The sequence below is a fragment of the Meles meles genome, chromosome 5 (assembly GCF_922984935.1).
Source record: "Meles meles chromosome 5, mMelMel3.1 paternal haplotype, whole genome shotgun sequence".
NCBI classification, from domain to species: Eukaryota; Metazoa; Chordata; class Mammalia; order Carnivora; family Mustelidae; genus Meles; species Meles meles.
The window spans coordinates 68,791,109-68,935,287 of NC_060070.1; the positions used below are offsets into that span (position 1 = coordinate 68,791,109).

At 40.5% G+C, this 144,179-nt stretch overlaps 3 protein-coding genes across 8 annotated transcripts in view; 1 reads left to right on the forward strand and 2 right to left on the reverse strand.

Moving 5' to 3' along the window:
- Window positions 1-4,532: 4,532 nt before the first annotated feature.
- Window positions 4,533-60,255, forward strand: SLC2A12 (solute carrier family 2 member 12). Of its 5 annotated transcripts, none has more exons than XM_046005153.1 (6): window positions 4,533-4,572; window positions 4,856-5,061; window positions 24,388-25,719; window positions 43,496-43,618; window positions 47,404-47,536; window positions 56,445-60,255. In XM_046005153.1, the coding sequence occupies exons 2-6, from the start codon at window positions 4,947-4,949 to the stop codon at window positions 56,596-56,598; spliced, it is 1,857 nt and encodes a 618-aa protein (XP_045861109.1). In that variant the 5' UTR covers window positions 4,533-4,572; window positions 4,856-4,946; the 3' UTR covers window positions 56,599-60,255. The 5 variants fall into 5 exon arrangements, with proteins under 5 accessions (XP_045861109.1, XP_045861111.1, XP_045861112.1 ...); XM_046005155.1 differs by lacking the exon at window positions 4,533-4,572 and having other exon boundaries at window positions 4,804-5,061; window positions 56,445-56,618; window positions 57,621-57,704; XM_046005156.1 differs by lacking the exon at window positions 4,533-4,572 and having other exon boundaries at window positions 4,804-5,061; window positions 57,621-60,255.
- Window positions 60,256-60,398: 143 nt separating this feature from the next.
- On the reverse strand, window positions 60,399-96,313 carry TBPL1 (TATA-box binding protein like 1). Of its 2 annotated transcripts, XM_046005160.1 has the most exons (8): window positions 96,034-96,313; window positions 90,379-90,461; window positions 69,781-69,959; window positions 67,255-67,337; window positions 67,032-67,095; window positions 63,129-63,232; window positions 62,941-63,035; window positions 60,399-60,932 (listed from the first exon to the last, which is right to left on the reverse strand). In XM_046005160.1, exons 3-8 carry the CDS (start codon window positions 69,913-69,915, stop codon window positions 60,853-60,855), a joined length of 561 nt encoding a protein of 186 aa, XP_045861116.1. In that variant the 5' UTR covers window positions 69,916-69,959; window positions 90,379-90,461; window positions 96,034-96,313; the 3' UTR covers window positions 60,399-60,852. The 2 variants fall into 2 exon arrangements, with proteins under 2 accessions (XP_045861116.1, XP_045861115.1); XM_046005159.1 differs by lacking the exon at window positions 90,379-90,461 and having other exon boundaries at window positions 96,034-96,310.
- A 45,062-nt stretch (window positions 96,314-141,375) lies between these two features.
- TCF21 (transcription factor 21) overlaps window positions 141,376-144,179 on the reverse strand; it is a 3,050-nt gene continuing 246 nt past the window's right edge. The window contains exons 1-2 of the mRNA XM_046005656.1: window positions 143,714-144,179; window positions 141,376-141,923 (exon numbers count right to left, since the gene is read on the reverse strand). The exon at window positions 143,714-144,179 is cut by the window's right edge and continues 246 nt beyond it. Coding sequence (XP_045861612.1) covers window positions 141,834-141,923; window positions 143,714-144,163 — 540 coding nt within the window. The 5' untranslated portion in view covers window positions 144,164-144,179 and the 3' untranslated portion in view covers window positions 141,376-141,833. The remainder of the gene's footprint in view (window positions 141,924-143,713) is intronic.

A 144,179-nucleotide genomic window follows, 5' to 3' on the forward strand; every position in this document is an offset into this window, starting at 1 on the left:
AACAACATTAAGGCAACATTTTTTTTCTGAAAATACTCTTTACACATGATTTACACATAATTAGGATTGGTCTAAATTTCTTAATGTGGCCTAAGATTACCTTTCCAACATTATTAATGATTTTCAATTTTTCCAAGTTCCCTTCTAGTGTCTACTAATATGCACATATGTTTTGGAAAATTATCGTAATGGTAGTCAGCATACAACTTTCTACTCTGATTTCCCATTTACAGTAATAGAATAACATTTTTGTTGCTATACTGTCTTTCTTTTAATAATCTATTCTATAGTTTTATATTAAACAGACATATCATAATAAATTCAACCATGCTTCTTTTGTTATTTGAGGAATCTTAACCCATTATGTTATGATTGGTTATATTCGACATATAGGAAACAAAGTTATACTGAAAACTTTCAGAGAAAGAAGTTATCTAGATAGTATAAACAGGTAAAATGATAACTACCCTTCAAAAAAAATCATACCAAGATGAATATTTTATTGGACTATGGCTAATGAAGAGCTGAATTTATTTTTCTTTTCTTTTCTTTTTTTTTAAGAGCTGGATTTCTATCCGGATTTTTTTTGTCTAAAGATCATATTTCCCCATTTGTGTTTACACTGTAATGAACCATTTTAGGATTAAAAACTCTGGAGGTACATTCCACATAAACAGAGTGCTGGAAGATACACCGCAGAGAAGCAACGGGGTGTAGTGGAAAACATGTGGGTTTTGGAATCAAATGGACTTGGACTGCTGTGCTTTGAAATTGTACATTCCACAAAAAAGACTTGCACAAGGCGGCTCATAACGGCTTTATTTATAACAACCCAAACTGGAAAGAGCCCAGGTGTACATCAATAGGAAAACGCATAAACCGTGGTATATTTACCCATGAAATAGGATTCAGCAATAACAGAATGAACTCCCAATCCACACAAAAATGTGAGTGACTCTCAAAACTCTGCTCAGAGAAAGAAGTCCTACACAACACTACATACTTTATGATTCCGTGACGTGACGAACTAGGACAGGTGAAGTTAACACACACACACAAAAATCAGAACATTGGTTGCTTCCAGAGCTTGAGGTGGGAATTTGCAAGGAGAGACAGAAAAGAACTTCCAGGGATGAAGGGCGTGTCCTGTAACTTAATGGGGGTTGTATGTGTTTTTCTGAAATCATGTCATGGGCCCTTTAGGATTTTTTCTCTTCATTGTATGTAACATGTCTCGAAGAAAATAAAAGAACTTAAACAGATACTAAACTCTAGTTAATGATACACATACCAAAGTATTTCAACTTACTCTGAAATTCATAAAAACCAAGAATGGGTTGATGGCTGGGTAGAGGGATTGAGGAATAGACAGGTAAATGAACGAGCATTGATTTCAGACTCTGTTTTCCTATGTTATTGAAAATGTTCATGATAAAACATTGGAAAGCCTTTTTGGATCTTGGGCATGCTCGTTAGAATTTGAGAGCTTCTCAAATTCAAGTTCTGCGAAATGGGGGTGGTCATATTTACCTCATGAAGTTGTGAAGGTAAAAATAAAAATTGCCTCAAAAATAGGCCTGTTGTATGGTAGACGTTCATGTGCCTGGCAATGCTGTTTGCCTTCTCTCTGGCCCCCTCTTAATTGTCTTGCCAGTTTATAGTATGTAAAAGATATGTCTTCTGGGATTCCATAGCACTGCCTGTGAGCAAGTGGTCTGAAGTGGTCTGTAGCACCATTACTGGGGTGATGGGGAATGAACTGTGTGCCGGCCGTCGATGATCTATTTCTTGAGCGGAGGGACAGCTTTTATGGATGGCAGTGGCTCAGACTCCATGAAGGAGGGACAGCCTGTGGTGATATTTGCTCTGAAGAGACTGATGGAAGAGAGAGAGGAAGGACAGAGTATTATAGGCAGTCATCAAATGGGTTTTGATATTTAAAAACTAAATAGTTCTTCAGGTTACTAAAAGCTCCATTTGTGAGCACACGCGTATTTCAGAAATACTTACCCAGGGGCATCTGGGTGGCTCAGTCAGTTAAGCGGCTGCCTTAGGCTCAGGTCATGATTCCAGCATCTTAAGATCAAGCCCCATGTCAGGATCCTTGCTCAGTGGAAAGCCAGTTTCTTCCTCTCACCCTGTTTCTCTCCCTGCTTGTGTGCTCCTGCTCTCAATCTCTGTCAAATAAATAAATAAAATATTTTTAAAAAGGGAAAGAAATACTTGTCCAAGGTCTACGGCATGCCCGACACTGTGCCAGGAACGAGGGCTGCAGAGGTGAATGAGGGTTCACACAGACATAGGTGCCTGTGCTCTTGGAGTTGACATTCTAGCAGTGCTCAAGTTGGTCAGACTTCCAGGAATCTGTCTGCTAGCCCGCAAATATTTACTGAGAATTAACTCTGTGCCAGACTTGATACCATGATACCATAATGAACCAAACATAAGCTCTCACAGAGCTTACTACCTAACAGAAAAGCCAAATTTTTGATCAATGCACACCAATAAGTCCGCTATACATGGGAAATGTGCAAAATACTATGAAGGAGAAATACAGGTGACTTCAAAGAAGTACAGGAAGAGATAGCTAGGTCACCTGAGTAAAAAGAATTTTCCTACTAAACTTTGCCTGGAGTTAGGAGAGTAAGCTGAGCAGAGAGCAGACCGGGAGAGCCATGCCACATGCCACAGTGGCAATGGAACCAAGAACAGAATTCGTTACACCAGGAGACAATGTAGTCAGTCACACTGTTTGCTCACTCCTTTAGATTTCTTGTTGGTTTATGCCTTAGAAATCCCAGTATAGTTCGGCTACAGAAAGCAAAATGAGAATGGCCTTTAGCTGTACCGAGGAATTCTAGAATTAAGTTTGTCTTCCGTCCGATCTGAGACTACAGCAAATACCCCAACACTTCCATGGTGCCAAAAAGCTGCTGGAGGAGACACAGGGTCTGGGATCCTTAAACGAAGCAATTACATGATTGACCTACTGCAAGGACATTTTCCCTGCACCCCAGCTGAGATCACTGGCTCTGAGCGGAAAAGGTAGCAGCAAAGAGAACATGGAGAACTGATGAAAGGTGTGTGTGTTACACAGGAAAATTGCTCCTCCTACAATCGTAACACATTCTGGGAGCAAATAAACACTAAAACATCGTCGCACTACACACTCTTCTGTGGGGACAGGCTGATCTGGGGGATTCTGAACCACTCACCTCTGAACCGGGAAGGGGCTGGGCTATGTTTGGAGAACTTCCCTTTTCCAGCACTATCCACAGACATGCAACAGGTGCGCAACCAATACTAGCTGAATTACTATAGGTTTCTTTGCATTTGCTCCCCGATTTCCTGGACGGAAAAGAAAAATATAGAAGTACCCAGGGATGAGCAAAGGAAATGTAAAATGATATGTTCATTTAGAGCTGTGTTCTGATCCAGCCAAGAAGTCAAAATAGGTCCTGAATGGTTCGGCTTCTGCCTACAGTGTAAATCTGCCTCTCTGTCCAGAGAAATGACTAGGACGGAAGGGCATATTTCATGGCATCCTCTTAAAATCAAGAAGGGCTGAAAGGGAACAAAGTCAAGAAAATCGAAGAAGAACAAGGCTGGGAAATTAGGCTGCAGGAGAGTTATGGCATTAGACTGCCTCATCTTCACACTCTCATCCCCTCCACTAACTGCCAAGCTATGACACTTAGGCAAGTTACTCAGCCTCCATAGTCTCTTCTGTATTATGGGGACCTGTTCACAAGTGTTTTGTTTTGTTTTTTTAAATCGGAAGAATCATCTTTAAAAAAAAAAATCATCTGAGTTAATGCCCTCAGCACAATTTATGGCACATAATAAGTACTCCATAAATTTTAGTTTTCACTCCTAATGATTTTCTAAAATGATCCCAATTTCCTAAGATTTTTCACTAAACATCATTTGTTAACTATATAACTAGAGGTAAAATGTCACAAATCTCAAAGACCTTTTGTATAAATATATTCACAAATCAGGGGAAAAAAATTCTACTTCTCACTCCCTGATTTGTGAATATCTGGGGCCCCTCATGCCCACACAATGGGGTCATTAGTCTGGTGTCTCTGAATTGGAATTAGCCTCCTCCCAAAGCAGGCTATCATACACCCCGACAGTAGATTGAGGGTTGGTTCCTCTCTCAGAGACAACGATGATGCATAGATAAACTGGATGGCTTTGCTGTAAAAAGCCAAAGAATCTCAGCAGTCTGGGTCTGTGCATGCTTGGTCTCTGGCCTGGATTTGTCCGCCAGGCCTTGCAGAGAGAGAGGGAGGAAGAGAGAGAGAGAGAGGACAGACCTCATCCACCTAAAACAAAATCAGGCCGACACAGGAAAGAAGGCTTATGCTTTGTTTAAAGACAAGTGTCACGACTTTTGGAATGACAGTCGTGCTGAAAAACTGACACACTTTTCCTCCTGGTATGTCTTTGCATAAATTGTTCCCCTCACTGCAGGAGTAACCGATACCATCTGTGAGCATTCTGGGCCCGTCACTCTCCTGATTCCCTTTCAAGCTGCATGTTTCTCTTCTCTGCCTCTTTTCAAAGGTGTAGTTACACAAGAGTGTCCCCCGTCACCCCAACCCCCCACCCCCAGCTTTCGGCCAGACACTGGGTCTGAGCCCCTTCCCCAAGCCTTTTAACCCCTTGCTTCCAGCCCGGCATCTGAAGGCGAAAACAATCCTCGGAGCCCGGCCCTCCCACTGCCTGTGATAGGCTGCCTGAAATAGCAACAGCCCGTGTCACCGAAAAGGGCAAAGCCTTCGGAAATAGAAACAAAGTTGGTTACAAATCACACTGTGTTTTTTTTTTTTTTTTCACCCTTCTTTAGCAGGCGACCATGGGGAAAGTGACCACTGCCGTCAGAGCGGGCAGCCCGGGTGGCTCGGGGCCGCGGGGACGCCTGTAACTTCTACGCGACCATGGTACCTGTTGAAAACAGCGAGGGCCCCGGGCTGCTGAGCCCCGGGAGGAGAGCCGCCGAGACCGAGGGCAGCGGCGCAGTCAGCGGCAGCCGGCATCCTCCCTGGGCCAGAGGTAAAGCGAGGCACGGGCCAGCGGTACTCGGCTCTCGCTCGTGTGTGTGTGTGTGTGTGTGTGTGTGTGTGTGTGTGTGTGTGTACACGTGAGCGGGAGAGGTGCGTGGAGAGAAGGGGACAGGATCCGGTGGGAGCAGAAATGACAAGGAGCTGTAGTGTGAAGATCCAGGTCCCACTCCTGGCAGGATGGGTCCATCGGTTGTGTTGGAGTGTAGAACTCTTACATTTTGGGAAGACTGACCGGAGAGAGTCCCGTGTGTAAACACACACACACACGCACACACTTTTTCATTTATTGGCCCAAATGGGCAATCTGTAACAAGTGGACATTTAGAAACCCATGTTTCTAAAATGTTTCTAAATGTTTCTAAATTCTAATCAGTGTTTTCAAGAGGCTTCAGATAAGTATTAGTTACGTAATTAATGAACACAACTTTCTTTTTTACGTTCCCAGCCTCAGTTTGTAAAGACTTTGTAATGAATTCAAGCCTGAAACCGCTGCTTGATTTGCTCCAGCTCTCTTTCCAACTGGCCTTTCAAACTGAGGTGCCTTTAATACTCTTTCCTTTCTGAGGTGAAATCTGAAAAAGTTTTAATTTATTTCAGTGATCTCGGCTCTGCGGAATGCTGTTCTTCACCTCCACATTGACAAGTTCCCACAAACATGCTGCAAGCTCTTGGCTATCCTTTCCTACTCTTCCAGTTGGTTCCCAAAGGAATAGAAACTAATCATGATAGGAAATAGAATCAAATACGAATAATTCTCTAAGGTTTTCCTCAGCTCTTCTCTCCTTCACCATTCCATAGGTTCTCAGGCCATAGATTGGAATTTCATGAATAATCCAGAAAACTAAACGATACAAAAGGCATGTACTTTTCACCTTGCAATGGATCTATAAAGTTATGTTTGCATCCTGGGTTTGTCTGATCTTGGATTTGAATCCACGACCCCTATGTTGGAGGCATGGATTGGGTCCTTGGCAATGAGAAGCTTTCAGCTTTCCCTCCCCTGCTCCCTGCTCAGCTTTTCTCCTGCTTTCCCACTTCTGGTCAAGAATGAAGGTCTGGGATTGTCCTTCAGGATGGCTGAGCCCCTCTCTGAAGCAGAGCTGCCCCTTCCTCCACGTGTGCTCTCTGGCTCACTAGTCTCAGAGCAGCCCAGGGAAGCTTGTATTTGAGGGTTCAGGGAAAGAGTCGCAACGTTCTCTCCGAGCTCCTGAAAGATTGAGCTGCAGTGTTTGCTGAGGTGGCCAAATCAACAAAAGGGTTCACTAAATAGTCCGTGATAATGTCACAAAGAAGAAAAGAAACTTTGTCCTGAGGGGTCCTCGGCAGCAACAATTTAAAAAAAATGCACTATTTAATTTTGATACAGCTTTGAAAGCACGGTGTGCTCTTAATAGTTTCAATTGTACAAGTGCACAAATATCCTGAAATTAGGTCACAAGTATGTGTGTTTGGAAAGATTCACAAAATGAATTTAAAGTACAACTGTTTGTGTTCTAAAGAAATGATAAGTGGGTAAGTACCATAAGTTATTTTTTAAATTTAATTCTAAATGAATCTTTGTTGTATAGAAAAGGAAGCCGAAATGTTTCCCCAAAATCTTAAATGAATAAAACTGATTTGTGCTATAGTTTACATTTAGATGAATACAAATATTTTAGTATCACTTGTAAATTTTCCTAAGTTGTCTGACATATCTCTTGGTCCCCAAAGGCAATTATACGTATACCGAATTCATAGTGTATGCTCGCTGTGTGGTTTGGGATGATACTTTAGTCTGTTTTATGAAGATGTTGAGGCGTCATACAATAATGCTTGCCAGATACCTCTTTTGACGTCTTTATATTTCAAACTTTCATAATTTCATCCAGGAAATTCAGAGTATTTAAATATGCTCAATAATGATCATTCTAATCCTACATTTGACGATTGAAGTTTTTCTATATTCCTAGATGGGAAAATTAAAGCACAAGGAGGAACTAGTCATACAACCCAGGGGAAGATAATTAAGTCATTCGAGAGACCGAAAAATAAATCAAAACAAAAATTCCCAAACTCCATGATTGCACATCCAAATGCTTTTCTGCCCAATGAAGAGGGTTAGCAGATCTTGTTTGGCCATCCCTCCTTCAGCTGGTGAGAATGTTTTGTTCCAATGACTAGAAGCTAATGAACTTAAATTCATTTTCAAGAAGTTATGACACAAAGTGCATGTATTTTCAGTAAATTTTTTAGTGTCTACAGACATGTTATAATTGACCTCATAGGAAGGGTTGAGCTCAATCCTGGCGCCAACCCCAACATACATGATATTAGAAAAGTGCAGTACCAGAACATCTCACACAAGAGAGTGAAGATGGGCAGTTGGCCTGAGTTCACTCAGTGCTGGTGCACAACTGAGAGTAGTGACTCTGGCTCGGGAGGCCCGATGCCTGCTCTCCCATCTCAGGAAATGGGTCTCCCAGGCTCTTCTAATTTCATATTTCAAATGACTGGCTAAGAGGAGGGTTTCCTTAAGGCCCCATCTACCCCAGCAGCAACTGACCCAATGTTCCAAAACCAAGAAAAATATTCATTGTATGAAGCAGGTTGTCAGCATGTTAGATCCAGCTGTCGAATGCATTGGAATTCAGGTTGCTAGAACTGGACTCCCTGACCCAGCTGAAAGGGCTGGGCTCCATCCTCCTAAGACCCTTCTCAATCCAAGATGCCACAGCCTGACACATAAGAAATGCATACTTGGGCTAATCAGATGAGTGTCTGAAGGCAGTTTTCTCAGACTTGTTTAAATCTGTGAAATTCCTTTTGATAAAGGAGAAGCTGACTAGGTGACCGGTATGTAAGAGAAGTCATTGTGGAGCTTCTATAGAGAAAAGAGGGAAGGTAGAGAAAGGAAAAACTTGAGGCCTGTGGCTCCCTGCTCCCTTCCCACCCCTTGTATCCCCCAGCAGACTCCTGGGTGGGGCCACGTTAGCAAACCACAAGGCCATCACTTCTCTGCTCATGCAGGCCATGCTTAAAGAGGTCAGGGCATTCTTACTATGCTCCTACTGAGTCTTGGAGTTCCATGGTTAATCTAAACCAGGCCTCCTTGAATTCAGTCAGGCCTAGCTTTCTCAGGCTTCTTTGGGTAGCCCCATAGGAAGTCTACTTGTTAGAGAGCTGAGGAGACTTTTAGAAGCAAGCTTATCCCCAGGGAAGAGTAAGTCAGACCAACCGGCTTGACCTCATAACAGAGCCTTGGTTGTGAGAGGAACAGTTCTAACAATGAACCCGTCATTTTGGGAAGACCCAGGGCCTTAGACATTACCATTCTTCTAGGCTTTCCATGCATCAAAGGGTGACAAAACCTCTGATAAAAATTATTGTGTTTTAAAAACACACGTATTTAATAAATTAATGGCTGATAACAACAAGAAGTTATTGTATGAAGCTTGATATTGCCAAGGGAGTGTTGGGATTTATAGACATGTGAATCTATGAGGGGCTGTAGACTCTTTTGTCTGAAAATAAGACCAGACTAAAAGATAACCACCTCTCTTTTCACTTCAGTCAACTTTTCTCTATGATTGTGCATAACACATCACTTGGAAATGACATCAAAAGTTTTAATTTGAGGCTTTTTGTGACTGTGAGCCTCCAGCAAGGGGCTTCTCCAAGATCTAGAAAGAGAGAAGGCTCTAAACAAACATGGCGGCACACTGTTTCACCACAAACTCTGGGTGGTGTGTCGCTCACACAGCAGGGCTTTTGTTTCCTCTGGAGATCACTGTAACCTAGAGAGGGCAGAGAGGTTGCCACCTGCCACAGACTAGCTCCCAGGGGCCACTGTGCAGCAGACACACATTGGTGGGAATCGGCGGGTGGCAAGGCCTGACAGACACCGACAGAGCCTTTATGCAATGTGGCTGACCTGGGGGACTGAAATTAATCAGTAGGCACCAGTGTGCCCGAGCTGGTTTTACAGCTTATGTCTGTTCCAATAGGTCAGTGCCCCTTTCCCAGCTGTTAAATATTTGTAATATCACCCTTTCTGGTAAGACTGCTGTCAGGAGCCAAGGCCTCTGAGATCCCAGGAACAGGTCTAGTGGTAGCCCTTCACTGACGATGTTTGTGAATTTTCAACGGAGTACTTTTTAGTGGGCTGGATCTTCTCTTAGCTGGTTAAACAAACAAACAAACAAACAAAAAAAAACAACCAATCCCAACAAAGAATGACTCCACCCTAGAGGTACCTAAGGAAACTTCAACTGACATGTGGAAATCAAAGGTGATTTGGCCAATTTTAAGATGTTATTTTTAATTGCTGTAGATATGTGGGATTCTGTTTTTCATTCAAAAATAGTTCTTGGGGCGCCTGGGTGGCTCAGTGGGTTAAGCCGCTGCCTTCGGCTCAGGTCATGATCTCAGGGTCCTGGGATCGAGTCCCACATCGGGCTCTTTGCTCAGCAGCGAGCCTGCTTCCCTCTCTCTCTCTCTGCCTGCCTGTCTGTCTACTTGTGATCTCTCTCTGTCAAATAAATAAATAAAATCTAAAAAAAAAAAAAATAGTTCTTGAATATGGTTTTGTAGGTAGCATTTTCTCAATAGTAGGAACCTAGGTAATACTTAGCCTAAGGGTGTGAAATGTTCTGAGAGCTCCCAATGGTACTCCATTAGGGAGCAGTTTGCTTGTGCCTCTAAGCATTGAAATGGCTCTTTACTCAGACTGGGTGGGAAAGCACTGGTTGTATGCGATTCTTAAAGATGCAGAGTTGGGGCTTTCTAGTTCAGTTTTCTTCTCATGCACAGTCTTCCCCAAGAAGATGAGTTATTGAATAAAATAGGGGAGGAAAGCCATGTAAAAAGACACCGAGTTTTGGTGGGGAGTAAGGGGGAAAGTCAACATAGATTTCTTCCCAAGGAGCTATTTGACCAAACACCAAATAAAGATAATTTCTCATCCATCTTCCTTCAGAAAGTACCCAGTCTCTGTTAAAGGCAAGACTTGAAATCACCCCAGATATTTCCCAGCTGAAACTTTGAGTCAAATACATAATCTTTGTAGTAAATCATGAATTCGTAGGGTTCTTTGCAATTTATGTTTCATTTGTTTTGGCTCTTTGGTATCATTTTACCTCCTACGTCACAAGCACAGTCATTTATGCATTTGCTAAACGGCTATGCCTTGCTGATACACTAATTTTTCTATACAATTTAGTAGAAGTAATAATAAGACTAAGATAAAAGATCACATTATTTTAATTTTAGTAGCTTTCATTCTTTTTTGAACAATTGCTCACTTTATAGTGTTCTGCCAAAATATGAGGGAGAAACATGCCATCCTTTGTTTGACTTTTAGGAGTATTTTTTTTCAAAGATTTTATTTATTTATTTAACAGATAGAGATCACAAGTAGGCAGAGAGGCAGGCAGAGAGAGAGAGAGAGGAAGAGAAGCAGGTTTTCCGCTGAGCAGAGAGCCTGATGCAGGGCTTGATCCCAGGACCCTGGGATTATGACCTGAGCCGAAGGCAGAGGCTTTAACCCACTGAGCCACGCAGGTGCCCCAGGAGTATTTTTTACCTGGAGTAAATCAAGTGTAACTCACCTTTAAGCTGTTACCTGGTGTTTCCCCTGGAAGTAATTGTTTCTCAGGAGCACTCATGACTCAGGTCTGCCTGGCATAGTGAGGGTCTGGGGGCTGTTGGTTACATCCATATTATTTGCTTCAAAATGTTATGCTCCTGCCTGCAACTGCTTCCACACTTTGTGGAAGTCGGAGTTGGTAGCAATGTGCAGTGCTAATTTAGAAACCTGCCCGAAATGATATTTCAGCCTCAGATGTGCAAGACTTTTACGAATGGAGAGGAAAGTTGTGATTAAGATCAATTTGTAAGGTGAGACAGCATTCCCAAGCTAATGAAATATTTCACTTCCACTGGGAAACAGAAGTGTTGAAACCCCAAGGCAAAATTACGGGAAGAAATTTCGTAAGGTAAGCCCAATTATGTAGGTACTGCCAAAAACGAAGGAATTCAAGAATTTATGAAAAGGCATAACTGTTATGCTGGAAACAAGGTATCATTTTGCTTCCTGCGCTATCAGTAAGGGAGACTGTTTCAAAGTTTTACTTTGTTACAAAGTGTTATGGCGATTTTACCCCACAGATTCAGACTAAACAAATCTTTATTGAATGATTATTGTGGGTCAAGAGCTTCTATTACTATTATCGCTTCTTATCTTTGCAACAACCTCAATGAGATAATATTATCCCCAGTTCACAGATAAGCAAACTGAGACTGAGAATAACAGCAAACATTACCATGCCCAACGCAGTTTTCACTCATGGATTCTCGTAACAACTTTATGAAGTAGGTAGTGTTATTATCTACATCTTGGGAATGAGGACACAGAGGAACAGAAAGGTTCAGGGACATGTCATAAGCTAGCTGGTAACTTGTCAGGCACTCAGACTCCTGACTATACCTTCACCATTCGGCCCAGGCACCTCCTAGGGGGAAGCAAAGGGATGCTCTCCAGGAGGCATGGGTAACGTGTGCCAGAGTCTCAGTATCCTAAGATCCAGTCCAGGGTTTTGCCCACCTGACCATTAATACCATCCAGCACTGATGTCTCTACTTCCTGCTCTGTTCTATGATCTGATCTGGGATTTGGGGTCTCTGTTACACTCATTTCAGAACTCTATTGGTTTTTATTCTAGCTACTTCCCTAATTTTCCGTGCAACATGTCTTTGGCTATAAGGTTATGAGTTTCTGGATAAAATATATTCTGGTACCTATCAGAGTTCTGATTGCAGGTACTGTGAGCTTGGGCAACTCATGAGAAGTAGGAACTATGTCTTTCCTCTGTATTTCCATCAGGGGTCACAAGCATGTAGGACAAGGAAGCACCGTCTTGAGCCATCAAATTCAGATGTAAGGTAGGAAATATCTCAGCGCAGTACTCGCGGTGACCACAGTGCCGATCGCACTGTTTATCCAGATGAACCTCTCACCATCTGTGCCCAACACAGTGCCGGCCCGTGGTCCATCCTTCACCGTTACATGGGTAAATGAATTAAGTGTTTGTTCAGCTAAACTGAAGAACATTTTGCTTCAGCAAGATTAATTGAGCTGGATACTTCAGAGTGAAAAAGGACAGAGAAAACCTTGTCCATGGTTACAGATTTTTCCAATTCATCAGAAAGATAAGAATCTAAGTAATTACAAGATGATTGCTTAGCCACTAAGACTCAGACATGATGCTAGACCCTGGGTCCAGCGGTGAATAAGAGACAGTCATATGATGTAGATGCTTATTACCAACTGGTGGAGAGAGAAAAGAGATCGGGGAGCCCACGACGGAGAAGGTAGCTGGATGAATGTTACTCTGCTAGGACCCTGGGGTGGGGTGGGGGGGCAGAGCGGGCAGCTCCACCAGCTTTTAATGGATTCTGGGAGATAGGAGAGCGAAGCTGAGTCAAGAAAGCATAACTGAGGTCAATGCATTTGCAGAGAGCATTAGAAACAGAGAAAATAGCTTGTGCGCCAGTTCTCAGAAGAGAGAATGGCATATTCAGGGACCTACAGATATTTCTGTATGACGAGAGCACAGAGTTCTTCCAGGGGCCAGGGGATGACAGAGGAATCTGAAGATGTAAGCAGGGACCATATCAGGAAACCTTCGTGCTAAGCACCATGAGAGGAAGGATTCTTCGGAAGAGGCTCTATCAGTTTAGAGAAACCAAGCCAGTCTCTGCATGTGATCATAGTGGGGACAGCATTAGGGAGCCCTAGAGAGCCTCACCTGCATGTTGAAATCCTCCGGTTTCCTGGGGTCACCATTCTTTTAATATTTCAACAGACAGAGCTCCAGCCCCTCTAAGGTTAGATCCACATGCCTCCTTGCTCTCCGCCCCTCTCTGCCCATCCTCAAACTCACACTGTGTCTCCCTTAGGAGCCTTGTAGTCCTTCTGATCACCTTTTGTGCCAGCTTCCCATCTCTACTGATTGTTAACTTTCACCTTGTGCAGGGAGTCCTTTTCTCATGTCATTGCTCTGATCCACGTGTGGATCATGGCCCCTTTTCCTTCCCATTCTCAAATCCCATTCATATGAGCTCTTTATGGATCGCTATAGGACAATTAAATATTTGATGGATCCATTAAAATTCTCCTGTCGAATCCACCGTAAGAAAATTCTTGTAAACCAACTTATGTAAAACACATATGCCTGTGATCCTGTTGTATCTTTATGTGACTTCACAGCCCCACCCCCCCAAAACCCGACAACGTGTCCGTTCGTTTTCTTTCATTTCTCCTCTTTCTGGATATTCTTCTCCGTTCTTTCTTGAACTCTCTTTCTCTTGCTCTCTCTGTTTCTCTCTGTCTGTCTGTCTGTCTGTCTCTCTCTCTCTCTCACACACACACACATCAGAATTTGTCCTTTGTATTATATGAAACCTCTTGGCTTTTTTTTCTTCTCTCCCTTTCCCATAGTCCACCTGTGTATCATCGACATGTTCCATGTGCCTCTCCCTTAACACCAAGGGAACCATCCAGGTGTTTACGTTTGGTAAATAAAGTGCCCTTCCTCAGAGTTTTGCATCCGTAGGGTTTACAATCTTATTTATTTCTTCCCATTGTATTTCCCTAATTTAAAAATTTTTAGTGCACTAAGGTTTATTCGCTGTCATTTTCAAGTACGTAGACTCCTTTAACAATTCCTTCAACAACTTTAAATACATCATAGTCTTCGAAGTTTTATATTTATTGAGTTGAAAATATGGGCTGACAGAAACTTACTGTGAAATCAGGGGACCTTTGAAATTTTAAAGTTCAGATCAAAGATTTAAATTTTAAATCTTAAAGTTCAGGTACGTGTGTTACTATTTTTTTCCCAACATCCACTAATCATTGATGGGATGAGGATCCTTTTTAAATATTTTATTAATCCTCCAAGGCCCCTAGCTCACCCCAGCTTGCACACATTGAGAGCCCCACCCAGGAAACCTCAGAGGTCTCTAGGTAAGATTGTCTGCCGGTTTGTTTTCCTCATTCATCCCGCCACCCCAACTATCTATTAAAAATATCCATAAAAACATGGAAAAGATGGAAGGAGATGCAAAATCACAAAAGCATGAAAGCCAGATGTATTCATCAGTGAGTTAGGATTTAACCCTAAATAAGATGCAGGCATGGGCTTAATTCATAAGAGGAAGTGAAATTTTAGCTTTGCACAAAATCCCGTGGGCATCCCTAATTGAAAGAATTTTCAGGAACCAGCTAAAGGGAAGTCATCTCCACAGACCCCAGGAGCCGTGCTGGCAGAGGGTCCAAGTTTTGCTCCACAGCCTAATCTTCCCAGCCATCTTGTTACCGTTACTTCTCTCTCTCTCTCTCTCTCTCTCAGGAACTACAGTTTCCAAGATGTCAGCAACTCCGGTCAGGTAGGAAGGACAGCGGCTTATTGGATTCAGGGACATGAAATCAGTGTTAAGAAGGGACAAAGCCCGGATGAGCCACTGGAATGGTGCCTTCCAGAAGTCGTAGTTTGGCAGGTACTTATTTTGACAAGTGGAGGACTACGGGCCCCTTTAAACCAAGCAGGAATGATGCCTCTTATTCCTAGTGAGGGGACTAAAAACTGGAAGCAAAAAAAATTCCTTCCTCAATCCAATGGAGTCACACCAGAAAAATAACTTCCAGACATCAGAAATTTGGCCAGCAGCTACAACGTAGTTTTGAATGTTGGTGATGTCCAGAGCTGACAGCCAAGAAAGAGTTCTTGAGACATCTTTGGTGCAAAAAGGTGGTTTTATTAGAGCACGGGGACAGGACCCGGGGGCAGAAAGAACTGCTGCAGGTGGGTCATGAGGGGTGACCGATTGTATACTTGGGAGTTGGGGGATGCAAGGAAAAGGGAGGTTTTCTAAAGAACTTTTGCATGCTGAAGATGGCCTACAAGACACTGGAGGCCTTGCCATTGTCAAGTTAAGCATTAACTTGAAGATAATTGGGAGTTTCCTTCTGGAAGTTAGGTTGTGGATAAGAATACAGTTTTCTTAGAAATCACTAAGACACTTTGTAAACTGATAGAGGCTCCTGTCTTTTTGGACTGTGATCTTTAGTAGTTAACCATTTGGTTTTTTGTGGTTGTTTTTTTTTTTTTTTTCTTTCCTTCCCTTAGTTTTAGGGCAGCCAGGAGTGTCTGAGGAATGTCACACAGATCCCATCTGGGGCCATGGGGTGTCAGCTCGTGCTTTGCCCTCAGCTGGCCTTCTGCTCCCTCATCAACATTGCGCCTCCTGGCCTAGCTAAGAGGAAGCTAGTGGCTAGAATGAGGTGTGTCAGACACTAAAAACCCAACAGCTGCTCTCACTCTCTTCTCATTTTCGGCCTTTCCTAGCTGCGGAACTAAAATATGCCAACGCTTGCGTCTCAGTCTCTCTTGCCAAGATGAACCACGGAACCCACTGGTTCTGGCCAATGAGACATTTGGGTGAGTCTTCAGCTGGGTCTGAAAATGAAGCTGCCAAAGACAGATTAGAGAGAAAAGCATCCAAATGTATTTAATGTAGATTCTGCACGTCATGGGAACTTCCACTAGGAAATCAAGACTGTAAGAAACGGCTAAGTGTGTGTATGCTCGGTCTGTTGATGAGTGGACAGTCATGGAGTAACATGGCAGGTCAAGCTGTATGAGGGTAGGCATAGGAAGCTAGGGGAGGCTTGGCAAGGCCTGTTTGTCCAGATCCTTCGTGGCCTCTCTGTGTCTTCAGAGATAGGATTGCTCCCTTCCTCTGGGTGTAGGGAGGGCATCTCTCATGTGAGGGTTTGCTACCGGCTTCCAGGGAGAAGGGCAGGGGGAAGGTCAGAGGGCCCCTCCTGCTTCTGCTATTTTCTCAAACGCCTTCAGATTAAAATACTCAATAAGCCAAGGTACCATGTTTAAGGGGTAGCATATCCTGAAATCCATCATCTTCCGCGCGGTGCTTCTAGACAGTTTCCTCCCTGATGAAAGCAAAAAGACCTTTTGCCCCAAGCCTTCTTCCATTGTCACCTGTCTTTGACTTTGGCTTTTTATGCGTGGAGCTGCGGCAGCCACCGTGCACATGTGGTGGCAAGTCGGGGACAAAAGCCAATCCTCTGAGGAGGCAGGAACAGAAGGATGGACAGAGTGTGAATCCTTGGAAACACCAAACTCAACTTGGTCTTTTCGCTAATTATACAGTAAATGCCATAATGTTTTTAATCCTTGTTTTTTAGGTTTTGGTTTCTCACAGTCAAAAATATCATAACTGATCTGGGGGCTGGGTAAAGAGAAGGCAGCAAATCTGGCCATTGGCAAGTCCATTTTAAAAGCATGTTGAGATTTCTTTTTTAAGGGAACATTCGTGTTGCGGCCGGCGCGACAAATCGACCAGGAAATGTGAGGGTAAGAGGATGGTGAAAAGAAGTTAAAGAGACAAAGTGATGGGGACAGGAGGGACACTGAGGAGGATGTCCAACAGTGCCGAGTTTATGCAGGCAGCGAGGCATTATATAGCCAACAGAAATAATTACAAAGAAGTGTCCATCATTAATTATACAAAGAAGTGTCCATCATTAGCTAATTACGAAAGAATTTGTTACATATGCATGAAACCCTCCAGACTTCCCCATTAGCTACTTCTCAAGGTCTAAACACAGATCTTCCAGGGCCAGTGGTCTTTGTCTTCCGATAATAATTACAAAGAAGTAACAACAAACCTGAGAGTGTTCTTGGAGCTGTGCTGGAACAGCAAGGACCCGTTAAGAATTTAGGACCCCACCCAAATTGCTCTCATCTCACTAGTAAACGTGTGGGAAGTCATGTAGGCGAGCGCACAACACATAGCACAGACCCTTTCTCAGTGCAACTCAACTTTTCCATCCTAATCAGCCTTTTGTTAGGCTATTTGGACTTTAAAGGAGACACAAGTCAGGGCCTGGTTTGGTCCTCGTCTCAAGCCTTATCGTGGCCTCCCACATTCGTAAGTTTTGGAAACCATCTGATTTTTGTTCTCTGTAATTTCCTAAAAGTGGGCTCTGAATAAAGAGATTAGGACAAGGTCTGACAATGAAAATAAATTGAGGTGATGACGGGGCTGAGGTTGGAGGTGCAGACAGACGCGTCTGAAACTAACGAGAGTGAGAACGCGAAAGCTGCAGGTGTAGAATTATCTGGAATCTGTGACATGGAGGATAAATGGGAGATACTCTTCTAGGTGCACATAGAGAGCACAAGAAGACGGAGATAGGAAATGAGACAAATGTATATAACGAACACCTACATAATTATCACTAAACAAATAAGGGGAAACCCCGAACACTAGAAGTCTTTTCTCAGGAAAAGTACTCAAGGGGTAGCAGCAGAATTTGGAAGAAGCAAGAGCCCAGACTTATCCTGGTGAAAGTCCCAGCGTGAAGGAGGGAAAGAGGGGAGGAAGCAGAGGCAAATGAGTGGAAGGAAAGAAAGAAAAGAAGGAAAGTCCTACATGTCATCAGCAGAGGAGGCCAGTTAACGGAGCAAGAGCCAGGGACAGGCGAATAAGCCCATGTAAGCAGTGTGCCCTCTGCGCACCTGCCCAGGCCACAGAAGTCGGAGAAGATTGGTTTCAGGAAAGTGTGTCCGTACAAGTCCCACTGAATCAAACCTGAGATTTGAAAAATGAAAAAGAAAGCAAAGTTCCTATCCTTTTGTTTCAGAAAGGTCAGACCCTAGCAGGTGTAGAGGGAGGCCAAATTTTCCACTGGGCTGAGTTTCATTGTATGCTAAAGAGGATTAGGGGGCCGAGGGAGGGGAGAGGGGTTAGAAGAAGGCTAGAGCCCAGTGTTTACCACCACAGGGGGGCCCACTCGTGGTCTGGGGCTGAGAGGCAGCATCTGGGACCTTTGGCCACCGGTGGAACCAGCTCAGCTCTCATGGGTTTGCGGGAGCTCTCTGGTCAAGCCAGTGCTCCTCCATGCGACATCTAGTAAGCCTAATGAGCTCTCGTGTCAGGCCCTGTGTGGGTCCCTTGAGGGTGACACTCCTACTCTCAAGGCGCTCCCGATCCAAGGTGACTGGCATAACTGAATAAAATGCAGGGTATTGGGGGGCCACGGGAGGAAAGGCAAGGGAGAGGAGAGAGAGCAATGCTAACCAAAGAGAAACCAAAGGAAAGGTTTTGTAGAGAAGGGGAGTTTCAGAAGGTATCTTCAGAGATGACTCAGATCTCCCTAAGCTCCTAAGTTAGGGGAGAGGCATACCATGAGGGGGAGCAGCTCCAAGAGAAGCACAAGCCCGGGAATGTGCATGGCATTTTCCAGAAACAGCAAGGGGATGGGGATGGGCTGAAGAGCTGGTGCATGGAGACCACTGTGGGGCCTGCAAAGCTGAGTCCCGGATGGGGCTGCTGCGCACAGTCTGAACATCTAGAGAACAAGGCCGTGCACAGGGCTGCCATTTCATAAAGCAGAAATGTACGAGCGATAATGAAACAATTTATGGTCTCTACCGCGGTGCTGTATTAGCAGGCTAATAATAGTGCTGAAAGCTTTATAGAAATGCTAATGCTGTGCTGCTCAGATGCTAAGTATTTGTGTAAATACAGAGTTGCACATGCTCGCTGTTCCAGAATATTACGCATTCATCTTTTAGTCTACTGACAGGAACTTGGGAGGAGAGGACCAAGGATCCATATTCTGGAGTGCTGTTATCATTCATTCTTTTATTCAATCACTCAAGGAATATTCATTGAGTATTTATTTACCTTGTGCCAAAGACCAGAGATGAGAATGCAGAGATAAAGAAAGCTGAGCTCTTAGCTTTAAGGACTTTCGGTTGAACAGAAGACAAATGAATAAATAAACGAGCACCTTGAATGACAGGCGCCTTAGAGACACATTCTTTGGGCAGGAGGAGCACCGAGGGCTTAAGGGTGAGGCTGCAGAAAAAGGCAGAGCTCGGTGGCTTTCCTGGGAGAGATGGCGCTTGAGATGACTCTTGAGTTGGGATGAAAGATACTCAGAAGGAGTGGAGAAAGGGGGAGACCACATCTGCAAGGTCATTTGGGGGCCACTGCAAGTTTTTCTTGAGCAACACATGAAGTAGGGGGTCTTCTCCATTTCTGAGACCTTGGCACAGGGCCAAATGGTCTAATCCCTTGGCTGCCTGCCAGAAGGACCTGCGCGCACACGCTCTGCCGGGTGTGGTAGCGCCTGGTGAGCCGCAAGTGTTCACAGGTGTCCATTATGCGCATAATCTGTAGTCGGCATACGGGGAAGAAAGGAAAGCAGAGAGCCGGCAGCAAGTCAAATATTAAGGAAAACTGAGTGTCTCGTGCGCGAGCCAGTTAGAACGTGGCTTCCTGTGAGTCACCGTGAACAGCAGACAATGCAGCCTTTGTGACCTCGCCAAGGCTGCGGAGGCTCCTGCCCTCTGTGTCTTCCGTGTGGGTCTCGGGCGTTCATGTGAAGAACCTTGCTTGTGAGTGCCTCTCCCGTGAGCAGTTTTACCTTCTTACCTTGTTATAGAATCATCATGACACCAAAAGGCACACTGCTGGTCTTCCAGCAAAGCAGCCAGACGCAGGGGGAGGCACGAGTCAAGGGACTGCGGGTGCCACTTGCATGTGGTTTCTGTGATGTCTGAAAAAGGCAGAGATGTCTCTGTGGCCCTTTTGGGGAAAATGAATGTGAAGGAAGGGCCCCTATGAAGCAAGACCGCAAACGAAACGGATGGAAATGCTCAATTTCACCAAGAACGTAAAGTGCAAAGTATTTGACTTCATGACTGGATGTTCTTTGAAAAGACAGTCATTGGAATTCCTTGTCCTGCCCTCTCCTTAAGCTCTGGCTGCTTTTTCTGGGTCCAGCGAGCTGCCTAAACTCTCCCATCAGTGTTCAGGCAAACATAAAGCCTGCCTCCCTGCCACATGCTCTTTCATTGTTCGTGGCCAGATCTCTTGGAAAAGCTGTTTCTTCTTTCTGATGCCTATAGGATAATGCCTTGCTTTTATCATCATCAACCAAAAGTAGGTAGGAAAAAAAGCCCACTTTTTATGTCTCTCTTCATTGTCTTTTTATGATCAAATAACTCCAGGAAATTGTCCTGTGGTGGAAGTCCCACAGTGGCACAGGGCCTCAGTCCCAGGAGCATTAGGCACGAACCCTCTACAGGCTGCTGGAATCCAAAATCCCAAATGGGCATCATGAAACTTATACAGGAACATCAGCAGTATTAAGTAGCAGTATTGAGATGAGTGGAAGTTGTTTTGGTTGGTATCCCTTAAAGCATATCACAAGGAAAACAAACCCCTCAAATAAGATGCAGACAGTGAAGACCTTAGTCTAATTCTGTGGCATATAATCCATGTTGGTAGGCCCCTTGTGTGGGAAGAAGGCCACAGAATGTCTTAGTGTACATTTTTAGGCTTTTAAAGGCCAACTCCCTAGATAGATATGTAGATTGATCTATCGATAAATTGATAATGTGTTATGTAAAATTATTTTAGAACTTGTAATTTTATAAAAATAATTTTTAGTAATTCATATAGAAATAATTTTATCATATTTTAAAAGAATTTTATTATCGTATTTTTAAAGAATTTTTATTATCATATTTTTAAAGATTCTCATCCTTGTGCATGATAATTTATTATCATATTTTTAAAACTCTTAGCTGCTGGTGGGGCACCTGGGTGGCTCAGTGGGTTAAGCTGCTGCCTTCAGCTCAGGTCATGATCTCAGGGTCCTGGGATCGAGCCCCGCATTGGGCTCTCTGCTCAGCAGGGAGCCTGCTTCCCTTCCTTTCTCTCTCTGCCTACTTGTGATCTCTGTCTGTCAAATAAATAAAATCTTAAAAAAAAAAAAAAAAAACAACTCTTAGCTGCTGGGTCTCCAGAGGGACATTGACAAACCGGGATGGGTTCCAGACCCTTTGCACATATCCCAATTCGTCAGTGTCCCGTGAACACTGACAGAAAGAACAAGGCATATGAACCTGAGTCCAGAAAATGGACAAAGAAACAGGGTCTCTCCCCTGTCAGGAGCATTTCCCCCACAATCCAAGAAGCAGGCCTTGTGACTTGCCCCACGCCTCACACCCACTCCTCCTCAATTCACTACCTCAGACTCTGTCTGAAGTAGGATGAGAGAGCATCAAAGGAAGGGACTCTTGTATCCCAAAGGGTCTTTCTTTTGGTAGGGGAACCCTATTTCCCACCCAGTAAAGGGGGAAAACTAGGAAGGGGAAGGAGAAGGGCAGAGTGGCAAGGACAGTCTTCTGCTACTCAAGCGGCTGTTCTGCCATGTCCTTGACTCAGTATCCCCATGCTGCCCTGTGTCACTCAAAATCCCCTTCTGGGTTGCCTCCCTCAATCTACCTTTTAAGTGTTTCATTCTCCACTGTTACTTATTTCTTTAATCTGAATATCAGTGACCAATTGCCTGAACACATAGAAGCTAATCAATATGCAAACAGAGATAAAATGAATGACAAGCAGAGATATGAAGTAATATGATATTCTTATCCAAATGTGAGAATTTGACCTGATTCTCCTTGTGGTAGAGAAATATGTTGTTCTAGCACAAATTTTGGTGTGTGTGTCTATGTGTGTTTGTGTATAGTGAAATATGAGGATATTAAGACCACAATGGGGAAAATATGTAGAAATTTAGGACATGAATGAACCTGTAAGAGAGTACTTTCAAGTCATTTTACAAGTAAAGATTAAAGCAGTGCATAATAAATGATAGATAATAGAGATAGCACCAGAATGTTAAGTTTCTTGGGGGGCAACTACTAACTACATCTGGTTTCTTTCGTTGCTACAGATATGCCTCCCAGTACCTAGGAAAATGTCTGCTGTGTACTGGTACCAAATATTTGTTTTCTGATTAGCTAGATAAACCTCTGATTTAATTTTCATTTAATGGTTTGTGTTCACTATGCTCATGAATTAATTTATATTATTGTGGATTCTTGCATTTTTATTTGTTCCTCCCTCTAAATGGTCAATCTTTTTTAGATTATTTTTTTTGAAGTCACCTATGTCCCAGGATCCTGGAAATGTAAAATGCCTTGGATATTTCTTATGGGAGGAAATTCAGACGAACTTTATTTGACCTGCTCCTTTTTCTAACCCCCTACAATGGCAGGGTTAAATGGCCCTTGCTCAGCCTATGATAAAAATGCGCCCACATACATTTCTAGTCCATTCTATACACATCTCAGTTCTTTTCTTCTCCATCTCCCTTGCTGTTTTCTCCTCTTGTAAATGTTGGCATTCTCTAGGTCCCAGTCCTAGTCCTGCTTCTCCTGCTCCTCTGTTTATTCTCCCTAAGTGATTTCATTCATTCCTATGATTTTAAATCCCAGATTCATGCTGCTGAATCCCAAATACATATCTCCAGCCTTGACTTTTAAGATCCAAATCTGTATATTAGTCTGAATTGACATTTTGAAAAAGATTTTATTTATTTATTTGACAGAGAGATAGAGAACACAAGCAGGGGGAGAGGGAGAAGCAGACTCTCCGCTGTGCAGAGAGCCCGATGTGGGACTCGATCCCAGGACTCTGGGATCATGACCTGAGCCGAAGGCAGCTGCTTAACTGACTAAACCACCCAGGCACCCTGAATTGACATTTTTAACTGAAGATCTTATAGATAAAACAACTAAAACATTTCAGTGAATCTAAAACAAATCTTCTGATTCCCACTCCTCCTTTTACTCCCTGTTACAACCAATTCTCGTCTCAGTCTTCCTTTGGTCGGTATATTTCCCTGAACAATACACAGGCCTGCATACAGGGTATTGAACATTGTAAAATTACCCGGCCAACTGCTCAAACCATGGAGGCATCTTAGGTTCTGACCCACCTCTTGATCCACCTCTTCACCTTCTAACTCCAATTCATGAACAAGTGTAGTCATTTTTACCTCCAAATTCCCTTGAATCTGTCTACTTGTCTCCAGGTCTACTCTGAACGTCCAAGTCTAAGCTACCATCATCTCTTGTTAACTCTAAGGCAACAAAATACTCTTTGTTATCAGTCTTGCTCCTGGAAGAACTAGTCTTCAACCAGCAGCAAGAAACTCTGAAGTCAATGCCCTCATACCGTTCAGTGTGCATCAACCCCTTTATACTTGGAAAACCATAAAAAGTTGTCACTGTGATTTGCAGGACCCTGTTGAAGCATCCCCTCTGTATCTCTCCAAATTTAGTGGATCCTATTTACCTCTCTAAGCTGCTGTGCCCCACATATGACATACTTGCTGTCCAACAGTTCCAGAAACATGCTTTTCTGTGTTACACCTTGCAAACTATTATTTCCTGTTGCTGCAGTGCTCTTCCGTTGGTTAGTTTTTGTTTCGTTTTGTTTCTTTCTTGACAAGTTACAAATATATAACAGATGTCCACTACCTATTTCTGAAAATTAATGACTGTTTACTTTTTGCTATTTTTCCTCAGTTTTTAACATTAAATTATAAAACAATATGAAGTCTGTTTTATTGTTCTTCCCCCCAAGTTCGAGTCCCCTGCCTCCTTATTCAGAACAAGTAATGGGTGCTATTAGTTCCCTCCCTTGCATCCATTTCTTTCTTCTTCTTTCTGGGGCAGCTTTAACTTTGTTAAGGCACACACGCACGCACACACTACCAATATCCTCATATGTTCTAGCAAGAGCCAACTGGGGCCGGATGTGGCCAAGGAGATATGAGGTCAGGTTTCCTGGAGCCTGTGCTTCATTTTCCCCCAGGTTACGCCAGGGGACACCTGTAACACTTCTTGAGGCTCCTACCCTCTCTACTCTGCCTCAGAGGTTTGCCTTTAGAGGACAGCCTGCAGCAGGACCTGAGGAATTGGGCTGTCTGAATTTCTGATCCAACGCCAAAGCAGGACATAAATGGTGTTCTTGTTTGCTCAGTCTTCACCATCTGTCATCTGCTTATCTTGCCTAGCTCTCTGCTACTAACTACAAACAACATCAGCAACACAAATAGAAGGAAGTGACTTCCTAAATGTATCCCCACTCCTCCCCAAAATGAAAGAAAAGGATATTTCTTTTTACATCTGATCATTTTTGTTAACATATTATTTTATCATAACATATTTTAAGACATTCATTGATGTTTATTATTTTATTATTATATATTTATTATTTTGATATATTTTAATATATTTATCTAATTTTTTATATATATTTATGTGTGTGCTTCTACTCAGTGCTCTGAGAAACTTCCTTATGTAAGGTTAAGTCTCCATTCAGACATAAAGTGTTTAAAATAACAGTGTAGAACTGACCCCCTGTCTCTCCTCTCTGCCTGTAGGTTGCGGCATGTTTACTCTCCTGTCATCTGCCACAGCTGCTGTCAGCGGCCTCCTGGTGGGTTATGAACTTGGGATCATCTCTGGGGCCCTTCTTCAGATAAGAACCTTATTAGCCCTAACCTGCCATGAGCAGGAAATGGTTGTGAGCTCCCTCCTCATCGGGGCCTTTCTGGCTTCTCTCACTGGAGGGGTCCTGATTGACAGGTATGGAAGAAAGGCTGCCATCATCTTGTCATCCTGCCTCCTCGGACTCGGAAGCCTAGTCTTGATCCTCAGTTTAACTTACACGGTCCTCATAGTAGGCCGCATTGCTATAGGAGTTTCCATTTCGCTCTCTTCAATTGCCACGTGTGTTTACATCGCAGAGATCGCTCCACAACACAGACGAGGTCTTCTCGTGTCCCTGAATGAGCTGATGATTGTCACCGGCATACTTTTCGCCTACATTTCAAATTATGCATTTGCCAGTGTTACCCATGGATGGAAATACATGTTTGGCCTTGTTATTCCCTTGGGAGTTTTGCAGGCAATTGCAATGTATTTTCTTCCTCCAAGTCCCCGGTTCCTGGTGATGAAAGGACACGAGGAAGCTGCTAGCAAGGTTCTTAGAAAGTTGAGAGGCATCTCGGATACAACGGAGGAACTCACTGTAATAAAATCTTCCCTGAAAGATGAGTATCAGTATAGGTTTAGGGATCTGTTTCGATCAAAGGACAACATGAGGACCCGGATAATGATAGGCCTGACACTGGTATTTTTTGTGCAAGTCACTGGTCAGCCAAACATATTATTCTATGCATCAACTGTTTTGAAGTCTGTTGGCTTCCAAAGCAATGAGGCAGCCAGTCTCGCCTCTACGGGGGTCGGAGTTGTCAAGGTCATCAGCACCATTCCTGCCACTCTCCTTGTAGACCACGTTGGGAGCAAAACCTTCCTCTGTATCGGCTCCTCTGTGATGGCAGCTTCATTGGTGACCATGGGCATCGTGAATCTCAACATCCCCATGAACTTCACCAGTATCTGTAGAAGCCATAGCCCTATCAACAAGTCCCTGGATGAGTCCGTGTTTTATGGGCCAGGAAATCTGTCAGCCCGTGACGACACTCTTAGAGAACTCTTTAAGGGGATCACTGCCCACAGCAGAAACTCCCTAATGCCCACGAAAAATGATGTGGATAAGAGAGGGGTGACAACCTTACCAAGTGCTGGACTGAGCCACGCTGAATACCAGACAGTCACAGACCCTGCGATCGTCCCAGCTTTCTTGAAATGGCTTTCCTTAGCCAGCTTGCTCGTTTACGTTGCTGCTTTTTCAATTGGTCTAGGACCAAGTAAGTATTTTATTTTTTTATTCCTTCCTTCTTTGCCCTTATGAATGCTAACAGATTGCTTTTGGCCATCAGAGCATCTTACGGCTATGGTACATTTTACATAAAACTACTAGAAGTAAGATGGGGATAATACTGGCCACCTCATGTTTCTACTAATGTGGAAAGTATGCTTGGCTCATACTTCCTTTGTGAAATGCGCAGGGCTGATATTCAACAGAAAGATTAGTTTTCCATTATCTGTCACATGAGGATAATTTAAGAGTGATTGATTGGAGTAAACCAGACCTCGAAAAATACATATTGCCCAAGAGAATATATTGTTTTATGAAAGCAGTTTACTGGGATAACATTTTCTTCTGTATCATTCCTGAGTTCTTTATAAATGGAAGAAAAAAATCAATCATTCAGATTTTCTTAAAGGTACACTCTGAGAGGCATTCAGTAAAGAACGAGGAACAGGAAACAATGAGTTGGGAAAGAGGGTGGATTACTCCTTTAAGTACCATGTGTTTTATCACCAGAGTAACCTCCCTGAGCACTTTACTCATTAAGCAGGAGAATGGGAGTCAAGGTACTCCCATTCAATATAATATAAACAATTTATAGGAAGATAGCTACATGGTTGTCTTATTTTATACAGCGGTCTACTCCAATGACGAAGTTTAAACACTTCTCTTGTGCAAACTCTCTAGAGTTTTCTAGAACAGGTTGTTGCAGTTCCTTGTCTTGCAGCCTCTTACCCAGTCTAGAACTCTCTTTAGCGAAGTAAAGTGCACCTCCTACATCTTTCTTTTATTCTCTCAGACTTCTCTCCCCTTCTCCCTTTCTTCCTTCCTCTCTCACACACAGTCTTCTTGTTGTTGTTTACAAGGATCAAGGACCAAACGTGCTCAAATAAAAGGAAGTAGTGGAGCTTGGGAACATGAGAAGACATAGGTTATGCTGAAGGAGAAGGAATCTCATGGACAAATTTTGGTTTCTGGTGCCAGGAACTGACAGTGTTTCTAGAAGGAAAGTCACTTTAGGGCTTGCTCTGGTGATCTACTGTAAGTCATTAACTTTTCATTCAGGTGATATGTATCAAGTGGCTATTTTTTTCCAATAGCAAAGAACTATGCTAGATGTTGGGGAAACAGTAATGAACAAGAGAGACACTGTCCCTGTCTTCAAGGAGATTACGCCTGACTTCACTGAGCTATATTCCCTGTGTCTGCTGCTTTCTCGTGGGCGATAGTGGGTTTGGCCTGCTTAATCTCAGTTAATGAATACCTGGATTTGCACAGGGTGGATCCGGCCTCTCCTGCAGCTCTGTTTCCTCACCGTGCAGTCTGCTGTAAGTGAGATCAGGCTCTGGATATTGACTCTTTCAAATTCCAGAACGAGAGAACGAATCTCATTGACTCTATTCTTTGCTATGCAGAGTCATAATTGGTTGTTCAGGGAAACCTCTAGGCCACATGGTCCAAACTATGGATGACCAGAGCTGGCCCCTCCTCTGGCACTAAGAGTAGACAGGTCTGCTTACGAGACCTGTACATGGACGGATAGAGTAAATACTACAATACCATCAGCTTCTGATCTCTCTGACTTTTTTCTGAGCCCTGGCCCACCTTGTTAGGACTTAACAAAGATAAATATTATTAATGAACAGTTTCCTAGAAACAGGTTTCTACTATATTTCAGGATTTAGTTATCTTGGGTGTATATCTGGGAGACATTTGTCTTAATCAGTTTGGGTTGCTATAACAAATCACCAAAGACCATGGCTTAGACAACAAAGATTTATTTCTCACAGTCTAGAGGCTGGCAAGTCCAAAATCAAGATGCTGGCAGATTTGGTTGTTGGTGAGGGCCCCCCTCCTGGTTCGTAGATGGCCATCACTTTCTCGGTGTGTCCTCACATGGCAGAGGGATGGAGAGAGAGAGACCTAGCTTTATTATGTCTCTTCTCATAGGGCATTAACCCCATCATAGGGCTCTACTTGATAACCTAATGACCTCCCACAGGCCCTACCTCCAAACATCACCTGGGGAATCAGGACTACAACATATGAGTTGTAGAGAGGACACAAACATGCAGTCCAGACAAATACTTATGTCATTACTCTGGTACATGAAGCTAATGAACTTTGAGGAAGCATCTTATACTTTTATTTTTAGAAACTCTTTAAAGCCTACCAAAAGGGCAAGAGAGAAGTGTTATTTTGTACCAAGGAACAACTTAACCTTCTTTGTGAACTTTCCTGTATTTATAAGTACAGTCAGTTTTGCTCATCTGATAAACATCAGGTGATACTGTCCTCATTGATCTCCTTTGCCAGCATCTTTTTTTCTATAGATTTATTATAAAACAAAATATTTTTACATCAATTTTCTTGATATGATTTTTTGAAATATCAAGAATCAACTAAGAATCTAAGGAAAGCTTAGAAAAAGAAAAGGATGCTTTCTTTGTTTTAAGTCAGAGACGTTGATCTTAAACTCCAGAACCCACCCATTCATGGTCAGAGTTTTCCCCAGCTCATACTACCCTTCTCCCTTTAGTTTTTGGGTGACTTTGAAAAATGCAGCAAATTCTCAGCACTAGTGTATCATTTGATGCATTATTTTATTAGAGCAAGAATTCCCCTTTTCAGGAAACTTAGTTTGATTTTGGAAAAAATTATTGGGGGCTGTTTGTTATGTGCCTTTTAGGATTCTTTAAATAGTACTCTATGCTAATTTTTTAAAAATGTGATTTGGGCTTTAGATTTGACTAATATTTATTGAGACCTATTACATCAGATACATAAGAGGAAGGCTTTCCATACTTTGAAACATTTCATTTTACCTTCACAACAAGCCTGGGAAGAAAGAGTATTCACCAAATTTTATAAATGGTGGCCCTCTATCTCAGAGAGGCTAAGTAACTTTCTCAAATAATTGAAAATATCTCGTCTTCTGAAATTCAGTGGTAATACCTCGTTGAGGACATGAATAGACAGTCCAGTGTTGGTCTTGTTAGTAAATATTAATTCCTTTTAATTCCCTCTGCCATGAAGATACATTAGAAGTAAGAATGAATGGAAATAGTGAATCACTGTCCACTGTGCTTTGGGCCACTCTGCATTTTATGCAAGAAAGCGATAGTCTCTCTTTTTCTGAAAATCTGTTCTATAAGCGAGCATGTCTGTTTATGAGGCTGAGCTTCAGGATAAGTGAGGGAGGATAATGATAACTTTTGATGTGTCCTCTCTTGAGTAACTGAACTTGATTCAGGTAATGTTTTATGTGTACTTGGTTAGAATTCAAGCTCAGTCGTAACAGAGACCAAAGTAACAGTGGGTGAACTAAGGTAGGAGTTGGTTTAATCTCTCACTTAGCACCTGGGTAGTTCTGGGTGCTGTGAAGGCTTCCAGGGTCAAGTGCCAGAAGCCTATAGATGGTGTTCCCAAATCTCCCTGTAGCCAGGGCTTTACTGTTGGTTCTCTAGCATGATGACTACTTAGAAATACTAAGATGCATTTTAAAATTTCATCACCCTTTTCTGATGGCTAATGGTCCCTTGGGAGTAAGCAAAAGGCAAGAAGTACAGTCAATGAAAGGGAGGCTGGGTATAGAAGGGCCTGGATAATAAGGTACTGTGAGCAATTCCATCAGGGAAGCAGAACCACTGTGAGGGTTGAAGGCAGGGAATTTCCTACTAGGGTTGCACCTCACACTGGGCAAGATGAGAGGGGAAGAGAAAGGGGACGGTGAGAGGAAAAGGAGAATGTTGTTTCTCAGGGCCACAAAGGGAAACTGGTGAAGAAGCCTGTGGAAGCCTGTTGCCTCTGCCTCTGGCTGCGGCCTGAGGTCTCTGCAGGTCAGCAGGGTGCGGGGAAGAAAAGCTGGACTCAAAGCCAGGACAAACTGGAATCTGTGAGAAACGACTGGAGCCCGTATCTGTCTCTCACCATATCAACTCTGAGGACACTGGTCACCTTTAGAAAAACAGGTGTCCTTCTCCACAGAATCCTGACTGTGTGCCTGGTCTAGTAGTAGGAAAGGCTGGAGGAGGGGACCCATTCACTGGCTGCTCCCCCAGACCAGCGAGGAGAGGCAGTATGTCACAGCAATGTGACAAGCTGCCATGATGTCTAGGACCCAGCATGGGGCTGATGTGTCACTTTGGCCTTCCAAGTTTCTTGCAAATATATCTTCCCACCAGCCTTCATCAAAAACTACACATGGGAGGGAACTCTGGGAAATGTAGTTCCAGCTCGGCTAAATGGACACAGTATAGAACCGCCCGAGTAAGAAACTCTGGACTCAGAAAGAATAGATGTCAATATGGGAAAAAAAAAATTCCAGAAAGTCAAGGGCCCTGAATTCTCTCTTCAAATGCTGTGATAGATATTTATTTCTTTTAATTAAAACATTAATTGTTAAAATGGATGACTAGCTTCCATTCCATCTCTTTCTGAAAAGAGATGAGGTCATTAAATTAATGTCTCTTGGCTTTTGTTTCTCTAGCTATAAAACCAAAAATCGCTCATTTGCTAATGCACTGTAAAAGCCTCCACATTTATTTTCTCAGGGGTGTTCATGATCTCCCTTGAGCTGATGACTCTCACTTATCTCTCTAGTTCTGTTGTGTCGTATGACTTCTAGTTCCTTTTCTCCTAATAAGTACTGGATTTTTCTACTTTCATGCTTTACTATCAGCCCAAGGTGAGAAGCCCAAATGTTGAATTTTTTTCTCCCTTACGCCAGGGGAATGTCCCTTGCTGTCATTTAGTCTGGTGTTCTGGGCCTTTTCTCAACCCAGTCAATGACCAAATGTTCTTGCATTTCCCCTCACAAATGGCTCCTGTGGGTATCTTTTTCTTTCCATTTCTGCCATTCTAGTCTGCCCCATAAGAACTTGGGCCTAGATTCCTGGAAGACCGTTCCTGTAGTTCTCTAAATACTGCAGGTCCTTCCCATGTCCACCCATCCTCCATGGGAGGGCACCTTTTTACCATGTTCCTCAGGTCAGCACGGCTCTCGAATCTTCCATGGCCTCCTACTTTCTACCAAATCAGAGAAGTCAAATACTTTTCAAGATGAAACTAAGATGAGAAATGGTCTAGCCCAACATATTCCTTTTGTAGAAAAGAAAGAAATCCAAGAGAAAGAGGTGACACAGATTTAGGACTAGAAATCTAGTCCAGGCATCTGGAGCCTCATTCCGTCCTCTTTCTACAACTGTCTGACCCATCTCTGAGGGAAATATGGTGTGATTTTCAAGGCCCACCATCATCTTACTCAGCTCTGTCTGCATGCCTTCACATCTCTGGGGGGCACCATTTACCTTGTAGTCATTGGCTTTGTGCTCTGGGGCTACCATTCGTACAGAAGTACATGTAGACGCCTCACACCAGGAACTGCAAAGTGAGGGACGCCCCCTGCCGATGTGCAGTGCTCTCTGTGCTCCTTTATCTCCACACCCCAGTCAAGGTCAAGGGACACAGGCCCTGGTGGCCCTTCTCCTTCCCTTCTACTCTACCCAAATCCTTCCTGTCCTTAAAATTTAGTAGAAATCTTAATCTCCTTTATGAATTCACCCCATTTCTTAGAGGTCTTTATTTGTACGCACTAGGAAGTATTTCTAGTGTAACGTAGTTCAGGTCTGGGAGACCAAGAGCCTGAATTTAAAATCAGAAAAGCTGGGTTCTTCCAATTCCAGCCTTCCTGCCTACCGGCTGTGTGATCTTTAAGTCAGCTATTTCGCATCGGAAGCTGTTTCGCATCTATGAATTGTGCATAATAATGCTTGTTCCATCTCATGGGGTGTAGTGAGAGTCCTGTGAGCTGATGCGCGGGTGTGTTGGGGTTGCTGTTGCAACTCCCACTTCCAGTGGGAGTGGAAGTCACAACCGGTGTGATAACACGACTTAGTCCTTCATGATGAAATGTATTTCTTCTGTATGTTTGTTTTGGCTTATTAAACAAATATAGTTATTAGAATAAGCTTTTTAATGGAAGAAATGACATCTCATCTGTTCTCCCTTCTCTGCCTCTAAGTGAGCATTGCGAAAAGTCTGTTTGGAAACCACGAAGGAGCACATTACTGTTTCTAAGAGGGAGGTTGGGGAAGAAGGGGTTTAAAAATGAGATACGAAAATAAGAAAGATCTCGAAGTGTCTTTTTTACATGGGTCAAGCTGTCCAGGGCAGGCCGAGTGCCACATCAGCTGGAAATGCGAGATTTCTTCACACACTACTGTCCCTGCCAGTCAGCGTCATGAGGTTTTTGGCAGAACAATCCATCACTTGGCCATAGTTCCAAAAATCTCTTTCTAGTTTTGCTCCTAAGAGAAAATGTAGGGAAGTCAGGAGTGCTCAGAAATAGGGCTTTTCTTTGTCAAGTTGTGAGGAGTTCTTTGGGAATTTCAGACTCAGAGTATCGAAATGCAACTCTGGGTTTGTCTTGGACACCTCTGCTTTTTCCTGCTGTATGGAGAACAGTTCTTTTCTGCAAATGAGATGGAGAATCTCATGGTTGAAGGAGGTTTGGGTATGGGAAAAAGAAATGACCCTTCATCTCATGGTTTCGCCAACTTATAACTGCAGTTCCAAGGACCGAGCTGGGTTACGTGTAAGTAACATAACAAGGTATGGGTTCAATTTTTTAGAAAAGGGAAATCATAGACTTTGAGGCAGAGCACCTCCCAAAGTCGAATCTCAGCAAAGCCACTTGCCAGCTGTGCAACCTTGGGGAAGTTAGTTAACTTCTCTGTGCCTTATCTGGTATCACTTATAAATGTGGTTACAATTCACGGTTATCTCATAGCATTGTGAGGAGTAAGTCAGCTCATAACAATGTCCTTAAAGATTCGCCCTAAGAAGTGCCATGTAAGTACTTGTTGAGTGAAATAAATAGGACTAAAGAGCTGGGTATTTACACGTGAGACAGGGAGGCATGAGTCGGAGACAGAATCCCAAATCTTCCCCTCTAAAGAGAACAAGCAGTTATTTCACACCATAGTTTGGGGCTGTTGATTCTCCTAGAGTTTTTAGAAGGGATCTGGTAATGGTCCTTGTTTTTCTTGCCAAGAGTCAGTCGTTTATGTCTGTATTTGTGCAGTTTTTCTATTGTAAAAGAAAACATATCCTGGGAATTCCAATCCAATCACCAAAATTGTATTCTAGAGGATTGGTATCAACTGCACAAACTAGTTGGAGTTTAAAGAAGGTTTTTATTAGAAGCAAGGTTTTCATACCAGATCTTGAATGCATTATAAAACTTACAAACCTGAAGTGATTATTGCCCAGGTATTTCATTTAGAGCGTTTATTGCTTGTAACAGATGCAAATCCTTTGCATAAACAGTAGTATAAAGGGAGAAGTACTTGCTTTTCTAAAGCAAAATTGAAAGCAAGACTAAGACCATTTTTATTAAACCTTCTCAAATACGGGTTGACTTAGAACAACATTCCTTCATCGTATTAGATCACAACATAGTTTCTCCACCAAAAATGTTTCTGCTTTTAGGTTAAAGCATACGTCCTACATCATTTTACTTTCTGGTCCTCTGTTTCCCTAACTATAAAATAATAGGGTTGCCCTAGATTCTAAATCCAAGAGGGGCCGTGAGTTTGGTTGGTACCAAGTAATCTCACGTTATTTTATTTTATACATTTAAAATGTTATTCAAAGGAATCCATAGTCTTCGCCAGCTTGCCGAAGGGTTCATGACCTGAAGAACTTAAGAGCCTCTGCCCTCCATTTTTCAGTCACTAATGCAAAAACTCCTCTATCAAGTGAAATCAAGATATAGACTCCATTGCTTTTATTAGAGACCTTCCTTTATTTGACTTTCCATACTTCCTTTTTCACTCTAAAATATGTTCAAAATCTTACCCTTACCCTCCACTGTGTTTCTGGGGGGCTCCTGATCATCACTTAGCTCCTTTTACTAGCTAAATATTGCTCCGTGATGGTTCAAATTCAGGGTAGAACCAAAGATTCCTGACATGGAGCCACATGAAGATTTCTCTTCTACTCATGCTTCAAAAGTAAGGCACAGAGGAGCCCAAACCCAAGGCAGGCAATTATTTTCTCATGAGTTCATCTGAGGTGATATTTGTAGAGAAACCCAGCCCTCCTTAAGTTAGGCACTGTGACATAGAAAAAGTGTGTGGTTATTCTTTTCACAATAATTGGTCTTTTCAAAATCCAAACATTCTTATGTTCATAAATTAATTAACCAACCTCCTCTTCCATCTCATGACTGGTATCTCTTTCATGAAAGCAGATGGAAGGAATTTGTCCAACGTCACATGTTAAGTTCAGTAATGAGACCATGACGGTTATCCTTTAACTACATTTGTATTCACTCATTCACGCAGAACCTCACCCTGGAGGCTGAGAGACAGGTACCACCAAATCACCTCCCTGAGCTCTTCTACCAAACAGACAGGCGTTCCAGCGAGGAAGCAGTGTGGGGGTGACCGAGAGGAGAGGGAGGAAGTGGTAGGGATTCATTCATTCCCTTGTGTATGCAGCAAGTGTGTACTGCTGGCCCCAGTGCTCAGTGTGGCGATTCAGGGATGGGTGGGCGATTTGGGAACGGGTGGGCGAGGTCCACAACTTGCCCTCATGGAGGAGGTGGTGGGAACAGGCAAGAAGCAAGAACATGAATACGTGTACAATACAGTGTCAGGAGGGGAGAAGTGTTCAAATCTGGGTAAGAGTGGTAAAGAAACAATGGGAGGATAAGAGAAGGAACACCTGTGGAGGAAGTCGAATGGTCACAGAAGGCCTTTCTAGGGTGGTGACGTTGGGCCGTGGCTTGTATGGAGAAAGCAAAGTGAAGATCTTGGGGCAGGGAGTTTTAAGCAAGGGTGATGGCAGGTCAGGTGGCCTTGAGGGGACAGGAGCTTGAAAGTTTAGAGGCACAGGAAGAAAGTCTGTTGACGCTGTGACACAGAATGCTTGAATTCTGACCAGGCTTTGGCATCTGGCTGCCTGGCCTTGAGTCCCAGCTCCAGTGTGTAGAACTTTGGGCAAGTGAATGCCTCTTTCGAGTTTTCAGTTTCCTTACTAGAAAATGGGGCAATCCTGTCTACCTCACAGAATAATTGTGGGGACTAGTGAGGCAATCTGTATAAAACATTCCTAGTTTATTGCCTCGTGTGTGGTATGGACTCTATTCAGTTAGTTATTAGTGCTAATAAATGTCAGACTTTAGTCTACACATGACATGAATAGTTCTGACCATGCCAACCCCGACCTCAGCAAGCATTTTGCTTAAGCCATGTCAGGACACGCGGTAAGTGCTCCATGGCCCTAAGTTGAATTATGATGCCGTGGTCTTCCTCACCTCCTTCCCATACACTATTCCAGTTGGGTCAAGACTAAAAAGAATAGATTTGTGCTTTGAAATATAGTCTAATTCGGGATTACCTACAGTCAAGAGATCTTCCTAGAAAGTCAGACAGATTTTACAGAAAGCCCTGAGGCACTGGGGAAGGATGAAAGGTGTCATATAGCCTGAGAAACAACCCAGTTGTCCACTCTTCTAAGTTGGCGCAACTAGTTTAGTTGTCCTATGTGTCCTATGTGCACACAAACGCTGCCTTTTTTTTTTTTTTTTTTTTTTGGACAAACGGAGGTCACAAGTAGGCAGAGAGGCAGGCAGACAGTGAGAGAAGGAAGCAGGCTCCCTGCTGAGCAGAGAGCCCGACTTGGGGCTCGATCCCAGGATCCTAGGATCATGACCTGAGCTGAAGGCAGAGGCTTTAACCCACTGAGCCACCCAGGCACCTCCAAACTCTGCCTTTTTTTTACTGCTGTTTCCTCCAGCCCAACCTAGAGCCTGGCCCACAACAGAGGCTCAAGGAATATGTGTTGGATGAGTCAAAAAATTGTTTCTTGGACTCTCTCAGCTTCTTGACTAGTGGTTGATATATCCTGATCCCTCGGTATATATCTGAGTTACCATATAGGGAATCAGAGATAAATGTATGGTGTGGAGAACTCCATGTACATTTGACCAAAAGTTGTATCTGAATAAAGCTACTCAATTAAGGACACAAGGCCATCTCTAGTATTTGATGACCTAAAGTTTGTGTTTTTTAAATTTCCTAAAATTAAAGCCATTTAAAAAAGTTTATAGTGTTAAACAAGATATCCATTTCCAGATTTCTATTTTATTTCTCCAAATACAAAACCCAGGCCTTCCCTTGAACACAAAGGTTGAGATTAGCAATATCATGGGTTAATTTTTCATACCTTGGTTTAGTAATTAGATGTATTTGAACCTGACTCTTTACAAAAGAAGACTTGAGACCATTCCTTCACAATTTTCCTAAGAGAAATATGTGAAAATCTGAACCTGACATTTGGGCTTTGTTTTTGCTTATTTAATTAATATTAGAGTTTTAGAAATATTTCAGTGGATTATCTCAGGCTTACCAAGCCCATCAAATCCCTCAGATATAAATGGGCACCCTGTAGTTAATAACAATAATAAAGGATCTTTGCAGGAAAATCATACCATAGCCACAATTAATCAAACTCTCAAGAACTGCAAACTGGCTATTATTTTAGCTCACTTGCAAACTAACAAGTTATCCTGTCATAGTTTTATGGATTTTGGAAAACAACAGAAGAGTTCTTGATCAGAGACAGAAGACAATTTATTACCCCCCAGAAGAGCAATGGTCAAAATATCAGCATTGCCCTGTCTTCTTAAGCCCCAGTACCCACAGGGAAACATGAAGAGAACCAGATGACATCTGCACATACACTGGGTCATTTTTGAGAAGAGGAGCCCCAAGTTAGGGAACCCAAATCTTTTATAATAGACACTAAGCCACCCTGATTTCCTCTGTGGAAGAAGACACTAATTTACTGGATAGTAAACAAGCCTTTGCTCCAGAGAAGACACTGTCTCTGTCCTCCAAAGCAGTTTGTTTTACAAACATCCTTAGAAAAAGGGCCCAGAACGAAACAGTCCCTGTTTTTATTCCTAAGACATGCAGAACTGCAGGAGAGCTATGGAGAATTGTCTCTCAAGTCAAGCATCCTAAAAAGGCCACTCTTTCTGTTTTAAATAAAAAAACTAGCATTTTTTCAAGGCTCAAAAACTGTAGAATCTAACTTTTTGTTTGGTTTAGTTTTATGGAGTTTAGCCAGCTTTTTGGAGGATGGGTATCAGTAGGAATCAGAAGACTCATCTGCCATAACATTTAAATTTAAATTTATACCCAATAACTCTAGCTCTTCAAAAAGAAATTGTTTGTGTGATGGTTGCACAGCTAAAGATTTTGACAATTCCCGGGGATGTGAAACAGCAGGTTCTAATTTAGAGGTTTACTTAGCTGCTTTACTCCAAGATATGCTGGGTTTACAACAGAGAAGCTTACAGACCAGAAGTACGTCCAATGTTTCAAAAAAGATTTTGATATTCTCCGTATTTTTTCCTAGAATCTAGGTCTTTAATTTTCAGAATCATCACAATTGAAGTCACTTTTTGTGATCTTTTTTTCCCTGCCATTCATATGGGATAATCACATTCCTTTAGAGAAAAGGCATACTACATTAATTATTATGCTTTAAATATGAGAGTTTCAGTATCAACTGTAGCCATTAAACAATCATATTCATACACTGGTTAAGTGTGTAAGCTTAAGATCTTTCACATTTTTTCTTTTAAATTTTAGGTTTTAGTTATCACCAATATTCCCATCCATACTGTTTCTTTTTTCCAAGTAATGAAGTTAAAGTCCATTTTGATTGATTAAAGAGACGAGTTATTTGGTCCTCTGATGTTAACCATTAAAATAATGTGAAGTAAGTAAAAATTAGTATCTGAACAGTTTTACACTAAGTTTGTATCCAGGCAAAGGAGGAAAAACTTAAAGACATATGTGCCCTTACCTAATTAAATCCTCTTTTCCTCTTTTGAGTTAGATGATGGAGCCGGCCAGTACCTAACAGAACCAGTTTAAAAATTGCATTTTTGTATCCTGAGCACAACTCAACACACAGTGGAATGACACCATCAATTCTGTTACTATGGGCAACTCTTCACATAAAACAACAGTGTTGAACTTTCCTCTCAGTCCTGTGCCCTTGAGAATTGTGAATATCAGACAGTAAAGACATTAAAGAAACAGACAAAGGTTTAAAACACTATGGTAATAAACACAAGCATTCCTTTTTTACTTTATTGTTTTCCAGAACACAGTGTTAAGAATTTTTCCAGGGAACATTTCTAACATTAAAAATTGTAATACCTTTCTGATTAAAGTGAAACATCAATCATCAAAAAAGCACAATATAACATACCTGAAGCATGACATTCCAGTTATAGTTTAAATAAGAGAAGGTTAATTTCTTGGAAGACATTTTTTTTTTCCATTTTGAATCCAAGTTCAGTGATCTGAAAATTCAGATATTCATGCTCCTAGGGGTTTATTTTGCAGAGTACTGCCTCAAGGATATGTCAAAGGAAATCAATTTTTTGATTTTTAGGAAAAATCTGTTTCCTACAATTTCTTCTTCCTCATCTCCCTAGTGATAATTGTCCTTCCACTTAAAGTGGAAGAAAGCACACCTATTATCCATTAGAAAACTTACAATGATACATGTCCCAAATTACAAAAACCTCAGGAACAATAATCAAAAAGATAATTGGAAATATTAGTGTAGGTGTGGTATTGAAGAATGATTCTAATGACTAGATAATAATCCTTTCAGAGGCCTACATATTGCCAACAATTTACTTTCAGCAAAATTAAAGGATGACCTAACCAAATGATCAGCTGGATAATGATATATCATTACAAATAACTTTTTTTGTTAATTCAAAGAACTGAGTGATTCTTGTATTATAAAATTTCTTCAACTGCCTGTCTTTTTTCATTATTCTTGAGAACAATAAATTTCATCTAAAGAGTAGAAATATATCATGTTATTCTAGAAGTGACATTCCACCCACACATACATTATAAAGAAAAAACTCCTGTCCGTTAAGAGAGGTTTCTTTCAATAATTTTCACTTTTCGTATCTCACAGTTAATTCTAAAGATTTATAATATATTTCTATAATTTTGACGCATTTTGTGTTAATTATTGTGTTAATAGTTGAGAAAAATTACCTAAAAGTTCTTACGGGACATTAAAAAAAACCCTAAAATTTCAGTTTATGGTAATTTTTTTCAGAGCACTTATGATGGAGTGATCAAAAGACTTTTGAGTTTAAAAATGCATTGGGAAAGGATAAAATACTGAGTTCAAGGTGAAAAACAATATAAAATCTACTTTAAATACTTTATTCTTGTATTTTTAAATGGATGATGACAAATATCAGATAGGTGTTGTATTTCAGTTCCACCAGAAATATTTAGAAGAGTGAGGAGTGGTCTCTTTTCTATGTTAGAGCTTATAATAAAATACAAATTGCATTATTTGCTGTCATTTAAATTTACAGTGAGAAGAGAGTTTGATGTTGACTTATAAATGAGAGAAAGTACTTAGTTTTTCAAATTCTTTTAAAGCTACACAGTAAGAAAATTTAAAGACCAGCACCAAAAGCTTTTACTTATTCCCAACAAGTACTTTTCACAAGGAGTTTCATGATCAATTTTGACATTTTTAAAAACTGAGAGTTATTCCATTGAGTTCAATTTTTCCCTAAAATGTTTTCAAAAAATCATTTCAGTTAGTGTTGACTAGGAGTCCTTAAGATAGAAAGACTGGGAAAGATTGAGACTTTATTTTGTTACTTTTCTTGGCTTATTTAAGTAACACAAGACAATATTCTTGAATGAAATATTTACTTTAGAAGGGGCCAGGCATGTGCCCAACTCAGAGAAACTGAGAGAAAGGGGAATATGAGAAATAAAAATAAAAACAAATGAAAGCTACTGCATCATGGCTGATATTGGAGGTGGTGACCCATGGTAGAGTGTCTCTTTTTAAAGAGCATCCCTTTGCCACTTAGAGAACCTAATGAAGCCAGGATTTAAACATCTGTTTGGAAGGAAATGGACATATGTCCCTTTCATAGTCACATTTAAAGGATCTCTTGGCAGACAGAGAGCTGGGTGTGCTGTGTATCGCTTGCCTAGGCAATAAAAGCCATTGGATTTGTCTTCACTTTGCCTAAGTATGGGAACACCGACTCCTCTTCAAATCAAGTTGTTGAAAATTCTGCCTCCAGAGTTGCTAGGAATTCCCTGGCAAGAGTTTAAGACCTCCATGAATCTTTCAAACTTGGAGCTAGTGTGCCAGGAGATTGAGGAAGAGCTCAAGCCAAGGTAAGACAAGGGCTTAAGTGACAGCCTCAGTGGCTTATACGGAGAGGCTGAGGAAGAACGTGGCGTGTTACCTACCTGTTGATGGGCGAGGTCTTCTGCATGGATTGCCCCTACTAAAGCAAAGCCATGCCCTCCACAGCACAGGGAGACACCTCAACATATTTGTCCTTCACACCTTTTCATGACGCTCTGTGTGTCCATAAGCGCTGTCTGCGGATTTCATCTGGATCAGGCAAGTTTTGACGGGCGGCCCTGGTGATTTAATACCGTGTGAAATGAAGTGCCAATACCTGTGGGCAACTTGTGTCCTGGCAAGTCCAAAATTTCCTCTAACCTTGCAGCACAGGGGAGGTCTTAAAGACATGCACAGATTCTGACATTTACAGAGGGGCATGCTGTTGAGCTCATCCTGGAGTGCCAAGGTCAAAGGTGGAAGGATGGAGGTCAAGAGGGATTGTTCCAGGGCCAGCTACACAGTTGTGGTGGCCCTCCCTGGAGAAGAGATCCCTGGGTCTCTAAATACTCCATGGATTCGTCACAAACAAATAACACAAGCATCCCCTGTGGGTCTGTCATCAGGGCAGCAGAGAACGAGGACACCCAGAGAGAGCCACCACTTCTTCACTGTGGCGGTGGCAACAGGTTGATTTTCTCTGGGGGAGAAATGAGGGCATCTCATTGGAAAAACCAGCAGTAATTTGGAGAAGTCTTCCACTTGTCCCTGTAAATGTCAACATGAAATCTCCATGTGATGGTTTCCATCTCTGTGCTCTTGACTTATGAGTTGAAAGAGAGCTGCTGCATTTTTTCTACTTTGGACCTTCCCAGCATCTTTCCAGGGACCATGGATGCCTGTCAGATTCGGGCATCATCTTGCTCCTAAGAGGGCCCTGGGAAGACTCTTACCCTTTCAGTCAGTTTTATCTTGTTGCAGGGGCCATTTCAGAACTTTATTTCACTTTCTGGATTTGACAATCTGTGATTTGGGGCTGCTGAAATCATCGTTAAAATAATATTCTCCTTATTTTTGATTTGACGGATTCCTTTTTGGGAACTTGGACCATCCCTGTCAAAACCCTTGTCAACTGCTACAACACCCAGTTTGTCAATATTAGATAAACCAAAACATCAATTCTTGAATTCTTTCTATAAGATCAAGAAACAAGTAGAAGCTTTTAGCAACGATATATTATTTTTAGAAACGTCAGGTGCAAGGTTTGCCTGATAATGTCTCATCAAAGATGGAGGGAAGTCTCTCTTTCAACGTTCAGCTCATGGCTCCCTGGCTGGGTCAGGTGCCAAGTTGAATGCATGCCTAGGACGGGCTTTGAGTGTAGACTGTGGGTCCTTTTAGGGAAGCCTTTGACGGTTCAGACTGAGTGCTTGTAACTCGAGATTTGTGATACAGCCCCATCTTCTTGTGGGTGAGCTCCACCACTTTCTGTGATGGCAAGATCAGCGCATTCTCATCTGATGCCAACACAGGTCTCATGACCCAGCAATGATTTTCCAAGATCCCACCAAATAATTCCAAAAGGTGGTCACGGTGAGAGGTAGGGAAGGGAGGAGGGGTTTTGAAGCCAATGAAGTGGGGATGGAAGTAGGTTAAGAAAACCTCTGTGAACTCATCTAGAAAAGAAAGAGTGACCCTTCCCCCACCACCTCCTCATGGCCGCTAGAGCAAAAGGTGATGAGGGATTCCCCACAATACTGTGACAGATACCAATGGCAGACAGGGGCACAAGGCACTGGTCAGTGGCATAGACTATTTAACTTTAAAAGCATTGGATTTACATAATTTTATCTTGCGTTTGTCCAATAGCAGGTCATTACAAAGGCTTCACCAGAACTATATGGCTGTCATTCTACTCAGACAGAGCCAGATCCCCAGTTTCACAAAACTCAAAGACAAGTTTACTTGAGCACTGCATGGGTCTCATTAAGAGCAAAGTGATCCTACCAAGGATATAATCTGCAAGAACCTAATATGGTTTAGGGTGGTAGGAAGTGGAGCGGAGGGATACAGCATTTTCATTTTGAATTCCCTATCAATTAGAACAGTAATAAACATGTTCCTTGTGTTACAATTATCTTCCGTGCCCTAATGATAACCCTATGGTGGATTCACTTGGAAAAAGATAATCAAGAAAAAATGTTCATTCAGCTCTCTGTTATAATCCAATTTATTTTTCTTACTTTAAAAGAGTAAATTTACTATGAGCAGATGTTTTCTGTCTGGAGCCTGATCTTGTCAGGGGAGATGAGTTGTTAAATTTGAGGCACAGCTGACGGCCCCATATCCACAAAGGCGAGTGGCGGCTGGCATTGCCCCCCCCCCCCCCCCCACCGCCTCTGGTGGGCTAGGACACTGCAGTTAGTCTGTATTTAATTGCTGGCTTTCCTGCACAAGGTGACTTCACCAGTAGTGAACCAGGGCTGGGGCAGCTCCTACGTCCTTTCTTTGTGCAGAACCAAATGCTTACGTTGTGCATTTACTTATTCATTAACAAATATTTATTGAGCTACCACCAAGAGAGCACCATGATTAAAAAGCATGAGTTTTCATGGACTGAGTGCCAGGACTCAGTGCCCCCCTCACCACTTCTGAGCTCCATTGACCTTGGCAAATGATTAACTCTTGAAGCCTGAGTTTCTTCTCCTCTAAAGACGGATAGTAATAGCTCCTGACTTGTAGGATTTGGGGAGGATCATTGGAGGTAAGGTTCATAAAACACTCCGCCCCTTGTAAGAACGTGTAGCTATTATTAGGGCGCGTTGGACTTGATGGGCTGGAAGCAGAAGACAAGTGAGTTCTGATCCCATCGGGCAAGTCCTGTAATGTTCCCTGTCACTCTCGGATAATAAAAAGTGCTCTGATCAGTTTTGGTGCCAGCAAGAGTCTCCTTTCAGAAATTCAAACATTCCATCAAGTATCATAATCGAATTTTGGAGCTCTGTTTAATTCAGAGCTACAGTCCACTCAGCTTGACCCCCATCAGGAAGACCGAGCGGCAGAAGAGAGAGCAGTGGGCCTCCTTCCCCCTGCCTTCCTGGCTCCATTTCCTACCCACTCATTAACTGTGATATTGGACTTCTCCAAGGGAAGGGCAGGAACACACAGCAGGGAGAGCCCTGGTCTGGTGTGGGCTCTGAGCCCGGCAGAGGTCCAATGCTGCCTCTCTGGCTGCTCCCCAGCAGGTGACCCAGCCACCCCCCCACCCCCACCCCCACCACTTGCATTCTCAGACCTGTGTCACATACCCCCTCCTTCCAGGATTATTGTCAGGCTCTGTCAGTGTTCCTCCCGAATCCTTTCTCACTGGGCTGGAGATGAGGAGGAAGCACATTCCTCTCCCCTCCTGCCGGGGAAGGGCCCAGCCCAGCTCTTACAGCCACAAACCACGAAGGCCTGGGGCAGAGGGTAGAGGGCAGAGGGCTGGCCCTCAGTTTCAACGGATTTTTGATCATTTTGCTGCCCGACACCCACTCTTCGCTTTCTTCTAGTGCCCTGGCTGCTCCTGAGCGAGATTTTTCCCGGTGGAATTAGAGGACGAGCCATGGCTTTAACTTCTAGCATGAACTGGGGCATCAATCTTCTCATCTCTCTGACATTTTTGACTCTGACCGGTAAGGACTTGTTGTTTTCCTCTAACACCTTTCGTGCTCCTAGGACAAATATGAGGCAAGCAGACTCACCTAAAGATCATTTTACTGTGGACGAATTCAGAACATTCCAAAGTAAAAGAAGGTACCTGATGTGCCGACCACCCAGTTTAAAGTTATCACTCTTAATTCATTTTTAACCCCACCTGTTCTTTCCCCAAATTATTTTGAGTCACATCTTGAATATGATGTCATCCCAAACATGATTTTGTCTATAAAATTTCTACATGGATGTCTGAAAGATAAGACACTTAAAAACTCTACCTGTCATATCATGATCAAGACCTTGTCTTGATAGTCATTCCTTGGTATCAAATATCCAATCTGTCTTCCCATTCTTCCAATTGTCTGATAATTATTTTTTATACTTTGTTTGAATCATGATCCAAAAACATAACTTAGAATTGACTGTTTCTTATAATTTGTAGGTTTTGTCTTCATTTCTCCCTCTTCTTCCCCATCTTTATGTTTTTAATGAAGAAACAGTTATCTGTATCATAGAGTTTTTCCCATCCTGGGTTTTGCTGATTATAATCCTATCACATGACCTTCTGTCCTTTGTGTTTCCAGTGAACTACAGTCCAGATCTAGTGGCTTGAACAGGTTAAGATTTTCTCACTTGTTTGTTTGTAAACTCCTTCACAGATGACTGCGTGCATCCTGCCATAGGGGCACGACCTGTCTGTCTCCCACTTTGTCATGTAGGCTTCCGTGAGGATCATCGCCCAGATCCGTTATTTTTATTTCATCATTCCTTCTAAATTTTGATCATAGCTACTTCTCTAAGGAGAAGTTCTTCTCCTTAGTTATTTGCCTGACCTTGAAGTGTGAATCAAAGAAAAAAGGCAAGAAAGTTGCTTGAAACTTTCTCTTTATTTTCTAGTTTTCCAAATAATGAGGTAGTTCCCCAGCAGCCTCCAAAATTGACCGATAAGCTCTTTCCTTTCTTTCCTCTTTCCTTCATATATGCATATGATATGAATATTAAATAATATATATAATATATAAATTTGAAAAAGTGGATATATACTCAAAAATGTATAGTACTTCTGAATCTTATCAACCACCTTTTTTTTTTTAGTACATCTACTTTGGGAAATAAACTTTCGGAGTTATTAATTAAGTCTGGTTTGGGTTTTTACATAAAATTTCAAATGTTTATGTCCCACATTTTTAGAAATAGACCCAGATTAAGGAAATGAAGAAATTGGTCATTAGCACCAACCATACCGATCTTACTGAGATCACATGCATAGACCTGTGCCTTTTACCTTCTCTCTCTCTCTCTCTCTTTCTCTTTCTCTCACACACACACACTTTATCTGCTCTTTGATATAGAAAAGAGAAATATAAGAGAAAAAAATGGAGGGAGAGCAGCATAATGTATAAGCCTGACAAATCACTATGCTGTACACCTGAAGCCAACGTAACATTGTGTGTCAACTATGCTTAAACATTTTTTTAAATTAAAAAATAGAAGAAAGAATGGAAATGATCAGGGGTGGATAAAGAGGACACAAATCCCTGGGAAGGATAGCTAACCTATAGGAGAGTTAATGCACATTGAAAAGTACTTCTGCATTTAGAGCAAATTTTTGGAAAACACATTCACTTAAAAATCCTGGAATGAACCTGTAGATGACATTTCACTAGACTAAGCCTGACATTCAGTACAGGTTTCTCTCACTGTCTCAAACTAGAGCATCTCTAGGAAACTTTTCAGAAGCCAAGAGGGCATGATGCAGAGGAGCAACTACCACTTCTGGAGGGCGAAAAATCCTCTTGGGATTTCTCTCAGTTAGCAAAAACAGATACTAATGTGGATCTTTGAGAAAAGCAGAGTGGCATAACGCAAACTTGCCGAGAGCAGGGAAACCTGTACTTACTTTCAAAAAACCAATTTTCCAAGTAGAAGACGTAGGGCTTCTGCTTGGCAGCAAGCCCTTGGACACTAGCCTTTTCAGGGAACTTCAGCCGTATCAATAAAAGCAGTGTGTTCCAGGGAAACCGACCCACTGGGCAGTGGTCAGGATGCAGCTGCATTGCGCTCAGCTCCGAGTAAAGTATCCTAAGAGGATTTCTTGGAAATTTTCAGAGTTGCCGTGTGTCCACCATGGGGGCGAGGGTGCACCTGAATGGATGTGGGACCTATGGTCTGTGCGGGCGGTTGCAAGAGTTCAGGGTGTTTGGCTGGGGCAAGAAGGTGCTCAGGGAAGGGAGGGAGGCAGGCAGGTATCTGCATGGCTGTGGGCTGTCCTGCTGTCATGAAGAAGGGATGGAGAGCAGAACCAAATGCAAAGCAGAACCTCTGAGCTAAAGCTCCTGAAGGGGAGACTTGGGCTTCTGAATCAGGGAGGAAGACCTTTGTAAGAAGTGGGGCCAACCCACCATGCAGTGAGAATTTCCAAAGAATTTCCTTGTTACCGGAAGTACTCAAATGGAACAGAGGGCAGGTTTGGTGAGGTGAACTTTTGTTTTTGGGGGGTTTTTTCTCTGTCTGTATCCTGGTTTCTTGTCCCAGAGAGGAAAGGAGGACCCTTTCTACAAGCACTTTATTAAGCACTCACTGGGGCAAAAACCTGTGCCTGCAGCAAGAGAAGCACAGAGGGATGGGGCTTTCATTAAAATCACCGTAAGAGCAGTCCTGCAGTCCCTTCTTCCCACTTTGCTCACCTCAGCATGACTGACAGACAGGTGGCTAATATGCTTAGATCTTTCCAGGCTGCATCTGCCGTGCTGCCTCAGTATGGACCTGCTCGGTCAGTTCTCCTGGCCTCCAGTGGGGATCTGTGGGTGCAGCTGTGAAGGGTTGTTTGCCCTATTTCTGGCTGTGGTCAATCAGAGCCTGTGTTTGTAAAGATCCAGCTTCTTCCCCACTGCTCCCCCAGGCTGGGCTTCCTGCCCCTGAGCCCCCGGGGTGGGGCACGATGCACAGGGCAGGCTCCCAATGCATGGGGCTGGGGGCGGGGGCGGGGAGTCACCTCTCGCCACTTCCTGTGACTTGACCAGGGTCAGGAACCACCAAGGGACTGTACCTGTGGCTAGCAGCGGTCAGAGGCCACTCTAGGCTGTCAGGCCAGATAGGACAGCACCTGAAGGTGTGATCGCTTGCAGATGACTCTTAGCAAGTGAGTGCCTTTCCTTAGAACTATTCACACTTCTTCCTCTGAATCCGGGAGGAGGCCTTAAAACACGCTGCCAGCTACTAAGAGAAAATACTGCCAACACGAAGTGATTTATTTGAATAATAAGGGTAAAGAAGGGTGAGCTCATTTCAAGAAAAGTACATCTGTATCAGTGTCTTTAAAAATGTCCACCGCATAGAAACCCAATTGCCACAGTCGTTTCTCCTGAGAAGGGGACATGTGAGTGTAAGGAGCCAGAGGAGATGTTTGACCTTCTGCTTTCAATGTTTCTGTGTCATTTGAGGTTATTTTATTTTATTTGTTTGCAATGAGCAGGCATATTACCATTTCGAAAAAGAAAGGCATGCTCACGAAGAAGGTGGCGTTGGGTTTAAATTGTGGTAGTCATAAGGCTGTAAGAGAGAAAGCTGGGGTAGTCTGTAAAAAGGAAACTTACAGAGGTTGGCTATATTTTCAACTTGTGGTTGCTACGTCCCAGGATACTACCAGCATGTTTGAAAATATACATGTTTTTATTTATACCCCAAGAAGCATTTTGTCCACAAAATGGGATCAAAGCAAGGCAAAGCACATTTTTAACCCAGTCTCTCTTGTCCCTTGTAGATCTCATTGGCTTGCCGTGGGTTTGCTTTATATATGCAATCATGAGCTTCGCGTCCCTGGCTTTTGTCGTTGTGTTTATACCCGAGACAAAGGGACGCTCATTGGAACAAATATCAGCGGAGCTGGCAAAAGCGTAAGTATTACGTTCATGCTCTCTGAACAACGCTCCAGTAAAAAAAAAAAAAAAAAAAAAAAAAAATGAAGCTTTTATATACAACCAAATGATGATCCAACATCTGAAATTATTTCAGGATATTCCCTTTGGCCTGAAACCATATCTTAAAGCACAATTTCAGTTGTTTTTTTTTTTTAAGATTTTATTTATTTACTTGACAGAGATCACAAGTAGGCAGAGAGGCAGGCAGAGAGAGAGAGAGGAGAAAGCGGGCTCCCTGCTGAGCAGAGAGCCTGACGTGGGGTTCGAACCCAGGACCCTGAGATCATGACCTGAGCTGAAGGCAGAGGCTTTGACCCACTGAGGCACCCAGATGCCCCCACAATTTCAGTTTTTGTGCCGTGTGATGAATCTGGGTGACTAAGCTAAGGAATTAGAATAACCAGTGCTTTCTAACCGGTGAACCTTTCAAAGCTCTTTTCAGTAATGCCCAAAGAATCTCTTCTCATCTCCCTAGGTCCCCCACGAAGGAGGGGATTTTTTTGATTGGGGTTTCAGGTAAATCTTGGAATGTTATACCCCTCCACCCCCCGCACCCCATGCCAGAACCATGGGCCTCCTTCTGTGGGCCTCCTTCTGCTCTCAAACGCGTAGGTCATCTTGAAGCCCTAACCACCTGTGAAGGCTGAGATGACCAGGAAAACCCTTGGGTTCAAATGACTGCATTTATTCCAAATACGGCACAATCAAGATGAATTTCAGAAAGCTGAAGAGTTTCTCCTGTGGATGGCAGCTGGAAGATGGTTAAATACATCTCACAGAGAGAGATTGTTTAAGCAGCTTAATTTAGGCGTGGGCTGTAGAAAACTCTTTCCTTTTGAGTAACAGAACTCAGATCTCTAAGTGCTGAACTGCAGGGAAGGAGGGGATGCTCAGGGGCCCAGAATGAAGCGGAACTTGTTCTTCTTCCTAGCAATAAATCATTACACTCAGGCAATGTAGGGATACTTGTTCTTGGGTTTTAATGGGAGGGTGCTACTTATTTACAGTGTGGGAATTTCTTCTAAAAACACTCTCAGTGGGCCCGACAGAAATGATTGCTACAGGAATCTGAGGGAAGAATGAACCTGCGAGGTGATTTCATGGTCACTCTATGTGGACATATTTATTCCGAGTAGGATTTGGAAAACTTCTGCTTTGTATTTTATGCACTTAGACGTGGTTTGCATTTTTTTAAATATTTCACTTTAGCAGGCAGAAAGACCTCTCTTAATTCAAGCTGTGAGTTAAATATAAAATTGTAGAGTAAATTTTCAATATAGATAAAGCCCTGATTTTTAAGAAATACAATGAAAACGAAAGTTTTTCATTTACAAGGAAATCTAATTGTCAGGAAGGCTGTCTAGACCCTTGGCCTGATCAGCACATTGACTGGCTCTATGCAAGTTGAAGCCAACTGAGTTTCTTGGGGAGCACAGAATCTGAACAAGACCATGAATTACTGATACACAATTCAAATAACTGAGAACCTCAGTTCTTATGCATCCATTCGGAGACTTGATTTAGATTCTAGGCCTTTTCCAGGACTAAGATGCCAGGACACTTAAAACTTCCAAACCTACTGGTCAGTCTTCATTTCTCATTCTGATCTATCCGTGTTTCCCATCAGTTGTCTGTTGAAGTGTAGCACACCACCCCCATATGTCATGACTTAAAATATACTACTCCCACTTCCCAGGATGCTTCGGTTTGCCTGGGCGGTGCTCCTGCTCGTTCCTTCTGGGTGTCCTCATGGGTCCACATGGCAGGAGGGCCAATCAGTCTGGACGGTGTAAGAGAGCCTCACCAACGTGGATGAGAGTGGGTGCTGACTCGCTGGGGTGGTTCTGTTGTCCTCCACAGGGTCTCGGCCCCCAGAAGGCTGATATAGCTTCCTCACATGGCAGATTCTGGGCAACGTTCCAAGGCGGTGGAAGCGGGAGCTGTAAGGCCTTTTGAAGTGTACATTCTAGAAGTCACACTGCAGTATTCCCATTATTTCCCAACACCCTACAAGTCCCGAGACCAGCCCAGAATGAAGGGGTGTAGAAATTGACTTAAGCTTTTGAGGGGATAAAGGAAACAGAATTTTTTTTAAACCACATTAATCTACCACCCCTACTCTTTCTTGAAATTCTCTTTCTGCTCCCATGAAACAATTTTCTTTCCAGGAATTTACTTCACACACACTTATCTCTTTATGTCTCCTTCTATTACGACATTCTATATATCATTGAGATTTAACCTGACATCCTTATGCCTTAAAAGACAACGCAAATCCTCGTCGTTGAAGTCCTGCATAAACTTAGCCCCGGAGCATATTTCTTTCTCCTGGATTTTTAATGTTTTCCCGTTCCATTTTCTTCTCTACTGCCTTAGCTAAGACCCTGGCTGTTTCACCTCCTTAACGAAGTTGTAACATATTGGTTGCCAGGAATGGCTTCTGCTCATTATTCTTCCTATGAAACCTTTCTGTGCAGTGCCTAGTATAACAGTGATTCCTAGCAGATGATCAAAAAGTATCCACTGATCCATTTGATAACTTGTAAGCAAGGCCAGTGCTAAATTCCTTATGGGGGAGGGGGTGGAATTCCATCATGGATAACGGTGTAAAAAGCACAACACGTTTTGATCCGGTCTCAGGATATGAGTTAATCTACAGTCTAATACAGCCTGTGCAACAGGAGGAGGAAGAGGCATGTGGGCAGATTAAGTGAGACAGTCTGGCTTTTCCATACTTCTCCCTTCCCCTCCACTTCAGATATTGTTTAACCAACTCTTTTATGATCATCTGTTAGGCCCCCAACACTGTACTGGGAAAGAACTGAGGACATAGGAGACGAGGAGTCCCTCGCTTCTTCCGTTGAGGAGGCAGGCAAGAAAATACCGAGCATCACAAATATTTCCCATTGTTGGCAAGCGCAAAGGAAAATCACATATATTAGAGGATGTCATTTATACCATCTTTTTTTTTTAAGATTTTATTTTATTTATTTGACAGAGAGAGATATCACAAGTAGGCAGAGAGGCAGGCAGAGAGAGAGGAGGAAGCAGGCTCCCTGCAGAGCAGAGAGCCCGATGCGGGGCTCGATCCCAGGACCCTGAGATCATGACCTGAGCCGAAGGCAGCGGCTTAATCCATTGAGCCACCCAGGCGCCCCTTATAACATCTTTCTGAGAGAGAATACCGAGGCAGAATCCTGAAGGAGTGATCTGGGCAAAGAGGCGTATATGGGAGTCAGAGGAGAATCACACTCAGAGGCCAGTGTGCTCACTGGTGGGGTTTGAAGCGGACAAGTTCTGGGTTGGGGATTGAGAGATACGTCCAGAGCACAGGGCAGAGAGCAGTCAGGAAATGTCTTGCTTGGTAAAGAGTTTGAATTTTATGCTGAAGGCAGTGGAGTATGTTTAAAACAACAGTGCAGGGGATAAAAGTTACCTGATTTTTTACAGAGGACTCTGGCAAAATATAGAGATTGGAAGGGGGGCTGCTGAGTGAGGGAGACCAATGGGAGTCTCACGAAGAAATGGGGTGGAAAACTACGGGGCTGGTTGGCGTGCTTGGATGGAATGAGATGACTGGGAGCTGGATTGGAAAAGACAGTTGAGGGACGCCTGGGTGGCTCAGTTGGTTAAGCGGCTGCCTTGGGCTCAGGTCATGATCCCAGCGTCCTGGGATCGAGTCCCACATCAGGCTCCGTGCTCGGCAGGGAGCCTGCTTCTCCCTCTGTCTCTGTCTGCCACTCTGTCTGCCTGTGCTCGCTCTTGCTCTCTCTCTCTGACAAATAAATAAATAAAAATCTTAAAAAAAAAAAAAGACAGTTGAGGGAAAAGAAAATCAGGATCTTTCTCGAGAATAGAGAACTAACCCCATATACAATGGGGACATCCACCGAAGTAAGACGAGGAGGAGGAGGAGCAGGCTTGGGAGGCTGGAGTCTGGTGGGGGCTCCCATCCCACACTGAGTTCAGTTTGTGCGGACTGCCTGTGAGTTCCTACAGGACACACGAGGGGAAGGAAGAAAAGACCAGTGTGCGTTGGAAGCTGGTCCTGGACATATCAGTGTGTAGAAAGAAGTGTGTATGAAATCCGGGGCAGACCCACATTTTGTGAAGCCTAAGCTTTTTAGGGTCTTGTTGAAGGAAAAAAAAATACAAATTATGAAGTGTCATTGGCCTTATGGTAGGTCCATCTTGAGCATATGCACTTTTTTACTACCTGTTTATTAGCTGGGGGAGTGAAATTCCTTTAAAAATAAAGGTTTGCTAAAATTCTTGTGAACGACACTAATTGCAAAGTTGAGCTGGAGAGAAAGCAATTATGAATGAGCTGAACAAAATGAAGGACCTACTTACTCTATTATCACTCCCTATTGCATTTTCTTTTTTTAAAATCTAACTTGAAACCGGAATGAATAAATAATTTGGAATTAAGGTTAAGAAACTTTCAGGTCTATTTTTCATATGGGGCTGTTGGAATGTATCAAATTGCCAACCAAATAAAAATATGAGGACAAAACTTAAGAAAAGCCAATCTTTCTATCTAGTAGACCCCCAGAATAAGACACTCCTTAGCAACCTATCCTTTGGCTACCTAAAAACGCAGCAAAACTTATTCAGAAATGGGGTGGGGAAGGACACTGTCTAAATTAGTAAAACTCTGAGTTATGGAATGTTTTTGAAAGAATCACATTTCTGTGACTTTTGAGTCATGCGGTTACTCAAATTTAAATCCAAACCTTCAGTGATAAATGCAAAGTAAGGGAAATCCGAAAGCCAAAATCCTGGTCACCCTAGATGTAGCACACAGGTGCTGGGTGTTGAAGAGTAAGAGTAGATACGAGGTCTGATATAGAGAATTATAAAGGGTGGGGGCTCAGCGAAATCCTGCAGGTGAAATTCCCAGCGGCAGTGGAGGCATCTACCAGGGTGTGAGTTGTGGAGCAGAGAGGAAACCTTTGCTCTTGGAAACCTTGGTTGACTCCTATTTCTGTAGTACTATAGAATACTTTTTTTTTTTAGATTTTATTTTTTTATTTGAGAGAGAGAGAAAGCATAAGTAGGTGGAGGGGCAGGGAGAGAAGGAGAAGCAGGCTCCCTGCTGAGGCTTGATCCCAGGACCCTGAGATCATAACCTGAGCCGAAGGCAGACGCTTAACCAACTGAGCCACCCAGGTGCCCAGCAAATTTTTCTTTTAAATTGGAAATGTAAGTAGCCTGAATTTTGTCAGCTGTCTAAGGTACGTATGGAGTATGTATGTTAAAGCTGGTTCCCGGCAGGAAAATGTCAGAGACAAAAATAAAAGGAGGCTAAAATCCGTGATGGTATTGAGAAGTTATGCAATCAGCTCAGTGCACTCAGGTGGGCGGGAAGCCCAGGGAGCTCGCTGGCAGGTGGGAGCTGAAGTGAGCTCCGAGACTGTGCTAAGGGAGTCTTCACAAATTTAGGGGTTAATGAAGAAAATGAGTCCAATTTTGTCACCAGGGAAGGAGAGGGTCCTGACATGTATAGCCCAATGACTCCCTAAGGAGGAAGAAAGGAAACGATTTCTAATGTGAAATTAACTTCAAAGGTGATATTACAGTGTTGCTTAACATTTTCCTTTCTCATTCAATATTTTTATGGGGCGTCTGGGTGGCTCAGTGCATTAAGCCTCTATCTTTATCTCAGGTCATGATCTCAGGGTCCTGGGATGGAGCCCCGCATCAGGCTCTCTGCTCAGCAGGGAGCCTGCTTCCCCTCCTCTCTCTCTGCCTGCCTCTCTGCCTAATTGTGATCTCTGTCAAATAAATAAATAAAATCTTAAAAAAAATTTTTTTTTTCCTTTCTCCTATTTGGCGTTCAGTTCTTTTACTTCCATTTCTGCAAGGCTGAGAAAACAAATATTCTTCCAAGGTTGTTAGGTTTCTTATAAAATAAACAGTGACTCAGCTGAGAGGTCAGAAAAGATTTCAGCTATAATGTAATTTGAAAGGATTTTATTCTGAACTTCTGCCCTGTCAGCGACCAACACAAGATGGGGTGTTGGCTGTATTTGCTATTTCAGCTGTGACTTTTATGTTTTTCCTTAGTTTAAGTGGAAACAGAGCGAAAATGAACAAGTTGATGTTTTGGAAATATTTTCATTCTGAGATTTATTATTTTTCCCTTCTAGCAATTTATTGTATGTGGTCATTCCTTCCTTCCTTCATCCAAACTCACTTGTTCGAGAAATATTTACTGAGCATCTAATATGTGCTAGGCACTCCCTGCTCAAGGTGCCACAGCACAGTACTCAGCAAGTAAAAATGCCTCGAAAATTAAAACATACTGATAAGAGAGGGAGTGAGTGCGGGCTGCTTTTGATCCGGTGATCGGAGAAGGTTATTCTGAGAGGTAACACTTAGGATAAAATCTGGGTGATAATAAGGAGCTGACAAAGAAAGGGCAATGGAGAATTGGAGCAGAGAGAACAGCTAGCACAAAGGCTAATCCAAACACACTTGACCTGTTCCAGGGACAGCAAGAAGGCCACAAGGTTGAAATCTGTAAGATTCAGTTAGAAAGTCAGTGGAGACTAGCATGCAGAGCCCTGCAGGCCCAGCAAGTTTGGATTTCATTTTTTTTTTTAAGATTTTTATTTATTTATTTGAGAGAGAGCACAGTATCTGGGGAGTCGGGGGAGGGAGTACAGAGGGAGGGCAGGGGAGAAGGAGAGGGAGAAGCAGACTCCCCCGGGAGCAGGGAGCCTGGATCATGACCTGAGTGGAAGGCAGACGGTTAACCTTAACAGACTGAGCCACCCAGGTTCCCCTTGGATTTCATGCTAAGTGCCACGGGAAGCTACTAAAATATTTTCACAGGGGGTGATGTGAACTGATTTACATTTTGAGGTGTGCCAACTGAGTCTCTGCGGTCACACAACTGAACATGGCTGAGAAAGCATGTAAACCCGGTGTTGGGTTTTTCTCACTTTAAATCATGATCCTTGGGGGCCCCTGGGTGGCTCAGTCAGTTAAGCGTCTGTCCTGGGCTCAGGTCATGATCCCAGAGGCCTGGCATCGGGTTCCCTGCTCGGCGGGGAGCCAGCTTCTCCTTCTCCCTGTGGCCCTCTTCACTTCCTGCTTATGCTCTCTTTCTCTCTCTGTCAAATAAATTAATTTTTAAAAAATCATGATCATTGACCTCAAGTGGCCTTCAGTGCTGCCTGACAGTCACATATGTCCCAGGCCTATAGCCTGGAAATCTCCCCACCTCTTTAGCCCTGTTCACTCCCACTGATGACCTTGTCTCTGACTTCACTAAGAAATGGACACAATCAGAAGGCAACTTCTGTACACAACAACCCACACATTAGTGTTTGTATCTAAATACACCATCATCCTTCTGGGTTCTCTCTGTTAGTTCTATCATTCCTGTGTGAGGCCAAGCACTTCACACTCTCCTCCATCCCTTTTCCAGGACATTCTCCAATAGTTGTCTCTGCTCAGCCTTGCATCATGAACATTTTACCTCTCTACTGGATCCGACTTCTCACCAGAAACTGTGTGTGATCTTCGCCCCCGTCTTAAAAAAAAATGATCTTGATTCCATTTTCCTCTTTAGCTTGTGCTGTTTCTTTGCTACCATTTATAGCAAAATTCTGGAATATTCATTGACATCGATTTCTCTTTCTCCATTCTCTCATGAACCTGCCCAGTGAGACTTTTAAGGCTACCGCCCTAGCGAAATTGCTCTAACATCCCGGTGACCTCTACACTGCTAAACCTGGTGATCAGTCTCATTCCTAGACGCTTAGGATTCATCCATGATAATCCCTACATCTCACATCTACACTGAGTCTCGTTAAATCTGTAAACAAAACATACCGTGAACCTGACCCTTTCAACGAGTGCCAGGCTCCGTCCCAACCACCACCTTTTTCTTGGACTAGACTAACCTCTACACTGTCTTCCAGCCCCTGCCCTCCCCAGTCTATCCTCGAACCAGCAGTCTGATTGATCTTCTAAAGATGTCTTTCCTCAGCTCAAAATCCTGTGGTTCAAATTACATTTCAAATAAAATGCACACTTCTGTGGCTGCCACCTACTTCTCTAAGCTCATCTCATCGTTCACGTACTAGCCATGCTCTGACCTTTCTGCAAACACAGTGCTTTCAGTTTTTCACAGGGTGTCCTCCTTAACTTGTCAATTTCTGATCAAATGTCACCTCTTTAGAGTGATGCCAGCAGTGTGACAGTCATCTCCCATCTGTTTCCATTCTTTTTTCCTGTTTATTTTTCTCATTAGCACTTTTACTACTCAAAATTATAGGCTTATACAGTGTCTCCTTTATTAAAAGATAAGCTCCTTGAAAGCACAAGTCTCTATCTGCCCAAGTAACTGGTTCAATGTACAGGGAAAGATCTCTGAAAGAGGGCCAAAGGTGGCCTTTGTTTCTAAAAAACGGAAACGACCAGGGCATATTTTTATACTGATAGGAATAATCCCGTGGAAGAGAATTTCTTAATGCAGGAGCAAGCACGTAAAGCAGAAGACAGACAACACAGAAGCTAATACAGGCATACTGGTAGAGTTTGAGAAGAGGAGGAAAATAAAATAGGATCAGAGACACTGTCTCCATTAGTTCTATGTAATACTATCCTTTGACTTCGCAGGTAGGAATGATTTGATTTTCTGGGAAGTCGCCCTCCCCACCTTACCCTTTGCATGAGCTTGACCAAAGTTCGGGGTAAAACTGAATTTCATGATACATCAAGGCTTTGCCGTAAAAACGTCTTTTCAGGCAGGCTAAAACCTTAAAGCCCCAGGGTGGTTTAAAAAAAAAATAATAGCCTTACTTCCCCCCCCCCCCCCCAAGTACTATAAACTACGAGTGACATTTTCATTAGTGCCTTTCTCTTTCAGGAACTATGTGAAAAACAACATTTGTTTTATGAGTCATCATCAAGAGGAATTAGTGCCAAAACAGCTTCAAAAAAGAAAACCCCAAGAGCAGCTCTTGGAGTGTAAAAGGCTGTGTGGTAGGGGACAACCAAGGCAGCTTTCTCCAGAGACCTAATGGCCACAAACCTTACAAATGTTGGTAAAGTGGGACAACAATTAGAAGGGTGTCTTTGTACCAAGACATATCGGCCACTCCCATGTTTTCTCCCTAGTGTCGTGGAGGTAGTTTTAGATACACCCTGAAATTATAAAGGCAACCTTTAACCTCCACCTCTCGGAAGTTAAAGGAGGTACAAGATCCCGTGATCCCTTTCTTACTCAGCCTAGGACTCCAGGTGAAACAGATCCTGGCTGGTTCAATACTTCGCACCCTTTTCACAGAGCAGCCTTTGAGAAACGATGAACTAGTAATGAGATCAACTTTTGCCTTAAGGTTACGTGTGCGCAGAGGCCAGTTGCGGCTTCATGATCCAGACACCTCAGTGGCCTGAACACGAACTCACAGGTTTTTGCCCACTATGGCAGTACTTGCACTGGGCCTTCTGTGAAAAAGAACCGGGACACAACGTGGAGAGTTGCACCTGTATTCTAGATTAGGAGAGGATCCTGGCTAGGATTTCAGTGATAATTCCTAATTATAGTTCAACAAGTACAAAGATAATGCAGCTTATTTTATGAACTACAGTGTAATACAAAATACCCTTCTATGAATTTTATGTATAAACTATTAAAAGAAACAATTCTGCACTAGTTGAGAAAAGTAAACATTTCTTCCATCCATTTGGAAAAACACGACTAGAAAGGGCTATTTCAAAATCCTGGGACCACTTTTACTTAGTTGTACCTGTTACTAAAACTTTAGAAAAGGGTCAGGCCATCAGGTGATTGATCCCCATCTTTATTATCAATTAGGTGTGAGTTATTAAGTCAAGCTTATGAAACTCTCTCCTTGGAAGGCGTTCATGATGACTTACTAGCTCTCCATAGCTTCCTGCAATCCTCTGCACTCCTCAGGACTATCACTACCTCAGGTGATGGCACACGACCTGTAACCGATGCTGACTTGCAGACAATGGCAGATGCAGTGAGTGACATTCAGGCAGCAGGACAGTTCCCTCACCATGTGTTCTTCTCTAGGATGAAATGGAGGTCACCGACTGTAACAGGAACTTGGGTTTCCCCCACACAACAGTGAACTGCTCTCTTCTGTATCTCTCCAGCTGAATATTGGGACTCGGTGAGGTGTTTTTCCCAATTTGGATATGATGACAGAAAATCTACAATAAAGAATCTCAATCTATTTAAGTAGTGACCCATTAAATTACTGTTATAAGCTATGGGACACACACAAAAACTCAACTTGAAGTTGCAATAATCTAACTTGAAAAAGAATAAAGTATGACCAGCCTAAAGAATAGAGAATCCTAAGAGCCAAAACCCTTGTGTTATTTAGACTGGAATTTTCCTATTGGCCCCTAACAAACTGTGCCAGTTTGATATGAGGGTCTATGATCTAGGAATTCCCCTAAAACAAAATGGAAAGACTATCAATCTATGTAAGTAACAGTGACACTGTATTAGCAGAGACTCAGGAGAATGACTTAGAAAGTCCTGATTCTGAAACGTATTACATAATGAGAACTGGCAGAGAAAGTTCTGAGGAAGGGAGACTTGAGATTTTACTTCTACCACAGCACATTTCCTATGCGAGTTGGAGCATGTTTTTTGTGTTTTATTTTGGAAAGAGAAAGAAAAGTGTGTTCTGTAAAGGATCAATTTAAGAAATTTATTATGAATCCTCAGTGGAACTATATGCTGAGATGATTTTAAAAAAATCAAGACAGGTAATTGATATGAATTTTTTTCTTTGTCAAGCATCCCAGATTGTAAGATATTTAACAAAACTGTTACACGTTCCCTTCAAAGTTCAAAACTGTATATATACATTAACAATTTCTTGTTTTAGCCATTCATCATAAATGGGTAGGAAACTGTTCATAAACTTAGGTTTATCACTAGTGATTTCAACTGCAGTATCTTAAACACTCCTGTATTTTTCTTCTACTATCCTGAGTATGTAACTAAATAATTCTGTCTTCAAACAAATTTCTACCCAATACACCCCTAACCAGAGCTTTTTGATTTCCAAAAATAAGAAAGGGGGAGAACTTATCAAGTGTATGTATATATTTACAGTTTTTATTTATAAAACAATTTACAGCACTTGTGAAGGGCCGGCAGAAGACACCAGACGCGCTCATTCTTCCCGGCTTTGTTCAGTTTAGCAGGTTATCCGTGACATTTCGCCAGGCGATGCTCACATGGCAGCCCTGACACCTGACCCGGTTAGATTGTCTTTCTTCGCTTTTTCTGAGAAAGCATTTTGATGAGCTACTGATCTACTATTTCTCAAGTTACTTAAATACTGAAAATATTACAACATCTGGATCCGCACCTTGGCCATATAATCATGCCCCCCCCAACTTTTCTCTTTCTGTGAACATTACCAAACAGGTTACTTATTACTGTTAGTTAAAGCTAAGTGGAAAATCTCAGTTTTTAAAAATAGTCTCCCAGAACCTGTGACTTCTTTACTGAATTGTATCCTCTATATTTCATGAGGTTTACCCTATCCTACTGGATCTTAAAATGAAGCAAATAAACAAAATGTAAAAAAACAAAACAAAAAAACCAGGAGAGAAAATAAGAGAAGTTTGAAAATCACAATTAAGTCTTTCACAAGAAAGAAAATATATAAGCTAGCCTTTGCCCCTTGACTTAAGAGTAAGAGCCACCGCAGGGGAGGGCACTGAAAGAAAAGGGGATAAAAAAAAATAAATATAAAAAAATAAGGTATGTTTTTCAGTGCAGTATGTAAGCTAGGTTTGGAAGACTTTATAATATGGTAAGGAAAATGAACTAGAACATGGAGGACTAGATGCTGTGATTTTTCATGAAACTTTCAAAACATTTTGAAAACTCAGGTTTTAGTGGAAGATTGTGTTGGAATATTGTCTCTATTAAGTTACTACTAGGAAGTTAATTGGACTGTCCACTCAGCTTTATTTCTAAGTGAAATTACCGTTGGTTCTACTAAACTCCTAATCCCAAGTGGTACGGCACGGGTGCAGCCTGATCGCGTACTACCCCAAGGCTCTTGGGTGAGCCAGAGGGCCAGTGTTTCACAAATGCATATTTATTTTAACTTTAAGAGTAGCAATCCCAAATACTGAATAGTCACTCTTCAGCTCCATTAAATAAGACACAGCAAGGGGAAAGACGTATCTTGTTAAATGGCTTTCAAGTTCAAGTTGAACTGTATTATAATTATACTGTGGCACAGAGGCAGCTTGTGGGCACTTCTTATTAAAACAGCACAATGTATCAGCTCCTGACAAGACTTGTAGTACAGCCTTCAGCACCAACCTAAGATTACTACTTTCCTACAACTAACTAAAGGTGAGTCTTAACCAGAATAACACAAGTACATATGAGGTACAACCCATCACAGCTTCTTTCTCATATCCATCTTGTAGGTAAGAGGTTTTGCTTCTTAAAACTACACCTTTGTAACTTTTAAAAGATATTTAACATTTTCTATCATATTAAATTAGCAACATAAAACATTATGCTTAATCTATAAAGTTCTACTCCGGTTTGCTCCCTAGAGTTTATATACATACTTTTATTTCTAATCTGCAAGAAAAAAAATTCCTATTTAATATTTGGTAACAAGAGCAGTAAAAGATACTCTACACATGTGGCATATATATATTTACAAAATACACTTCAAAAAGAAGCTAACACACTTTAGCAAAAGTCTAAGCTTGCATAGATTAAAAAGAAAAAAGAATTATGAATACAATTTTTGTTAAAATAGAAAATGGGGAGTAAAAGTTACAGAATGAAGAGAGATCTTTTCCAAACTTTTATTTGTGCACATTCAATTGAAAAAGATAACTTTTACAGGTTCTTTGGTGCCCATATTCAGCATACAAAAATGTAAAAGACTATTCACAAATAAAACACATTAGCTCAAACTGGGAAGAAATAATGACAATAACGAAACAATTTAAGGTAGTGCACACTGTGACAGCTCTGCTTACGGGGACATGAGAATTACTGCGAAAATAAATAGAATGTCCTTTTGTAAAAGCAGCAATGTCATGTCTTGTAAACTTCCTTTTTATATTACAGCAAGGTTTGAAATAAAATCCAAAGAGCTTGGAGCTTACACTGTAGCCGTGAATGAATAAAAGAGTCTATTTCCTCAATTACTGTTGGTCCAGTTTTCCTTTTGTTTTGAGTCCAATGTGCAGCAGGTTTTAAAAGGTGCTCAGTTAGGGATTCTAACCAATTACATGATGAATTATAAAATTTCTTTCCTGCTTTCAAACACAAATGGGTAAATCTGTTCCACAGCAGTCGCAACAGCCTTTACGTTGGGCCCTGTAATGGAAAAAGGGGTGAGAAGAGCGCTAGGAACTTGGATTTCCTAGAAGGGAAGACATTCATATAATTTAGATTATTGGATTGATTGTTTGAAAAAAAGATCTGTACTTTACATAATTATACAGTCAGAACACAAACCAAGAGAATAACATTTTTTTCTGAACAATTCAAGGAAATCTGAAACACAAAATGCTATTATTCTTCACCTCGTTTTAGGGCAGTGTGAAGACAGTATATATAAAAATATAAAAATCTGATAGAGCTGTTAGATGCTGATTAAAGAAGAAATGATGAAAGGGACTGACATTTTGGTCACTATCCTCTTGGTCATTGTAGGCTGGCTTTTGGTTAGGATACTGCTGATGCGCTCAGCTCACAGGAGTACTGAGGAACCCAGTAAAGAAGACAAAGCTGCTTCCGAAGTACTGGGAAACCAGAGAGCTATTATTAACTAAGTGGTCTAAACTGCCCCCCACCCCCCAGATTTACTAGTACTCGTTACCCACCACATGTTTAATATTAACCTGGCCACTCATCATCACAGCTTACTCAGTAAATTAGGGAAATACACATGCAGGAAGGGGGTGAGAGTATATGTGAATTAATCCATATAATGCTTGGGATAACTTTTTAAAAAGGTAATCCTCCATTTAAATAGCTAAAAAGAAACATAAAAAGAAAACGGAAATATTTTCATAACACTTATTTTGAATAAAAGCAGTTTCACTAAAGTACACTTAATTCTTTTGAAAGATGCTGAAAACGTATATATTGTACCCACTGTGAACTCTCTGAAGGTACTGACCACATGTTATCCAGGTCTGCTCCTTCCTGATTCCCCTCGCCTCCCCCACACAGGACAGTGCTTTGCCTATGGGAACTACTCAGAATCTGTTCACTGACTTGTTAATGTTTCATAGGCTGTTATAGATGTAAATATGTAATGTATACTAATTAATCCAATTATCCTCACTTTGTTATTATGTTAATTATCTATTAACTCAGTAAATATAGATTTATAGGTAAATTCTATACTTAGTAGGTACTTATTGATTGATAGACTTTGGGGCTTCTCCGAAGTCTGGGCTCCAAAAGAAAGAGACAGTTGAAAAAAGGGGACACATGGATTTATTCCCCGTCACTCCATTTTAAGATTCATGCAAGACGCTGGCAGTAGGCTTTAAAATTCTCCAAGGAAGATGTGAAAACTCACAGGATGAGTCAAAACTAAGCTTACCTGTTGAGAGTCTAAAGGTGTCAATAATGTGTATTTTCCTCTAAGGACTGAAGGAGTACAAAGAAAATTCAAGAACACCAAAGAAATTTTCCTGAACTCAATTTAGCCAAAGGTTGGGCCTGACTCCTAAGTGATGTTTCTATACCATTTATAAAATACAGTACCTTTAAAGCCATCCTGTGTGCTAATGCTCTCTATGCCTAGTTGCTTGAAACCACTGCTTCCAAATACTTACGACTCAAGAGATATAGAACAAAATACATATGAGACATGACAAATAGTTACCAATGATATTTGACTATTTTACTTATGTAAAACCTCTTCTCTATTAAGTTTATAAAATGGGGTCCTCTTGAATATTTTAAATGCAAGACAACACAAATAAAAAAAAATTACACTATGAAAATATATACTAAAATATTCTTAATAGCTCCAAACTGGGAACTATCCAAATGCTTATGGACAGTGTAATTCAGATCCTGGATACCACACAGCAATAAGAATGAATGATCTCTATAGAATAATATGGATGAATCTCACACTAAGATAATAATGAGTGAAAGAAGACAGACCTAAAATAGCATGTATCCGATTTTAAAACAGTATATAAAAGTAGGGAAAACTACAGTGTTAAAAGTCCAGAGACTGGTTCCCCTTGGGGAGTAGAAGTGACTGAAGGGGACAAACGAGACATTATTTCCATTTTGATATAGGCACCTCATTCAAACCATAACTGACTATAAGCTTGGGTTCGATATCATAAAATACCTGTTACTGTGATACTTCCTGTTGAAAAAATCTGTAATGTAGCTCTTAGAGATTTTATCCGATAGCACACAGCAGGATGAAGTTCAGGTTCATAACTATACAAAAAAAAATCACAATTAATATAAATATTCACAGGCTGACAAGTCATTACAAATTTGGTAAGTTGTCTTGATTCTGCAAAGACCTACCTGGCATGAGGTCTATTGTTCTTTGTGAATTCTGGCAAACGGATTTCAAATGGCATGTTACACACTGCCAAAACGTTAACAACCTTAAAATCTGTAAATATTACCTATAGGAGAGAAGTACAACTCAATGAATTGTTTTGAAACAAAAAAAAATTATCAGAAAAAAACAAAACAAAACAACCCTGTTCATCAGGGCAACTGTAAATAACTGTTTCAATCCTCTGGCTTCCTGCTCAGCAGGGAGCAGACTTCTCTCTCTCTCCTTCTAAGCCTCTCCACTAGTAGTTCTGTCTCTCTCTCTCAAATAAATAAACAGGGGCGCCTGGGTGGCTCAGTGGGTTAGGCCGCTGCCTTCGGCTCAGGTCATGATCTCAGGGTCCTGGGATCGAGTCCCGCGTCGGGCTCTCTGCTCAATGGAGAGCCTGCTTCCCTTCCTCTCTCTCTGCCTGCCTCTCTTGTGATTTCTCTCTGTCAAATAAATAAATAAAATCTTTAAAAAAAAAAAATAAACAAAATCTTAAAACAATTAGAGCACATGAAAAAATGTTCAACATCACTCAGCATCAGGGAAATACAAATCAAAACCACAGTGGGACACAACCTCACACTGGTCAGAATGGCTAAAGTTAACAAGTCAGGAAATGACAGATGTTGGCGAGAATGCGGAGAAAGGGGAACCCTCCTACATTGTTGGTGGGAATGCAAGCTGGTGCAGCCACTCTGGAAAACAGCATGGAGGTTCCTCAAAAAGTTGAAAATAGAGCTACCCTACAACCCAGCAATCACACTACTGGGTATTTACCCTAAAGATACAAATGTAGTGATCCGAAGGGGCATGTGCACCCGAATGTTTATAGCAGCAATGTCCACAATAGCCAAACTATGGAAAGAACCTAGATGTCCATCAACAGATGAATGGATAAAGAAGATGTGGTATAGGTATCTACAATGGAATATTATGCAGCCATCAAAAATTGAAATCTTGCCATTTGTGACATGGATGGAACTAGAGGGTGTTATGCTGAGTGAAATATGTCAATCAGAGAAAGACAATTATCATACGATCTTACTGATATGTGGAATTTGAGAAACAAGGCAGAGGATCATAGGGGAATGGAGGGAAAAATGAAAAGACAAAACCAGAGAGGGAGACAAACCATAAGAGACTCTTAATCTTGGAAAACAAACAGGGCTGCTGGAGCGGAGGGGGTGGGGCTGGAGTGGAGTCGGGTGTCTGGGTGATGGACATTGGGGAGGGTATGTGCTATGTTGAGTGCTGTAAATTGTGTAAGACTAATGAATCACAGACCTATACTCCTGAAACAAATAATACATTATATGTTAATAATAAATAAATAAATAAATATAGACGGACAGTGGGGTAAAAAAAAGAATTAGAGCAAACAAGAAAGAACAAGCACATCTTAAACATTGATATGATACAGTATTTTAGGTTATGAATGATTTCTTAATGCCATGCAGTTGACCCTGAACAACAGAGGGATTAGTGCCCTGGCCAGTCAGAAGTCCACCTGTAACTTCTGACTCCCTCAAAACTCAACTACTCATAGCCTACAGTTGACTGGCAGCCTTATCCATAAAACAGTCAATTAATATATACTTTGCATCTTATATTATATATTGCATTCTTACAATAAAGCTAGAGAAAATAAAATGATATTAAAATTGTAGGAATGGGGCGCCTGGGTGGCTCAGTGGGTTAAGCCTCCGCCTTCAGCTCAGGTCGTGATCTCAGGGTCCTGGAATTGAGCCCTGCGTGGGGCTCTCTGCTCAGCGGGGGGCCTTCTTCCTCATCTCTCTCTCTGCCTACTTGTGATCTCTCTGTGTTGAATAAATAAATAAAATCTTTAAAAAAATAATAAAATTGTAAGGAAGAGAACATATAATATTATACTATGTTTATGGAAAAAAATCTGCATTTATGTGGATACACATAGTTTGAGCCTGTGTTATTCAAGGGTTAACTGTAATTAAAGGGAAATAAAAGGTCAAAAACTTCATCAAAAAATTAAATGAAACCTAAGATAGTTGCATGATTAAAACACCTGGGTCTCTGAATCTTATGTTTAATTTTTTTAATACTTTAAATGGGATAGTTAATCTACAAGGATAGGATAAAGAAGAGTGATAAAAAAATTTAAAGCAGAGTTTTCCTTCTAGAGTCAAAATAGAAAAGTTGCCACTTAAAAGTCAATCAATACTGAGTGTACTCTGAGCTCCAAAGGTCATTTTCCTATATGCAGTAGAATAAAATGATATTTCTATGAGTTTAGTTAGTTTATGTTTGTTTTCTTTTGGGGGGGGGTAGGGTGAGAAAACTGTGTTTTTAACTGGGATTTTTCTCAATACTTCCAATGTTATGCTAACACAAGAAGCTCCAAGGCTAAAAAGTAACTTCAGCCACTCCTACCAATAACTTGAATACCACAGTATCCTACTATGCTTTGAAATGTTCCCAGTAAAATCACACTTCTGGATTAACTGTTCTCCAGCTGAGCACTTGCACAAGGCAGTTGATGAGTCACAAAACTGTCCAAAATGGCACCACCATCAGTCAAGACTCTCAATATCGTCACTTTCCTTAAGCACCAACCCTCCCCCTACCCACCAGAACTTCCATACCTTTCTAGCATCTTCCACCTCAAGGAAGACTGAAGAAGTCAGACAGAAACTCAACTTTTCATCACTGTTCATTCCATATAGCCTGGACCCACCTCTTTGGGGACCACAGCTCATCTTTATCTTTCTTTCATTTACTCATCACTTGCAAGTGATGTAAGAAGTCCATAATATGTACTAAGTTTACTCAAATTTATGACTCCATAAAATTATATTTGATAAAGTTAACCTGCTAGCGACAGTCACTTTTGAGAGCCTGCCAACCAGTATGTGCTTTTTGTGGACCAAACCACAGATTTGACACAGCAAGCCAATCTTATAAATGTCCCTTTTTATACAATGTGCATTTTGCTTAGAATTTATGTCATTTTTAATACCTCTGATTTTACAGAATGCAGACTTTTCTGACTCCTTATATACAGGTGTATAGTTGGAATTAGTTATTCATGTGAATTCTTTTCAACTTACAACATAATGTAGTTATTTCTAAAGCACAGAGTACTTAAGTTTGGCATATTTTAAATAATCACAATATCCTGTTATAATGGTAATGTTCTCACTAACCATAATACGAAGGAATACTCTTTACTCTTAGCCATTAAATGCATAAATCTATGCAGGTTCCATTCTAGTATCTTTTTTCTTCTTTATCATTTATGTGATAGCTATCTACAAATAAAAACAAATACACTTTAACTTTTTACACATATGCCCTACTCTCTACTCTCACCATCCCTACATACCAGTCTTGAGATCATCAAAAACAAGATCTTTTTGGTGAGAAGTGAACAGCCTAGAAGAGTTGAAAAGGCAGTTCACTTGTAAGGCACTAAGTCTCTCAGTGAGCAAGGGGTTAGTGAAAATGTTACAAGTACTCACATGGTTTAGAGTTTGCTACTAAATTTTTGTACTGAAGGACAGTAAGAAAAAGGCCAATCATGAAAAGAGTATCTGTGTGATTTTTTTTTTCCTTTAAAATTTTTATTTATTTGAGAGAGAGAGGGGAGAGTGAGAGCATGCACAATCAGGGGGAGTGGCAGAAGTAGAGGGAGAAGCAGGCCATCCTCAAGCAGGGAGCCCCGAGGCAGGGCTCAATCCCAGCACCCTGAGATCACAAACTGAGCCAAAGTCAGACAGTTAACTGACTGAGTCACCCAGATCCCCATCTGTGTGATTTCCTTAATCTATCAAATTAAAAAGTTTAACTCTACAAATTAAATCCTTTAATATTTGTAGTTTGAATGTTTTTTTTGAAAATGTTACCTGAAAACCTAGTTTCTGAAGACTGCGGGCTAAACGTCTGGCACCAAATTTAGCTTCTTCTTCACTATGGTTTTAAGGAAAGAAAAAGATTATCAGTTACATAGGAAATAAATTTTATACTGACAAATATGACAAACTGTACACATGAATTTAAGTCTAGGAAAATGTCTTTTCCATGAAGAAAAATTTTAAAGTTAAAGTAAGAAATCCAATTAAAATTTACCTTGTTGCTCCAGTGCAAATAATTTTTCCTGAGGACCAAATTGTAGCTGTAATTCTAGGTTTTCTCAGCTTCATTAATACTTTCTGCAAAAGAACAAAATAAAACACACGGTTACATACTAAGCATTAATTTTCACTTACAGTCCTGCTCCATGTGGCCATTTTAATAAAAGTGTAACTAGTACTTGATGCTTACCCGAGACTGAAATAAGTAATTGCTCTCCAAATCATCCATTCTGAAGTTAAGTACCATACTGAACACAAAGGACATATTAATTAAAAAAGACATTTAATTAATTAAAAATACAAGGTCTGTATCAACCTCTTACTATATACTTGAAATCAATGTACTACAAGCATGCAAGCATGCAAACTTTTCAACTCTCATTCCACCCTGGCCACGTAACTAGAATTTGCAATTTGCATGGATCCTTAAAGACGCCAAATGTATTCAAACCTCAGGGGTTTTGCAGTAATTGTTAATATTTTCATCTGGAATAGTCTTCCCTCAATATTCTCACTTTCATTCAAGTCTCTCATCAGATGTCAGATAGAGAGGCCTTCCCTGACCAACAAAGCACCCATCCCCTCACTGCTCTCATCTTGTACCCTACTTCATTCTGCTTCACAGTACTCATCATTATATTGTATCTTACAGTTGAGATGACTACTACAGATTCAAGTTCAATATACAAATCTTGAGCGTAGGACAAATGTTGGAGCTACAGATGTAATTTTAGATTCCATAGATATGAAAAGCATTTGAAGGCTGTGGGTTTGAATGAAATTATCTACAGAGTGAGTATAAATCAGTCAAGGACTAAGGTCCAAGAGAACAATGTGAATTTAAATTTTTATTACCATTTTTCATTTATGGAAAATATCATATGCCCATTATGCATAAGAGATAAATGTTTACTGAATACTGTAACATATAAATGAATTGGATATTTCTCCTTAAAACTTCTGTTACTTTTCAAGTTTCACCCTTTCTCTGTCATATGTCACATTATCAAACGAGAAAGCTATAATGTCTGGAAGAATAAAATTTAACAAAGAGCCAAATTAAACTCGAATTAAAATACATTATCAAATTTCATACACAAGTGGCTGAGAAACAATAAACTGAGTTTATTCTGCATTTAACTGTCTTTCACCACCACCTTATCCATCAATTCAGCTTTTTCAATTAACCTCCTACGAAAAATGACTTCCCTATGACATGGCATGCTCAAGTTCCCAAGCAGTTTTAGGCACTTTATTAACCTTCTTAGCAGATATCTTTATTCCTTTATTTAGGTGATGATGGCAAGACTGATGAACTTGAAAATCTTTAATTGTGGGTCACTGCAATTTTTAATTGAATTTAATTCATCTTAACTTAGTTTCTAGAATTAAGAGCTAATGATAATTTACTCAGGTGTACTGGCATTGAATTTTTAGAGCTTAGAGCCTTCATATACATTCATAATTTTATAATAAATGTATAATATCTATATCTCAACATCATTTGGTTTATAAAAGCCAGTGAACACACATTGTCCTTTGTAATATTAGTCTCAGTAAGGTTAAAAGCAAGTTATCAATGCTTCTATTTTAAATAATACAGGTCTAACAATAACTAAAATTAATACTGTCCAGGTTAGGATATGAACCATATTATTTTCAGCAATTTATTCCTAAAGAATATCAACTACTTTAGCTAAATAAAGAGGGGTATTAACATATACTACAAAAATCACAACATATATATTACAGCATCATACATATCATACATCATTCATGTAACCAAGAAACTATATTTACAAATATTTTTAAAGATTTATTTATTCGAGAGAAAGTGAGAGAGACTGCGGGGGAGGAGGGCTAAAGGGAGAGAGGAACTTAAGCAGACTCCAAGCTGAAAGCAGAGGCTGATGGCGAGGCTTAATCTCAAGACCTTGAGATCATGACCTGAGCTGAAACCAAGTGTCTGACACTTAACCAACTGTGCCACCCAGAACCCCCTAAAAAATTATATTTGAATAAGTATACACCACGTATAAATGTCTCCTTCTTCACTTTAAAGAAATTGAGAGGGATGCCTGGGTGGCTCAGAGGTTTAAAGCCTCTGCCTTTGGCTCAGGTCATGATCTCAGGGTCCTGGGATCGAGCCCCACATCGGGCTCTCTCCTTTGTGGGGAGCCTGCTTCCTCCTCTCTCTCTCTGCCTGCCTCTCTGCCTATTTGTGATCTCTCTCTGTCAAATAAATAAAATCTTTAAATAAATAAATAAAATAAATTGAGAGAACAATAAAATTCTTGTAGCCTGTGAATTCTTTGCTGAGACCTGGAGATGGGGAATATCCAAAAGCTGACACTTCAGGGGAGGAGGAGCTACTTCTACAAGGCTCAGTGTTGTATTCAGTACAACTGGCACATGGTAAGGTGCTCATAAACTATCTGTATAGAGAATATGTTTTAGAATATGATTCATAGCACTATAAAATTAGTCTATGTAGCATACATACCAAAATTTAGATACTTACTCCAACATCACGCTTATAAATTACATTTGCTCCCTCCAAAGCAATCTTCCTTAAGTTCAAATGGCATCTTGTTCTAAAAACACAGACTACATTTGTAATTAGAATGTCCAATGCAACATCACTGTCTGCATCCATTGGGGTAGTTTAAAAACTTAGCTTCCCACCACGAAGATCACATCCTGAGAAATAAAACAAAATAAAGTAATTAAATATTCTGTTAATTTATTTTTCACAAATAATCCTGAAAATAAAAATATAAGAAATTACATTATTTATCTTTTAAATGTTACTCAAAGCAAACCATGTCCCTTCTGTTCCCCATTAAAAAAGTCATTTTTAAAAAGATAACAAACATGTCATATGAAATCTCTCAAAATTTGGGGCTAACTTGTATTCCTTACAATTAATAAGGAACTTTTACATGCCAGGAGCCTACCAGACTCATCTCCTGCTCGCTGCCTTTACAACCACTATGTTTCAGATGTAGCACAGTTATGGCAATTCTCCAAATATACCAAGTTCAAGGGCTGGAGTTTGTGGTCCCCACGTTCAATCGTTAATGGTACTATTAACATACAACTTGCAAGGGCAAAAAAACAAAAAACAAAACAAAACAAACAAAAAAAAAAACCCCTACTTTTCCTCTATTTTAGGTAATTGGCTTACTTGCTTAAAGGAGAAATATTAATTACATTTGTTAACAGATTTTTCTCATTTACCAGCCATTCATTCATTATTCACTTATCAAATATCTTCCATACACTGAGGACACCAGAGGATAAAAACGAATAAGACAAAATCTTTTGTCTTCAAGGAGCTCTGGCAAACAGCACAACACAATTTTTGTCAAGATTTCAGTCTTCCAAAATGTACCTTTCAAAACTATGATATGAGCATTTCTATAAATAATCAAAAGTGAGCCATAGTTTTTACTAAGTATACGGCCCTTATCCAGCTAAAAAATGCTCCTGGACTAGGTTTCTATGTTTATTTATTTATTTGAGACAGTGCACACGCATGCACATGGGAGGGGTTAGAGAGACAGAGAGGCAGAGTGTCTCAAGCAGACTCTGCGCCCAGTGCGGAGCCTATGTGGGACTTGATCTCACAACACTGAGATCATGACCTGAGCCCAAACCAAGAGTCCAAAGCTCAAATGACTGAGCCATCCAGGTGTCCTTGGTTTCCACTTCTTAAAAAATAAGTAACAGTAATTCAGCTTAACTAACACACAAAGAGAAAACTGGAAAATATTAATATTACCATTATAATGACATTTAAAGAGTCGTTGAAGCTGCAATATGAAAAATCAGTATTCTTTATAAGGATTCAAATTATTGTATGATGAAAATAATGCAGATGCCCAGAGTCCCAAAGAAGAAAATTCAAGCTTGTTTTCCTGTTTAGTATCTGACAGAACACAAGTCAGACCCAGCCTTCCAGCACCTCTCTGAGATGATGGCCTCTGTCTAAACTTCATCAGGTTTTCTCATGTTTATGTTCCCTTCAATCTGCTTATCTTCTTGTTTTGTTGTTTTCTGTGTCTGGGCAATCTCAATAATTTTTATGTGCAAGGAGTGCGGCAGGGGTAGCAGTGGATAGCTATATGGGTAGACAGATGAATAAGAGGACAGAGGCAGTTATCAATACTGATCTTAAACCGTGGGATCAATAACTGACTCACCACTTAACCAGTTATGAGAACGCGACAAGTTATGCAATCTCTCTGGGCTTTGGTCTTCACATTTGCGACATGAAATACAATGCCCTACCAGAAAGTGTTGTAGGGATTACAGAGAAGTTATAAAAAGTACTTAGTGCATATATCTGGTAACAATAACACAAAAATGATGTTACTATAGATCAAGTAAGTTTAAATCAGCAGGCAGAGCAGAGATACCTTAGTATTGTTTCCCATTATTCTATTAGAACCCAGATATCGAGCCACCTAGACCTCACCATGTCTCCTATGTTGCTATAAAAACGCTGCACTAACCGTGAGGTGAAGAAGCTCTTAGTTGCTCATCTCAACACCCACCCCATCCTTCCTTCACAGTGAACAGAACCCAACAGAATCTAGCTGGGTACACTCTGGGAGAAATGAATACTCAACATACTTCCAAGGCTTCCTGCTAACGGGTATAGCCCAGAGGCCACATGGCCCTGTCATGGTTAATGAAATGTAAAATGAAATGGTTTTGTGTCTTTTGGGAAGAAAAGACTGCTTAGAGTGATCAAACTAAGCCAGCAAAGACCCCGTTGTGCCTTTCCACCCTTCTTCACTTTTATTGCCTGAGTCTGGATTTGAGAGCTGGAGTTCAAACAGGCATTTGGGATCATGAAACTATGTGATAAGGATATTGGAAAAGGAAGGAAGACAGAAGATGCCTGAATGGCCGATACAGTGAGACTCCTTATTATCACTGCACTTCGTAATTCCAGGCTTGATGACTGTGAGAGAAAAATCAATTTCCATACCGAACCCCACATGTTAGACTTTTGTTATATGCTGCCAAACCTAATCCTAATGGATATGCATCCCATGAGAGAGGCTACAGAACGCACTACTTAAAGAGAAACTATGAAGACACTATGTCAAATTTACTGTTTTGCACAGATTTTTTTTTACATCAAACAGGTTAAAACAAATTAAGGGGAGAATACAAAGGCAATATATAGGATAAAAATAAGACCAGGTGTAAAACAAATCTTGGTGACTGCAAGGAGCCTCAAAATTAATACAAAAGAGGTGATTATGTCTGTACTTTAGCAACTTAGATTCTAAAAATGAGGTTGCAGGCATAGTTCATCTTAAGCTGCTCAATGTTCGTATTTTCCATGAATATAATCTGACAAGCAGCCTCAGAAAATACTATTGCTCTCAAAGATTTTAAATCAAGGATATAACATGAAGTCAGTACTTAAAAAAGAAAGCGGCATCCTACATTTTTGAAGCATTACAAACAAACAAAAACCAACTTCCAATTAATTTATCTATCTTATAAAATAAGGGTGTAGTTCTGGATGTTTTAACAAAGATTCACCCCACAGCTAAAAGCTCAAAGCTTTTCCTCAGAGATCAAGAATCAAGGAGCGTACTCTCACCACTTGTATTCAACACAATATTGGAAATCCTAGCCAGAACAATTAGGCAAGAAAAAGAAAATGCATCCAAAATGGAAAGGAGAGAAGTAAAATTGTCACTTTTTGTGGATGACAGGATGTTAAATATAGAAAACCCTAAAGACTCCACCAAAACAGCTATAACTAATCAATGGATTCAATAAAGTTGCAAGAAACAAAATCAATATATAAAATCTGTTTCTATACATTAGCAATAAGCTATCAGAAAGAGAAATTTTAAAAAACTCCCTTTATAACTGCACCAAAAAGAATAAAATACCCAGGAATAAATTTAAGCAAGGAGGTGAAAGACCAATACACTGAAAACTGTAAGACATTGATGAAAGAAACTGAAAAATAAACAAGTAAATGGATATATCATACTCAATTAAAAGAATTAATTAAAATGTCTATGCTGCCACAAAACAATCTACAGATTCAATGAAATCTCTATTAAAACTCTACTGGTATTTTTCTAAGAAGTAGAACAAACAATTCTAAAACTTGTATGGAACCATAAAAGCAATCTTGAGAAAGAACAAAGCTGGAACCTGATTTCAAACTGTATTACAAAGCTACAGTAATCAAAATAAAATGCTACTGGCATAAAAACAATAAAACAAAATAGAGTTCGGAAATAAAACTCATGCCTATATAGTCCACTGATTTATGAAAAAGGAGACAAAAATATACAACGGGGAAAAGACAGTCTCTTCAATAAGTAGTGTCAGGAAAACTGGACAGCCATATTCAAAAGAATAAAACTACACTATCTTATACTATACACAAAAATTAATTCAAAACGGATTACAGACTTAAATGTAAAACCTGGGAATTATAATACTAGAAGAAAACAGGTGGTAAGCTCCTTGATGCCAGTCTTCGCACTGAATTTTTGGATCTAACTTTATTTTTTTTTAAGTTTATTTATTTATTTATTTGATAGAAGAAGAGAGAGAGAGAGAGACTGTGCCCACAAGCTGGGGAAGGGGCAGAGGGAGTAGGAGCAGCAGACTCCCTCTGAGCAAGGAGCTGGGCCTGGGGTTCAATCCCAGGGCCCCAAGATCAGGACCTGAGTCAAAGTCAAACGCTTAACCAACATAGCCCCTGATTTTTGGATTAACTTTATAAGCAAAGGCAACAAAAGCAAAAATAAACAAGTGGCAGATACACCAACCTAAAAAGCTTTTGCTTGCAAACAAAATGGAAAGGCAACCTACAGAATGGGAGAAAACAGTTGCAAATCATATACCCAATAAGAGGTAAATATCCAAAAACTATAAAGAACTCCTATAACTCAACAGTAAAAACCAATAATATTTTAAAATGGGTAGAGGAATTGAAGAGACATTTTTCCAAAAAAGACATGCTGATGGTCAACAGGCACATGAAAAGATATTCAATGCCACTAATCATCAGGGAAATGCAAAATCAACCACAATGGGATATCACGGCATATGTGTCAGAAAGGGTGTTAACAAATAACCAAAAAATAACAAATGTTGGTGAGGGTGTGGAGAAAATGGAACCTTTGTGCACTGTTGGTGGGAATGTCAATTGGTGCAGCTGCAATGGAAAACAGTATGGAGTTTCCTCAAAAAATTAAAAATAGAACTACCATATGATCCAGCAATTCTGTTTTTGGATATTCATCTGAAGAAAAGGAAAATGTTAAATCGAAAAGATATATGCACCCTATCTTCATCACAGTATTATTTACAACAGCCAAGATACAGAAACAACCTAGTGTCCCTCAGTGACTGAATGGATAAAAAAAAAGATGTGGAATAGGTATATATACAATGGAATACTTCTCAGCCATAAAAAAGAATGAAATCTTGCAGTTTGTTACAACATGGATGAATCCTGAAAGTATTATGCTATGTGAAATTAATCAGACAAAAATTTCATTTATATGTGGAATCTAAAAACAAAACAAATAACAAAAAATTGAGAAGAAACTGGTAGTTGTCGGAAGGGAAGGTAGGGGTTGAGATGGGTGATATGCAAGGGGATTAAGAGGTACAAACTTCCAGGTATAAAATAAATAATTCACTGGGGTTAAAAGTACAGCACAGAGAATATTAGTCAATAATATTGCAGTAACTTTGTATGGTGACAGATGGTAACTACATTTATCATCATAAGCAATTTGTAATGCATATAAATGGGGAATCACTATGTTGTACACCTCAAACTAATATAATATTGTATATGTCAACTATATTACAATTAAAGAGGTTAAAAACAAGAAATACCTATTGGAAAATAAGAAGAAAGGAAACATAAATGACTTAAGCATTTGATCCAAGAAATCAAATAAATAACAACCACAAATATATAAGGAAGAAAATAGTAAAACTAAAAAAGTAAACATGGTAGAAATAAAAATTCAACTCAAATTTTAAGATTCTAATAGTTTTTTTATGAGTATTAATAATTTTCTTCAATTTTTTTGTACAGTGTAGTAAAACACATATATTAGTTACTATAAGAAAAATAAAGTTAATTCTATTTTGATTTCAATTATTATCAATAACTTTCTCACTGCCCATTGTTGTAATCAGGTGTTCTGTCCTGTGTCTCAGGTAAATGTCTACTATGAGTTGTCAAATATTTTCTTCTAATAAAAAGCAAAGTTCAAAACTACACCTGTTCTAACTTCAGGAAATGTTATATTTTTAGCTTTTTATTAAATGCATTATAATTGTGGTCAAAAGTACAAACTTCTGGTAAATAAGTAAGTCCTGGAGATATAATGTATACCCTGGTGACTAGAGTTAATACTACGGCATCCTGTATTTAAAAGCTGATAAGAGATTTTAAAACTTCTCATGACAAGAAAACAAATTTGCAACTATGTGTGGTGATGGATGTTAATGACATAGTGTGGTGATTATTTTGCAATTCATACATATACTGAATCATTAAGTTGTATACCTGAAACATAATGTCACATGTTAATTGTACCTCAATAAAAACTTTTAAGTCAATCTTAGAAAAAAATGCATCATAGAAGTGGAAGCAGCTTCTTCCTCACTCAGTGATTTTAGGGATAAGAACAAATTTGTGTTTTAGGTTTTCTGACTTTCAAGCGGTATTTAAAAACATTACTCAGCGAACCATCACAAACTGCAACCTTAAAGCATTACTTGGAAAACACCGCCACCTCCTGGCTCTTAAGACAAAGTGCATCAAAGACTACAGGTACACCTTGCCAATATTGTGGATTTGGTTCCAGACCACCATAAAAAAGTGAAGAACTCAATAAAGCAAGTCAAAAGAATTTTCTGGTTCCTCAGTGCATATAAAAGTTGTGTTTGCACCATAATATAGTCTATTAAATGTGCAATAGCATTATGTCTACAAAAATCACTATATATACCTTATTTAAAAAATACTTTATTGCTAAAAAAATGCTAACCATCATTTGAGCTTTTATCAAGTCAATCTGTTTCCTCGTGGAGGAAGTCTTGCCTTGATGTTGAAGGCTGCTGACTGACCTGGTGGTGACTGCAGAAGGTTGGAGGTTGTGGCAATTTCTGAAAATAAGACACTAATAAAATTTGCCAGATGGATTGGATCTTTCTTTTACAAAGAGTTTCTCTATAGCATGGGATACTATTTGACAGCATTGGGCCACTGTTAGAACTTCTTTCAAAATTGAGAGTCAATCCTCTCAATCTACTAAACCTACTACTTCATCAACTAAGTGTATGTAATATCCTAAGTCTTTTGCTGTCGCTTCAAAATTTCACAGTCTCTCTGCCAGGTGTAGACTACATCTCAAGAAAATTTTTTTGCTCATCTGTAGAAGCAACTCCTCATCCATTCAAGTTTGCTCATGAGGTTACAGCAATTCAGTCCCACCTTCGGGCTCCACTTCTAATTCTCATTCTCTGGCTTTTCCTACCACAGCTGCAATCACTTCCTCCATGGAAGTCCTAAGCCCCTTAGTCATCCATGAGGGTTGACAAACAGGGTCTTCCAAACTCCTGTTAATCTGGGTATTCTGATCTCTTCCCAAGAATCACAAATGTTCTTAATGGCATCTAGAATGGTGAGTCCTTTCCAGAAGGTTTTCAATTTTGTTTGCCCAGATCTACCAGAGGGATCACTATCTGTGGCAGCTTTAACCCTATGGAAATGTATTTCTTAAACAGTAAGATGTGAAAGTTGAAATGATTCCTTGATCCATGGACTGCAGAATGGCTGCTGTGTTAGCAGGCATGAGAATAACATTAATTTCGTTGTATGTCTCCATCAGAACTCTTGGGTGACCAGGTGCATTGTCAATGAACAGTAATATTTTGAAAGGGATCTTTCTTTCTTTTCTTTCTTTCTTTCTTTCTTTCTTCCTCCCTTTCTTTCTTTCTTTCTTTCTTTCTGATTCCTCAACAGTGGGCTTAAAATAGTAAACTGTGTTGAAAACAGATGTGCTGTCAGCCAAGTTTTGCTGCTACATTTCTAGAGCACAAGCAGAGTAGCTTTAGCATAATTCTTTTAAGGGCTCTTGGACAATCAGAATGGTGAATGAGCACTGGCTTCAACTGCAAGTCACCAGATGCATTAGCCCCTAACAAAAGAGCCTATTCTTTGAAGCCAGGCATGGACTTCTCCTCTCTAGCTATGAAAGCCTTAGATGGCATTTTCTTCAATGTAAAGCTGTTTTGTCTACATTTAAAATCTGTTGTCCAGTGCAGCCAGCCTCATGAGTGAGGTCAGCCGGATCTTCCGGGGAGCACGTTGAGCTTCTCCACCAGCACCTGCTGCTTCACCCTGCACTTCTCTGTCATGGAGACGCGGTCTTCCCTTAAACCTCATGCAATGACTTCTACGAGCTTCAGACTTCCTTCAGCAGCTTCCTCAGCTCTCTAGTCTTCACAGGCTTGAAGAGAGTTAGGGCCTTGCTCTGAATTAGTCTTTGGCTAAAGGGAATCTGGTGCCTGGTTTGATCTTCTATCAAGACCACTAGAATTTTCTCCATATCAGCAAGAATGCACACATTCATTCATGTGTTTACTGGAATAGTACCCTTAATTTCCTTCAAGAACTTTTCCTTTGCATCCACAACTTGACGACCTGGCACAAGAGACCTAACTTTTGGCCTACCTCAGCTTTTGACATGCCTTTCTCACTAAATGTAATATCTGGCTTTTGATTTAAAGTGAGAGCTGTGTAATTCTTCCCTTCACTTGAACACTTAAAGGCCTAATTTCAATACTGTTGTGTCTCAGGGAATGGGGGAGTGTGAGGAGAGACAGAGGAACGACCAGTTGGTGGAACAGTCAGACATACACAATATTTCTTAAGTCTGCCATCTTACATGGGTACATTTTGTGGTGCCCCAAAACAATTATGAAGGGACATCCAAGATCACTGATCAACATAACAAATATGGTAGTAATGAGTTAAATCTGAAATACTGAGAGACTTATCAGAGCTGGAAAGATGGTGCCACTAGATTTGCTTGGTGCAGGGCTGTCACAAGCCTTCCACTTGCCAAACACACTATCTGTGAAGTGCAATAAATCCAGTTATGTCTGTACTACATTTTATATCTTCCACGCCAGGAAAGATATTTAAACTGAAAAGGCTACAATAAACATTGTCATCAAAACAAGGCAAAAATACCCCTAAAATCCAGGAAAAAGCCAAAAGAACAAAACCAAATAAACCTGAGAATATAGAAAAGTAGATTCTAGCTACTTCAAGTGTATTCAAGTGGCATCTGAGGATACTGAGGGAGGGGCCTCCAATGCTCTAACCACAAAATTACCATTCATGATTTGAGCAATGGCAGAAGTAGGGGAAGAATGAATATAGAGCAATTTGCAAACAACACGAACCCTCATGGTCTCCTGGAAATTGTTCTTTTCTACAAGAGAGGCATGCCATCCAAGTAATCTCTCATTCTTTAAGAAGCTCTCAAAATAGCACATTAGGAAATAGACATTTTGTGCCCAGATTCGAACAGATTACTTGACAGTCTCTCAACACATTCCCGTGACCAAGCTAACATTTTGCCTTCTAAAAGACAGTGTTTTTTCAAATCTGTTTAATAGCATAGGAGATACCTTACTTATTTTCCTCTTCTGGAAATTGGTAGTATCATTGCACCTCTCAAGCTGCTTTTAGGATTAAATATGGCTATCTACGTCCAGCACATAGCATATAGTATGTGTTCATTAAATGGTAGATATTACTGTTTGATGGATTCACAGGTAGTTGAATTTTATGGTCAGATAGTATTATTTAATGAACTAACGCAAAACCTTAGAACAGTCAAATTAACAGATGGAAAGAGTTGAGATCTCAACAGGTTAGGCAGGGATCAGCAAACTATGGCCAATGGGCCAGTGGCTATTTTGTAAAAAATAGTTTTATTGGAACACGCCATGCTCAAGTATTTACCTAATGGCTATGTGACACAGCTGAGCAGTTACGAGGAAGACCAAATGACCTGCAAGTCTGAAATAGATACTGTCTAGGCCTTAAAAAAAAAAAAAAAAAAAAAAAAAAGTTTCTCAATTCCTGGGCTAGCACAATGAGGCAATATCAATAAAATAAAATGTAACACTGACAGATTTTAAAGCCTACATTTTTATTAAGATAAACAAAGTATCTGCTTGTCATGGTCCTTGACTGAAGCCTGGTTTGAACCAACTAGCTGGAAGAAATATCTAAGAGCAGCCAGAATGGATCTGAGTGGTAGATGATATTGGGGCATTACTATTCATTTTGTTACATGGAATGATAGAGTGCTTATGGAGACAAATATGCTTATATTTTAGAGATGCATACTAAAATAGTCATGGAAGCATGCCATGTATATAATTTACATTAAAATACAAGAATTTTTCATTGTCTGAACTATGAATAACATTAGATTTGGGTATGATTTCAGATGGCCCCGTGGATGTTGGCACCTTGCCACAGGAATCAAACAAATTGGGATGACCTACTCTGAGGTACAGAACAGATATGGATAGTAGATATAATTATATTTTAGGACCCAAAAATGCTGTGCTACTATTTAATCTGAACAATTGTTAAAACTAGGGGGTAGATATAGGGGTACCCGTTATACTATTCTCTCTACAATTCTGTCTGAAAAGTCTTTAATAAAAAGACTTTACTTCACACTAGGGCATACTAAGCCAACATGAAATTGTAATTACTTAGAAAACAAACAAATGAAAGAGGGGTTAGATAGGAGTGTCCAGAGCAAAGGACATGCAATAGCCTTTTTTTTGTGACTGAAACATCTGGAATGTCCTAACATTATCATTTAAAGAGAGTAATGATAACCAGATATCCAGAAGAAAGTAGGATGATATGAAATATAAAAATAGTATGTGAGGAAAGTCTCAGGACATCTAGCACAGGAAAGAAAAGACAGCAGTTGTTCTCAAATACCTGAATAAAAAGGAACCTGAGAGAACCAGTTAAAGTCACATGGAAGCAGATCTCACAAAGCTACACCAACAAACAAGTACCTGCAAAGCAGTAGGCTGTGCAGAAGAGAAGTGTCAAGAAAAGGGGCAATGGGGTTAGAGAATTAACCAACAGTTAAGAATGTTACAGGAGTCTTCCATTCAGTGGATGAGGAGACTAGGTGGTTTCTAAAATCCCATCTAATTTTAAAATCCCAGATTCTAACATCGTAGAAGCAGACACGCTATACACACTTAGGAATTATATACTAAATTCTGATTTTAGTTCTAAAGCTATTATGTTAGTTTAGTCAAATTAACATCCCAATTCTCAACTTACCATTTTCCCTTCAACATGCATTTGTGTTCAAAGGGGCAGTAAAGAAGACAGTTGTTAGCAGCACTAAGGGGCAAAGCATAGGCACATGACCCAAACCCCAGCCCTTCCACTCGTGTGGCAGCATGCCATTCCATCAGAAGGAAGGACGATATCGCGCATGGCACAAAACCTTAGACTTTACGGGGCCATCCTTAGGGTTGGAATTCTGATGTTCTATCCACAGGGTTCTATCCGCAGGAAGAAAATTTTACTAACAGTAGGCCTGGCCTCAAAAACGCTTATAATTTCCAAAGGAAAGGATTATATATTATGCCACCTATATTACATAAAACATTTAACAAATACTCAAGTATGAAGCAAAAAGTATTTGATATACAAAACCATTATCACATTAAGTTAAACAGAAAGTTAAAGCATCTTCATTACTTTTGCCTCTACCTACTATGACTTAGTCTAAATACTAATTCGGAAGACCAGTAAGCAGGTAGCATTCATGTAAACAACTTGCATCAAAATGAATTTGTTAAAATTTTTAAAATCCATATTAAGAAAACTAAAAAAATACTATTTTTTTCTGGAAATTAATTAATAACAACTGGGGCTTTGTCAGCAACTATCTACTTTAAAAAATAGTAAGGAAAAAATATTATGCTTCGGTCAACAAAAATATTTGTAATGGTGCCTAAAAGGTAGTGGAAAAAATTTAAACAATGCTGATTTTCTGAATGAGTGCTTAATAAAAGACAAGCCAATGGTTTACACTCTTGTGAAAAAGTTTCAGTTAAAAAGATATTTTGTGATTTAAGAATAGATCATCTGGGGTGTCTGGGTGATGCAGTCGGTTAAGTGGTTAAGTGTCCAACTCTTTGATTTCAGCTCAGGTCCTGATCTCAGGGTTGTGAGATCGAGCACCAAACTGGGCTCTACATTTACTGCAGAGTCTGCTTGAGATTCTCTCCCCCTCTACACCCCCCCCCCCCCTGCTCTCAGTCTAAAATATATACCATGATCCCAGGGTACTGGGATGGAGCCCTGCTCAGTGGGAAGCCTGCTTCTCCCTCTTCCTCTGGCCCTCCCCCTGTTTGTGCAGGCTCTCTAATAAATAAAAACTTTAAAAAATATGTATGTATATAAATATATCTTTAAAAAATAATCTAATATCCATCTCATATTACTGTTTAAACAGTATCCTACTTAAGAATTTCACTATTTCATTATGTACTAAAACCTACTTATAAAGAAAAGCTGGATCCTCACGGAAGCTATGTGACAGTGGACTCGCTCTGAACTGTTCCTACACTTATTTGTAAAATGCACACAACACCATTCACTCATCACATGATTGTTTTGAGGAATTAATGAGCACCTCACAAATCATAATAAGCTCAATTAAAGTAATGCCATATGAGTCAATGCTAATATTAACTCATGTATTATTACAGATAAGAGAAATAATATATTTTACTGAATACAACTTGAAATTTGGGGAATCAAACTCAAAAGATGAGAAATCAGGTGCATCAATTCCTTATTTTAGATCCATTTCTTTCTTTCTTTCTTTCAGATTTATTTATTTGAGAGAGAGAAGGCATATAAGCGGGGGAGAGACAAGGGGAGAGAATTCAAGCAGACTCTCCACTGAGCATGAAGCCCTACGTAGGGCACAGGGCTCGATTTCAGGATCTGTGAGATCATGACCTGCCCCGAAATCGAGTCAGACGCTTAACCGACTGAGCCACCCAGGCACCTACTGGAAAGATTTCTTAGTATTTCAAATAAATGGCCTTAATGCATGATTTTTAAGTAAGACAGCATGTCATTTTCTGATTACATAAAAAATACTCAAAGAAAAGTCTTTCAAAGTCCTACCAAGGTGACCATTTTTTTTTCCTATGCTCATATAGGCACATTTCTAGACTGCTGAATCCTTTTATTTATCTGCATTTTAAATAAGATTGAGATCACATGTATATGCGGTCATGTCTACTCAACAAAGTATTTTGTCAAAGTCTTTGGCAATCTGAGATATGAGACAAAGCAAAATTAAATTAACTGGTGAGGTTGAACTTCTTAAATACTAATGAGGGTGAACTTATAAAGTATTACTCCTCATATTTACTCCGTGTTAACTGTCTCAGATCCCTTGTTCATTTTTCTTCTGAGATTCCTTACTGATTTATGCAAGCTCTTACATGTTGAAGAATATTAACCTTTTGCCTGCTTATACTATTTCTTCTGCTAAAATCTATTGTTCTATAGCTCAGCATCACCATCAATCAATTCTATAACAATGAACTAGAAATCTAAGCATTAGGCCTCCTGCTAGGGGACAGGGCTCCAGTAAGAAACAAGACCTTGTAGAGGGAATAGCAGGTGTTCTCAGGTCTGAAGTGAGCTAAGAGTATGAACTATTCATATATGAAGAAGGGCCAGCATGGCTAGAATGGAAAGTGTGGCACAAGATCAGGCTGCAAATGCAGGGAGGGGTCAAATCATGCCTTCTGGGCTACATTAAGGATTTTCACATTCATCCCAAGAGTAATGGGGAACTAGAAAGCAGCAAGAAATGATATGATGTATTTGCTTTTTAAAAATATATCACTGGCACTTTTGTATGGGAGAATGGACTAGATGATAAGAATGGGCAGGAAACTCAGTCAGGATCTAGTGGAGCAGCCCTGGTGAGAGAGGACAGCAGTGGAGAGCAGGATGGATGAAGATGAAAAGTAGACAGAAGAGTGACATTTTGGGAGATGAGGGAACAGAGCTTTGTGACTGATATGGGGAAAAGGAAACGGGAGACGGAGGATGACTCCAGGTTTGTGGTCTAAGATACTATGTACTGAGACAGAAACACTGGAGGGAGAGTAGGTTGCAGGAGATGGGACAAGAAGGAGGAGCAAGGATTCTTTTGGAGAAATGTTGAATTGAAGGAACCTGTGAGACATCCAAAGGGAGGTCCAGAGCAGACAATCAGATAAGAGTCCATCACTCAGGACAGCTCAGTCTAGATTACAGGTAAAAATTGGAAAACCCTAGTATAGAAGGTAATTAAAACCATGATGGGTAAAAAAAGAAATTAAAGGAACTAAGACATCTGATCCCTAAGACTAAGCAAAGGTATCCCTACTCTTGAGTCCCATTACCATATTGCTATGCAAACCACTATCCCAGCATTTTCCCACACTACAATAAAATTTCTTATTTATTTATGTTTCCTTGGTAAACAACAGACTCCTTAGAGACATGATCAAATCTCACTTATTTTCGTACGAAGCCTTAGCACAGGTCCTGAGATACTAAACACATTCCAAAAAATGTCTGCAAGAGCTAAGCAGTTTGAGATAAAAAAGCAGTGTATACACACACACACACACACACACCCTAAAGTTTAAGAGCTTAGATTCTGCAGTAGATCACTTGGGTTAAATCCAGACTCTACATTTACCAGTAGTGTGATGTTAGGTAAGTTATTTAATGCCTCTGTGCTTCAACGTCCTGATCTATAAAAAAGAGGTAGGTAATGAACCTATCACAGAGTGTTGCAAAAGATGACGTTTCATGCAAAACACTTAATACAGGGGTGCCTGGGTGGCTCAGTGGGTTAAGGCCTCTTCCTTCGGCTCAGGTCATGGTCCCAGTGTCCTGGGATCCAGCCCCGCATCTGGCTCTCTGCTCAGCGGGAGCCTGCTTCCTCGTCTCTCTCTCTCTGCCTGCCTCTCTGCCTAGCTGTGATCTCTGTCTGTCAAATAAATAAATAAAATCTTTAAAAAAAAATAAAAATAAAAATAAAAATAAAAAAACCACTTAGTACAGTACTTGCACATGGTAAGCATTCATATTTAGCTATTCTCATTGCTACAATTATAATCTCCTTGCTTCATCTTCCATGAATAGAGAAATGCTCAAAAATGGAAAGGATTTCCAATTATGTGTTGTGGTCCTGAAGCTCTGGAACACAAAAACAGATCATGTTCCTTCAAGTCTAAAAGCAAGGGGGTAAAAATAAGGAATATAATTTTGATGTTATCTAGTAAGCAAAATTAGTATTTTAAAAAATAAATTTAGGGGCGCCTGGGTGGCTCAGTGGTTTAAGCCTCTGCCTTTGGCTCAGGTCATGATCTCAGGGTCCTGGGATCGAGCTCCGCATCAGGCTCTCTGCTCAGTGAGGAGCCTGTTTCTCCCTCTCTCTCTGCCTGCCTCTCTGCCTACTTGTGACCTCTCTCTCTGTCAAATAAATAAATAAAATATTAAATAAATAAATAAATAAATAAATAAATTTAGCATTTTTAAAATCCCCAGTAATTACAAAACCATTTCAAACCAAGTGTTGACTGTGTGGGGTTTGGGGCAGAGGGAGAGGGATTAGGAGAGAAAGGGAATAGGAAGAGAGAAGGAAAAAGAATCTGACCAAGTCTATTACGTATAGGTAGGTCTAGCTGTTCCTTGTGTTAGCTAGGTACAGCAAAAACAGACAGAAGAGTGATATTTAAAAATCAAATTGTAACACAACTGTTTATCATATTCATTTCTAAGTATAAATTTATTATGTTCATTTCATTTTATTTGTAAAGCATCAATTTTCTCTAGCAGGTCTTATATGTCTGTATTTTCCCATATTATGGGCTATCATTTCAAAAACCAGTTAATCACTTTATAGAGAATCTTGATATTTGTCCTAACTTATGCCCATAAGTAGCTATAATTTCTGAGACTAACTAAGCCATTACCTGATAATAAGCTAATAAAAGTGCATACTTTTAAAAAGATTATTTTTTTCTTTGTAAGTGTATATGTCAACTCACCAGGTGGCTAACAAAACAAATAACCTCTCTTTCAGCTTCTGGTTGGTATTAGGGTTGACAACGCATGAAGTTCAAACTTCTCTGTATTCTGCTTTTTATTCAGGGGTGTGAGTACAGGGTGCAAACTCGAATGCTGACAGCTCATCAAGAATTTAATCAAGAGAAAGAACGGCAAGGTGAAAACACAACATGTAGAATTTTCTATTTGGCAGTTTCCTTGCAACTGCTTTTACAGGTTTACCCCTCATATAAACCATGTGCTCTTGTGTAGACAACCTATTTAAGGTCTATGTCATGCATGACGGCCATTTTAAGAAAATAAAGGTAAGTTAGCTAGTGGGAAAATAGTATACAGGGTGCAAGCTTTTCTGGGTAAAAAATAGTTTTTACTATTTAGTAAAAACACGTAACATACTTAAATAAAAGCAAACAGGATTAGAGAATGAATACTCTTTCCACATGTAAGCACCATTAATAATTCCTTATTTTTCTCAGAGCTGTCAGGTTTTTAATTGACCGGGGGCTGCGTCACTCAAAAACAGTCAGTATGGAGAATGGAGCTGAAGAGTAGAAGAAAGCTGTAACGTTTTTTAAACTGGAAATTAAGATCTTTGAGAAAGTCTAAAAAAATATTTTAAAACAGCACAACAGTAAAGCTGAGTAATCAGATAACATAGAACTAAAAGAAAGGATTCTTACATAGAACATAAAACAAGAGCGATAATGAAGTTTTCTGATTGGAACACCAGTTCCCAAGATATTGTTTAACTAACCTTCGTGGAGCCCTAATTTTTTAAAACATTTCTGAGTTGTTTCTAATGGGCAGCCAGTTGAGAGCCACTGGGCTGAAACGCCACAATAGGTCATCAAAATAATGGAATTTCCCTTTCAGCAGGTCCTTAAAATGGGCTCTATTCTCAGATCAGGACTGTTTATCATTAGAGAACATCAAGACTTCTGCACACTGTTTACCATGCATTGTTTCCTTAATTGGATTCACGCATGAAACCTTTACAGTCTGCCTTGTCCTCTGCATGGTATGAGATGTTTACAAATGTGTGGCTCACCTCTGAATCTGATGTCACAGTTGAAACTCCCTCCTACTGGACCGCTCCAGAAGATAAAACACTGGGCACTCCTGATTCTCAAAATTCTCCCTCACCATTCCCTATTCTTCTTCCATCTCAAATACTTCTGTCTCTTCCTTAAACTCAAAGTCCTTCATTGAAATCCACGACAGTCCTGGAAAGCTCATCAACAGGTTCCAGAGGTGAGGGACCCCTTGAAATTGTATACATACAAATTTGGGTGCATACCTGAGGAGGCCATTTTTTTTTTCCATATTCTCAATGAGTTTAAGATCGCTGAAGGTTATAAACCATTCCCATAAATCCTTTTTTTCTTTAAGCTTGCCAGGCTTCAACTGCTGTCTCTGAGCTTATGGCTCCTACATCAATCTTACCTATCAGAGATCTGAATCCATATTTCTAACTGGCTGTTCGGCATATTCATTAAAATAAACCAACATATCTGAAATTAATCAGTCCCCTCAAAAACACTGGGGTCTCTTAATTCCCACTTTCAGTCAATGGGCCACCCTCCAACACTCACACACCTGAGTCAGAGATTTCAGAATCATCCTTCAGCCCATGAACTTTTCATCTAGCTTCTTTTCTGCATCCAAAGCATTGGTAGTTTATTTTAGGCTTTTTCATGTTCTTATAGCTACAGCCTTCTAACGGGGCTCTGCCTGCAATCCCCGTGATCCAGTCCATCTACCAAATAAGCTGCCAGAATTATCTTCCTAATTGCGCCACACACCTGCTTAAAAAGTCTCTTGGCTCTCTTGCATGGGCAAAACAGAATCTAGCTTGGTTGGCTTGGAATGCAGTGAGCTCCGAGTCCCCAATTTACCTTTTATAATTAATCTTCCACTTCCAACACACCTTAACAATCTCAACTTTCTACCATTTCTCCTGCAATAGCAGACCTTTTCCTAATTTTGTATTTGCTTAGGATGCCCCTTCCTCACTGCTTCAACAGACTCGTACTTTTAATTGGATTCACTGAACATACAACTGATGTGAACCAAGCACCATGGCTAGACGCTGGGATTACAGTTCAGAACAAAATGGTAAGGTAAGGCACCTTCACAGCAGCTGCAGAATCTGACAACAAACAGACACGCAACTAAAACAATGAGAGAATGTGATTTAAGTTATGAAGGAAATAAGATGACAAAAAAGAAACTCTACAGGGAATGATGCGGGCAGGCTTCTTAACCTTCCTCAGAGAAGACAAATTATTAAAATGAGATCTTGCGGAATAAAGAGCCAGTCATGAAACTCTGAGAGAGGGAATCCAAGCAGAGGGTGCTGTAAAGGTACTATCATACACTGTGTGCAAGACTGTAGGCACCACTTTTTTTGAAGACAATCTTTTTTTTTTTTAAGATTTTATTTATTTATTTGACAGACAGAGATCACAAGTAGGCAGAGAGGCAGAGAGAAAGAGAGAGAGAGAGGAGGAAGCAGGCTTTCCGCAGAGCAGAGAGCCTGATGCGGGGCTCGATCCCAGGACCCTGGGATCATGACCTGAGCCGAAGGCAGAGGCTTTAACCCACTGAGCCACCCAGGCGCCCCTTGAAGACAATCATTTAATACAAACATGTGTCCTTAGAATTTGGCTTAGCTGGCAACTGGTCATTGACTCAATAAAGAGTTGCTAAATTAAATGAATAAGAACAACTGAAAGAAAGAATGGTGGGGCTGGGGAATAAGTAGGAAGGGTAGACATCTTCCATGATTACAAGTAAGATCTTAGTCTCCCCCAAACCACTCGAGTTCTCTAGCAGCATCCTATTACTTCCTTATTTAACTTGTTGGTATGTTCTGCTTAGTGCTCATACAGCTAACAAGTTATTCTTGGTTTTCGTTTAGAACCCTAAATCCTGAAAGGTAATTGTGTTTTAGGAGCTTTTACAAATACAGGAACATGTTTCCGATGTTAAGGAAAGAATTGTTTTAACTGAAACACACATACGGATCCTCAGAGCTTTTGATATATATATATTCCCTCCCCTTTCTCCCTAGAGTTACATCTCCATTGTAACCCCAAGGGTCCTTACTCATCCGTATCCTAAATTCATTCCATGATAGCTTGTCAGAGACTAGCTAACATGTCAGTTACTTTTAGCACACATCAATTATCAGTTGAATGGGTATGATGATAAAGCCATCCTTCCTCTCTTTAGGAAGTGAAAGTAAGGATATATAACACAAGACAACTTAAGAATGTAACTTCAGGGGCGCCTGGGTGGCTCAGTGGGTTAAAGCCTCTGCCTTTCGCTCAGGTCATGATCCCAGGTCCTGGGATCGAGCCCCGCATTGGGCTCTCTGCTTGGCAGGGAGCCTGCTTCCTCCTCTCTCTCTCTGCCTGCCTCTCTCCCTACTTGTGATCTCTATCTGTCAAATAAATAAATAAAATTTAAAAAAAAAAAAAAAAAAAAGAATGTAACTTCAGAGGCGCCTGAGTGGCTCAGTGCTTTAAGCTTCTGCCTTCGGTTTGGGTCGTGATCTCAAGGTCCTGGGATCGAGCCCCACATCCAGCTCTCTGCTCAGTAGTGAGTCTACTTCTCCCCCTCTCTTTCTGCCTGCCTCTCTGCCTACTTGTGATCTCTCTCTTTCAAATAATCACATCTACCCTACTGTGACACCAGCAGAGATCCTGGGATATGGTCAACCCATGAGCCATTAAAGGATGTTCATTACAATGTCACTAGGTTACACATGCATACATAAATGGAGATAGCTAAGAAGCTCACTGTAGCCATAAGCTGGTAAGGAAAAAAAAAAAAAGCTTTGTTGCTCAACAAAAGTATGTGGGAAATTTAAAAAAAAAGCTTCAGGTTTCATGAATCTTAGCTAAGGTTCAAACAATGATAGGTTCTATAAATGTTGACCATAGTCAAAAACCAAATTCCCATCTTCATATTTGAACCTTTGGATTACCATTAGCTTTATTGTCTTTGTATCTCAACACTTATCACTGAGAAAGTGTGGTAGAAAGAACTCTAAGGAAACATTAACAATGTGTCAGTCAAACTTTTATTTCAAAACAGGCTTTTATTCTGGGCAATACTGACACCTTGGAGACCTGTTTTTGTAAAAACTTCCCACTTCCATCCTTCGAATATCTAAAGTTAAAGGATATAGGTTAAGTGTGTATGTATACATCAATATATCTATATCCATATCTATAAAGATATCAGTTAAACAGCGATGACCATTTCTTTGCTTATCTCAAGATTTTTCAGATCCACAAGCCATGATGGCTATAGGAATAATATTAACAGTATTCTATCAATAAAAAATCAATCTAGCCAATGTAGTGACTACCCAACTAAATCAGCAAGATCAACTAGACTTCATTCTCTTTAAACAGGAAAACAAAAGCCATATCTCCAAATACAAGCATACTGGCCAATTCTCTTAGTGCGGAAAGGTATAAAACCCAACTAAAACAAACAAAAACAGTACAACATGGAAGAAAGAGTTATAAAACTCTACTCCTGTACATTTGAAGTGAAACACATTTTTAATAGCATGTTGTATAAAAACCTCTGTAACACACATTTTATAAAAATATTCTATCAACTAAATCCAAGAGCTGGATATTAGCCAAAACGGGAAAGAACAGTTTGCCATTCAGTGTATAAATGAAAAAGCAGAAACATTTATTTTCTGTCAGCAGTTTCAAATGCCCATATAACTGAACTAAAACACTTGGATTTAACTATGAAAAGCTAACCTTTCCAATAACCCCCTAAGCAAAGCCACAATTATCAAGTTATTCCCCTGATTAGGTAAGCCTCAGTATATGGTGCCAGCCTTACCATAAACAAATACTGCTCCAATCGTATGCAGTCACTCTTGAGCCACCTGAATCACTGGAGCAGAGCAGCAGTTTCAGCTACTTCTAAAATTACAAGAAAGCTACTATGTAGAACATTTATGGTGACACAGAAAACTCAAGTTAAATGGCTTGACAAAGACACCAACAAGTTTCAAGTTTACCACCATTTCAGGTTATACGAGCAAAAAAAGTGTACTCTAAAGAAAGACAAATTCTGCTAAATGAAACCATCGGATCTATTCCCTTTATTCAGAAGCACCATACAGCAAAATAAGCGGTCAAGTCCACAGGGTAATAGCATTTCAATAGCTGCAATGTGGTGCCAGACCAGGCTTTGTTGGCCTTCCTTTTCCAAGAAACAGAAATGTCTTTTTTTTTTATTTAATTTTATTTATTTATTTATTTTTATTTGTTTATTTACAGCATAACAGTGTTCATTGTTTTGGCATCACACCCAGTGCTCCATGCAGTATGTGCCCTCCCTATTACCCACCACCTGGTTCCTCAACCTCCCACCCCACCCCACCCCCCGCCGCCCCTTCATAACTTTTTTACTTAGTCCATCTGCCCTAAGTGATAACCAGATGCCTGTGTGATACTTCAAAATTTAAAATGTGCTTCCCTCCCCACCAAAACCAAATGGCAGAGATGAGTCCAACAGTCAGTGACTGCAAATCAAGAATTCCAGTGCTTTAACAGAAAGTCCCCAGAGGGAAGAAACAAAGCATACAGCCAGTTCATCTTTAATGTGCTGCCTAGTACCGCTGCTGGGATGACCAGCTCCTAATTTTTTAAGCTCACTATGCTGAGCACTGTTCTGGTACTTTACACTTAGCTCTCACAGCAATCCCCACAGGCATGGTGCTAGTATTAACCCCATACTGCGGTTGAGGAAACTGGGGAATCCAGGCAATGAAATAACTGGCTCACGGCCACATCACCAAGAAGGAGCAAAGCCACTGTGCTGAACACAGGCAACCTGTATCCAGCGTCCTGTAACTAACCCTAATCCCAAAAAAGTATTTTGATCAAAAATGTTCTGCCTCACAATGAAAATACCTGTAATTTACGGGCAAAAGGAGCTTAGCACATGATTCTTTGGAACTATTTAATAAAAAATTTCTGACTTAAAATACTAAGGGTCATCCACAAATGTCCTGAGAAAACTCAACATTGACTGATTTGCAGTACTCTTGCTTGAATGAATCCTGTGTGGTCAAAGTTGCCAACGAAACTTTTGTGCTACATTTTCTTGGTGAAATTTTAAAGTTTCACTATTGATTCCTACATGAAGGCCAATCTGAACTGTCCCAAAATTCACCTTAGTGTATTTTTTTAAGTTTAATGGGATCCCTAGCAGCATGTCTCACATACAAAACAAGCCATTTAAACCAAACTTTGAATTTTATCACCAGTTGCAAGATGAAACCAGATGAATACAATTTTTGATACAACCTGATTATTTTTCATACCTCTGGAATTGTGGTTTTTCCACAATTACACATACACACACTCCATCTTCCTACCTAATAAAAGGCTGTATCAAAAGTCAAATTTGCATCCATGGCCTGGAAAGACCTTAAACATGCATATACTCTTTCTCCTTTTTGAAACTGCCCAAGGTGGTATTCAGGGGACAGGAGAAAAGACTGCATCTACTCAAAAGAAAAGACTGCATCTACTTAAGGCAGTAAACCATTATTTTTATCGTCTGAATTGGTTTTAAAAAAAAACAAAAAACAGGCCCTAATCATGTCAGAAAAATGTTTGCTGCTTTTAACTTGTAGCCAGCATAAAAAAGTTGAAATTGTAGGCATCAAGAATTAGATTACTAATTAGATTAGATATCTGAAAGACTCCCCTCATCTACCAGAGAGCTTCCTGAAGTGAAAGAAAAATAATAAATAATAAATATATATCCTTTTATTAGCATGTTAATCTTCAAACATGCACACACACTTGCATGACATTAATACACAACAGGATGCCAACTCACAGTCCTAATCCTCAAGAAACCTCTAATTTAGCAGGCATGACGAAATCTGTACACCAACAGCACCAGGCAGTACGTAACAAAGGATTTAAAATTCACATTTGTGTGTCATGTTTTGGTATTCATGTACAGCGTTTCTCTGCTATCTACAAGGGCACAAAAAACACCTGAAGAAAAACATATTTCATCCAGGTGTCCATACCTGATGTGGCATCAGGCATCTCGAAGGTGCAACAGATATGAATATAAATTTCAGGAAATCCTTGTTTTTCAATTCAAATGTCACAACACAGCTAAATTTTCAAAGCATTACAAGTTTTCAGTTAGAGATACTGTGGAAATACTCTACTATAAATTCTTCTATAATCAATATAATTTTATTTTTCAAAGCAATAATAATTTCATCACATGGTCGATGATGCAACAGAAGGAAATCAATCACCAGATTATTACAGACATCCTTCACCTAAAAACAACACTGATACCCACTCAACTAGATTATACAATATTTATTTTAAATGATGTGATAGATCCTTAAGAAATAACACTCTCAAAAATTCAGTTGCATATTTCACATGTATTTGTTCTACTTTAAAGCAAATTCTGCACATTTTATATATGTATATAGTAGTTCTCCTTCATCTGTGGCAGATATGTTCCAAGACCCCTAATGGATGCCTGAAACTATGTAATACCAAACCCTATATATATTAAGTTTTCCTACAGACTTATGATAAAGTTTAATTTATAAATTAGGCACAGAAAGGGATTAACAACAATAATAAAACAGAACTGTAACAATATACTGCAATAAAAGCTACGTAAATGTGGTCTTTCTCTCTCCCAAAATATCTTCATGTACTGTACTCACCCTTCTTTTTGTGATAATGTGAGATGATAAAATGTCTGTGTGTTGAGATGAAGTGAGATGAATGATGTAGGTACTATGACCTATTGTTAAGCTACTATTAACATTTTGAGGACCATCTGCTTCCAGACCATGGTTGACCAAGGGTAACTGAAACCATGGGAAGCAAAACCACAGATAAACAGGGAACTACCATATATCCACAAAAATTTTGAGACAAAAATTTTCCACATAAAGAAAAACTTGTGGAAATCACTGAAATTGTTTCCTCAAATTTGGCAAATGTAATTTTAGTCAAATATTCACATGCAAAATAATCAGAAATGACTGATGTTAAGGAAACTTTTTTAGAATAAGAATTATGAAAATCTTAGGTTCAATTGAAAGCACACAGTAAAATCTACAATACTGTCTTACCTTTAAAAACTGACTATGTCTAGAGCTATAATACTACCCTTTGAACTTCTAAAAACACCTTTAATTCTGAAAAGTTACAACATTTTGTACATGCCTTATTTCAATACAGTCTTCAGTCTCAGCATGAGGCTTTTAACCTGTTGTATTGATAAACAGAATGAATACAGACATGTGACATGACCACTCCAATTCTCCAAATAAAGGAGAGGGATACAGAAGGAAAATACAACAAAGTAACATTAATGAAAAAGATATATAGGCCAACCACATATGGTGAAAACTCCATAAGAAACAAATAATACAAATAGCACAAAAAATAATTTTGATTGAGACATGATTAAATAAGGAAAGAAACTAAACACCACCGAACACTGAAAATGTTATAGTAAAGAGCAGGGAATGCAGAAACTGGGACTGTTACTAAAGATGGAAGACAGGGCTTGACCCCAACTCTAACACGGAAGGGACAGAGGTGAACATAAAGAGGTCTGGGTGAAGTCAGCATGATGGCAACCCTGAGATTGGGGAAACTTACTAAGTCTCATGGGCACTATGAAAATCTTGGGACACAACAGCCAACAGCTTCGAGTGTGGTCATCCCCCAGGATATCCTTCACAGAAGAACAGCTTTATGAAAAGATTAAACAACAATCCTTGATTCTTTAACCTAAATGTGACAATACTGTGTTTTTCCTCTGAGGAGTCCTAAAATAAAATTTTAAGTTTCCCAATGTTTATACTTCCCATTAAAGGAAACTGCCCACCTCTTTGCACATCCGTGAACTTCCTTTAACAAGAGACACTGAACCTCAATTCATCTCAATTTCATGAAAATGCCAGAGTTAAAAGCTCTATTCTGGCACCAGTCAACCAATCAAGAACACTCAGTAGCAGACCATTACAGTTTCTGATTTTGAAGGCAGAGAATAGGAAAAGAGGGGGCTGGCGATAAGGATGACACATTTTAAGACAAGCCAGACTTAAAAAAAAAAAAAGAAAAAGTGGGAGACAAACAGAGGCTGTGGTTGACATAATTGCTTCTATGACTTATCAGTTTTATTTTCATCTTTAATCCTCAATTTAATATAAAGAGCTTTATTCTCACTGGACACAAAAATGATATTTTCTAATAGGTGTATATAGCCTTTTCAGTATGCCATAGGGAAACCTCAGTTACTGACCTGGAATGATCTGGGAAGGTATAAAACCATTAAATAGAGATGTACAGCATAAAGAGGTAATATAAGCTGATAAATATGTAACTGGACGTAGCAGACTGTGAATAATTCTTCAAAACAGATAACGATAAAAGTCCCTTCTCCACTTGTATGAACTGCCATTTTCTCAAACTTTAAGAGCAGATTATGCTCCAATAGCAGAAATTTTTCCTTATATTTCTCTTTTTCAATTTTCTCAGGGATTCTGTAATTGGTTCTTCACACAACAATCACACCAAGCTTGTTTCCTTTTTCTTTTTTTTTTTTTTTTTTCCCCTCGGGCCCATTTTAAAGCACTGTTCTTAACCCTAAATACACAAGCCCACGCTGGTTAACTGCCAGTGTCGCTTTGGAACTGCAGGTGACAGATGCAGCCAGAGAGCTCACAGATGTGGACTGGCTGCACTGTGAGTCTTATTGCAATGAGCACACTGACAGAGCCCGCAGATGCACATTTCCGCAGAAGGAGTCTGAAAAACCGTCATTCTGAAACACATTTACTTTTAGGGCTCTTACTGGCTATCATTAAGCGCTTATCCTAATTCTCATCCTTGCTTAGCCCTACCCACAATTCATTTTTCTTCCTTAGTTCCAGACCCTTCATCAAACCTAATTTGGTTAATAACAATAATAATAAAGCGGGGCTGTTGGCATTGCCAGCACCAGGAACCGGCGAAGGTGCTATTCGGGAGCCTTCCCGCCGCGGCACAGGCCGCTGGAAGTTTTCCGGGAAGCAATGGACCCCCAAGCATCTTTGCACGATCCTTCTTCGTCTGGGTGAGAGCTTCACAGAGGCAGATGGGGAAATCACCCTCTCCCGCCTTCCCTGGGGTGGCTAACACGAAAAATAAAAATATCTCTTTTCTTATGCTACACCCAGCTTGATAACGCTCGAAGGCACGGACGCCCCGCCCCCATGCCGTTATCCCTGATGAGCTCCCCAAATATCACCCTGTCCTCCTAAGAACTGGACCTTCCCTCGGCCCCGGGACCAATTGCCCCCACCTTAGTTCCTCTCCTCCGGTCGTCCGCCCCCTCACCTCCCACCCGCAGCTCGGCTGGGTTCGCACACACCAGCCCCGGCACTCAGGCCGCCCAGTCGCCCACGCTCCCCCCGCCCAGGGTCGCCTCCGGGGTTACCGTGGGAAGAGGGGGCGGCGGCAAAGAACGCGGCGGCAGCGCTGCTGCCGGTTACGTCGGACGCGAAGGATAAGCTGGAGGACAAGGATGATGATGAGGCGGGCGCGCTCCCCAGTCTCCATGGAACTCCCGCCCCGGCCCGTTGCTAGGAGCCCCCGAGGCTCGGGCTCCGTCTTTCTCGCTTTGTTGTTCCGGGTACTGGGCGGCCGCTTCTTCCCCGCGACAATAAATAGACCAGACGCAGGGGGAGCATAGAGACAGCGCGCGGGGGCTAGAGCGCCGCCGGACAGGGTGCCCCTGGGTTCCTCGCTAGCCAGTCATTTCCGGCTCTCACTGCTCCCGTCACTTTCCCCCCCGCCCCTTTCCCTACTTTCCCTTCCTCCTTCCTGGTCTCCTCAAGGCCGGCCCCTCCCGCTCCTGGGCTTGGCGACGTCCGGGTATTGGGGACAGCGACTGCTACTGGGCTAGACTTTTTTTTTTTTTTGCTTGAGGACCACCTAAAAAGATTTTGGAAAAAAAAAACAAAACAAAACTGCGTGATCTTTGTACATTTTTAGGTGATATTTAAACATAAGTACGTAATACCTGGCATACAGTATAATACAAAAGGACTTTAATTTTTTTTTTGTCAAAACCATAGAACTTTCTCGTTAGCTCATTCAACTTAAAGGTCCACTACTTAACATAGTTAGCAAAACTAGTTCTCAACAACCAAATTTATTTTCTAAGATATTTTCTCTCTGAAAAAGTCCTATTTCGCTTTTTCAGTTAAACGCGTTCATGTACGACGTCGCGATAAAGATTTCATTAAGGAATTCTAATTGCGGTCCTAAAATACAGCGATAGGCGATGATAGCGGGTGGAGGGGTGGGTAGATGGATGGATGGACAGATGGACAGACAGAAAGATAGGGCAGGGAGTTTAGGTCACACTTCCGTCGCCTCTCCCTTACTATTCCTTACTCAACTTGGGTTTGTGGTCAGGGCTCCGCCTTGGAGCCCGAGCACTTCAGAGTCTTTCACGCGGTGTAGCCAGATCCGGGAAGGATGGACGGGAAGGAGAGCGGCTTCAGGCGAGGGCTGGAGCGTCGGTCCAGCCGAGGCTCAGACCAGCGGGCGTGGGAGGGCGCTCACTCGCAAGCTGGGCCCCTGGGGGCTGAGACCCTTCCACGGCTCTGCACCCAAGCAGCCCTGGAATGATCCGGGGACCCCGGTAGGCGCACACTCGCCAGTTTGAACGGCCGCGCTGGGGCCAGATGAGCCCTCGGGGGTGGCCTAAGAGACGCTGCCGGCGGGAGCGAGACTCAGTAACGGCCTGGGGAGCGCCAGGCAGTGCAGAACCCTGAGACGCCCCCGGAGCCCTACTCTCAGGCAGGCACGGGCCTCCGTTCCCGAGCTCAGCTGTAGTCAGAAGCCTCTGCCCCTGGTTGAGGCCGGGGGCAGCTCTGATTTAATAAAAGGCCGCAAGGCGGGATCATGGGGTACCTGGCCTCTGATTGGTGTGACTCTTGGATGAAAAATGGTAAAGCCACTGTCCTTTGGGGAGAAAAGAGGAGGGCTGACTTCAGGGGATTTGGGAGTATGCGACCATTTGGGTATTTTATGATTTACTGGGTCTCGAAAAATGCCTTTTGATCTTTTGCTTCCCACTCTGTTCAGAAGAATATCTGAGCATTTAAAAGCCTTGTAGATCTATGGAATTCCCATTTTGTTTCAATTTCTGTACTAACTTATTTTAGGATAATATAAAATAATTGTAGCTTGTGTTAGGTGTAAGTGAAGAAAATAAACAAGTAGCCCGATTAGAAAGTTATGTCTGTGTGTTAGTGGGGAGACGACTTTTAAGAGGGAAAATCAGCTGTTACCGGGAAGGGATGGGAGTGAAAGGGATGTTCATAGTGCTACCGGCAGAGGGAGCAAGAGGCTAAAAGTTTGCTATGCTGGAGCATTAGGGTGGATGGGGCATCTTGATCAAATCCAGGGAAAGAGTGACGTGAGATGAAATTGGAGAGAAACTAATGCCTTAAACCTTCAGTGCCTTGTAGCCATAGAAGAGAGATTGGATTTTCTTCCAAGTGCTGGGAGAAGTGAAGGGTTTTAATGTGCAGCATAACGTGATTTGCTAAGGGAATGGCAAGGGAAATGCCGCAATCCAGTGATCAGTGCCATTGCTGTAAAGTCAATTTTCCTGCAACAGTGACCAATTTTAAGGTCTTTATGAGGCAACTTTCTTTCAGGGGACTAGCAAGCAACCTGGTGTAAAGCATGTCGATTGCTTTGGAATCCCTTTTGTCATACATTAGTCAACGATTTGTCTTACTACAACAGCTCCACATTCTGGAAATGGATTTTGGTTTTGCTGCAAGCACCATTCTCCATAGACCTATTGAATGTCTGTACACTGCCACATTAGCCCATACACTGATCCTCTGACCAATGAATTCACATGATAAAAGAAGTAAGGCAATGAGATACAGTCTGTGGGCTTCATTGGTCTTAGAACATGCTCCATTATTTAGGTGCCCGGTAAGATTATAATATCATTCATTATTCAGGTGGTAGCTGAGGTTAGAATCTACAGTATATGTTCCAAACCAAGACTCTCTGTTAACACAGAAATTGATAACGTGGCTGGAAAATAGTGAGATTTATCTGTTAGATCGGTACTACTTAAAATGTGGTGTATGGACCAAAGCCAGTTTGCAAACTGCAGTGAAATCAGCAATGAAATAGGTATAGAAATTGAGAGGAGACTTTCAAAACTTCTAGTAATTTGACACTAATATGGAATCTAAGCATGCAGTCTTATATTTACGAAAGCATTTGCCTACGTTGGGTTGCTAACTAAAAACAATCAGACAAACTGATCCTTCACAACAGTTAGCTATGCCCACTAAGGCTTCTAGCTTTATGAACTTGGTTTTTAAAAAATCAACCTATTGGAATATATTGGCTACTTTGTGCTCCCTTAGTGCTATGAGAGAGACAAATGGTTCAGTAGAGCTGTTCTGAAAAAGATGAGCAGTAATATAGGATGATACTTATGTAGCTGTTAAGAGGAGTCATTTATGCTAGTGGATTTACTGATCATGATTAGATAGTATCTACTCTGCCAATTGAAACAACTAAAATTTCTGCCTTCATAAGGTTCATACACTAACCAGAAATGCAGATCCCCAGCAAGGCAATGGAGTCAGGGATATCTCATTCCTCACAACTCTTCTCAAATATCTTCCACTGTGCCCCCTTACCAACTGAAGGTAATTTCTCCCATTATTCCACTTGAATGGTGCACAAATTAGGGGATAGAATCTGAAGCTGTAACCTGCCTTTACGATCCCAGCCTGTTTCTCTCCCTGTCATGGATAGAGTCTGTGGCAAAGACAGTGAACTAAGATGCAGGGTGATTGGCAGAGTTGCTAGGCCAGTTTCCAAGAGATAGAAACAAAAAGGGCAAAGTACCTACTCAAGCTTACTGTCTCAATGAGATTTCTGATAACAACCGAATGGATTTCCCCCAAATTACACTGACTGACAGCCAAGGAAATTTTAAGGGATTGCCAGAAAGCCTTTGTCCTTGCAAAAGGCCTCTACTGGTGTGCTTGTCTAAGACAACATCCTAGTCTCGGTATCAGCAAGAGATGACATCAGTTGCCGGAGTGGTCCCTGGAAACTCCTTGTCACTACTCCTGTAAGGAAGGGTCTTTGAGGATAACAGATAAAGGAAATCTCGACACTTAGAGTGGCTGATGAAAGATCTCAGTTCTCTGCTGGAGAAGAGAAGCCCTTCTTACCCTTATTCTTGTCCAACAGGATGCAGTATATGCTCTACTTTTGCACAGTGAGTCTTCTTTTTGCCCTTTCTTTTTAGTTTTTGTTATCTTTTTCCCATCCCCTCTATTATATATTTGTGCATTGGGGAAAAATGCATTATTTATTGTTTAGCTAGATGGGGACCTTATCAAGACTGACTACACTTACAGATCCTGAATTTGGGCTGGATGTGACTTTGAGTTTTCCCCTCCCAGTGCACAGGAATTAAGCACATTTTCAGTAGCATAAGGAATAGTTGCTTTATGTGAAGAGAAACTATAGGTATGTAAAAACCAGCGTGTGTGTGTGTGTGTGCGCGCGCGCGTGCATATGTGCACTGAACAGCCAAAGGATAACGTGTAGGGAACATGTATCCTTTTGTCAGCTCAGAACACCTCTCTTCCTTTGGGAAGAGTACTCTTACCTCTTATTTGGGGAACTATGCATACTCTTTACCTTTCTCCAATCCAATGTGCATCCAAATGGGAGTTGCAGTAGTGATAATGATTGGCAGAGAGGAGGGTTTCTGAGCTAAGCTGGGGCAACTGTGTTGAAATGAAGTTGTCACTCCCACTGCCAAATTCACCTTGTGTCTGCTCTGTGAAGATGGATCTTGATCCTTTAAATATTCTGTTTGCTAGCTATCAGAATGTTAAGTTTTATTAGTAGAAAAGGCTGGAGAGACACTGAAGTAGGAAAGCGTTTTGCTTCCTGGTTCCAATGTTACACCCACCCCGGACAGGCTCCTGAAGCACGGAAGTCTTCTCTAGAATCTACCTCCTACAGCACAGGTGGATCCCCGTGCCCACTCAGGGGTCTGAAGGACAGTCAGTGGTAAAGGAAAATCTTCCAAGGGGGCATAATTAGAACAGTATATTTGTTTGTGCACCATGTCTAGAGTGAGGGGTGACCAGAATGGGGAATTGCTTACAGTTTTTCTAGATGTACAGGGACTTGGAAAGAATAGGCTTGGAAGATTGGTGACAAGGAAGTGTGGGGAAGAGATATATAGATCAATTTCTCTAAATGGGCACACACTGGGAAGATATCTTTGTCGCATTCTGATGCATACTAAAGGTATCCATTGCAGGAGAGACTGATAATAATCAGGAGAACAAAATGGCACTATCCGTGGCTGTCAACCAGCCTCTTACCCAGTCATCCAGGGCTTGTTCAACGGGCCCTTGAACAAAATGGCCATGGCAGTAAGGATGAAGGCTCTGCATGTGCTCAACAATCTGGACGTCTCCTTAACCAAGGCTCATCTCGACACTACTGTTAAGTGCCTAATTTGCCAAGAGTAGAAAACAACATTGAGTTCTTGATATGGCCCGCTTCCCCAGGGTTTGAACGAGCTGCCTGATGGCAAACTGGTTATACTGGACCTCTTCCATCATGGAAGGGGCAAAGATTCATCCATACTGGAATAATCACATATTTTGAAAATGGATTAGCCTTTACCCCTTACAATGTTTCTGCCAGCACCACTATCTGTGAACTCACAGAACGGTTTATCTGCCAAGGCAGTGCTTCCCACACAATGCTGCATCCAGTCAGGGAACTCATTTCCCAGCAAAGGGAAGTGCAGCAATGGGTCCATGTCTATGAAATTAACAGATCTTCCCACAACTGCCATCACTTGGAAGCAGCTGGCTTAACTGAATAGTGAAGTGATTACTGAAGACACAGCAATAGCCTTCTTGGGAGGCAACACCCTGGGAAAACGAAATTCTGTCTTACAGGATATATTTTGAATCAGAGACCATCACGTGGTACCCTCTCTTCCGTTGCCAGAATAAATTTGAATCAAGATACGCCAGTAGGAGTGGCTCTCCTCACAATTTCACCTAATAAACCACTCAGAATTTTTCTTCCCTTATCTGGAAACTTTGACTGCTGCTGGTGTAGAGAATTTATTCCCCAAGGGGAGAAGGCTTCTTTCATGAGTTGTGTCCGTGGTTCCACTAAATCAGAGGATAAGACTACCACCTGGCCATTTTGGGTTCCTTATGCCCCTGCAACAAAAAAACAGAAACAGGAGGTAATTTATTGGCTGGAGTGATTTTTTTTTTTTTTACTTCTACCAAACATTTACTGCATAAATATCATATAAATGTATAAAGAATCTATTAAGACATTTATTTCTATAAATAAAGTACACAGAAAATTCACACACAAATTAGAGCAATTTTGAACTCTTATACTTAGCTAAATTAGCAACAAGTAAAATCCCTACCCAAAGCTGTAAACAGTTAGTGAAATGATATACCTTCTCTCTCTCTCTCTCTCTTTTTTTTTTTTTTTTTGAATGTAGGCTCCTTTGCCCAGTATGGGGCCCAAATTCATGACCCTGAGATCAAGATCTGAGCTGAGATAAAGAGTTGGATGCTCACTGACTGAGCCACCCAGCCCCTTCTGAAATGATACATTTAAACGGTGACACTGCTTGAGAAATTGGCTTACTTACACACAGTGTAGTCAAGAAAGACAGTCTAGAACCCAGAAGATTCTCTGGGGATCCCCTTAGTACTTAATATGAGGTCTAATATTTAAGTTAATGAAAACTTATAGCAACCGAAAAGAAATAGTAGGGTGTTTGAGGACTCAGATCTTCTGGAATTGAAGGTTTGGGCCACTCCAGAAAGCCAAGAATCCCAGCCAGCTGAGTTTCCAGGTGATGGTAGAGGAAATACAAGATGGGTAGAAGAAGATGAAAGCTGTAGATACTAACCATGACCTTGTGAACAATACAGAAATGAAGACTATAGTATCTTTGCATGTTTTCTATTGGCTTATTGTATCTATGTGTTTATTTGTATTTACTAATCATTTTCTTCCTTTATCTCCTTCCTATCTTTATATTCAAGTTGTTGGAAGTTGTAATAGGTTCCTAGGTCTGCTATAACAAAATATCACAAATGTGATGGCTTAAAATGACAGAAATTTGTCCTCTTACAAGCCTGGAAGCCAGCCTGGCAACGTTGATTTCTTTTGGAGGCTCTGAGGGAGAATGTGTTCCATGTTTTTCTCCTAGTTTCTGATGGCATCCTGGAAACACTTGGCATTCCTTGGTCTGTAAATGCATCTTCATACTGTCTTCTCTGTGTGTGTGTCTAGGTCTCAAATTCTCCTCTTCTTTCTCTTATAAGGACAGCAAGCATTGGATTTAGGGCCCACTATAAATCCAGGATAACCTCATCTCAAGATCCTTAATTTAATTACATCTGCAAAGACTTTATTTCCCAACAAGGACACATTCACAGGTACTGGGCACCAGAATTTAAACATACCTTCTCAGGCCGCAGTGCAACTAACTACAGAAGTTAATTTTACAATTGGTCTTTTTTTTTTTTTACTTTCTTAAATATTTTACTTTTTAAAAGATTTTATTTATTTGATACAGAGAGAAAGAGAGAAATTGCACAACCAGGAGGAGGGGCAGAGGGAGAAGCAGGCTCCCCACTAAGCAGGGAGCTCACAAGGGGCTCAATTCCAGGATGCAGGGCTCCATACCAGGACCCTGGGATCATATCTGAGCAGAAGGCAGACACTTAACAGACTGAGGCACCCAGGGGTCCCTACAACTGGTCTTAAAGCAATAGAATATTCAGTGGAACAGTGGCTGAATTGGGGGATTCATATAGCTAGCAATGGATACAATGTGTCTAAAGACTCTGTTTCTCCTTATTTGGGGAAAAGATGAGAATTTCACTTCTAAGAAGAATAGCAGTGTTTTATTACACAGAAATACAGCATTGCTTTGTTGTCGGGAGTTGCCTCTGGAAGTTTGGCGGTCAGGCATTCCCGTTAGTGCCAGCAGCTTCTCTAGCGTCTGCCTCCTACAACACATGTAGCTTCCTTTCCTGCAGCTCACTCCTAAAACCTACTCCCTATCCTGAGCTTTTGTAGGAGACCCCCTCCAGTGAGACAGCTCCCAGTGACCTGCTATCCCCAGCAGTTAGAGGGGGGATTTACTGTGACTTCTGCACTTGATCTTAGCCAAGATGCCGAGAAGTGATTCCCTGTGACTTCTGTCTGGGAAATATCCTGGTAAATTTCAGGGAGTCCTGGCCAGGCCCTCTCCAACAAGGTCGGGAGCTCAGAGGTACCGGGGCCGGCGGGGTGGGGTGTGCGCAAGGCTGTTCTTGGTGCTTCGCCTCTGCCCCAGGAGTAGTGCCTGCTCCTGAAATGCGAGGTTTCTATGTTCTTTCCAGTTTTGTTTCATGCTAGCCAACCCCTTAAAAAATTCTTTATATGATACTGTCTCTGCTCAAAATACTGTGCAGTTTACCTCTCCTGATTGGACTCACTACCTCACCCTCATGGCCCCAGTGATGGGTGAGGAAAAGGATATGTGACCAAGCCAGGCCAAAGAGTGTCCTACCCCAGGATTTATTGAGGTGAAGCTGGGGGAAAAAAAGCAATTTCCTTTTTCTAGTAGTAAAACTGGGAAGGTGTGAACTGAGGGCAACGGACTGACATAATCTCTTCTGAAAGAAGGATGAGGTTCACTAGCAGTTAACAAAGCTGACACAGGAAGAAATGCAGAGACAGAAGATGGAGGAAAAAAGATGGAAAAGCTCAATGGTTTAAAGAAGTCGATCCTCCTCAAATGTCTCTATAAATGTAATATTATCCCTATCAATAGCTAATGATAATTTTTAATAAAGTTAATCAAATTCTAAGTATCATCTGAAAATAAAATGCAAGAGCATGACATAGATACCTTTGCAAATATATATATATATATGGATAAATGTATATACATGTATACATATATAAATATACATGTATATACAAGTATACATGTATGTGTGTGTATGGGTGTATGTATGTATATATATGACTGCCAGATCTAAAAACACATTAAAAAACAACAATAATGGGGCGCCTGGGTGGCTCAGTGGGTTAAAGCTTCTGCCTTCGGCTCAGGTCCTGATCCCAGAGTCCTGGGATCGAGCCTTGCATTGGGCTCTCTGCTCCGCAAGGAGCCTGCTTCCTCCTCTCTCTCTGCCTGCCTCTCTGCCTACTTGTGATTTCTCTCTGTCAAATAATAATTTTAAAAAAGCAACAGTAATTAATACAGCATAGAACTGGGGCAGGGATGGACAGAAAATGAATGGAAAAGAACAGAAAACAAAGATCCATGTATTTAAAGGACCTATTAAATGATAAAGGTGCATTTCAATTCTGTTAGAAAAGGGTAATTAATCAATAAATGGAATTGAGACAGTTGGCCAACCACTGAAAAAAGTATATATACAATCAGATCTTTATTTTGTTACAAAAATACATACCACGTGGATTAAAGAGCTCCACTGTCTCCAATTTTAGCCCCCTTTTGGTGGAGTTCTTGTGACATTTGTCAAATGAATGAATTTCAAAGATCCTCTGCTATGTTAGGATTTATCATCAAATATTGATCCATATAGTTTTTTTTATAAGTGACTATGCAACCTTTTTTTTTCTACAGAAATAACACATGAGTACATTTTCTTTGTAGAAATTAAGACAACGCAAACATACACACACAATGGAGTTTCTTCTGTTCCCCCTCCTGCCATCGCACTCCCCACCTCCGATGTAACACTGTTGTGAGAAACCTACTTTATATGATTTGGAAACTCTCCGCTGTTCTGGTATTCTGGTGGCACCTCAGAGTCATTTTTTTTGTGTGCTGCTATAAATTAAATTTTATGTTTATATTTATTCTGTTAATGGAGTTGAATCTTGAAAAGCTAGAGATATAAATATTTTTAGGTCACCTACTTGAAACAAAGGTTCCTTTTGTCATTTAATCAATAATTCAATCACTACTACGATAAAGAGCATTATTTTGAAATATGTAAAATCATTTCGAAAATGCATCTCGCCCTCTAGTGGTGGGCAAGTTATCTTCTTAATTTTTACTTTGGAAAAATTTTCTCTGGGGAACTTAACAACTCATTAACTTGGGGGGAACAGGGTGGAGATTGATGGGGGGAAGGTATCCTTAGATATGTATTGTTTGAAAGAAGTTACAGTATGATCCGATTTAGATCTTGTTGGGTTGTTGTATAAGATTACTAAAATACTAGTACTATTATAAAGAGAATTTTAAAAATAGGCTGTATACATTTCCATCTAGTAGAAGACAAAAATTAAAGAAGAAAACAAATAAAAAATTAAACATGTATAAAGAAAGTTAAGAGAGAGAGAAAAACACAGAAAAAGTGCAGCAGGGGAGTTTGGGGGGCCTCTGTTGGTTAAGCCTCTGCTTTCTGCTTAGGTCATGATCTCAGGGTCCTGGGATGGAGACCTGCACTGGGCAACCTCTGCAGCTCCCCCTGCTTGTGCTCTCTCTCTCACCTACTGTCTCTCTCTCTCAAATAAAAGAATAAAATCTTAAAAAGAAAAAAGAAACAGAAAAAGTGGAACAAAAAGAAAGCATAAAGATAGTGGAAATAAGTTATAAATTTCTACTAACCATGACACATGTGAATAGATGAAACTCACATGTAAAAAATGCCAGAAAAATATAATAGTATATTAGAAATAATTTAACAATATTCTGTGTATAAATATGTTGAGTTCAAAAACAGAGATTGTTCTGGTGGATTAAAAAAATAAACAAAAAGAAAATATAAGATTTCCAAAGATTCTTTTAAATTTAAAGAGTAAAAGTTATGAAAATTAAAAATGAAAAAGTCTCCAGAGTGTGGGGGGGTGGGGTAATTGGATGGTGGGCATTAAGGAGGGTACGTGATGTGATGAGCACTGAGTGTTATACGCAATTGATGAATTATTGAACTCTACATGGGAAACTAATGATGTACTATAAGTTGATTAATTGAATTTAAACTAAAAAATATCCAGAAAAATAGTAAATCATAAAAAAGTAGTAGCTATATTAGTATCAGCAAAATAAAAGTAAAAATTAGTCGATACATGTTTAAAATTTGACAAATTTATATCAGACTAGATATGCCAATAAATCTCTGAATTATTAATAGGTAGAGCAGATAAAAATTAGTAGAGATTAATATAATTCATAAGATTTTTATTTCCTTTAAAGAAGAAAGCCTGAAAATTCATGAGCTAAGTATCTAACTTGAGAAGTTAGAGAAAGAAAAGCAGAAGAAATTCCAAGAAAATAGAAAAAACACATGATAAAGACAGAAATTAATGAAATAGAAAACATAAAATGCAGAGGATTATACTGATTTTTTAAAAAGGATAATAAAGTAGACAATCATTGTATGAGTCTGACCAAGGAAAACAAGAGATAAAGCTTAAATAAAAACAATTAGAAATGAAAAATAAAGTCTTAGCCTCAAATAAAGACCAAAAAGATAAAAAGAGAACACTATGAACAACCAATTTCCTAAAACTGATAACAGCAAAAATGACTCAGGAAGAAAGGAATGAATCTTTGGATTCTGGTAACTGACCAATTATCTTACAGAAAACTACTGAAACTTCTGGGAGAAAAATCTAGAAGACTTTCTTAAAAGCAAATGCTGAAAAGAGAATAAGAAGGCCAAAATTAAGAACAAGGAAGTACTGAGAAAGGTAAATGATCATTAGAAGGTGTACTTGGCTCAAGGAGCTTTGGCCGGTCCTGAGAACTGGGACTTGCATTCACTCAGTGAAGGGCACAGCAATAGCCCAGTGATTGCACTAAGTGGGAAGTTGAGGAAGGTCTTCCTGACACCAAAGTGAGACACAAAAGAGCTATATCCTGAGGGTAAGAATGTACCTGAAGCAAACAAGTCCTCTCGTGGTTGTTTCCATCACCTCAGTGGGGCAGAAAACTTCAAACTTCGAACTTATATTAAGATAGTTTCAGATTGATAGGTTTCCCTAGATACCTAGCAGAAATACAGACTTCTCTGTAAGAAGGTCAATTTCTATTAGGTTTCAAATTATCCCTATAAATAGGTTTTCTTTCTTTCTTTCTTTCTTTCTTTCTTTCTTTCTTTCTTTCTTTTTTTAAAGACTGCATTTATTCATTTAAAAGAGAGAGAGAGCGCGCACAACATGGGGAGCAGCAGAGGGAGAGGGAGAAGCAGGCTCTCTACTGAGCAGGAAAGCTGGAGGCAGGGCTCAATCCTAGGACCCTGGACTCATGACCCGAGTCAAAGGCAGATGCTTAAACAACTGAGCCACCCAGGTGACCCCCTATATATAGGTTTTCAAGTCCTATTCCCCATACATATATAGTTCAACTTACACAGGCACTTAGAGAAAGAAGACAGCAGGAACAAGAACCAAAGGAAACAAGAGATAACAGAAATAGAGCCATAAATATTTAATATTTGGATTTAGGTTATCAGATAGGTAATAAAACAACTATGCTTACTATTTAATAAAATAAAAGCTATATTTGAAATAATTGTAGGAAAAAATTACATAGCAGATTTGAAAAAGGTCGAGATGAAATTGCAAGAACCAAAACGATATTATATTTGAAATGAAAAACTTGATTGATTTCTTTGAAAGATTTTATTTATTTGACAGAGAGAGAGAGAGAGAGAGATCACAAGTAAGAGAGGCAGGCAGAGAGAGAGAGGGAAGCAGGCTCCCTGCTGAGCAGAGAGCCCGATGTGGGGCTCGATTCCAGGACCTCGAGATCATGACCTGAGCTGAAGACAGAGGCTTAACCCACTGAACCACCCAGGCGTCCCTTGATTGATTTTTTTTAACAGCAGAGCAAACACAGCTGAAAGGGGGAATTGGTGAACTAGAAGATAAATTAGACAAAATGTTTTAAAAATGAAACAGAGACAAAAAGTAAATACAGAAGAAAAGGTATTGACATAAAGGATGAGGAGAAATGATTAATATACATTTAATCAGAATCCATAAAGTAGAGGAGAGGGAAAACAGGCAAAAGTAATATCTGAAGAGATAACGACTGATATATATGTGATTAGTAAGCATTACAAATATTTGTAGTTGAGATTAAGTAAGAAAAAGAGTACAGTTACTGTCATGAATATGAATATGGACATCATTACAGATGCTATAGACATTAAAAAATGATCAGAGGATATTATAAACATTCATATATAGATAGCAATGGATTTGATAATGGATTTGACAGATTCTTAGGAAGACATATTTTGCCACACCTAAGAACTTAACAGCCCAAATTTTTCTACAAGGAGAATTTCAGGCCCAGATGGCTTTTGTGGATTCCAAATATTCTGGTATCAAGCATTCAAAGAAGACAAACAGTTCTAATCTTATATAAAATGTTCCAAAGAATAAAAAAAATAGGAAATACTCATAGATTTATTTATGAAACTAGAATGACTTGTTACCAAAATATGACAAAGAGAGTATGAGATGTGAAAATACTGGTTAGTTTTAATCATTAGGCAAAATTCTTGAACAAAAAAATTCAGAAATGATAATTTTCTCAGACCAAATGGGAAAAAAAGAAAGAACCTCAATCCATTTATTGAGGCATATATAGAAATGAATTCAAAATAGATGCTACACCTAAAGGTAAAGCCTGAAACTATGAAACTTCTTGAAGAAAATACAAGGGAAAACTTGATGACCTCAAATTGGGCAAATATTTCTTATATATGACATCAAAAGAATACCTATTAAGGTATGAATACATTGGATTTCATCAAAATTTAAAACTTCTACAGTTTTTAAAAAAGATTTATTTATTTATTCATTTTATAGAGTGGGTGAGGGACAGAGGAAGAGGGAGAGAGAATCTCAAGCAGACTCCCCCACCCCCTGCCCACTCCCTGCTGACAAGGGACTGAATTTCACAACCCTGAGATCATGACCCTGAGTCATCACCTGAGCTGAAATCAGGAGTTCAAGGTTTGATCTAGTGAGCCACCTAGGTGTCCCACAGACTTCTACTCTTCAAAAGACTTGCGACAAGAATGAAATGGTAAGCCATAGACTTGGAGAAAATACTTGCAAATCATATATCTTATAAAAACTCGAAAAAATTATAAAAAGACAATTACAGCAAAACAAGTCAATAAAACACAGAGCAAAAGACTTTGACACTTTCTCAAAGAAAATATACAGGTGGCAAATAAGCATATGTAAAGATATTCAACATCATCAGTCATTAGAGCAATGCAAATAAGCCACAATGAGATATCACTACACAGCTATTAAAATAACTAAGATTAAAAAAAAATTGATCATACCAATGTTAACAAGGATGCAAAGGAAATATATCTCTTATACACTTCTGATGGAAATGTAAAAGGGTAATTCATGCAAAGACTTGTACACAAATGTTCACAACAGCCTTGTTTTTCATAGCTCAAAACTACAAGCAAAGCAAATATCCAGTAACAGGTGAATGGGTAAACAAATGGTGGTATTTTCATAGAATGGACACATGAGAAATGCCAGAATTTCTACTCAGAAGTAAAAAGGAACAAACTATTGCTACAGGGGATAACAAAATTGATGAATCTCAAAATAATTATGCTGAGTAAAAAATGATGTCAGCAAAGTGAGTACATACTGTATTATTCCATCTGCAGAACATTCTAGAAATGCAAACTATACATAGTGACATACATCATATGTCATATATCAGTGTCATATATCATATATGTCATATATCAGTGGTTCTCTGAGGAAACAGGAGAGGGGGTGAGAGGAAGAGATTTATAAAAAGGAGCATAGGAAACTTTTCAAAGTGACAAAAATGTTCATTATCTTGATTGTGGTGATGGTTTTTTGAGTGTATGTATATATCAAAACTTACAAAATTGTACACTTAAAATATATGTAATTTATTATATGTCAATTTTACTTCAATAAACTGTTCAACCTACTAACCAAAATGTAAAAAGGGAAATATACCATGACCAAGTGAGTTTATCCCAGGAATGCAAGGTTACTTTCATATATGAAAGTAAATAAATAGAGGCACCTGGGTGGCTTAGTTCGTTAAACATCTAACTCTTAATCTCAGCTCAGTTCTTGATCTCGGGGTTGTGAGTTCAAGCCCCATGTTGGGCTCCACCCTGGGTATGGAAGCTATTTTTTAAAAAAAGTAAGTAATTATAATTCACTAAATGAATAGATTAAAATAGAAAGTCAGATGACTATTTTAATAAAAAAGCATCTGATGAATTTCAATATGCATTTATGATTTAAAATGTAACTTTTATAAGGTCAGGAATAAAAGTAAACTTCTTGAACCAATAAGAAGAATCTACAAATAATAATAATAGTAATTTTATTGCAGATATCATACCTAATGGCGAAACACCACTTTCTCTTTAAGAATGGGACTCAGACAAGAAAAATGCTGTCAAACTTCTATTTTGTTTCAACCAGCTCTCTACTGGAGTACTAGCCAGGTGAGTATGGCAAGAAAAACAAATTAAAGATACAAGGATTTTATAAAATAGAATGATTATTTCCAGCAGATGAAATGATTATATAAAAAGGAAACAGAATAAAAATGGAGTTTAGCAAGGTTGTTAAGTAAAAAATAAAAATATAAAAATTAGTTGCATGTGGGGCACCTGGATGTCTCGGTTAGTTAAGCATCTGCCTTCAACTCAGGTCATGATCTCGGGCTCCTGGGATCGAGCCTCACATAGGGCCCCCTTCTAAGCAAGGAGTCTGCTTCTCTCTCTCTGCTTCTCTCCCAACCCTACTTGCTCTCTTTCAAATAAATAAAATATTTTTAAAAATTAGTTGCATTTCTATAAATCAGCTAACAGCGAGGAACTAGAAGCCACTCTAAGTACTTTAAACAGAAAGAAATTGAATAGACGAAATTAGAGGAACATGAAATCACTGGAAGATTTGAACTTCCAGATATGAACCTCAGAACAGCAGAGAAGGAACCTCCAAAGAAGACCACAAGAAGTAAAAACATCAGGTGACTGCATTCAGTAACATACCACCAATGCTGCAGTTCAGGAATCTGAAATCAGAGAGCCACTTCCCAGCTGCCTCTCAACTCAAGGCCTGCGAAATGCGACTGGATTCTAGAACATGGCTACATACAAACTCCATACCTTGGTGACCTTGCCTCCTAGCCAAAAACTGATGAAGTGTCAGAAAGATGACTTCTGCCTTACTTTTGTCTCCCGAATTGCCTGTAAATGTATATAATTGGTGGGAACTAATTCACAAAGATAAAATTTGCTTTAAGGAGATTCTGCAAGATGTAGATTTTAGCTTTCCAGACTCTGCTGCAAGTGTCAGTGACGACATAGCAGTGACACTGGAAAGAGTAGGAATGAAAACTGAGGGTCAACCACATGCACTTCAACGAGCAACAAAGAGTTCCAAGACTGTAAGAAAAATACATAATATTTATAGAACCCTCAAAACAAAGCATGGATGAATGCTTATAGTAAGATATGCAAGACCTTTATGTATAATTTTGTTACTGAATTAAATTGAAGAACGCTTACACAAATGCAGAGATATACCATCTTTACAGGGAGGAAAACTCAGTATCTAAAAGTAATTTCTTGGGCGCCTGGGTGGCTCAGTGGGCTGAGCCACTGCCTTCGGCTCGGGTCGTGATCTCAGGGTCTTGGGATCAAGTCCTGCATCTGGCTTTCTGCTCAGTGGGGAGCCTGCTTCCCTCTCTCTCTCTCTCTCTGCCTGCTTGTGATCTCTATCAAATGAATAAATAAAATCTTTAAAATAAAATAGAAGTAATTTATTGGGGCGCCTGGGTGGCTCAGTGGGTTAAAGTCTCTGCCTTCAGCTCAGGTCATGATCTCAGGGTCCTGGGATTGAGCCCCATACCGGGCTTTCTGCTTGGCGGGAAGTCTGCTTCCCACCCGTCCCCCCATCGCCTGCCCCCGCCCCGCCTCTGTGCCTACTTGTGATCTCTGTCTGTAAATAAATAATAAAATCTTTTTAAATTTTAAAAATAAATAAATAAATAAAAATAAAAGCAATTTCTTTCTAAATTGGTCTATAGATTCAATGGAATTCCAATCTAGATCCCCAGAAGATTTTTAGAGGAACTTCACAAACAAGCCTGAAGAATAAGGTTGGGAGAAAAGAGTGAGACTTGCCCTATCACTTAGCATAATTTATTATAAAGCTGTATGATTAAATGATGAACTATTGGTGCAGGATTAGATCAATTGACTTGTGAAACAGAATATGGAGCCATAGTCAGACTCATATAGGGAAACATGATATATATCGGAGGTCATGTTGTGATTCCAGTGGGGAAAGAATGGACTAATCAATTATCAGTGTTAGGAAAATGGGTTATAAAATAGGACCCCTACCCCACACCACACAGGAAAATCAATTCCAGCATGATTAAGGACTTCAATGTGAAGGGCAGAATTTCAAAACTGTAAAAAGAAAAAAAATGGAAGAAGAAAAATCTATGATTTCAGGATTCGGAAATGTTTCTTGAACAAGATATAAAAAGCAATAATCATAGAACAGTTCAAGTTTAGAACATTAAAATGAATGTCCTCCCTCTATGAAGAAACATGGAAAGAAGAGAGGAACTTTATGCAAATCAGTAAGAAAAAGTCAGACAACCCATTTGAAAAACAGGGTGAAAGACATAAAAAGCATTTCACAGAAAAAACATAATAATATGAATAAAAATGTGAGTCAAACATAGGGAAAGATGCTCAATCTCATCTTGTTAGTAATTATAAGGATAACTCTTTTTTTTCAAGATTTTATTTATTTATTTGACAGAGAGAGATCACAAGTAGGCAGAGAGAGAGAGGGGGGAAGCAGGCTCCCCGCCAAGCAGAGAGCCTGATGTGGGGCTCGATCCCAGGACCCTGGGATCATGACCTGAGCCGAAGGCAGAGGCTTTAACCCACTGAGCCACCCAAGCGCCCCATAAGGATAACTCTTGCACTGAGATATGTGCACAAAAATATCCAAAGCCACATTGATAATAGCAAAGTGATTAAAAAAAACTTATACCATTGGGGGTCCTGGTTTTCAGTTTTGGAATCATAAATTAGAGATAGAACGGACTTGGGAGATAATTTGGTTTTATAAGTAAGGAAACAAAGGCCCACACTATTCTTCCTACTCATTTCCTCCAGAACATGGTTCTCCATCAGTTGGTTTCTACTGAGAAACAATACCCTTCAGTAACAATGAGGATCCCTGTTGTGAAAATACAGAAACAAGGCTGCCACCCTGTGGTGTGAACTTGAACAGAGAGGAGGGATTTATACAGAGAACCCTGAGAACTGAGGAGATAAATTATGCATGGTGAATTCTCATTAACTAGAACGGTAATGACCGACTTTTGTAATTGTTATTGTGATTCATTTTGTGAGATTTACAAGAACCTGAAATTCTCTTTAGGCGACATCTGGAAGTTCTGGGGCAGCCATTAGACCAGGAACTAAAGTCCCAGGAAGATAAAATAATTGACTGATTGATGTTCACAGACTGAGAGATCTATGGAAGGTGTATATATATATATACGTATATATATATATATATATACACGCACACACATACACACACACACATATATGTATATATATGTCTTATATATCTTATCTTATATACATTATACATCTTTTATATATATGTTATCTTAAAAGTAGGTCTAGATAACACAATTTTATTTTATAAAACCAAATTAAGTAAAATAATATGCTATAGATCATTAAATTCTTTTTTTAAAGATTTTATTTATTTATTTGATAGACAGAGATCACAAGCAGGCAGAGAGGCAGGCATAGAGAGAGAGAGGAGGAAGCAGGCTCCCTGCTGAGCAGAGAGCCAGATGCGGGGCTCTATCCCAGGACCCTGAGATCATGACCTGAGCCGAAGGCAGAGGCTTTAACCCAGTGAGACACCCAGGCGCCCCATAGATAAATTCTTAAAATTCTTTGTCCCTACCTTTTCTCACAATCAAATGCTTTTGGCATGATAATCATGTTATATAAATGAGATAATTTAATGAAATTGAATTAAATGAAGTCTAAGTGAAGCAAATACTTAAATATGAAATATTTAAATGAATTTGCTTTCACTAATTATGTAAGTGTTGCTCTAGTTTGAGCATCACAGAAATGGCCACTAAGATCTATTTTGGGCTAAACATAGAAGTGGAAGCCTGAGGAGACTCATTAGTTGAGTTGCACAGGGGTCCCCTTGGTAGACGTGATGCTTTCAGCCAGCAGACACAGGGTAAGAAAGGAGGCCATGAAACATCGGTTTGCCAAAATATTTACTATATCAGCAAGTATTCTCATCCTAGACAATTGCAAATTGCTTATTTCAAGTACACATGCGTCTGCACTGTCCCCCCTAGAATTCATGAGACTGGACAAGGGTGCCATATCAGTAACTCTGAGATGGGGCTGCTCACCGTACTACAGCCTAACATCCTTAAAGGAGCCAAATAATTTCAAGGCAGCAATTTCTTTAATTAATTGAATGCAGCTAAAAATATATGAACCCCATTTTATATTTTTAAAACTTTAGAAATCAGGAAAGTTTGAAATGACTCCTATCTGGGTTCCAATCTTACCGCCTCTACTTAGGTGCTATCTTCGGTCAAGTTATATTTAATATCTCCAGCCTTTAGCTTCTCATCTGGAAAATGGGGCTGGTTATACCTACCCAGTGGACTGTAGCAAGGGTTAGGCAGGAAAAGGAATTCGCAGCACGTAGTGCCAAGCCTAACACCTAGTGCTCCATAAACATTAGGCTACTAGAATCTTCCCAGTAGAGCTGTGGGTGCAACCGGACTCTAAGTGTGCTCACAACGAAGCTATCAAATTTCATAGAGAAAACCCTAACTTCTATTTCATTTTTTAGGCATTCAAAGCAAAGATGTGTCAGACAAAAAGACACAGATTGCCAGTTGGATTTCTCAAAGTCAGGGCACTGCATTTTCAGCCTGGTGCCTGAAAGTTCTTGGCATATCAATAATAATAATAATAATAATAATAATAATAATAATATAATAATAATGATAAATCTCTTGGTAAGATATTCAGGCTGAATTTGTGAAAAAAGTGCTGATTTTCTAACCAGATGGTCTCAGGTTCATATTTTTACATCCATCTCTTACTGGCTATGTGTTCTTGGACTTGTTTCCCATGTGTTAAAATAGAAAGAATAATACCATGTACTTACATAGTGCTTATAGTTTAATGTAGTGGCTATTATAGCATCCTACATCAGGAGATAATGTATGTAAGCATCTTTTCTAGAACAAGTCTCCATAATTTGTTTGTTGTTGTTCCCTTGAGATTCTTTGATGATGGTGGTAATAGAGAAATCCTGAGATTCAAGTACTTGGGAAATTGATTTACAAATGCATTTTTTTCTGATGAATAGAAAAATAAAAACAGGAGGACAACAGTTTGGGCAGTGTTCCAGTTATCAGTGTATTGCCTCTCAGCCCCAAATGCTCTGTTTTGCTGCTGGATTTTATACGCATTTCTCCTTTGCAACCGGCACAATGCTAAACTTTGTCAGTAGAGGGCGCTGGAGGGACATTGCAGGAGGAAGGGGCTCCTTTTTCAAAATCACTTTCTGTGCTTTTTCTAAGCAGGGTCCTTTGAGCGGCCATTCTGCAGGCCAGGTCCTACAGCACTCTGGCAGCAAGCAGTGTATGGTGGCCAACATAAACAGGTCCTGGGGGGACCTGTAACCAGTATCTCCTCTCGTGGCCTTACAATGACTTTTGAGGTGTGGCACCTTTTGTGGATGGCTTTCCCTTGCAGAATTCCCAGAGGGCAAATTCCCAGTGAATCCCAGCTGTGGCTCCCGTTTTGCCAGCCTCTGTTTGCCTTCACCCCAAAAGAACCTTCCATGCACTCTAGCCTGGCTGGAATTCATTGCTTGCCAGTCTGTGCTCCAGTCAATATGGGCCAACTCTGGCCTGGAACAATCAGGGATCTTCTCCGTCCAGTGGACTTCTCCAATGACACTCAAGTCCTAGCCTTGGGAAGAGGGTCTCTTTTCCAGGTCTGCTCCCTTTGAGGGTATACTTTTTCAGTCCCAGTTCTCCTCTCTACTTAATCCTCTGCTGTAGTTACTTTTTTATTTTCCTTATTTTTCCTTTTTGCGCTTAACCTTTTCAATTAAACCTTCATTGTTCAGATTACTGTATGGTTTCTGATTGGATACCGACTACAAAAGTGGGTCCTTCATCCAACCTCCGTGAAAACTCAATTAACTCTATTCCACCGCAGAAGTAACTGTCTTGTGACAAAACATCCTCTGCCCCTCATATCTTCCTGTAAAGTTAGGAATATAGAATGGAGATTTTTGTTTCCTTATGTCAATCACATCCCTTTTGTCAATTCATCCTTGCCTCAAGATGTATAAATTTCAGTAAAAGGTCAAATCAATATTGATGAGAACCTGCAAATGTTAGGCTTCTCCTGGTTATTAGTTGATTTAATTAGGCAGATGTGTACTGTTCTAGAATCCACCTTACTCACACGGCCGCTGAACCTTCAAACAGAGGCAATTGGGAAAGGCTTCACGGAGTTGGCAGCATTTGAATTGGACGTTGAAGGAAGGATGGGATTTCACAAAACTGAAATATAGCCCCAGTCACAGGACTATTTGAAGAATAAAGAAAAAAATGCAAAGGCATACCTGTTTACCAGGAGCAAACACACTGGTTAGGGAAGAAGCAGGAATAGAGTTGAGAAGATGGTAGAGGAAGTTTGTGGAGGACCTTGAATGCTAGGCAAAGAAACATAGAGAGATACTGTATTTTCATGTCGATTTGGCTTCAGTGTAAAATAAGTTGAATTGGAAAGTGATCCTAAGACCTAATCAAGGACACTAATGAGAAAACTATTATAGGAACCAAGATAGGAGGCCATCTGGACCCATAATGATGGAACAAGGGAGCGTAGGGAAAATGGAAAGGGAGGAACAGACTATAGGGACGCCTGGGTGGCTCAGTTGTTAAGCGTCTGCCTTCAGCTCAGGTCATGACCTCAGGATCCTGGGTTCCAGCCCTGCACTGGGCTCTCTGCTCAGTGGAGGCCTGCTTCTTCCTCTCCCACTCCCCCTGCTGTGTTCCCTCTCTCACTGTGTCTCTCTGTCAAATAACAAATAAAATCTTAAAAAAAAAAAAACAACACCTACGTACAAGAAGACTCCATTAGAGACTGAACGGTAGATGTAAGAGAGGAAATCTTGATGATTCTAGGATCCAGCGGATGTGCCACGCAGAAGCAGGGGATCACGGGAAGACAGAGCTCGTGCTGATTTTCCAACCTAGCCGGAATATGCCATGAGAAATGGAAAGGCCCTATAATAAATATAACTGCTATGCTGATGTAATTCAAACACCAAATTCGCTTATTTATTCATCCATTCTCCTGCTGTTGCTTTAAACAATGTTCAGTGGGGGAATTTTTTCTTATTCCCCTGAATGAAAAGTTGGCAAGCCTTCTCACTTTTGTGTTCCTTCTTAGGTAGGAGACAGTGCTAAGTGTCAAGGAGTCTCAATCCAGTAATTAGAATATCCAACCCAAGATGTTAATAGAAATTCTGGACTATATTATGTGTTAAGTCTCAAACCCCCAGCACAGGCCAACCTGGGGCCGCAAGTGACAAAGGGGCATAGAGTTGGCCTCATCTCAGTTTCTCCTCCCTTTTTATTTCTTCCTTTACCCTCACCCTCCCAGTTCCCCACCTTAAAAAGTTGAAACAGGAAGGAGCTGTTCCAGAGACTCACAAAGGGCGAGCACACAAGAACAGGGCGTCATTATAATCTGACTCTGTGTGATCTGGACCCGGCAGACGTTTAGCACCAACTTTTCTCTTATGGGCACTGTCCTTCACTTCAGACGGACGCATCTCCACGTTTGGAGGCCAGTTGAGGATCTACTGTGGATTTTAACTTACTGCTTGGGTCTCTTTGCCCCTCCAGGTTGTGTGCTTAGAGTCGGTCCGCTGTGCCCTCATGCCTATTCTCTCTGTCCTGTGGGGGACAAGCACTGGGTATATAGATCCCAGCACAGTATCCCACTTCTGGCTTCACCAAAGAAACAGCCAACCCTCCCGCACCCACCTCAAGCAGAAATAAAACATTGAGCTGCATTCACCCAAATAATGCAGGCAAATTCCCCTATCTTAAAGTCAGCTGCAGCTGATCAGCAAGCGTAATTCTGTCTGTGGACTTCATTCTCTTTTGGCCTTTATTCCAGTCAAGTTTCAACCAGAGACGCAGAATCAGTAGGAGATATATATTAAGAGATTTATTGCAATGAATGGGTTTATGTAATTTTAGGAGCTGATTAGACAAGTCAGGGAGGGCAGCTGGATGTCTTGGGCATACGCTGAAATTGCTGTCTATAGGTGGAATTTCTTTTTCTTCAAGGAAGCCTCAACTCTGCTTATAAGGCCCTTCAAATGATTGAATGAGGTGCATACAAATTACTCAAGACAATCACTCTTACTTAAAGTCAAATTTAATTGATTACGGACTTTTGATTTAATAACTGGGACTATAGCCTAGGCAAGTTGACACATCAACTAGACCATTACTGTTCATTCTGTCAGCTCCATACACACAACTCTGTCAGTCCATATACACCTCTGTAAATGATACTTACCCTCCAAATAAAGGCAACAATGAAGTCACCCTTCCACCTGACATCACACATCCGGCATAACCAAAACACATTAACTCTTTTCTTCAGAACAGGATGGAAAGTGCTTGGGTGATATCCTGGCTGAACTGGCTTGTTGCAGTTTTCCATTTACTTTATTACAGAGTCAGTGCCTAATTTTATGTGTTGATTTGACTGGACCATGGGGTGCCCAGATCGTTGGTTAATCATTATTTCTGGATATATCTGTCAGGGTGTTTCCAAATTAGATTAACACTTGAATTGGTAGACTGAGTGAAAGAGATTACTCTCCCAGATGTGGATGGGCACCATCCAATCCATTGAGGGCAATGGTTAGAAGAAAAGGGCAGAAGAAAGGAGACCTTAATCTCTCTGCCAGACTGCTTGAAATGAGATGTAGTTCTTCTTCCTGTTCTCAAATTTAGACTAACACCATTAGGTCCACTGGTTCTCACACCTTTGGACTTGGAACAGAACTTATACCATTGGGGGTCCTGGTTTTCAGGATTTTGGACTCAGATTGGAACATCATTGGCTTTCCTGGATCTGCAGCATGCAAATGACAGATCGTGAGACATCTTAGCCTCCATAATTATAGAAGCTAATTTCTTACAATATCTATCTATCTATCTATCTATCTATCTATCTATCTATCTATCTGATTGGTTTTATTTCTCTTAAGAACCCTGACTAGTACACAGGGCAAGATAGGTCAACCCTCACTTTTCAAGATTCAATATTTGCAAATTCACCTATACTAAAATTTATCTATGATCCCAAAAGCAATACTGAAAGGCTTTTATGTTTATTCTCAAATGCACAAAGAAAAATCTGAGTTGTCACTGGGTTCATGTCTAGGTGAGCTTACCAACAAGGATATGCTCTGCTTTCCGGTTTCAGTTCTCATACAGAGATGACCAGAGAATGAAACAAGTAGGAGATAGAACAGTATAGTGCAAGAAATTCCAACTCCAGGGCCAGTGGGCAGGGTTTAAATCCCAGATCTGGCACCTGCTAGTGGAGCAGACTCAGGCAAGTGACTTAATACTTCTGAACTTAATTTTTACTTTAAAAAAAATTAAATACTTTCTTTTGAGATGGTTGTAACATTTTCACTTATGTAAAACAAAGAAAATAGAATCTACAAAGATGAGTCATTTTAGGATTTTAAATTGCAATCTATGTTAGAGATGTGTGTGTCTGTGTGTGTGTATATATATATACACATATACACATATATATGTATATATATATATATATGTATATATATATATACATCTTCCCCCAAGAGCAATGGTTCAATATTTGCTAACTCTATTAACAGTGGCTTTGCAGAACATAACTACCAGAAATAAGGAGAACTGACTGTTCTAACAGGCGCCCTAGGATATTGCCTGGATATTCTTTACTTCCATTGTATGGCAGTAGCCCAATTTCTTTGTTAATCGGGTCAAATCAGTCCAGCAAATATAGTAACCACCTTTTTTTGCCTGTTATTTCAGAGTCATGGGGACCCCAAAGTGGCTGAATGACAGTCTCAGCTTCCAGCTCAGTAGAATAATTTTTATGTCTCCTTGTAGAACCATTCCTCCCTTTGGGACTGAGAGTTTTAGACTGGCAGAGTGTGTAAAGGTCATATAGATGAGTAGCAAAAATTTTGATAGTGAACCACTAGGGATATTAGTGACTGGAACATTCCTATTTCCACACTTTGATTCTTAGGCCTGAGTACACTGGCTATGGGAGGCACAGCATGTGTTAGATGCTGACTGAGAGCATGTGAAGACTCTTGGAGGACATTGTCCCAGCTCATCAAGATATTGTCACTTAGGGGCGCCTGGGTGGCTCAGTGGATTAAGCCGTTGCCTTCGGCTCAGGTCATGATCTCGGGGTCCTGGGATCGAGCCCCGCATCGGGCTCTCTGCTCAGCAGGGAGCCTGCTTCCCCTTCTATCTCTCTGCCTGCCTCTCTGCCTACTTGTGATCTCTCTCTCTGTCAAATAAATAAATAAAATCTTAAAAAAAAGATTATTGTCGGGGCACCTGGGTGGCTCAGTGGGTTAAGCCGCTGCCTTTGGCTCAGGTCATGATCTCAGGTCCTGGGATCGAGTCCCACATCGGGTTCTCTGCTCAGCAGGGAGCCTGCTTCCCTTTCTCTCTCTCTCTCTCTCTCTCTCTGCCTGCCTCTCTGTCTACTTGTGATCTCTCTCTGTCAAATAAATAAAATAAAAAAATCTTAAAAAAAAAAGATTATTGTCACTTAGCTAGGGTTATAACTGTCTTCAAAAAGCTGTTCTACTATTCTGTGAAGCTAGCTGGTTCAGGATAGTGGGGTACATGGTCAGACCAGTGATTTCCATGAATTTGGGCCCACTGCTACATTTATTTTCTGTGAAGTGAGTTCCTTATTTGGAAGCAATGCTGTGTGGAATCCCAATAGTAGATAAAGGCTTCATTCTGTAAGTGTACTCTTGGGCACAGATGGAATCTGTTGCCCACAGGTGAAATTTCTTCTTCATCAAGAAAATTTCAACACTGATTTTAAGGGTTTTAAACTGATTGACTCAGGCCCATCCAGATTATCCAGACTATCTTTCTTCAAGTTAACTGATTATGGCCTTCAGTTACATCTACAAAAGATGTTCATTCACACCAACATCTAGATTAATGATTGGATAATTAGGGACTTTAGCTAAATAGGCATGTCAAAAAGATCATTGCACCATGTAACATGACGTTTCCACAGCTTCTAGGGATTAGAAGGTGGTCATCTTTGGGAAGTCATTATTCTGCTTACTAAAAATGGATAATATAAGGCAGGATAAAAATGAAAAGTAAGAGAAGAGAATATGATAAAGGGTTAATGGGAGTGAAAAAAAAAAAACCAAGATGAATCCTTTGGGGGAGTCAGTACATCACATTGGCTTCATGACTCTGAATATTTGCTATGATTTTTCTACTGATAATTTGTCTATGACCTTTCAAGCATCTACATAAAAGAAGACATATTATTTCAGTCACAGTATTAAGAAGAGAAACAAACCAGTTGACAGGATAGGTACAACCATGCCTGGTATTCTGGAACATTAGTGAAATTGGTGAGCATACTCTTTTAGGTTCTCAACAACATCCTTAAAATGTAAGCAGTAGCAGATGACAGAAATCTATTTTATATAATATTTAGTATGAAACCAACACAGTTGAGTAAACGAAGCTTACCCACAGATAATTTGAAGTGGCCCACAACCAGCTCTCTACTGTTTCACTGTACGACTAGGGTGAAGTTTTAGGGTACTTGACAGTTGGAATGGATTGTACATGCTCTGGCTATTCTCTCTACTTGTTAATTATCATCGTTGAAATTTACGTAGAGACTACTTTGTGTTGTCCTTTAAGTTAAAAAAAATTGATTTAACAGTCAGCTGAGCTGGAGCAAAAATAATGCATTGTTATACACAAGAAATTGGATGTAGATATATTATTAAAAAGAAATCACCTCACTTTGTCATACAAGACAGTAGACAGTTCAAAAACAGGTCCAAGTATATGTGGGAATTGTGTATATGAAAAAGTTGACATTTTAAATTAATTGGCAGAGAATGAATTATTTAATAAATTATTTTGTAACAAATCACTATTCACTTGGAAAAAATAAGTTAAATCACTTATTTGTAATAAGCAGAAATAAATTCCAAGGTTAACCAATATTTTAGAAAATTTTAATAGAAGAAGCACTTTCTTTAGAACTTGTTAAAGTTCTATACCCTTACTTGATTTCTGTCTGGTTGTTCAACAAAATGCTGCATGAGGGATGTTGAATTCTTTAACCATAATTGTGGATTTGTTTCTTTTTCCTTTCAGTTCCATTAATTTCTGCTTCACCTATTTTGATTGGTGCATACACATTTAAAATTGATATATTTTTCTGGTGGACAAACCATTTTATAATTGCATTTGCTCTGAATTTCTTTTGCTCTGAAATCTTTTTTTTTTTTATGATATTGATATAGTCACTCCTTTCTTTTTTTTTTTTTTTGGATTGTTTGCATGATACATCTTTTTCCATCCTTTTACTTTCAATTTACCTATATTGTTATACGTGAGAACTTATGTAGACATCATATATTTTGACCATCTGCTCTGGCAATCTCTGTCTTTAATTTTATATTTAGATCAGTTATATTCAAAGTAATTATTGATATGTTGGACTTATTTCTGCCACTTTGTTTTTATTTATCTCTGTTTTTATTTCTGTTTTTATTCCTTCTGTGTTACTGTGAGTTATTTGAATGTTTTTAGAATTCCATTTTGTGATCTATAGTGTTTTTCAGTGCATTTCTTTGTATATTTTTATCAGTGGGTTCTCTAGGCATTACCTTGTGTATGTATGTGTGTGTGTGTATATATATATGTATATATATATATAGTATTATAGTCTATTGATATCATTATTTAATTGGTTTAAAAGATATATAGAAATCCTACCTCTCTTTATGTTCATTCACCCTGTCCCATTTGTAATATAATTGTCTGTCATAAATATTTCCTTTACATACATTTAGAACCACATCTGACAGTGTTATAGTAATTTTTGCTTCAATTGTCAATCACAAATTAGAAAACTCAAGAAGAGACTGAAAATCTTAAGTGTTTTAACCATATTTTTCCTAGCCTTGCTCTTTCTTCCTCCTTGCTGTTCCAGAGTTTCTTCTTATATAATTTTCTATTTAGGAAATTCCATTAGCCATTTTTTTTAAAGGTTAGTCTGTTGATGACAAATTGCCATAGCTTTCTTTAACCTGATACAGTCTTGATTTTCCCTTCATTCCTGAAAAAATTTTATAGGCCTAAGATTCTTCCTTGACGATTCTTACTTTTGGCCCCTAAAGAGTATTATTTCACTTCTTATCAATCCCTATTGTTTCTGGATGAAAAATTCACTGTCATTTTAATTGCTTTACCCACATAGCTAAGGTATCATTTTTCTCTGATTTCTTCCAAGATAACTTTTTTCTGTCTAAAGATTTCAGAATTTTAATTACACTGTATCTTAGCCTGGATTTGGGGGGGAGGTGTTCTGTTTGAGGTTCATTCAACTTCTTGAATCTGTAGGTCTATATATTTGCCAAATTTAGGAAGCTTCCGATATATCTTTGCATGCTCTTTCATTCCTGCTCTCTTTTCCTCTCTTTCTAGGACTCTGATGATACAAATGTCAGGGTTTTTGTTTTGTTTTGTTTTGTTTTGTTTTTGTTTTTGTTTTTAATAATCCGATAGGACCCTGCAGACCTAACAAACTTTTTTCAGCATATTTTTTTCTATTTTGTTCAGATTGAGTAATTTCTACTGTCCTATCTTTCAGCTCACTGATTCTTTCCTCTGTGTCCTCCATTCTGCCATTGGGCTCATCCATTGAGTTTTTAGTTTGGTTATTATATTTTTCAGTTCTAAAAGTTTCATTTAGTTCTTTGTATCTTCTTTCTCCCCCTTTTCCTCTGCCTTTTCTCCCCCTCCTCCTCCTACTCTTCCTCCTCCTCCTTCTTCCTGGCTAAGACTGTCTATTTCTGTGTTAATGTTTATATTTTGTCACTTGTTTCAGCATGTTTGTAACTCTTATTTAAACATTTTTATCATAAGTGCTTTAAAATATCTGTTGGATAATTCTAATATCTTTGTCATCTCAGTGTTAGCATCTATTGATTGTTATTCTTTTAAAAAGAGACTTTTTATTTTTTAAAAGTAATTTTAAGTCCACAGCCAAATTGAGAAAAAAGTACAGAGATTTCCCTACACCCTCTTCCCCCACACATGAATAAACTTCCCCATTATCAGCACCCCACACCAAAGTGGTACATTTGTTATAGTTGATGAACCTATATCAATACATCATTATTATTCAACATCCATAGTTTACTATAGGCCTCACTTTTGATGTTACACATTATATGGGGTAGGACAAATGTATAATGACATGTGTTGACTATTGTATCATACACAGTATTTTCACAGCCCTAAAAATTCTCTGTGCTCTACCTATTCATTCCTCCACCTCCCACACCAATTCCTGGCAACTAGTGATCTTTTTACTGTCTCCATAATTTTACCTTTTCTGAAAAAGTCTTGACTTTCCACTAGGCCTTCTCTAATACCACTCCAGCAGGGATGGTAAGGACCCCCCCACTTAGTGACACATGGGGATGGAAGTCCAGTTTCCTCACATCATTTCACTGACACTGTAGGGGATGGGGGTTTTTCCATGTTTTTCCTTCATCGTAGGTTCACTTTATATAAAATGTCTAGAGTTTTTAATTGTGCTTAGCAGTCAGAATAGAGAAAAGTATATCTGCTTCAGCTTCTTGGAAGCTGAAGTCCTCAGCAAAAGTTTGAAGAATTTGATAACATTGAATACTGTCAAGGATGTGTGGCAATTGGTACTGGGATTAAGAACTTCTTAAAATTTTGGTGAGAGTAATTTGATAGTAGATATCCAAAAATTTTAACAAGATTAACAATCCTACTTGTAAGAATCTATTCTACACAGCTACTAACATGAATACATAAATAATAAAGATGCTTATCTTAGCATTATTTTTAAAAGTGAAAATAATTAGAAATAATTCATCAACCAATAGAGAAATGGTTAAAAGTATTGTGGTATGCAAAAAATGAAATTGCATGCATCCACCACTTTTTTATAAAGTAAGCTGCAAAAAATATGTAGAGCATGTTCTCATTTCTCATACAAAAATTGTTGGGGCGCATGGGTGGTTCAGTTGGTTGGATGACTGCCTTCGGCTCAGGTCATGATACTGGAGTCCCGGGATCGAGTCCCACTTTGGCTCCCTACTCAGCGGGGAGTCTGCTTCTCGCTCTGACCTCTCTCCTCTCATGCTCTCTCTCTCTCTCAAATAAATAAATAAAATCTTTTTAAAAAATTGTTGAGTGACTTTCCCCTATTGCTTAGAATTGGAAACTAAGGCTATAAGGTATGGATAAAGGGACATCAAGTATCTTATTCTATAGTGACGCCCTCTAAGGAAACTCAAATATCTATAGGCTAACACCTCTATTAGATCTTACAAACAATTGGGCAGATTAGCCTTCTTGCCTCCAATCATTATCCCAGCACATCACCCATCACCTTCCTTCAACCTCATTTATCACCTGGGGTCCTCTAAAACAAAAGTCCTGGGGATAGTGATAGAGTAAGGGAAAGTCTTTGGAGTCAGATATTGTTGGCTTAGGTGGGATCTCTGCTTATTTTCCATTGGCTTCTCATGGAAGAAGTAAGGGGGCTGCTTATCTCCCTCCACAAATCAGGTAAAGGAGGGAGAGTCAAGGTAATTGTTTAAAGACCTTAAGAATACCTTATAAATTATGAGACTGATATTTTGTTCCCCAAAGGAGTTTTTGGGGTTTTAGCTTAAGCAGTTGAGTCACCAACTGCTTGTGTAATTATATGAACAGGGGAAAGCAGAACTGGAGAGAGATGGCAGACTGATAAGTGTTGATCAGAGGACATGGGGACACCAGTGGCAAGAAGGCAGGAGCTGAAGGCATTGAGAAAGCTAGACAGAAAGATATAGAGACAAACTCTTGTCAGGAAACAATGCAGAAGGTAGTGGCTTCATGGCACTCTCTCCCCCCAGTGCACTGCCCTCCAGAAAAGAGACTGAAGAACTTAGTCTTGGGCCCAGGTGAAAAAGCATATTTGAACCCTTGCCTCATAGAAGGCAGCCAGGACAAGCAAGAAGCAAATCATAGAGGACCACCACAGAGGGCAGTCAATAAAGAAGCATCCTGTCTCATACTCTCTTTCAATACCTACTACCAGAGAAATAAGTTCTTGAATAAGAGAGAGGAAGAAATGAGCCAAACTTCTTTGCCTTCACTTGAACCCAAGTCAGTGACTTGATGGAAGAGCCAAAGAGCAAACCCACTGCAGGTCCCTGGAGCCATGGGCCATAGCTAGCAGAAGAGATGAAATTTACATCGGATATGAGATCTGAGTTTTAAACTGGACAATACTGAATTTGTCTTTTTTTTAAAGATTTTATTTATTTGACAGAGAGAGAGAGAGAGAGAGATCACAAGTAGGCAGAGAGAGAGCAGAAGAAGCAGGCTCCCTTCCAAGCAGAGAGCCTGATGCTGGACTCGATCCCAGGACCCTGAGATCATGACCCGAGCCGAAGGCAGAGGCTCAACCCACTGAGCCACCCAGGCGCCCTTGAATTTTTGTCTTTTAATAACAATGTGTTGGAAGTGCTGTGGTATCTGCTCAGGATATCATTAGAGATGTGGAAAAGGAGATTCAACATACACAGTAATAGTGGGAAAATGAAAGTGGCTTGTGTTTCTATCTTTAGGCAGTTAAAACTGTTAATCAACATGTGAAATGCACATGTATGTATTAGGTATTACCTGTGTGTGTGTGTGTGCGTGTGTGTGTGCGTATTTTCTCTAAGCAAAGAAAACTGGAAGAATCTGTACCCTATCATTAACAGTCACACATTGGCATATATAAAGATGGAATTTATAATAACCAGTAAGTTTCTAACTTGAGAAATACAAAGCTTATCTTTATAAATAATAGATGAACACAGTAGGTTCCAGTCAGATGAAACTATGTGCATAAGCTTCATAACAATAAAAAAAGAGTTCACCAATTGATAAATAAATCTTTCATATCTGTACCCCACACATCCCAATGCTCAGAGTCCCGTCATCTTGCTTAGCAAGCTGTGGTGTTTTGCTTAATGAATTCCTAGAACTATGATCCTGTATGGGTCATTTTCAATGTTGGAGTCTCTGGAAGACTGGTTGTGGGCGTAGGAGCTGGGTTGAAGTGGTGGTGGGCTTTTCTCTCAAGCTCATCAGAGAGGTGTTCCCTGGCTCCCATGAGCCCCTGTCAGCTCCTCTCCCCATCCTGCTCAGTTGACAGCCATGGTTCTTCTGCTGGAATGAAAATCAGTTGCTTTGAGACAGCTGACCCTCACTTCCCATGGATTTCTGCCAACCTTGGGACAGTTTCCTGGTGTTCTTTTCACACTAACTGTAGGAAATCTCCTATTTCTGATGTCTTGCTCTTAAAAAGGGTCTACCACAGCCCAGCAATTTGCTTTCCTGGGATACTGTTCCTTCAGCCTTCAGTGACTGGTTCAGAGCATAGCTGGGCCCAGTTTCTCACTCTCCCTGGAACAAGTGTTCTTTACAACGTCCACACCTTACTGCACATTTAACACCGCTCCACTCCACTCCTCCTCACTCAAGCTGATATTTTTCTTTCAGCCTTCACTGTTCTCCCTCTATGCTAGATTACTTTGGGGACCTGCAGGTTATCAACAGAGCTCAAGTTATTTCTCACAGGACTTCTGAGCTCATGCAAAACAGGGGATATGACCTGGCAGCTATTCTATATCTCCCTCAATATTTCATAACAGTAAAGTTAATTGTGAAGCAAATGAAACCAGACCATAAAGGGAATCTCAAGGGGGTGGTGGGACCTAATTCCAACTGACCATATAACTCAGCAGCTATCTCAACCCTAAAGCTATAAAGGGAAATAACTTGGTTTTCAGAGCAATCCTTGAATAATTCTGAGGACACAAACTCTACCATCTCTCTCTCTGTGTCTCTCTCTCCCTCTCCCTCCCTCCCTCTATCCTTCCCCTGGCTTCGGTAAAAGCCATATAAGTAAACTAATAAAGTTACCAAGATGTGGTTTGAAAGCAACCTGGAGAAAAACAAAGAGATGTTTTTAACAAAAATATAGAAATAATATTCAGGGCTCGTAACTACTCATTGTAATGTACCTTCTTATACATTGTTGGTGAGATTTTGAATGAGTGTAGACTCTGCAAAGCAATTTTATACTCTTTACTAAAAAAAATTACTTCTAGGGTGCCTGGATGGGTCAGTCATTAAGTGGTTGCCTTGGGCTCAGGTCATGATCCCAGGGTCCTGGGATTAAGTTCCACATTGGCTCCCTGCTCAGCAGGAAGTCTGCTTCTCCCTCTTCCACTTCTCCTGCTTGTGTTCCCATTCTCACTGTGTCTCTCTCTGTCAAGTAAATAAATAAAATCTTACAAAAAAAAACCTTTAAAAAAAAAAAACCTTTAAAAAATTACTTCCAGGAATCTATCCTAAGGAATAACCTGAAAAATAATGAAAGATTTGTAAGGACGTATAAGTGTCATCAATGTAGTATCATTTATCATAGGAGAAATTGGAAACAACCTAAATGTATGAAATAAGTTACGGTTTTTGCATGAAATGGAATATTGCCTTAGCTTTAAAAATCATGTTTCAAAAAACAATTGTATAATATGATAAAAAGCTTAGTTTATAATATTGAGACAAAAAGAATAAAAACTGTATATACAATATTAGCCTCATTTTGTTATGTTTATCAATCTCTCTGGAAGTAAATCTTTTCTTTCCAAATGCTTTGAAATAATCAAAGATTATTTTTATTTTGAGAAAAATGTTAATTAACAAAATCTATTTTAATTTGGCAACAATTTATTTTGCGGGGCTTCTGGTTCAGGGGTTAAACCTTTCCTGTGAGACATACAAGATAGAATTTTTTGGGAAGGCTCTTGGGAAAGGAATGGAAAGACAAGAATTTGGAAACCAGCTTACTCTTTCCCCAGTAGCTGTATAATTTTAATATTTTTATCTTTTCATGTTCTCCTTGCGCCTTGCCCAAGAGCAAATACTATTATTTTTTTAAGTTGTATGTCTATCCAAGGGAATGATAGCATGAATTAGTGTCAAAGAAAGAAACTCACTAATCTTAACCCATTATTCTTTTTATCTGCTCAGGTGTTTAACCTCCCTATATGGGAAAAGGAAAAAATAGTTAAATTTAAAATTTAGTCTGATTAGTCACTTAGAAATTGCTCTTCTGAAATAAAATAAGTAGCATTTTGGCAATATATATGAGGAACCTAAAATTAGTCCCATTTTTTGGCTCAGAATTCTACTTCTGGAAGATGCAGACCAAGATCCAAGATGGGCATCATGGCCTAGAATGAAACAGTACAAAATCATGGAATGGTTAGCTCAACTGTGGATGGGATAAACAAAATATTTTTAAAAAATTAAATCTTCTGTAGGTTTAGTAAATCTTCAGAGACTGCCATATCTTGGGGCCATCCCTGTCTTCTTAGCCCCATTTTGCTTATCCAGCCATTGGTGGAAATGAGCCTCAGACCAGGGTCAGAATGGTAACTAAATGATGTGAACATAAAACTTGTTTAATGTATAACTTGTTCTCTAAATGGTATGTAACTCGTGGGAAAGGAAATCATTCTAATGATTCTTAGAAGAAATCTTGTGCCCTTTTCTGATAGTCAGGACAAGCCAAGGTTTCAAAACTAATCATGTACCAATGATTTTTCTGGGATTTTCTATAACATACAGCAAAGACTGGGTAGGCCTTTAACTGGCAAAATATGAGCAGTCTGGCTCAAAATCACAGGAAGTTTTCTCTACAGTCACGACTTTTTTTTTTTTTTTAATGCTGGAAAGAACTTTAGAAATCTCACTACTGGGCACCTGGGTGGCTCAGTGGTTTAAGCCGCTGCCTTTGGCTCAGGTCATGATCTCAGGGTCCTGGGATCGAGTCCCGCATCGGGCTCTCTGCTCGGCAGGGAGCCTGCTTCCCTCTCACTCTCTCTGCCTGCTTCTCTGCCTACTTGTGATCTCTCTCTGTCAAATAAATAAATAAAATCTTAAAAAAAAAAAAAGAAATCTCACTACTGGTGAAGAAACCAAGGCAAAGAGAGAGTAAATGATTAGGTTGGGGTCAGAGCAACTTAGTGGCTGAGCCCCCCATTTATGAAGCCTAAAAGTACCATTTTTAAGAAACTTTATTCTAGTAAGTTAGAATATACCTGACAAAAAATATTGAGAAAGATAGTGGAATTCAGTATCACATAATCTGTGAGTTGATTTATAAGATTCAAAGAGAAGAAAAAGCAAAAGACAGAGTTGAAGACAAAAATATTTGGGAAATTTTTTATTTATAAATTGTTTGAGCAGAAGGCCTCTCAGATGATGCAGAAAGCTTGGCAGGTGGGGAATGAAAAGTTAAGCTCAGCTAACATGGAGCCTAAGTGGCTCTGGAGATCTGTATCATTCATAGTTTTAATGTCTGTTTATTTTCCAGTAATGAAGAGAAGTTTCTGCTAATGCACCCATCATATCCTGAGTTTTTTTTTTCTTTGAACCAAGAGTATTTATTTGCAAAATGGCTTCCTATATCAGTGTAGTATAATGATGGCCCATCTTATGTAGCCCATCTCCAAATGGCTTGAGATCCAGTTTTAGCTTTAGGAAAATAAAGGCCTCCAGGACAAAGCCCCCTGGATGCAGAAAGGGACCTTTTGAAATCACATCCCCAGATATTTGCCCACTACTGGGAGATTGGTTAGTGTAGGGTAGAAGCAGCTAGAAGCACTCCATGTTGACCTAACTTCATGAATGACAGGCTGAGTGCCTATAGCCTAGTGGCTAGAGTATGTTGGGGAAGCCAGCATTTATCAGTGGCCTATTCTTCCAGAAACTGGCATTGGTGGTGTTTTCTTTTTTTTCTTTTTAAAGATTTTATTTATTTATTTGACAGACAGAGATCACAAGTAGACAGAGAGGCAGGCAGAGAGATAGAAGGGGAAGCAGGCTCCCTGCTGAGCAGAGAGCCCGATGTGGGGCTCGATCCCAGGACCCATGGGGCTCGATCCCAGGACCCCAGGATCATGACCTGAGCTGAAGGCAGAGGCTTTAACCCACTGAGCCACCCAGGCGCCCCGGTGGTGCTTTTCAGAATACGAGGCTGCCTTGCTCTTCTTGGTCCTTGGAGAGAAGAGAAGAGATTATTCTATAATTACTCGAGAGGAAGACCCAAGCTGGAAATGAGGAAGGTGTTATCTATTTCCAGGGTGTAACATAAGATCCTGGGTACCCAGTGATGATGCATGGAATGCAATGAGCTACTGGATATCATCATTCTAAGATACATTATTTTTCACATTTTCATATTTCTAAAATTAGGATGCATCTTAACATTTGTCTGAATTTTCTGTATTGTTGGTATTATCCATGCTGGGTTCAACTGCCGTTAAAAATGCTTTTAAAAGTCAGAAACAAAATTTATTTTGTTATATAAATAATAAATATGAATATAATTTTCTTATACACTCAAAGGCATGAAAATAGAAAAGTAATGTGTAGGAACAAAGGCATTTGTCATTGGAGAATTTGTCATTGTGTTTTCCTACAAAGCAATATCCAAGTGCCTTACAGAACTTAAGAAAGGAAGTAAACCATGAGAGATGACCCTGTTACATTTTTGTTACTGAGATACATTGAAGGATTGCCTATCACACGCTGTATTAGTTTCCTCTGGCTGCTGTAACAATGACCACAAACTTAGTGCCTGGCACAACAGAAACTTATTCATCCTTAGTAGGTGGCCAGAATCTTAACATCAGTTTCACTGGCTTGAAATCAAGGTGGGTATGGCCCTGCTTCCTCTGGAAATTCTGGAAGGGAATCCATTCCTTGCCTCTTCCAGCCTCTGGTGAGTACATCACTCTGATCTCTACCTCTGTCTTTATATCACCTTATCCTCTTCCCTGTATCAAATCTCCCTCTCCCATTCTCTTAAAAGGACACTGGTAATGGCATTAAGGCCCACATAAATAATTAAGGACAATCTCTCAATCTCAGTATCCTTAACTTAATACATCTGCAAAGACCCTATTCCAAATAAGATAACATCTACAGTTTTCAGGGATTAGAATTTTAGATCTTTGGGACCACCATTCAGCCCACTACACATACCAAGCAATACAACCAGAGTCAGAAAAATAAAACAAAACAAAACAAAACAAACAAACAAAGAAACCCAGACTTCTAAGAATAAGTAAAAGGTTGGTGTGATTAATTAATAGTGATATTTTCTTTATGCTTCCTTCTGACAAAATCAGAAAATCATTAAAACTTGCAGAACTGGTATCAGTGGCTTGGAAAAATATCTCAGTGACAACAAAGAACTCTTCTAAGGAACGTTCATAATGGCCCAAGGAACACAACTGGATAGCAAATGTCTGGATATTGGCCATGCAATGTGGGAAGTGATTCAGAAGGGCTAGACTCTGAACATGAAGAAGTTTTGGGAAAAATTTAATATAGCAGATTAATTATAAAAATGGGTCCAAATCTCCACTCTTCCCTGATCCACACTCTATACAATGTGACCTTGCAGCTTCTCCCATCAAGAGATAGAAGCTATTTCCTAGTCCCTCTGATCTATGATGTCCTGTGACTGACATTAGCCAATAGAACACAGATGAAGGATGTTATCTAGATCCAAGAGGCCTTGTTTCTGTTTTCTCTAGTCACCATGAGAGCAAGTACAAACTGGCCTACTGGGTGATGAGAGACATGTGGTTCAGTCCCTCTCATCACTCCAGCCAATAAAATAGCCCGCCAGCCACCAGACCCGTGAGTGAGGCCATCCCTAACCAGCTAACTCTCAGATAAACCGCCAACCAACCACAGATAAATGAGCAAGTTCAGTGAGCCCAGCGGGGCCCTGACCAGACCAGCAGAACTGCCCAAGTGACCTGTAGACTCTGAATAATAATAAATGTTTATTGTTTTAAGCCATTAGGTTCTAGTATGATTTATTATATGATTAAAAACTAACTAACACATCATGGGTAGACAATCACCAGATTTTAATGACAGAATAAATATTCTGGAATGAATTAGATTATGAATGTAAAACACATTTTTGGAATATTTTAATGAATTTATTTTGTTTATAATTTCTTTTTTGTATCCCTGATGGTGACATAGGATAAAAATATATCCACTAAGAAGTCTGAGAGATCTCTAAATAAGTGTAAAATAAAAATTTGAATTAAAAAAAAATCATGTCATGATTTTATTGGAGGTATTCCTTTTTTTAGGGTTATAAACATCCTTAATTTCTTTTATCTTGGGGACTCGCCTATGTTTAAGGCAAAAGCCCATTTCAGCTTAAATACAATAATTCTATGCTCAGCTTTCTGCCACTTCTTCACTATATAACTTCAGGTGATATGATCCCCTCTCTGAGTATCAGTTGTCCTATATGAAAAGTGAGGATGATAATACCTCCTGGTTAGGGTTATTCTGAAGATAAAATAGGATAATGCATATGAATGTGCTCTGTGTAATGCAAATGGATGAAAAACATTAAGAAAGCTGAATCTATGCTAATTAGCATATATCTAAATATGCTCAATAGTAACATTTTATTGGCTAAAGAGTGATGGCGATTTTTTTCAATAAAATTTTTCTATTCCATAAAGTAGATCATTTGGTTATGTGACTATATCATTTCTTGCTGTGGTTATCCCCACTCTTTCCCACAATATAGATATAATGAGATCTGTGAACATGACCTTTCCCCATCACATGTTGCTCACTGTTGGTGTAACAGAATAAAACCAGGTGGCCCATACACAGACACCCAGCCCTGACTGCATTAGATTATATTTGTAGCAAGGAGATTTAAGATTCTTGTCTCACCTAGAGCCTCCTTCTCAAAAAATCTGCCTCAGTCAAGAGCCAAGCTATCCATCCATCCCCAGCCAACCACAGTTGATGGGACAAGAGGCATACAACTGATCTGGGGAATTTAATTAGAGCTTCTTAGAACAACTCTGTAGTGGTCCTGGTCTTGAGAATTCAAATTAAGACATGCTGAGATTGAAACTTTGGAGAGTGGAGTCTAACTGAATATACACATAGAACTGGGATCACAGTCAGTAACCTAACAGATCAACCACATATGAAAGAGAAAGTTCTGGAAGAGTAGAAAACAAGTTAGCACAGAAAATCAGAGGAGAAAATGCAGAACACTGGCAGAAAAAGCAGAGCTAAGGTCCCAGAGAGAAAGAGAGGGTGTTTCACTCCAGACTTTCCGTTTCCCAGTAGATTTTCCTTACTGTTTATTTTATGCCTGGAGATGTCAGCCAGATTCCTTGGACTATCTTTACAATGCCTCATTCCCCTTTTTATTTGAGCCAGTTTGGAGGGATTTTTGTTCCTTGTAACCAAATGACCCCTGTTGGTTTGAAAAATTCTCCTGGGTTTAGCGATCTCTTGGATTACTTTTTAGTTCTTGGTGGGGGTGGGGTGGGGTGGGGAGCCTATTGAGGGGAAAAAAAAAAATGATGGAGGAAGGAGCTATTGAGTGGGTGACAGATGCCTGAAAGTAAGAGACTGGGGAAGCCACAGAAGGTGATAGTATTCACATAAAGTGTGGAGAAGAAAAGGGATTCTAATGAGATTCATTAGTCAAAGACCCCAGGAACCAACCAGAACAGTTTAGACCTGAGGACTCCCCAGTGATGATAAGAATTTTGAAGGGAGACCCACAGTGTTTTGAAAGACACAATACTTAATAAAGACCCCTTTCTGGGCTTCAGTACTCCAAAAAAAAAAAAAAATCCATATGTGATGAGAACTCATGTTTTAGGTTAATTCCCCTTTGATAGACTTGATGGTGATTTTTTAATCATAGGTTTATTTTTATTATAGAGTAAATTTCATCACCAAATTCTAACATTAAGATTAGGCAATATATTTGAAACAGCCTGTGGTTATAGCAATGCTACAGGAACTTACCCAGCAGGCAGAGACATCTCTAACAAGCTTATTACTTTTTTTTTAAAAAGATTTTACTTATTTATTTGACACAGAGAGAGAGAGACAGAGAGAGAGGGAGGGAGCACACAAGTAGGGTGGAGCAGCAGGCAGAGGCAGAGGGAGAAAGGAGCTTCCTGCTGAGCAAGCACCCCATGTGTGTTAGGTCCCCGGACCCTGGGATCATGACTTGAACCAAAGGAAGATGCTCAACCCACTGAGCCACTCGGGAGCCCTCTAACAAGCTTATTATTAAGCTTTTGCATTCATTCCTCTTCAAGCACTTGCTATGTGTCTGTCACTGCACCAGGTGCTGGGGAAACCAAGGCGAACCAGCCAATCCTGTGGTCCCTGTCCTCATGGAGTTAGAGTAGATAGACACAACTAGATAATAGAGAAATAAAAGAAAATAAGAATTACCTGTTATGGGTAAAGTGATAGGTTCTGAAATACAGAACTTCTGAGCAGGCTCCACTGCAGGTTAAGAAAGACAAACGCTGAATGTAAATTGTTTTAAACACTTTTAAGACAACCTGAGCAATGAGATTATCATAAGAATTTACTATTGTTTTCTATTGGCTAGAAAACTACTTAGGGGAAATGTATATATATCATTCTTTGAAGCACTTTTATAACTCAGCGATGAGAAGAAAGGGAGAAGAGAGAAGGAAAACCATTCTTAATTAATGTCTAACGTGTTCCAGACATTATGTCACCAAAGGAGTCATTATTACAGGTAGAGGAACCAAGGTCTGAATGGTCAAGTATTCAAAAGCTCCTTCCATTACTTTATACACTAGATGTAGATCTAATTTCATCTGTAAAAGCCAACAGACTACTTCCTTATCACCAACTTGGTTAATTTTAAAATAAGGTCCCGTGAACATTTTATTCTTATAAATTTCTACTATTTAAAGCACATTTTAAGCTAATAATTCTGACCTAAGGGCCCGATAAATTCATAACTAAGAATGTCATCTCTGGGAAGGGAAAAAGCAGATTTCATCTGAGTAGGGGGCAGTTGAAACATCCCACGCCCGGATGGTGCCACCCAGTCCCATCCTGTCTGCTCGCTTTGTGCTTTTCTCAAATACTGAGACGTCAGGGTAAGAGTTGAGTTTCAATTTAAGTACAGCAACAACCTCACAATTTCTTCCGTCGAGCTTCCTTCACCATAGTCTCAGAGAGTCAATAATTCTTGATTCAACATTCATGGAGGTGTTGGGCACTACGCTGGGTTCTGGGGACAAGGGTGATGATGGCGCTATGAAGTCTGGTCTCCGCGAAGTTCTAAATGCCAGTTCCCTCCTCCCTTTTCAAGTTTTTTTCCTCCTTCTGCTCAGGGAGGGGATTTTAAGCCAGGTCCCCGGGGTGGAGAATCCTTCTGTGAACCCGCAGAAGGGTGGACCTGCGGAGCGGGCCCAGCCCAGAAGATCAAAGTCAAGTCTACCCCCGCCGCCCGGAGGAAGCCAGCCCAGCTCTCAACAATGCAGCAGGCAGCACGCGAGCTTCCAGGTGCACAGCCAGCATTTGGAGGGAAGGATGCAAAGCTAGCAAAGGAATTTCGGCAAGCCAACTGCGTGCGGAGGGCGCCTCCCCTCCGCGGTTGTGCGGGGTCGTAACCCTAGAACCTTCCCGGGTGGCGTCTGCGAGCCAGGCGGTTCGCACGCGGACCCGGCCGTCTCGGGGGCGGTGCCCAGAAAAGGCCGTGGACCCAGGAGGCTGCGTAGTCTGGGGCTCAGAGCCTCCTCTCTCCTCCTCCCGCGTACTTCCATCAACACTTGGGAGTAGAAAAACCGCCAATGAAAACCCGTCGTTCCGTACTCTGCCTATGGGTTCGGGTCCCTGACCTGCCCGCCAGCCGCAGCCGAAGCTCACCCTGCGATCACCATCACCCCCGAGCCCCTCCACCCCAACCTAGGCCGACTTCCCACGGGACTGACGGGGCCCCAGCCCAGAGCCAACACACCCACTCCTACTGGAGTTAAAGGGAAATCATTGCTGGACCCTCTGCACAACCGGGGATTCGCCGGGCAGGGTGGGGTGGGGGGAGGGCCGTGAGTCCCGGTGCCCATTTTTTCTTACCCCTTTAGTGGTCGCAAAGGAACCTACAGCAGAAAGGCCCTAATCCATCCAGAGCTGTAATTCATCTGATGACTGAAATCTGTCTCGAGGGCACAAGATGACCGCACAACCTTTCATACATGAGGGCCACGTAAATCTTTTATTTTCTGAGGACGAATGATTTGATTTCCCGACAGGCATTTAAACGTTAATCTGGAACTGAGGTAGGGGATGAAGCCTGATCATGGAGTTCCACCAGCCACCTAGGTAATTCTCCTGGCTTAAAAATCTCCTTGGGCAGGATTTCCCACTGATCACCGAATATAACCAGAGGTACCAGATCTCCTTTACCACTTCTCTTTTTAGAAAGTCTCCAATTTGGCAGCAGAAAAACCTGGTAGAAACACAATGAATTGCTTGTAAGAAGTCATACAAGCCATCAGAGAGAGAGAGAGAGAGAGAGAGAGAGAGAGAGAGAGAGAGAAAAGGGGGACTTCCTGCACTACAGGGCAGTTTTACTCTCTGTCTGCTCCTCCTGAGGACTCACAGACATGTTTATCTTCCAAGCTTCTACAGTCTGATTTCCTTGTTCTCCTGGGTTCTTTTGTCTGTTTTTGTTTTGTTTTGTTTTCCTGAAAGCACCTTCTAAGACAGTTTTCATAAGGAAGACAGGGGCAGGACACACCCTACCCCTCACCCTCATCCTCGGAGCAGCAGAGGAGGTCCCCCCCATTCTTTCCCCAACAGCCTCTTGCCTCCTTTTCAGATCAAGGCACACCAGGTACCTGGACAGGGTAAGGGTAGGATGGCTGTCCCAGGACTACAGACACTGGAAAGAAGGGCATGGTAGGTGGGGGAGAGCTGGCTGGCCTAAGGGAAGGGTCCATGTGGAAGAAGTGTTTAGACTGTAGATGTGTGTATGAAAGTGTTTGGGGCTGTCACATTGCCACATTCCTGTGCCTAGTGGTAGCCATTACCCAGTCATTCCCATAGTGTTGCCTGCTCCTTTCAGTGAGCAACCATGGCACCCCAAGTACACCCTTGCCTTGTGGCTGAGGCCCCTGTTAGCAAGCCTTCTGAGAGCAGGACCCCAGGGCAGCCCTTCTGTTTATTGGTCTCAGGCCCTGTGTTTGCTCTCTGAATTCTGGGTTCTAGATTTTCAGGAAGTAGTCACACTGGTAGAAAGCTCTAGACAAATTTGGAGAACACTTGGGAGAGGTAAAGGCATGTGTGAGAGAGAGAGAAAAATTGTAACCTTCAGCACTGCATCCAAGACAGAAAGGTGTTTTGTTTGGGCAATAGAGAGATCATCACCTGTGCCTTTTGAACACATACCCTTCCAGCTTCCTGTCGGGGACACTTTGAGGTCAGGTCAAGCATGGACAGCTCATCTCTGGCTACTTTGTGAAAGTAACTGATCTTTTATAAAGTGATTGCATAAATATAATCTAGATTGTGTCCCACTGAGGTTTTGTGAAGCAAAAGCGGAAAAGTACAAGTAAGATTATTCTAACTTTCATCACCATTTTCAGAGATGAGAAAACTGAGGACCCAAGCCCTTTCAGGGAGAACCTAGAGGTGGAACCCTGGCTTAACTCACGTGTTCCCTATTCATAGGCTCATGCCTCATGCTAAAAGCAAAGGCTTCAAATTATAGGAAGGAGGTATAGGACTTTTAAAAAGTCCGTTTGCAGTTTGGGGGTCCCCAGAATGAGCAAGCGGAAATTTCTTCTCTGTGCGCCACCTGAGTAGGGTGCTCAGAATTTTGAGCATTTGGTTTATAAGAACATGAGTGGGAGCTTGGAAATTTTGTTGAACATGAACAGCAAACAACTGAATCACTCCGGGACTCATTTCTGAATTGGATTCTGAATCTTGGAGCCAGGAACACTGGCCCTGTGGTTGAAGTGACCAAATGCAGGAATTTGGAGAAGGTGGAGGTGGTCAGGGCTTGAATTGCACTCCTGAAAGTCAAGTGGGGGATGGGGGAGTGGTAGGAAAGCCAGACACCAGGAGAGGTCCTCTGACGTGCAAAAGATAGGCAAGGCGGGTAAGGAGTGAGCGCCATCGGAGAGGAGAGATTTGCACTTGATAATGTGGTAGCCTTCACCGGCAGAGAACCTCCCCGTTCCCCTGTCAGGACCAGTGTCACCGGCTCCTTCCCAGAAGGCCAGGGCCAGGCTTCTACCCCGTAAGCAGATTAGGGGTTCCTTGTAGGTGCACAGGATGGACCGAGGGAGCTCTTACTCCAGGTACCAAACTGAGCCGAGAAAAAGAGAAAAAAAATCGAAAAGAAAGAACAAATGAAGCGGAAGTTTCAAGGCCCTCTGCGAGGAATAACAGTATAAATAACCGAAGACGTCTTGTAAACACTGCGGTCATAACCCCGAACATTAAACAGCCTCGGTGGCATCTGGCGCATCGGCCGCTGCGGGCTGCTCTGGGGCAGCGAGTGAACCCAGTTCCAGGCTCCTCGGCCTCGCCTCTCTGTTTATCTCAACTTAATCTTCCCCCAACGAGCTGTTCCGTAGCATGGAAGATGTTTAAATTAAAACCCAGCCCGCCGGAAGTGGTGGCGGGGAGCTGAAGGCGATGGCTAACTGTGACCGATAGGCAGGCATGAGCGGTGTTAGATGTAATTCATTAATTACTAAGAAGAAAGAGTGTAATGTTGTCGCACTTCCTAAAGGTTATGGAATTTGCACTTTTCATAGCTCCCATTATTTCTTCACAGTTTGGTACTATGGGTTGCTCAGGTTCATGTCTGCGCCTAGAAAGCTAACAAAAAGTGAAATTTATCTTCCTGCTCCTGTCATCAATTATACTGCGAAATACTTGAAAATCGGATTTTCCTTTTTGTGTGTTTTGCCCTTGAATCGTGTAACTGTTAGTAACATTATCCCCCAACTTTTTTTTGGTTCACGGTTACATTATTTATAATTGTCTTAAAAGTAACCTGCAAACCTGAGCCCCTAGTTTCTTTTTGAGGTTTCAGTGCAAAATGTGAGCTGCACCTTCCCAGTGGAAATTGTGTTTAATCTTTTCCATTTTTAGAAGTCTAGATTGAGGTTCAAACAAATTACTTGTATTATCAGGCTTCCCCATAGTCTCCCACTTTTCTAAGGTATCTATCTCTCTACCTATCTATCTATATTTTGTAAAAATCACACCAATGTCAGGGCTTTTAGCAATATAAAGAAAGATTTATTTTCGAAAGTAGCAAAACTTGTTTGAAAAAATATATATATCTTTAAGTGAATTACTTAATAAATGTGACTGTCAAAGTCAGCTATTCTATGATCTACATTTTACAACATATTGTACAAAAGATACACGTTGATAGGCTCTTATTATCTATTTATATATTTATAATTACATATTGCACTTGGACCAGCAAGGCTCGCAGAGTCATTCACGGTAGAAGTTAATAAAGTTAAATAGATGGGAATCTTTGTAAGTACAATTGATCTCCTCAGGTCTGGAAACGAATCTCCTCGTCGCTGTAAAGTGTTCTTGCGGGGGTGGGGGCGGACAGGGAGAGGAGCGTTGCGAGGGGGAAGCACAGACAGAGAGCAGGGAGGGCAGGGGTCGCCTTCCCGGGGCCCGCTCCCCCCTGGGAGCGCGCCTTTCCCAGACTCGCACCTCCAGGGTCAAGACGCTGTGGTTCCACATAAGCGGCTCGCGGTCACCACTTCTTTCAGGTCACTCTCGGGTTTCCCGGCCACCATAAAGGGCCACGTCTGCAGGAGAAAAGAGGGTGGAGGAGGTAAGTGGCCTTGGAGGAGGAGTAGGGTGGGCTCCGAGCCTGAGACCAAAGGAGAAGGCGAGTTGGGGGCAGGCAGTGAGTTGGAGAGACCCGTTATCGCTGCAATTTGATAGGTGTTCTAGTGCGCCCGTGCCGGGATAATGAAAAGCGTTGGAGCCATAGCTCGGGGTGACAGAGCAAAGGGGTTCATCCTAGTTGTAAGAGAAACCGAAAAGAACAAGTCCTTGGAAAGCCCAAAGGTGCTGGGACCGTGGCACAGTCTGGAGGCAGCTGTCCCGGTGAGCCTAAGCAGGGAAGTCGAGAAGGACCCCGTACCAAGTGGACACCAGGTTCCAGGCGAAGTGCCTTCGGGTCCATCTTCTGGGGCGCTGGCCAGGTTTCCCGGCCCTCTTGCTATCCTCCCCGTCTATTTTTCTACTGCCAGCTTTCATTTCCTCCTTCACAAAACCGGGCTTTTGAACACACTTCCTAATTTAATCAGTGGCTCTCAAGGGGGGGGGGTAATGCTAATAAAATAATATACACTCATATTTTATTTAAGATCATCTTTCTACTGGGCTAAGCGAGCATTGCCTTTTCTCCTTTCCGAGGTGTTTTAGAATAAAGCTCACTTACGTTTCTTTATTCAAAGACCAGCGAAGCAGCAACTGTAAATGAAGTGATTACTTTCATTTTAGTTCCAGATTTCTAAAAGCTATTTACTCATCTTTTTTTCGAAAAAGAATAAACTTTCAATTAGAGGGAGAAATATTTACCAGGACAAAATGTCGTTTTGGATCCCCTCCCCCCCAATTCCTGAAACCAATTCAGTGAGAAGACAATTCAAAGCTTCAAACCTCTCCCACTAGTGCTGGCCGATAAGACGACTTTTAAGAGGAAAACCTCTCATTCTTATCATATATAAACAAAAGTGCTAGTAAGTTGTGGTCCTTGTTTTTCTTTAGAGCCTGGAAGTCTTAAAATTAAATCAAATTTAAAAAGGAATTAACCTATACTTCTTATACAGCAAAATATATTTGAAAGAAAATTCGCCTCAATGAGTATTACTTTTTTTTTTTTAAATTTTAAAAGACAGGCTGAATAGGCATACTTTTTAAGATAAAATGTAACACGTTTTTAAACCTTCCATGAGAGTAACCTATTTTAATATTATTTATTATAGTCTAGTATCATTTATTACACTAATATCTGTGAGAATTTACTGATTATGCTGATACTTGTTAGAACTTCTGGGAATTTACCTATAAGAGAAGAGCCGAATATTTAAGTATTTGGGAACTTACATGACAATTTTTCGGGCACGAATTTGTCTGAATCTATGGTCCTAAATATACTTGGGAAAGAAGCAGAGTTGGGTGTTTTTACGTACAAAAAATGAGAAAGAAAAAAACCAAGTTTTCAGCTCAAAGAAGAATAAAGAGATTAATAAAATGCCTTCTGGGCGCGCAGCAGCTGGTCGGTGCTCCCCGTCCCACACCAGCCCTGACGGCGCTGGCGCGGCTTCGGGGATCCCTCCTCTTTGCCAGCTCAATACACTTGCAAACTCTTAATTGGGCTGCCACGTCAAACACTTGCATAAATCATCCCTGCTCCGGCTGCTTGCAGGGCAGCGAGCGAGGGCCGCGTGGGATCTCATGCAAAGGTCCCCAGGGGCGCGCCGGGCTGGGGGCGGCAGAGGTGAGCGCACACTCACCGGGCACACCGGGCTGCGGGCGCGCTGGGGCGGTGGCATTTGGGTAGCCGCAGCGGCACCCGCGGACTTACCAGGTTGACCGGGTGAATGTAACCGTTCTCGTACTTGTCGTTAGCCAGGATCTGCCTCAAGTGCGCGATGTAGCTGGATGCCAGCCTGAGCGTGTCCAGCTTGGAGAGCTTGGTATCCGGGGGCACCCAGGGCAGGGTGGTCTTGAGCCTGGAGAAGGCCTTGCTCAGCACCCGCATCCGGGCCCGCTCGCGCGCGTTGGCCGCGTTGCGCTGGACCTGCTTCCCCTCCTGGCTGACGCCGCTCAAGGGGCTCTTCTTGGTGGGCGCCTTCCTCCTCTTGCCCAGGCCTCCGCGGCCTTTCTGGGGAGACCCCGCCTCGCAGTTGGAGCTCTCCTCGGTGCTCTCGTTGGAAGTCACAAACTCTTTGCTCGAGTCCATTTTCAGCCCGTCACAGTCCAGCATCTCCACCTCTTGAAGATCCTCCACATCGCTGAGGGAGCCGGTGGACATGTTTGGGGGAGAGGAT

Excerpts from the sequence above, each read along its gene's own strand:
- SLC2A12 (XM_046005153.1), top strand. The coding sequence starts at position 4,947 with ATGGTACCTGTTGAAAACAGCGAGGGCCCCGGGCTGCTGAGCCCCGGG. Across the intron at positions 43,619-47,403 it reads GACATTTTTGACTCTGACCG|ATCTCATTGGCTTGCCGTGG; the intron begins GTAAGGACTTGT and ends TGTCCCTTGTAG. Across the intron at positions 47,537-56,444 it reads TCAGCGGAGCTGGCAAAAGC|GAACTATGTGAAAAACAACA; the intron begins GTAAGTATTACG and ends TTTCTCTTTCAG.
- TBPL1 (XM_046005160.1), bottom strand. The coding sequence starts at position 69,915 with ATGGATGCAGACAGTGATGTTGCATTGGACATTCTAATTACAAATGTA. Across the intron at positions 67,096-67,254 it reads ATTTGCACTGGAGCAACAAG|TGAAGAAGAAGCTAAATTTG; the intron begins GTAAATTTTAAT and ends TTAAAACCATAG. Across the intron at positions 63,233-67,031 it reads TTCAGAAACTAGGTTTTCAG|GTAATATTTACAGATTTTAA; the intron begins GTAACATTTTCA and ends TCTCTCCTATAG.